At 46.7% G+C, this 143,765-nt stretch overlaps 1 protein-coding gene, 2 long non-coding RNA genes and 1 gene segment (V, D, J or C); 1 reads left to right on the top strand and 3 right to left on the bottom strand.

Moving 5' to 3' along the window:
* Positions 1–8,099: 8,099 nt before the first annotated feature.
* LOC140418671 (uncharacterized) lies at positions 8,100–12,290 on the bottom strand. Its single transcript, XR_011945217.1, has 2 exons — positions 11,457–12,290; positions 8,100–11,129 (listed from the first exon to the last, which is right to left on the bottom strand). It is a non-coding gene; the product is annotated as an uncharacterized lncRNA (long non-coding RNA).
* Positions 12,291–43,487: 31,197 nt separating this feature from the next.
* On the top strand, positions 43,488–72,947 carry LOC140418670 (uncharacterized). 2 transcript variants are annotated; one of them, XR_011945215.1, is made up of 3 exons: positions 43,488–43,878; positions 65,145–65,283; positions 72,507–72,947. It is a non-coding gene; the product is annotated as an uncharacterized lncRNA (long non-coding RNA). The 2 variants fall into 2 exon arrangements; XR_011945216.1 differs by having other exon boundaries at positions 65,145–65,293.
* LOC140418669 (uncharacterized) lies at positions 44,506–54,974 on the bottom strand. Of its 3 annotated transcripts, none has more exons than XM_072502222.1 (3): positions 54,892–54,974; positions 53,517–53,632; positions 44,506–45,969 (listed from the first exon to the last, which is right to left on the bottom strand). In XM_072502222.1, exon 3 carries the CDS (start codon positions 45,852–45,854, stop codon positions 44,649–44,651), a length of 1,206 nt encoding a protein of 401 aa, XP_072358323.1. In that variant the 5' UTR covers positions 45,855–45,969; positions 53,517–53,632; positions 54,892–54,974; the 3' UTR covers positions 44,506–44,648. The 3 variants fall into 3 exon arrangements, with proteins under 3 accessions (XP_072358323.1, XP_072358324.1, XP_072358322.1); XM_072502223.1 differs by having other exon boundaries at positions 53,510–53,632; positions 54,785–54,938; XM_072502221.1 differs by having other exon boundaries at positions 54,785–54,938.
* A 3,658-nt stretch (positions 72,948–76,605) lies between the features above and the next one.
* LOC140418668 (Ig heavy chain C region-like) lies at positions 76,606–98,863 on the bottom strand. The segment is given in 5 exon segments: positions 76,606–77,056; positions 78,764–79,072; positions 79,894–80,199; positions 80,396–80,692; positions 98,795–98,863. Coding segments are annotated over 5 exon segments (1,347 nt in total).
* Positions 98,864–143,765: the final 44,902 nt, after the last annotated feature.

The raw sequence follows: 143,765 nt of genomic DNA, 5'->3' as shown, positions 1-143,765 counted from the left end.
GAGAAAATAGTGGGTCGCGAAGGTCAGCCGGCGTCGGCCGCGAAGGTCGGACTGCGTGGGTCGTGAAATTCGGCCGGGTTGGATCCTGAAGGTTGGCCGGTTGGGTCCCCGGAAAAAAAGTTTGAAAACCATTGCCTTAACAAGTTGACGCATTTAGTTGGCTGACTAAAAGCATGGTGCTTAGCATAGCTGCCTCACGGCGCCAAGGACCCGGGTTTGATCCCGGCCCCGGGTCACTGTCCGTGTGGAGTTTGCACATTCTCCCCATTTCTGCATGGGTCTCAGCTCCACAACCCAAAGATATGCCGGGTAGGTGGATTGGCCACGCTAAACTGCACCTTAATTACTGTAAATTTATTTTTTAAAAGGATGGTCTCTTTCCTAATGTTCACAATTAAAGGGGTGGGTTCCCCAGGAGATGGCTGACATTTAAGGGCAATTAAATTAATAATGGACAGATATATGTCTAGTGTTGTTGCATGGTCCAGATTTGATATTTTATTTACCATTCAGTAATAAAGTAAATGTATTATTATTTCTCGTAATATAAGACTGTAGCTACGTTATAGATTTCCAGTCATCTCTTCCCTCAGAGCATTGTTAGGCTTTGGATTTCTCTTCCACAGGGACCAGTTGTATCTGGGGGTCATTGAATATATTGAAGCACCAGGTTGACAGATATTCTATTGACAAAGGAGTTGAGGGTTATGGGGAACAGGTAGGAAAATAGAGAGAAAGCTGAGATGAGGAGGGATTTCTTCACTCGAGGAGGTGGTGAAGCTTTGGAATTCTCTACCCCAGAGGAATGTGCAGCCTCAGTCATCAGGTATGTTCAAGACAAATGTTGACAGGTTTCTAGATACTGAAGATGTCGAGGGATAGGGGGAACTTGTGGAAAAGTGGTGCAGAGGTAGAACGGCCAAGGATCGCATTGAAATGTTGAGCAGACTTGGTGGGCCGAATGGCCTACTCTTGCTGCTATTATACTCTGCCCCCTGGTCAGGAAGCAGTGAGCTGAGCTTGGATCTGTCAATCAACATGAATCAGTACCTTCAGGAGAATTGGGAGGGTGAATATTAGATACAGCAGAGTGAGAATGGAGGGAGATTGTGTGGGATGGAGATTTACAGCTTTTGGAGAATGAGAGAGGAACTAGAAATGTCTGTTCTGAATTTCTATCCTGTACTAACTGATGACTTTTGTAAATTGTTTTTAAAGGATATTGGAAGAGGAGGAATTATAGACAGAAATCTCAAACATCACGTCTCGATGTGACAAACTCACTCGATTCCTTCTGATCTGAATATCATCAGGCTCTGAATATCATCAGCGAGAAGGATAAATGTTTGTCTGATCTGTTGGCTTCAAAAGGTTTTAAACGTGAGTGTGACTGGAAAAGCACCGAGACCCACACAACAGACACCCGAGTGAGAGTGTTCCAATGAACTGACAGTTGAAAGAGCTTAAACCAGTTACACAGCCTGAAAAAACATCACACTATTCACAGTGAGGAGAGACAGTGCACATGTTCTGTGTGTAGACAAGGCTTCCACTGATTGTCCAACCTGGAGAGACACAAGGAGACCCAAAACATGGAGAAACCGTCGATATGCGGGGACTCTGGGAAGGAATACAGAGTCCCATCAGAGCTGGAGACTCATCGACGCAGTCACACTGGGGAGAGGCCGTTCACCTGCTCTCAGTGTGGGAAGGGATTCATTGATTCATCCACCCTGCGGAAACATCAACGATTTCACACTTTGGAGAGGCCATTCACCTGCTCTCAGTGTTGGCAGAGATTCACTCAGTTATCCAGCCTGCAGAGACATCAGCAAATTCACACTGGGGAGAGGCCATTCAGCTGCTTTCAGTGTGGGAAGGGATTCACTCAGTTATCCAGTCTGCAGACACACCAGCGAGTTCACACTGGGGAGAGGCCATTCACCTGCTCTCAGTGTGGGAAGGGATTCATTGATTCATCCACCCTGCGGAGACATCAGCGAGTTCACACTGGGGAGAGGCCATTCACCTGCTCTCAGTGTGGGAAGGGATTCATTGATTCATTCAACCCCGTATCCTCAGACTGCGACCTTCGGTTCTGTACACTCCCACCCTCGGGAAAATCTTTCCTGCATCTCTCCTGTCAAATCCTGTTAGAATATTCTAGGTTTCTATGAGACCCCCCATTCTTCTGAACTCCAGCGAATACAATCTTAACTGATTCAATCTCTCATACGTCAGTCCCACCATCCCAGGAATCAGTCTGGTAAACCTTCGCTGCTCTCCCTCTGGAGCAAGAACATCCTTCCTCAGATCAGGAGACCAAAACTGCACACAATATTCCAGGTACAGCCTCGCCAAGGCCCTGTTTAATTGCAGCAAGATATTCCTGCTCCTGTACTCTAATCTGCTCGCAATGAAAGCTAGCATAGCATTTACCTTCTTTGCCGCCTGCTGCAGCTGCATGCTTACCTTCAGTGGCTGGTGTACGAGGATACCCAGGTCTCGTTGCACATTTCCCCTCTCCTAATCTCTGGTCGTTCAGATAATAGTCTGCCTTCTCATTTTGTTACCTTATCTAAATAGTTAATATATAGGGTAGTACAGTGGTTAGCACTGCTGCCTCACGGCACTGAGGATCAGTGTTCAATCCTACCCCAGGTCACTGCCTGTGTGGAGACAAGTTCTCCCTGTGTCTCTGTGGGTCTCACCCCCATAACCCAAAGATGTGCAGGGTAGGTGAATTGGCCACACTAAATTGCCCCTTAATTGGTAAAAAAGAATTGGGTACTTTAAATTTTTTTAAAAATCATTAATTTATCTTGTGAATATCTGGGGTCCGAGCACCGATCCCTGAGGTACCCCACTAATCACTGCCTGCCAATTTGAAAAAGATCATTAATTCCTACTCTTTGTTTCCTGCCTGCCAACCAGTTTTCTATCCATCTCAATATACAACCCCAAATCCCACGTGCTTTTATTTTACGCACTAATCTCTTATGCGGGACTTTGGTCAAAAGCCATCTGAAAGTCCAAATATGCCACATGCACTGGCTCTCCCTCGTCAACTCTACCAGTTACACCCTCAAAGAACTCCAGTAGATTTGTCAAGCATGGTTTCCCCTTCAAAGATCAATGCTGAGTCTGTCCAATCCTGCCCACTGTTTTCTAGGGCTGCATGGGAGTACTGTTGCTTTACAACGCCATAGTCCAAGGTTCGATTCCTGGCTTGGGTCACTGTCTGTGCGGAGTCTACATGTTCTCCCCGTGTCTGTGTGGGTTCCTCCGGCCCCTCCGGTTTCCTCCCACAAGTCTCAAAAGACTTGCTGTTAGACGATTTGGACATTCTGAATTCTCCCGCTGTGTACTCGAACAGGCGCCGGAGTGTGACGACTCAGGGCATTTCACAGGAACTTCATTGCAGTGTTAATGTAAGCCTACTTATGGCAGTAAAGATTATTATTATAAGTGCTTTGCTATAAAATCTTTGAGAATGGATTCTAGATTTTTCCTCTTGCCGATATCAGGCTTACTGGTTTATAATTCCCTGTTTTCCCTCTACCCCTTTTTAAATAGTGGAATTACATAAGGCACCTTCCAATCTGCAGGAATTGTTCCAGAGTCTATAGAATCCTGGAAGATGACCACCAATACATCCACTATTTCTAGAGCCATTTCTTTAAGTACTTTGGGATGCAAATAATCAGGCCCTGGGGATTTATCAGCCTTCAATCCCATCAATTTCCCCAACTCCATTTCTCTCCTAATATTGATCTCCTTCAGTTCCTCCCTCTCACTAAATCCTGTGTTCCCCAAATTTCTGGTGCTGATTTGTGCCCTCATTTGTGAAGACAGAACCAAAGTATTATTTATTTGCTCAGCCATTTCTTTGTTCCCTATTATCCATTCCCCTGTTTCTGACTGTAAGGAACCTACATTTGTGTTCACCAATCTTTTTCTCTTCACATTCCTGTAGAAACTTTTACAATCAGCTTAATTTCCTGTTTTATGCCATTCCCAACATCACCACTGCAGTTTGGGGATCTATATACGATGCCCACTAACTATTTGCCCCTTGGTGTTTCTCAGCTCTACCCATACAGATTCCACATTGTCGGAGCTAATATTCTTCCTCACTATTGCATTAATTTCCTCTTTAACCAGCACTGCCACTCCACTGCCTTTTCCTTTTTGTCTGTCCTTCCTAAATACTGAATATATTCAATTCCCATCCCTGGTCATCCTGCAGCCATGGCTCCATAATCCCCATTATCTCACACCCGTTTACGTCTATTTGCACGATTCACTCGGTTATGCCATCTGCAGTCACACCAGGGAGTTCATACTGGGAGGAGGCCATTCACCTGCCCTCAATGTGTGAAGAGATTTAGTAATTCATCGCACTTTCTGAGACACCAACAAGTTCACAACTGATTACAGGGATTGGATTCTGCTGTTATTGTTCCTTTCTCAATTACATCCAGGATTGTTCATTCTGTTGGTCAATGGGGATGGTCAGAGGGTTTCTTTCTGCTGGACTGGCCGGTCTCACAACTTCGTCTCCAGTGGCCTGATTTGCTCTGAGCCTTCTTCCGAATATCTGGTTTCACATTTCGCAAGGATCAAAGAGTGAAAAGTGAGGTTAGAAAACGTTTCATTACCATTTCTGTTTGGAAACCTCAAAATCATGCCACGTTGTCATGAAGATGGGCTATAGTGGTTACATGGTTCTTTTGTTTAATTGACCTTGGTGCTTCTCACAGAAAAAAACTTCTATCAGGGTATGAGGGGCAAGTTGTCTGAGGTGACCTGGGAAACTACATTAAATAGTATGGTGGGAGAAAGGCAATCACCAATATTGAAGGAATTATTACAGATTTACACGGGGATCGGTTAGCACATTTGGCTTGATGGCTGGTTTGTGCTGAGTGACACCAACAGCACAGATTAAATTCCCATACCGGGGGCAGCACAGTGGCGCAGTGGTAGCACGGTAGCCTCATGGTGCTGAGGTCCCAGGTTCGATCCCGGCTCTGGGTCACTGTCTGTGTGGAGTTTGCACATTCTTCCCGTGTTTGCGTGGGTTTCGCCCCCACAACCCAAAGATGTGCAGGGTAGGTAAATTGGCCACACGAAATTGCCCCTAAATTGGAAAAATGAATTGGGTACTCTAAAATTTAAAAAAAATTGCCATATCGGCTGAGGTTAGCTGTGGTCTGTGTCGGTATTTATGCTCCACATGATCCTCCACCCGCCCCTCTACATCTCCCCCATCAGCATCTCCTTCTATTGTTTCCCTCTCATGTATGTATCTAGCTTCCTGTTCAATGGATTCATGCTGTTCACCTCAACCACTCGCTGTGAGAGTGAGTTCCACATTCTCACCACTCGCTGGGTAAAGAGGTTTCTACTGAAATTCTTATTGGATTATTGAATCCCTTCATAATCTTAAAGACTTCCATCAGGTCACCCATCAGTCTTCGCTTTCCCAGAAAAAAGCAGCCCCAGTCTTTCCTGAGTGTTAAATGCTCTCAGTTCTGTATATTATGAATCTTTCTTGCGCCTTCTCCATTTCCTCTATTTCCTTTTTCTAAATGGAGATCACCAATGTTGACAGAGCTCCCAGTGTAGTCGAACCATCGTTTTTGGACATTTCCTCTGTGCTTTTCAATTCTATCCCTCTGGAATGGAACCCTATATATGGGCCTCACACTTTAGGAAAGATGTGAAGTTCTTGGAGCGGGTGTAGAGGACATTAACGAGAATGGCACCAGAGATGAGGGACTCCAGTTAGTTGGAGACTGGAGCAGCTGAATTTCTCTCCTGAGATCACAGCATCTGGAGGGTGGGGAATGGAGCCATTCAGCCCTTTGAGACCGTGTCGGCTCCCTGTGGAGGAAGCCAGTCTGTCCATTGCCCCATTCTTTCCCCGAATCCCTGTGGGTTTATTTCTCTCAGTACCCGTCCAATTTCCGATTGAAATCCTTCCGTTGTCTCTGCATCTCCTACCTCATCGGCAGTAGGTTCCAGGTTGTTACCACTCGCTTTACATGTACACAAGGCTGCTCGAGCACAGAGGCGTCTATTTGGCCCATTTCCCCCGTGCCAGCTCTTTGTACAGCGACCCATTTAATCCCAGATTTCGACTATTTTGTTTTCTTTTTCAGAATGCATCAAATTCCTTTTTGGAAGTTACAGTCCAATGAGATTCCAGCACCATTTATAGACAGTGCATTCCAAATCACAACAACCCGCTGTGTTTTACATCAAATAATTGTGGATATGGAGGTTTACAGAGTGTCAATGACGTGGTTATTACACAAAATTAAGACTCAATCTTTATCAATGATTCTGGTGAGGACAGAGTGTAATATATCCTAGTTTTTGCAGATTATTAGTACAAATGTACATTTCTATAAAACCTCTCACTACCACTGGACCTCCTAAAGTGTTTTAAAGCCAATGGAGTACTTTGAAACATATTCACTGTTGTAATGTAGGAAGCTGTAAGTGCGCATGTGTGATCACATTTAATCTTAAAATTGTCATTTTCATTGTGTATTCACTCATTAATAACAAGGTCAAGGAAGCCCTTTTGTACCTTAAACATGTGGCTTCCTGCAGCCATTTCACCTTCTGTTCCTTTTCTATATTAACTATGTATTGATTTCATAGCAAAAAAGAACAAATAAATGAACGATTATTCAGTAGTGAACATCGATTATCATTAGTGAATTTGTGTGTGTGGTAATTATATTGCAAAGACTAGGGGCGAAATTCTCCCCCAACGGCGCGATGTCTGCCGACTGACGCCAAAAACGGCGCCAATCAGACGGGCATCGCGCCGTCCCAAAGGTGCGGAATGCTCCGCACCTTTGGGGGCTGAGCCCCGCATTGAGGGGCTAGGCCGGCGCCGGAGGGATTTCCGCCCCGCCAGCTGGCGGGAATGGCGTTTGTTGCCCCGCCAGCTGGCGCGGAAATGCGGCGCATGCGCGGGAGCGTCAGCGGCCGCCAACAGTTTCCCGCGCGTGCGCAGTGGGGAGAGTCTCTTCCACCTCCGCCATGGTGGAGGGCGTGGCGGAGGTGGAAGGGAAAGAGTGCCCCCACGGCACAGGCCCGCCCGCGGATCGGTGGGCCCGATCACGGGCCAGGCCACCGTGGGGGCACCCCCCCGGGGTCAGATCGCCCCCCCCCAGGACCCCGGAGCCCGCCCACGCCACCTGGTCCCGCCGGTAAATACCAGCTTTGATTTACGCCGGCGGGACAGGCAATTTCTGGGCGGGACTTCAGCCCATCCGGGCCGGAGAATTGAGCGGGGGGGTCCCGCCAACCGGCGCGGCCCGATTCCCGCCCCCACCCAATCTCCGGTACCGGAGACTTCGGCAGGGGCGGGGGCGGGATTCACGGCGGCCAACGGCCATTCTCCGACCCGGCGGGGGGTCGGAGAATGACGCCCATGATCTTTATTTTAAAAGATAACACCATCAACAAAAATGTTTCCAGAAACTGCAGAGCGATCAGAATTTGTTTGAAAAAATAAATTCTTTGTAATTTTGAGAAGTTACTAGTTCTGCCAAGACTATATGGGCTGAGCAGTGGTGTAATGGTATTGTTACTGGGCTAGTAATTCAGAGACCCAGGTTAATGCTCTCAGGATCTGGGATTGAATCTGGCTACGACAGATATTGAAATTGAATAAAAGTTTCAAAGTAAAAGTCTCATGATGGTTAGAAAAAGCCGTCTGGGTCACAAATGTCCTTTAGGAAATCTGCTCTCCTTCCATGGCCTGGCCTACACGTGACTCCAGATCCACAGCAATGTTGCGCCCTCTGAAATGGCCTCGCAAGACACTTAGTTCAAGGGCAATTGGAATGAGCAGTAAATGCTGGCCCAGCCAGTGACGCCCACCTCTCATGAATGAATAATTTTTAAGGCGGCTCATTGTTCAACCTGAAGATGAGTAAGAAACTGTCTCTTTGATTGGATTTGATTTATTGTCACGTGTACCTCGGTACATAGGTACAGTGAAAAGTATTGTTCTGCGTACAGTCCAGACAAATCATTCCACACATGGAAAAACAAAATGCGGATCTTGGCAGTTTGCTCAGTTCACTAAAGAATTTAATGGCTTTGGAGATGCAGATTAACATTTTAATCACTGTCTGAAACAAACCTAATAGTAATGTATGCTCATATAGACAGACACAAACAATACTGTAACTGAATTCGAGGAAATGGCAGAGATTTAACTAAAACACCTTGAGAAATTCGACCTTAATGACAGAGAAACAGGAAAAGCCACTCGGGGAGATGAGGAAATCCAGGCTCAGTGCGGATTTGCTGTCACCCCTCCTTTCTTATACATGAACGGGATTTAGGCTGCACAATGTTTCACACCAAAACACAGAGGGGTCAAATATAAGCAACACCTAATTCTCAATTCACTTCCATTTAACTATATTTGACTTTGTTTAAAAGCTGACTGTGGTCAAACTGAACAAAGATTCATGGGATTTGTATTACCCAGTGAAAAGCTTTCTTTTCTTGGTCAGTCATGTTTGCAATTCAATGGTGTATTTTTCAGAGTTTATTCAGGGTGAAGATTCGAGATCTATTCAATTCAAAATGAAGTCATATATAACAAATAAATATACTGATGTTCAACATAGAATAATTAAACAAATATTGAGTAAAATTTATGGAAATTTTCTACAGGATGATAAGAATGATGCATTAATGATTGAACAGAGAGCAGTGTCCCATTAGATATTTGCTGAACAAATGCTAAAGTTCAATGTAAGTTCAATATCTTATGGTCTTACAAGTTGAGACCATTGGGTATTGTGCTTCCAGCTGTTTCTGTAGCATGGAGGTTATCACATTCACCTAACGTGCAAAAGGTGCCTGGTCCGAAACTGGCAGAAGCATTTGATGCTTCTCATTTAGGATGTGGAGATGCCGGCGTTGGACTGGGGTGGGCACAGTAAGAAGTCTTACAACACCAAGTTAAAGTCCAACAGGTTTGTTTAGAATCACTAGCTTTCAGAGCGCAGCTCCTTCCTCAGGTGAATGAAGATGTAGGTTCCACAAACACATATGTAGAAAAATTCAATGATGCCAAATGGTACTTTGAATATGAGTCTTTGCAGGTAATTAAGTCTTTACAGGTCCAGGTGGTGCGATAGAGAGGGATAATCACAGGTTAAAGAGGTGTGAATTGTCTATAGCCAGGACAGTTGGTAGGATTTCGCAAGCACATGTAATGTAACATGAATCCAGGGTCCCAGTTGAGGCCGGACTCATGTATGTGGAGCTTGGCTATCAGTTTTTGTTCGGCCACTCTGTGTTGTCGCGCGTCCTGAAGGGCAAACGCTTACCCGAAGATCAGAGGCTGAATGCCCTTGACTGCTGAAGTGTTCCCCGACTGGAAGGGAACATTCCTGCCTGGCGATTGTTGCACAATGTCCATTCATTCGTTGTCGCAGCATCTGCATGGCCTCGACAATGTACCACGCCTCAGGACATCCTTTGCTGCAGCGTATGAAGTACATAATATTGGCCAAGTCGCACCATTACACGTGTTCTAACGTGTAATGGTGATACCCATGTTGATGATCTGGCACGTCTTGCAGAGGTTACCATGGCAGGGTTGTGTGGTGTCATGATAGCTATTCTGAATGCTGGGTAATTTGCTGCAATCAATGGTCTGTTTGAGGTTGCGTGGTTGTTTAGAGGCAAGCAGTGTTGATGACCTTGGCAAGATGTTCGTTTTCATCGATGACGTGTTGAAGGCTGCGAAGAAGATGTCGTAGTTTCTCCGCTCCAGGGAATTCATCAGGTGAATGAGGCACCGGGAGTTTTTCCACAGACCCCAAGAGGCCTACAGCGAACCCAATGAGACAACCAATGAATCGGAACAGCAGACCGAGAGATCTATGGGACTGGAAGATCCAGCCAGCAGGAAGGACTGGAAAACCTCACCCATTAAAACAATCCGATCAGCTGATTCTACAGCTCCTCTTCCACTAAACCACTCAGTAAAACTGCCTCGAAGACCTTTCTTCCAAATTCTGAACTCACATCTTTCTCCTCGTTTCCTGCTGTCTCCCATCATGCTCTCTCAGCGCTCATCGTCTGTGAAACTTACCCTTTGCTCCTTTGACCCAATTCTCACTAAACTGTTTAACATCGAACTTCCACAATCATATAATTTACAGTGCAGAACAGGTCATTCGGCACATCAAGGCTGCACTGGCCCTTGGAAAGAGCACCCTTCTCAAGCTGACACCTCCATAACCCAATAACCCCACTTAACCCTTTTGGACACAAAGAGCAATTTAGCATAGCCACTCCACCAAACCTGCACATCTTTGGACTGAGGGAAAACCGAGCACCCGGAGTAAACCCACGCAGACACGAGGAGAATGTGCAGACTCCGCACAGACAGTGACCCAAGCGGGAATCAAACCTGGGACAGTGGAGCTGTGAAACAACTGTGCTAACCACTGTGCTACTGTGCGGCTCCTGATTTATTGGATTCAAGTTCAAATACAAGCCACGATGAAGCATCTGCCGTGGTGGGGTTTGAACCTGCATTCTCAGAGAATTGTGCTGGGTCTCAGGATTACTCATCCAGTGACAATACCACTACACCATCACCTCCCCAGTCAAGCATTTTGCAGAGCTCGTCCGGGATATGAACCCGGGACCTCTCGCATTTTGGAAACCCCCTCAGCGAAAATCATACCCCACGGTTTTGACGGTATCTCCATGGAGACAGTGTCTTTGTCCGATTCCTCTTCAGACAATCAAGTGAAGCTTGGTCCTCACACAGAACATGTGTCTGGTTTCTCCCCTTAGTGAATGGTGTGGTGTTTTTTTTCAGGCTGTAACTGGTTAAAGCTCTTTCCACAGTCAGTTCACTGGAACACACTCACTCGGGTGCGTGTGTGTCTCGGTGCTTTTCCAGTCACACTGATGTTTTTAATATTTTCCCACAAACAGAACAAACATTTTTCTTTCCACATTTATAGTCAGGATATTCAGGTCCTGATCAATTGAGTGACACTGTCGGATCTTAATGTGATATTTGGTTTGTGTTTCCTGTCTGAAAATCCTCTCCTCATGCCCTGGAAAAGGAGTTTACAAAGGTCACACTATCAGTACAGGATAGAAATTCAGAACAGACAATTCCAGTTTCTGGGGAACATTTTGTTTCTCTCTTCTGTCCCCAAAGTTGTAAATCCCCGTCCCACACACTCTCCCTCCTCCCTGGGGCTGAAATCCAAATAAAGTATGAGATCATTATTTCTGTATCCTTTTACCAAAGTTATATAATTAGAAGTAAGAATATGCTTTATAAGTCACTTCATTCATGACTTGTGACAGACATTAATCTGAATGACCCTGACTGAGCAGACAGAATAACAGATGTGAACCTGGTGTCCAGAACTGACCATGTGGAGATTTGATGAACAATCGCGAAGGTCGTTTCTCCAAATCTTCCAGGGTTTCCTTTGTTCTTCCTCTCCCTCTCAAACTAAGTTATACCGGATATCAGACTCAGGGCCCATTCTGGTTCTCTTCCTGCTGACTAAATAACTTAAATCAAATATGGAGAAGACTGAATCCACTGTTCGGTCACTGCTCCAATCTCCATTCCTGACATACCGACTCTACCCCTCTCCCTGGCAACAGTCTGAGACTTAGCCAGTCTCTTTGTAAACTTAGTTTCATACTTGATCCAATATGAGCTTCTGACCTCATAGAATTTAGTGCAGAAGGTGGCCATTCGGCCCATCGAGTCTTCACCGGCCCTTGGAAAGAGCTCCCTAGCTCAGCCCACACCTCCACCTATCCCCGTAACCCCCGCTAACCTTTTTAGATACTAAGGCAATTTACCATCGTCACCTCCCGATTCGACAATTCCATTACACACCTGGCTGCTCTCCCACATTCTACCTCTGGAAGCTTAAAGCCATCTAAAAGTCTGCTACCCATGTCTTAATTCACAGCAATTTCCTTTCCCCTATGATCCCTGTGCTCCGAGACTTGCATTCTCTCCCAGTCAATTCTCACCCTTGATTTCAAATCCCTCCATGGCCTCGTCTCTCCCTGTGTCTGTCATCTCCTCCAGCCCCACAACCCCCTGAGATATCTGCACAGCTCTGATCCTGGGCTCTTGTACACCCTCATTCTAATTACTCCGCCATGGTTTTAAGTTCCCTCGGCCCCAAGCACTGAATTCCCTCCCTAAACCTCCCTGTCTCCACCTCACTCACCTCCTTTCAGACTCTTTAAAACTCACCTCTTTGACTAAGTTTTTGGTCACCTGTCCTAATATCTCCTTTTGTGTCTGGGTGTCTCACTTTGTTTTATAATGTTCCTGTGAAGTTGACTGGGATGATTTCTGATGTTAAAGGTGTTATATAAATAGAAGTTGTTGTTGTTGACTGTAACCCTGACCTCCTGCCTTACAATATCCCATTGGTTTCACAACAAACTCTATCTCTGATGTTTTGCGGGTTTGCAGCCTCGATAAAGACGGCGGCCGTTAACTCGGGCCTGTCACCGGGAGCAGGCCGCAGCTGTCCCCCCGCTCGATGCAAACACGGGCCCGGAAACATCTCATTGGGGTTTGGAGCCTCCTCCGGGCCGAGTCCAGCATCGGCACTGCGCATGCTCTAGCGCACAATGCCCTGGGAATGATTGACGACAGCTTTCGTCCAATAGAAAAAGAGGGGCGTGCCTGGGTGATCGGGCGGGGCGGCTGGTCCTCCAACCAATCGGAGTGAATGAAGGGCGGGGCGGCTGGTCCTCCAACCAATCGGAGTGAATGAAGGGCGGAGCTGAGCCCGGTCTCCCACGTGACTACGAGCATGCGCAGTGCCGATGATAGCTCAGGATTCAGGTGGTCGGGTGGAAATCTTTCGCCGGTCAGATCCTGCTCGGTGAGTCATGAGGGAGGAATGGGGCCGGCGGATGGGTCCGGAGGCTTCACAAACACTCCGTGTCGTTCCCAAGCCCCGAATACGAAGCTCGGATGCAGCAGTTGAACCGGCGAACGCTACTCGGGTTTTTCCCCGAGACAGACCCGGGTGGACGATGTGTGCGGCTCGGCGCATGCGTAGTGAGTGGGAGCCCCGGGTTTTGCTCGGAGGGAGTGAGCTCAAATTTACCTGAGGGATATCTGTACCCGCCGGGGTTAAATTACAAAACTAGATTATACAAAAGAGTCAGAGACATGATGACACAGAGAATAGCATTCGGCCCATTGAGTCCATGCTAGCTCTCTGGGGCAATCCAGTCAGTGCCATTCTCCTGCTCGATCCCTGTATGCTCACAGATTTATTTCCCTCAAATGTCTATCCAATTTCCTTTTGAAATCAAATGATTTATGTGTCTATTTTCAAACTCCCTCATAGGCAGCAAGTTTCAGCTCATTGCTGCTTGCTGTGTAAAAACATATCTCATATCACCTCATATCTCCTGTACCTTTTACATACAAACTCGGAACAGGCCACTCGGCCCCTCGAGCCTGCTCAGCATTCAATAAGATTGCGGCTGATCTCATTCTAACGTGAACGCCACATTCCTGCCTACCCCCGATAACCTTTCACCCCTTTGCTCATCAAGAATCTATCCAGCTCTGCCTTAAAAATATTCAAGGATTCTGCTTCCGCTGCCTTTTAAGGACGTGATTTCCAAAGTCTTACAACCCTCAAGAGAATAAAAAGTCCTCATCTCCATCTGAAATGGGTGACCCCTTATTTTGAAACAGTGATGCCCTCGTTCTCGATTCCCCCACAAGAGGAAACATCTTCTCCACATCCAACTTGTCAACCCTCGGGATCTGATATAGTTCAATCCAGGTTTTACCCAAAACTTTAAATCTGTGTCCCAAGTGCTTCTACGATCAGTAAATGGAAACAGAGTTTCTTTGTCCACCTGATGGAAATCTGGCATAATCTTGTGTCCCTGAATCAAATCTCCCCTCAACCTCCTTTGCTGGAACCATTCTGGTAAATTTCCTCTGCACCTTCTCCAAGAACCTTCACATCCTTCCTGAAGAGTGGTGACCAGAGCTTTATAAAGATTCATAGAATAGAATTAGTACCATCGAATTCCTTCAGTGCAAAAGTGGGCCATTCGGCCCATCGAGTCTGCTCTCATTCTCTGAAAGGGCACCCTACCTAGGCCCCCCCCCCCACCCTGTCCCTGTAACCCCATAGGTCCACCTAATCTGCACATCCCTGGACACCAACGGGCAATTTATCAAGACCATTCCACCTAACTTGCCCTTCTTTGGACTGTTGGCGGAAACCTGGGCATCGGGTGGAAACCCACACAGACATGGGGAGAAAGTGCAAACTCCACACAGACCGTCACCAAGGCCGGAATTGAACCCGGGTCCCTGGCACTGTGAGGCAGCAGTGCTAGTCACTGTGTCACCAGAAGCATAGTTTCAGGATCAATATTTCTATTTATGAAGCTCAAGGTCGAATATACTTTGCCAACTACTCTCTTAATATGTCTTGTAGATATACAAAATCCCTCTTCACCCCTTTCTCTCGCCTCCCAAAGAGGTCAATTGGGTTTTATGACAATCCTGCCATTTTCATGGTCACTTTTTCCCAGTGCCGGCCCCACAAGTGACCAGATTCATTCAGCTCAATTTCAAATCTGCCTTTGTGTTTTTGTGGGTTCTCTCACACTCCCTATTTACTGTTTTTAAATCAGTTTCACAGGTGTTAGAAGGGGACGCTTCAAAGTCTGGAAACTCAAACCAAACATCACATCAGGATCTGACAGAGTCCTCTATTTATCATATCCTGAATATCAGCGGATTTCGAACCTGGAAGGAAAAAGCATCATTCACAGTGGGGAGAAACCGTTCTTGATTTGTGTGTGTGGACGAGGATTCGCTCTGTCATCAGGCCTCACAAGCCACAAATGCAGTCACACTGAGGAGAAACCGTGGAAATGTCCGGACTGTGGGAAAGGATTCACTGTCCCATCCAAGCTGGAAACATATCAACGCAGTCACACTGGAGAGAGACCATTCACCTGCTCAGAGTATGGGGAGGGATTCACTCAGTCATCCACTTTTTCCACACACCAGCGAGTTCACACTGGGGAGAGGCCATTCACCTGCTCAGTGTGGGAAGAGATTTACTTTTTCAGTCCACCTGCTGAGTCACCAGCGAATTCACACTGATGAGAGACCGTTTCATTGTCCAGACTGCAGGAAGTGCTATAAACGTTCTGGGGAACTGATTCGCCATCAACGTGTTCACACTGACGAGAGACCGTTCAGGTGCTCTCACTGCGGGACTGGGTTCAGGCAATCATCTGACCTCACTGTACATCAGCGAAGTCACACTGGGGAGGCACCATTTGCCTGCTCCCAGTGTGGGAAGCGATTCACGCAATCATCTGACCTGCAGAGGCACCAGCGAATTCACACAGGAGAGAGGCCATTCACCTGTTCCAAGTGTGGGAATGTATTCACCACTTCATCCCATCTCCTGAGACACCAACAAGGCCACAAGTAACTGCAGTGATTGGATTTTGCTGTTCCTCACATTCAGGACTGAACCATGTTCATTTGGGTCTCTGCTCATTTACAGGGGCTAATATTCTGGTAAGAAGTCAAATAAATTAATTTGTGTTAAACGTGCAGTGTTGCAACATTTTAATATCTCTGACACAAGTTAGTTCCTTTTGAAGTACTCTCGCTCTCCCCTGTCTCTTCCATCCTCACCGCTAACAAGAAGTGTGAGGAGCTTTTGGAGCTTCTTTGTGAATGAGATTGAGTAAATCCGATCAGCCGCCTCTGCTGCTTCCCTCCCTTCCACGAGCCCACCGGACCAAACTGTCTCTAAATTTCATCCTTTCCCGAGCCCTGAACCCACATCTTTCTCCAGTTTCTCTCCCATCGCCCCTCATGCCCTCTCAGAGCTCATCTTGTCCATGAGACCAGCTCCTGCTCCATCGACCCTATTCCCACTGAGCTACTGATCAGCCAACTGTCCATGGATATTGTCAACATTTCTCTCTCTTCAGGTACTGAGCCTCTGTCCTTCAAATCTGCCGTCATCACCCCCTCCTCAATAAAACAAATCCTTGACCCTGCCATCCTGACAAATTACTGTCCCATCCCTCTCCTCTCCAAACTATTTGATCATGTTGTCACCTCCCAAATCCTTGCCCATCTTCCCCAGAACTCCCATGTTTGAATCCCTTCAATCAGGTCTCTGCCTGTCACAGTAGTGAAATACAGGAGACAAACCAAATCTTTCTCAGAGAGAAGACAGACAATCCGGGAGCTTGGATGCAAGGGTGGCACGGTAGCACAGTGGGTAGCACTGTTGCTTCACAACGCCAGGGTCCTGGGTTTGATTCCCAGCTTGGGTCACTGTCTGTGCGGAGTCTGCACGTTTTCCCCGTGTCTGCATGGGTTTCTTCCGGGTGCTCCGGTTTCCTCCCACAGTCCAAAGATGTGCAGGTTAGGTGGATTGACTATGCTGTATTGCCCTTCGTGTCCAGAAATGTTCGGTGGGGTTACTGGGTTACGGGGATAAGGTGGAGGTGTGGGCTGAAGTAGGATGCTCTTTCGAAGGGCTGGTGCAGACCTGATGGGCCGAATGGCCTCCTTCTGCACTGTAAATTCTCTGATTCTATGAGGTGAGATTATCCTTTCTGAGCTCCAGCCAGGTGATGTTAAACACTCGGACGGGAAAGGCAAAAATCTACAATGTGTTTAAAGCAGCTGATTTATTTCACCAATATCGAGAATGTTAACTCCAGTCCCTTACAGAGGTTATTATTTCAATCTAAACTCCTTGGTCATTGATCTCTCTAGTCATAGAATTAGAATCATACATTATTGAATTTACAATGCAGAAGGAGGCCATTCGGCCCATCGAGTCTGCACCAGCCCTTAACCCCACTTAAGCCCACACCTCCACCTGTTCCCACAACCCAGTAACCCCACCTAACCTTTTTGGACACAGGGGCAATTTAGCATGGCCAATCCACCTAACCTGCACATCTAATCATCGCCCCTTGACATTCACTGGCATTACAATTGCTGAATACCCCGCAATCAACATCCTGGGGGTGCTATTGATCAGAAACTGAACTGGACAAACCACATTAATACTACCAGGCTACCAGGGCAGGTCAAAGGCTAGGAATCCTAAGGCGAGTAACTCACCTCCTGACCCCCCCCCCACCCAAAGCCTGTCCATCATCTGCAAGGCACAAGTCAGGCGTGGAATGGAATACTCTCCATTTGCCTGGATGAGTGCAGCTCCAACAGCACTCAAGAGGCTCAACATCATCCAGACAAATCGGCTCGCTTGATTGCTCCTCCGTCCACAAACATCAACCATCCATCACCGACAAACAGTGGCAGCCGTGTGTACCATCTACAAGATGCACTGCAGTAACTCAACAATGTTCCTTAGCACCTTCCAAATCCATGACCACTATCATCCAGAAGGCCAAGAACAGCAGATCACTGGGAACCCCACCACCTGGAGGCTCCCTCCAAGTCACCCACCACCCTGACTGGGAAATATATCACCGTTCCTTTGCTGTCTCTGGGACAAAATCCTGGAACTCCCTCCCTAACAGCACAGTGGGTGTACCTACACCTGAAGGACTGCAGCGGTTCAAGAAGTAAACTCCCACCACGTTCTGAAGGGCATCGAGGGATGGGCAATAAATGCTGGCCTAACCAGTGAAACCCACATCCCATAAATAAATTCAAAAAATCTACAGCTTTCTTTCTCACTGCCAAAAGAAGGACCAGAAATGACTTAATGCTGTCCCCATGTTAAAGTCTAAAGCATTGATAGAGAACTCAAGAAGCATGGAATCATGTCCTGGGAAATCTAGAATCCCACTGGAAATACCCCACCAATCACAAAATACCTCTCGACCACTGTCCTTTGCTTCCAGCTGCTCCAGCTGATTCACTTCCTGCACTTGTGATTGTTCTGGACATGAGAAGTATCCTGGTTTTCCCACGTGGAACAGGCAGGAATCCCAGCCAGGTCTTTAGTTATTTGATTTGTTGACTTAAGCAAAATAAACTTAAGATTAAAATAAATAAAGATTCATCAGCTTCTCACCAATCAGCTTCTTCCATTGAGCTGAAGTCACCTTTTATCAGGAATTCACTGAAATGTTTTTGTTCATTGTTTTTTCAAATAAATTTAAAGTACCCAATTCTGTTTTTCCAATTAAGGGGTAATTTAGCGTGGCCAATTCACCTACCAGCACATCTTTGGGTTGTGGGGGTAAAACATACGCAGACACAGGGAGAATGTACAAACTCCACACGGACAGTGACCCAGGGCTGGCATCGAAACCAGGTCCTCAGCACCTTCAGGCAGCAGTGCTAATCAATGTTTTTGTTGACTGTTAATATCTAAACCTCTCAAATGATTAATGACTGAAAAATTCAGACGTCTTCACTCTTACAATGCAAACTTCATCTTTAACCTCTAGATTTGATTAATGGACCACGAACTGTAATTCTATGAACGATGATCAGATTGATTTCAGTTTTGTGATAACCAATGAATCGTCTCACTTTATAATTGATGAATGCAGTGACCAGGATGTGCTCTCCACAGGACTGGGATGCCCTGTCATGCCTTTATTTATTCAGTTATTAACTGACTGAAGCAACAATAAACTTCAGGTTAAAATAAATAAAACTGTTATATTCCAGGTCTCGTCCAAGAAAGGATTCTTGGCTGCCTGATCGATCTATCCAGCTACCTGTGGATAGGCACTCCAATGCCTCCCTGTTGCTCTCCAGTTCTTAGTCTCATCGTATTTATAGTTCATTCCCTTGTCTTGTTTTCACTCTGAAATTCATTATCTCTCACCGTTTGTGGCACAGTGGTTAACACTGATACCTCAAAGCGCCAGGGTCCCAGGATCGATTCCCAGCTTGGATGTAATGCAAAACAAGGCCAGCAGCGCAGGTTCAATTTCCGTACCAGCTTACCCCAACAGGCAACGGAATGTGGCGACTTGGGGCTTTTCACAGTAACTTCATACTTGTGACAATAAAAGATTATTATTATGCCTGTGCGGAGTCTACACGTTCTCTCCGTGTCTGCCTGGATTTCCTCCGGTTTCCTCCCTCAAGACCTGAAAGAAGTGCTTGTTAGGTGAATCGGACATTCTGAATTCTCCCTCTGTGTACCTGAAAAAGCGCTGCAGTTTAAAAAAGATTGAATTCCATTTGCAATTGTTTTGCCCATCTGACCAGTCCACTGATATCTTCCTGCAGTCCATGGCTTTCTCCCGCAATGTCAACCATACGTAGAATTGTTGCCTCATCTGCAAATTTCATAATCATTAATATGTACCAGAGAACTGTGGAACCCCACTGGAAACAGGCGTCCTGACATCATTCAGTCCTGGATGTGATTCACAGCAGCAATAACAGCAGAATCCATCCCCTGCTGTCGCCTGTGAACTTGCTGATGTCTCAGCAGGTTGTTTGACTGAGCGAATCCCCTCCCACACACACAGCAGGTGTACGGCCTCTCCCCACTGTGAACCATGTGTCAGCAGATTCCATTTACTTTTAAATCCCTTCTCGCAATCAGAGCATTTGAAAGGTCTCTGATCAGTGTGAGTAAGTTGGTGTGTAGTCAGGTGGGATGACTGAGTGAATTTCTTGTCTCACACGGGGCAAGTGTATGGTCTCTGTCCAGTGTGAACCCACTGGTGTATCAGAAGGTCGGATAAATCAATTAATTCCTGCCCCCACACACAGCAGGAGAACGGTCTCTCCCCAGTGTGAACTCGATGGTGTCTCAGAAGGTGGGCTAACCGAGTGAATCCCTTCCCACACGGAGCAGTGAACAGCCTCTCCCCAGTGTGAGTGTGTTGGTGTTTCAGAAGATCCCTTTCACATTTAAATGTTTTCTCACATTCAGAACAATTAAAAGGTCTCTTATCAGTGTGAACAAATTACTCTGACTTGAGGTTCGATGCACAAGTGTATCTCTTCCCACACACGGAGCAGGTGAACGGCCTCTCCTCAGTGTGAGTGTGTTGATGTATCAATAAATAATTTTTACTTTTAAAGGTCTTCTCACATTCAGAACAAGGAAACAGTCTCTGATCAGTGTGAACATATTGTGTCCAGAGGCTCGATGACTGAGTGAATCCTTTCCCACACACGGAGCAGGTGAATGGCCTCTCTCCAGTGTGAGTGTTGATGTAACAGTAAATTATTTCTGCTTTTAAAGTTCTTTTCACAGTCAGCACATTTAAATGGTCTCTGGTCAAAGTGGACCTGATGGTGAGTTTGGAGCTTTGATAAAGTATTAAATCCCGTACCAGCCTCCCTGAACAGGCGCCGGAATGTGGCGACCCGGGGCTTTTCACAGTAACTTCATTTGAAGCCTACTTGTGACAAGCGATTTTCATTTTTCAAATCCCTTCCCACATTCCAGACAGGTGAAAGGCATCTCACCACTGTGAACATGCTGGTGTGTGATGAGGTGTGATAACTGAGTGAATCCCTTCCCACACATGGAGCAAGTGAATGGCGTTTCCCCGGTGTGAATGCATTGATGAGTTTCCAATTTAGACGGGTTATTGAATCCCATCCCACAGTCGCCACATTTCCACGGTTTCACCATGGTTATCAGGTGTAGGTGAGATGCAGATTTGAGGTCACTATCAGATCAGCCATGATGTTATCAAATGGTGCAACAGTCTCACAGGGATGAATGTCCAATTGCTGCTTCATGATTTCTATTGTGCAAATGTCCTTTTGTCTCTTCAGCTTGGATTCAGTTTGTTGTGGGCAAATTCTCCACTTCTATCCCCTAGTAAAAGTAGTTTACAAAAGTCCTCAATGTCAATCCAGGATAGAAATTCTGAAAGAGACAATTCTAGTTTCTCTGGAACAATTTTTCCTCACTTGTTCCCCCAAAGCTGTAAATCCCTGTCCCACACACTCTCCCTCCTCCCTGGGCTGAAATCCAAACCCATCTCAGCATCTACACCATTTCTTTCCTGCACGCCCAGTTTTGTCCCACCGTCTCCTGTGCCTGAGTTCAGTTCTCCAGCTCCTGCCTGCAGTCTGACAATAAAATCAATGGGCCTTATTGGGGTTTGGGGCCTCCAAGGGGTGTTTGTGCATCGTCCCCACCCACCTGCCAGGGTTTCCTTCCTTGCCAGAGATCAGAGTCCTCATTGATTTGAGTGCAAAGTGGAAGCTCTTATTTATTATCCCCATCCTCTGATATGAACCATCCTCCAGTGTCTGAAGCAGGATGGTGCCCGTTAACCTGGGCCTGTTCCCGGGAGGGAGAAGCTCCGCAGCTGCAAACCAGGGAGCTGACAATGATTGTGAAGGGTTTGCTCCAGTTCCCAATGCCCGGGGACTGATTGACGGCAGGTTTGGACCAATAGGGAAATGGGGTGGGGCTGAAGGAACGAAGGAGAGCGGCTGGCCCTCCACCGAACCAGAGTGAATGGGAGGTGGGGCTCTCGCTCCGTACGCATGCGCCTGCGTCACGCTTCGTCCACCCGAGCCTGTGGGGAAAAGCCCGAGCAGCTTCCGCCGGTTCAGCTGCTGTATCAGAGCTTCGATTTCAGGGTTTGGGGACCTGCACGGGGTTTTTATGAAGCCGCCCGACACATCTGCCGGCTCTATCCCTCCCTCACGACTTACCCGGCGGTATCAGATCGACTGAGAATTTCCAAACAACCGCCTCAACCGGAGCTACTCCAGGCACTGCGCATGCTCCAGCTCGCCATGCCCGGGGAGTGATTGACGGCAGATCCGGGCCAATTGGAATAAGGGGCAGTACTGGAGGACCGAGCGGGAGCAGCTGGTCCTCCAACTAATCGGAGTGAATGAGGGGCAGGGCTGAGTGCGGATCTCCCTCATTGGCTGAAACTCTGCATCATTTTGAAAGCTGATTTGTCTCAACTCCAGGAGAAAACTGGACCTTTCTGTTTGTGGCTTTAAACAGATTATTCATGTTGTTCCAGGAAAGTGGGCCTGTGGAATATCAGGTTGGACACAGCACACCGTCAGCCTGCGGTTTCACGCTGGGTAAAGAATTTGCAAACAAGGCAAGAGAATAAACAATTAATGGTAGGACCCTAGAGAATCAGAGGGACCTTGGTGGGCATATCCATCGGTCCCTGAAGACAGGAGGCTAGATAGATAGGGTGATTAAAAAGTAATATGGAGGGCAGCACTGCAGTCTCACGGGCATAGATTTCAGGTAATGGCAGGAGGTTTATAAGAGATGCGAAGAAAAACTTTTTCACCCAAAGGGTGGTGGGAATCTGGAACTCACTGCCTGAAAGTGTGGTAGAGACGGGAACCTTCACAACATTTAAGAAGTATTTAGGTGAGCATTTGAAATGCCATTGCATGGAAGGCTACGGACTGAGTGCTGGAAAATGGGATTAGAGTAAATAGGTGCTTGATAGCTGGTGGAGACACGATGGGTTAAAGCGCCTCTTTCACTCTCTGACTCTAATCGTACCATTCAAATCACTCAATAGAATTCTCAGGAACCACATTGGAGAGGAAGGTTGCTTACACCTAATGATAAGCAGCACTCGCACAAGCAGCAAGACATATAACTTTGGTCAGACAAGATTTTCCCATTTGAAATCCATTTGACTATTCATTGTTATGTTTATCTTTTCCAGATTTTAAAAATTCCCTCCTTTACTCAGGATTTGATTATTTACCAATGTGAAGCTAATTGTTTCATAATTTCCTGGGCATGTTCTGTCCACCATTTTAAATATAGGAATTACATTACTGAGCTGCCAGTCTTTTAGAACTGATCCTTTTTAATGAATTATTAAATATGAGCAGTAATGTCTCTCCCTGCAAATCTTTTAAAATGCGTGGATGTAATCCATTTGGATCAGGGGTTTTATCCCCTTTGAGTTTGATTAGTGTAATCAATAATCACCTCATCATTCAATGTCCTGTGGACCTGTTCTATCTTCCTGGGAAACAATGATGCAAAGTAATGATTTAATATTTCTGATATTTCTATATCGTTCCTAGAGGTATTATCCTGTCTGAACCTTAATGCTCCCTAATGCTTAACAGCGGCAGGGTCCCAGGTTCGATTCACGGCTTAGGTCACTGTCTGTGCGGAGTCTGCATGTTCTCCCTGTGTCTCTGTGGGTTTCCTCCGGGTGCTCCGGTTTCCTCCCACAAGTCCCGAAAGACGTGCTGTTAGGCAATTTGGACATTATGAATTCTCCCTCAGTGTACCCGAACAGGCGCCAAAATGTGGTGATGAGGGGCATTTCACAGTAACTTCATTGCAGTGTTAATGTAAGCCTCTATGTGACAATAAAGATTATTATTATTTACTTTCCTCCTAACATTAACTGGCTGGAGTTTAATCTTCAAGATATATGTTGGTTTTTGTGTTGGTAGGGTCCCTTTTTAAAAGCCATCATCTGTGATATTATCCTTCGATTTAAGAACTCCCAAAGAAACTGGTGAACAATAAAATTATGAATTTTACTTCAGTCCTAAATTCTTTTTGTAAAAAAACTCTGCAATTCCTCTGATTAACATCTCCAATTAGAAAATGCTGATCAATCCTTACTAACTGACACATTCTTCACAGTGACACCTCCATTACGAAAGTAAATTATCAAAGAAAATATAACAGGTCAATATTTTACAAGAAAATCAATAAAATAATAATAAGAATCTTTATTGTCATAATTAGGCATACATTAACACTGCAATGAAGTTACTGTGAAAATCCCCTAATCGCCACACTCCGGCGCCTGTTCAGGTGAATGTTCAATTCACCTAACAAGCACGTCTTTCGGGGAGAACGTACAGACTGCACAGGCAGTGACCCAAGCGGGAATCGAACCCGGGACCCTGGTGCTGTGAAGCAACAGTGCTAACCACTGTGCTGCCATTCTGCCCTAATGATGCTGTTTGATGCGCACATTGTCACGATAGTGACCGATTGGCAGCAACCTCTTTCCAGTCATTACAATCAATGCTTATTACATAAGTGGATAATGAACAGGAGTGGAGTAAATTCAGAGACAGGCAAGGCAGCACCCAGTTATTAGCCTTGACCAGAACATCAACTTTTTCAGCATTGTTTCTCCAGAGTTATCGAAGCTCTCGAATGTCTCGCAGGAAGGAATCGCGGGTTTAGGTGCTGATGGATATCCTGGTGCATCCTCAGCCACCAATAGTAATTATATATAAAATCAAGGATTTGAAATACGTGAAGGTAGGAGGTATGATCAATAAGTTTGCAGATGGAAAATTGTTGGTGCAGCAACTAGCGAGGATAAAAGCCTTAAATCACGGGATGATACAGATGGGCTGGTCATATGGGGTCAGAACTGTTGCAAATGGAATTTAACCAGGAAGTGTGGTAGCCCTTGCACAAAGTCAGTACAGATATGATAGAACATAGAAAAATACAGCACAGAACAGGCCCTTCGGCCCACGATGTTGTGCCAAACCTTTGTCCTAGATTAATCATAGATTATCATAGAATTTACAGTGCAGAAGGAGGCCATTCGGCCCATCGAGTCTGCACCGGCTCTTGGAAAGAGCACCCTACCCAAGGACAACACTTACACCCGATCCCCATAACCCAGTAACTCCACCCAACACTAAGGTCAATTTTGGACACTAAGGGCAATTTATCATGGCCAATCCATCCAACATGCACATCTTTGGACTGGGCGGAAACCGGAGCACCCGGAGGAAACCCACGCACACACGGGGAGAATGTGCAGACTCCGCACAGACAGTGACCCAAGCTGGAATCGAACCTGGGATCCTGGAGCTGTGAAGCAATTGTCCTATCCACAATGCTACCGCGCTGCTCTTAAGAATAAATTAATCTACACAATTTCATTCTACCGTAATCCATGTACCTATCCAATAACTGCTTGAAGGTCCCTAATTTTGCCGACTCAACTACTTCCACAGACAGTGCATTCCATGCCCCCACTACTCTCTGGGTAAAGAACCTACCTCTGACATCCCCCCTATATCTTCCACCATTCACCTTAAATTTATGTCCCCTTGTAATGGTTTGTTCCACCCGGGGGAAAATTCTCTGACTGTCTACTCTATCTATTCACCTGATCATCTTATAAACCCTTATCAAGTCACCCCTCATCCTTCTCCGTTCCAATGAGAAAAGACCTAGCACCCTCAACCTTTCCTCGTAAGACCTACTCTCCATTCCAGGCAACATCCTGGTAAGTCTCCTTTGCACCTTTTCCAAAGCTTCCACATCCTTCCTAAAATGAGGCGACCAGAACTGTACACTGCTCCAAATGTTGCTGTACCAAGGTTTTGTGCAGCTGCATCATCACTTCACGGCTCTTAAATTCAATCCCCCTGTTAATGAGCGCTAGCACACTATAGGCCTTCTTCACAGCTATACCACTTGAGTGGCAACTTTCAAAGATGTATGAACATAGACCCCAAGATCTCTCTGCTCCTCCACATTGCCAAGAATCCTACCATCAACCCTGTATTCCGCATTTATATTTGTCCTTCCAAAATGGACAACCTCACACTTTGTTCCGAGTGACTTCCATCTGTGCTGGATCATTCTAGAAAACACTGAACATTCAGTATGACGAGCAAGAGGGAAGAAGATGCAGGAATTACTGATTCTGGAAGTGAACCCAGCAAGAGTTTGCATCTTCTGGGGAGGAGAGAGGAAGGACCCATTGGGGAAAAAACACCTTGAAGTTCTGCATTGTTCCACAGGAGAGCAGCATTTGATCAATTTGAGAAATGGAGAATAGCAGAATACCCATTGACAATAAATTGTTTGATTATTTTCGCAATTGGTGACCAAGTTATTTTGTATTAACTGTTTCAATGGTGCGGCTATTACCCAACATTCCCCGCGTCTGTGAATGTGCCCTATTCATTCCACGGAGCCCAGTGCGCAGATGCAATGTTGGGTTATATCTGGAGCATGCGCAGTGTCACTTTGCTAAGAGGTCTGCGAGTGCGGGAGCGGCTGTTTCGGGCGGTGAGGCATGGAGTCGGGGTGGGGAGGGAGTGAAGGCTTCATAAACACCCTCTGCTTGTCACAAGCCCGGAAAAAGACCCTGCAAATCCCGCGTTTGCAGCTGCAGAGTTTTTATCCGGTATCAGGCCCAGTTCCACGGCCGCCATCTTTGTTTAGCGGCGCGGCTGAGGGGCCACCTTGATGACGTAACAGAGACGGTGCTTCAGGATCCCGGTGACCAGAAGAGAAAATCATTGTCTCGATGATTGTCAGCCCCCCCCCCCCCCCGAGCGCGGGGAGGTGCTACTGGCATGTGTGGCAATCGGAAGAACAGAAGAACATCAGAATTAGCAGCAGGAGTAGGCCATTCGGCCTATTGACACTGCTCTGCCATTCAAAAAACGCTGATCCGAATGTGCCATTAATTACATTTTCCTGTCTGCCCCCAAAACTTGACTCCCCAGTAGATAAAAAAAGACAAACTCAGCGTTGAGTATATTCAGTGACCCAGCGCCACTGCTTTCTGTGAAAGAGAATTCCACAAACTCAGCTTTGACAAAGAGTCATCCAGACTCAAAACGTTAGCTCCCTTTTCTCTCCACGGATACTGTCAGACCTGCTGAGATTGTCCAGTATTTTCTGTTTTTGTTTCAGATTCCAGCATCCGCAGTAATTTGCTTTTATCCACAGACTGATGACCCTCTGAGGGAAGACATTTCTCCTTATCTCAGTGTCAAATTGGAGAATTCTTATCTTTAAACTGTCCCCCTTAGTTCTTGAATCCCCATTTGGGAAAATATTCTTTCATCAAAACCCCTCAGAATCTTAGATCTTTCAATAAGATCACCTCTCGTTCTTCTAAACTCCACCGGGTACAGACCAATCAGGCTCAATCTTGCTCCATAAAACAAACTCTCCCATCCCAGGAATCAGACTAGTGAAACTTCACTGAACTGCCTCCAAATCAAGTAAAACCCTCATTAAATAATCCTGGGACATGAGCACAGCTGTCTCACGGCACCGAGGTCCCAGGTTCGATCCTGGCTCTGAGTCACTGCCCGTGTGGAGTTTGCACATTCTCCCCGTGTTTGCATGGGTTTCACCCCCACAACCCAAAGATGTGCAGGGTAGGTGGATTGGCCATGCTAAACTGTCCTTTAATTGGAAAAAATGAATTGGGTACTCTGAATTTTTAAAAAAAATAATCCTGGGACTGGCAACTAGGGGAGAGAATGTTTGGAACTTCTATCCTGGACTCGAAGAGTGATGGATTTTGGAAAGTCCTTTTACCGGTGGTTAGGAGAGGATTTACACCCAGCAAATTCAAACCAAGATAAATGTTTGTCTGATCTTAATTTCTAACCTCGACTAACATTTCTGACCATTGTAATTTCCTTTTACAGCTGCTTCCAAAGCTTCTGATATCTTTCCAGCCAAAGGTTGCAGCAGGAGATTGTAAACTTGAAAACACCAAAATTGTGACAGAGGTGAGTATTATTATTATTATTTTTTATGATAAATTTAGGGTACCCAATTATTTGTTTCCAATTAAGGGGCAATTTAGCATGGCCAATCTGAAGCTGGCACTCCCAGTGCAGACTTTGGTGTTATGAGGTTGTTGCCGTGGTGGAGAGTGGCTGTTGCTGCTGTCTCCCTCTCCCACTCCCTCTCCCTCTCTCTCTCTCTCTCTCTCTATTGCTGCTGCTGTTGCTCAGTTTTCTGCCTGTGTCCAGTGCTGGTTGCTGCCTGGAGGAAGGAGAGGGGAGAGAAGGACGGAGAGAGGAGAGAAGGACAACAACAAGGAGGTAACTTCAAAAACAAGATGGGAGTAAAGCCCTTTGGACTGCTTGTTTGCTGGGCCTCTCCCGGGTTGAGTGCCCGGCCCAGTCTTCCCAACTGATAACATCTGCCTTCAGCAAGGACAAAATCCTCCTTATTCTAACCAGTGTGCTTGTTCCAGGGCAGAGGGATCGAGTGGGCAGTGTGTTTGCTGAGCCCCCTCCTGGACTGAAGACCCCACACACCAGCAGGGAGGAGGTGGATTCTATTGGGTGGTCGTTCCAGGGTTGCAGCACGGACTGTGTTTTTGCTGAGTCCTACTTGGGCCGAAGACCTCGTGAACCAGCGCCACTTTCCTCCTTGTGAACCTGCTCTGGGCCTGGCGAAGCGCGTCATTTGTAGTTCCAGGCAGCTGGCGACCGAGGGGGTCATCCGGTCAGACTATTTACTCCTTTTCCGCGGCTACATTCGCAGCTGGGTGCCCTAGAAAGGGAGCATGCGGTGTCCATGGGCACCATCAAAGCCTGCCATGCCCGGTGGGCACCGCAGGGTTTGGGGTGCTTTATTGACCCCTTTAAATGCACTCTCATTAGATGTTTTTAAGTTTCTGCTGGTCTTTGTTACGTTCGGGCAGTGCCCCTAACGGGAGCGGCCCTTTTTGCTTTGTCCCTAAGTTTGTTTCCTTTGTTCTATTTTGTTGGTGGATCTCAAAAGAGTGGCCAATCCACCTGGCCTGCACATCTTTGGGTTGTGGGGGTGAGACCCACGGAGACAGGGGGAGAATGTGCAGACTCCACACGGCAGTGACCCAGGGCCAGGATTGAACTTGGGTCCTCAGCACCGTGAGGCAGCAGTGCTAAGCACTGCCACCGTGCCACCCTTTGTCATGATGTTTCCATTCCTATTTTATCACACACCTCCCAGTGACACTCATTGTAACACATAAACTTCAAAATATCATTGCTACCTTGCATCTTGCCCTCCTATTATTGTCTGATGATAACAGTAACAGAGTAACACACACCAAAATTGGAATATCAAAGAACAAAGAACAAAGAAATGTACAGCACAGGAACAGGCCCTTCGGCCCTCCAAGCCCGCGCCGACCATACTGCCCGACTAAACTACAATCTTCTACACTTCCTGGGTCCGTATCCTTCTATTCCCATCCTATTCATATATTTGTCAAGATGCCCCTTAAATGTCCCTATCGTCCCTGCTTCCACTACCTCCTCCGGTAGCGAGTTCCAGGCACCCACTACCCTCTGCGTAAAAACTTGCCTCGTACATCTACTCTAAACCTTGCCCCTCTCACCTTAAACCTATGCCCCCTAGTAATTGACCCCTCTACCCTGGGGAAAAGCCTCTGACTATCCACTCTGTCTATGCCCCTCATAATTTTGTAGACCTCTATCAGGTCGCCCCTCAACCTCCTTCGTTCCAGAGAGAACAAACCGAGTTTATTCAATCGCTCCTCATAGCTTATGCCCTCCATACCAGGCAACATTCTGGTAAATCTCTTCTGCACCCTCTCTAAAGCCTCCACATCCTTCTGGTAGTGTGGCGACCAGAATTGAACACTATACTCCAAGTGTGGCCTAACTAAGGTTCTATACAGCTGCAACATGACTTGCCAATTCTTATACTCAATGCCCCGTCCAATGAAGGCAAGCATGCCGTATGCCTTCTTGACTACCTTCTCCACCTGTGTTGCCCCTTTCAATGACCTGTGGGATATCAGATAGGTTGTTGTCTAATAAATAATAGTAACAGAGTAACACACACCAAAATTGGAATATCAGATAGGTTGTTGTCTAATAATAATAGTAACAGAGTAACACACATCAGATTTGGAATAACAGGCAGGGTATTGTCTAATCATGACAGAGTTACGGGGGTGGCTCAGTAGTTAGCACTGTTGCCTCAAGCACCAGGTACCTGGGTTTGATTCTGACCTTGGGTCACTGTCCGTGTGGAGTTTGCACATTCTTCCTGTGGCTGCGTAGATTTCCTCCCACAGTCCAAAGATGTGCAGGTTAGGTGGATTGGCTGTGCTAAATTGTCACTGGGTGGGGTTACAGGGTTAGGGTGGGGGATTGGTCACGGTAGGATGCTCTTTCAGAGGGTCAGTGCAGACTCGATGGGCCAAATGGCCTCCTTCAGCACTGTAGGGAATCTATGATTCTACACTGGATCCAATGATGTGTTCACTCACACACTGCAGCCTGACTTATTGGAACAGACACTATGTTTGTTCCTCTCAAAGTGAGTGAATCCTTTGCTGTTTATCCTCTGGGCCCCATCTCCACTATTATTGTCTGATTGTCCCACTGAGACTCTCACTGTTATTATTGGCCAATCAGCGAGTCAGCCTGAGCCTGTGGCCGCTTTCATCATTTCACCGCTTTCTGTAACCGTCACAATAGCCCGACATCAGCCGATTCGTAAGTACACTTGCTACTGGTGCCTGATACAGCAACCGTACCCAATCAATGAAGCCCTGACCAAACCCGAGCCTTCCGAACTCCTCCCACAAATAATTCCACTCCACCCGACAAAAGGCCTACTCCCTCTGAGGGCATCATGATAACGTTTAAGAGCCTTCTAACATTAGCCGTGAGTTCCTAGCCCTTTCCAAATCCCGTCTGGTCTTCCCCTACCACCCCCGGGACACAGTCCTCTATCCTTGTGGCCAATATCTTAGCCAGCAGTTTGGCATCCAATTCAATAGGGTGATTGGTCTGTATGACCCGCATTGCTCAGGGTCCTTCTCCCGTTTCAGAATCAATGAGATCGAGGCCTGCGACATTGTTGGAGGAAGGACCCTTGCCTCATTAAATGCCCTCACCAGCAGTGGGCCCAATATCTCCGAGAACTTCTTGTAGAATTCCACCGGGTAGCCGTCCGGCTCCGGTGCCTTGCCCAACTGCATGACCTCCAGCCCCTCCATTATTTCCTCAATTTCAATTGGGGCTCCCAGCCCTTCCACCAGTTCTTCCTCCACCCTCAAGAACCTCAACTGGCCCAAGAACTGCCTCATCCCCTCCACCCCAGCCGGGGGTTCCGAATCGTATAACTTGCTATAAATGTCCTTAAACGCCTCATTCACCCCCACTGGGTCCAGGGCCGCATTCCCACCTCTGTTCTTTACTCTCCCTATCTGCCTCCCTTTTCCTCAGCTGGTGCGCTAACATTCTGTTGGCCTTTTCCCCAAACTCATACACCGCTCCCCTTGCCTTCCTCAGTTGCTCCACTGCTTTCCCTGTAGATAACAGCCCAAACCTCATCTGTAACCTCTGCCGCTCCTTCAATAACCCCCCATCCGGGGCTTCCGCATATCTCCTATCCACCTGGAGTATCTCCCTAACCAACCTATCCCTCCCTGCTCCTTCCACCTTTTCTCTACGGGCCCGTATCAAAATTAATTCCCCTCTAACCGCTGTCTTCAGAGCTTCCCACACCGCTGCTGCCGAGACTTCCCCTGTATCATTTATTTCCAGATTGTTCTGGATGGACTTGCTCACCCGCCCACAGACCTCCTCATCTGCGAATAGTCCCACATCCAACCTCCATAACGGACGCTGCCCTCTCTCCATACTAACCCGTAGATCCACCCAATGTGTGGCTGATCCTACAGAGCAGAAGGAGGCCATTCGGCCCATCGAGTCTGCACTGATTCTCTGAAAGGACACCCTGCCTAGGCCCACACCCCTACCCTGTCCCTGTGACCCCATAGCCCCACCTAACCTACACATCCCTGGACATTAAGGGGCAATTTATCAAGGCCAATCCAAGTAACTTGTTCTTCTTTGGATTGTTGGAGGAAACCGAGCACCGGGTGGAAACCCACGCAGACACGGGGAGACAGTGCATACTCTACACAGACAGTCACCATGGCCGGAATTGAACCCGGGTCCCTGGCGCTGTGAGGCAGCAGTGCTAATCACTGTGCCACCAGAAGCATAGTTTCTTTATCAATATTACTGTTTATGAAGCTCAAGATTGAATTTGTTTTGCCAACTACTCGCTTATTATGTCTTGTCGATATACAAAATCCCTCTTCAGCTCTTTCTCTCTCCTCCCAAAGAGGCCAGTTGGGTTTTGATGACAACCCAGCAGTTTTCCTGGTCATTTGTTTCCAGTGCCGGCCCCACAAATGACCAGATTCATTCAGCTCATTTTCACAACCTGCTTTTGTGTTTTTGTGGGTTCTCTCTCACTCCCTATTTTCTGTTTCCAATCAGTTTCACCGGGTGTTCGAAGGTGAGGCTTCCAAGTCCGGAAACTCAAACCAAGCATCACATCAGGATCTGACCGAGTCCTCTATTTATCATATCCTGAATATAAGCGGATTTTGAACATGGAAGGAAAAAGCATCATTCACAGTGGGGAGAAACCGTACACGTGTTGTGTGTGTGGACGAGGATTCAGTCGATCATCAGGCCTCACAAGCCACAAATGTAGTCACACTGAGGAGAAACCGTGGAAATGTGGGGACTGTGGGAAAGGATTCACTTCCCCATCCAAGCTGGAAACTCATCGGCGCAGTCACACTGGGGATAGACCATTCACCTGCTCCAAGTGTGGGAAGGGATTTGCTCATTCATCGAACCTGCTGAGACACCAGCGACTTCACACTGGGGAGAAACCATTCACCTGCTCCGAGTGTGGGAAGGGATTCACTCAGTCATCTGCTCTGTCCACACATCAACGAGTTCACTCCAGGGAGAGACCATTTACCTGCTCAGTGTGTGGGAAGGGATTTACAGTTTCAGCCAACCTGCTGAGACACCAACAAGTTCACACTGATGAGAGACCATTTCAGTGTCCAGACTGCGAGAAGTGTTATAAAAGTTCTGGGGAACTGATGTGCCATCAACGTGTTCACACTGACGAGAGACCGTTTAGGTGCTCTAACTGTGGGACGGGGTTCAGACACTCATCTCAGCTCACTGTACATCAGCGAATTCACACTGGGGAGAGGCCAATCGCCTGTTTCAAGTGTAGGAAGGGATTCACTCAGTTATCTGCCCTTCAGAACCATCAGCGAATTCACACTGGGGAAAGACCGTTTACCTGCTCTCAGTGTGGAAAGGGATTCACCACTTCATACCACCTGCTGAGACACCAACGAGGTCACAAGTAACCACAGTGATTGGATTTTACTGTTACTCACATTCAGGACTGAACCATGTTCATTTGGGTCTCTTTCTCTTTATGACAAACTCCAGCCCATTTACAGGAGCTAATATTCTGCGTAAAAGTCAAATAAATTAGATTTGTGTTAGATATGCAGTGTGCTGAAACGTTTTAATATCTGACACAAGTTACTTCCTTTTGAAGTACTCTCGCTCTCCCCTGTCTCTTCCTTCCTCACCTCCAACAAGACGTGTGAGGAGCTTGTGGAGCTTCTTTGTGACTGAGATTGAGTAAATCCGATCAGCTGCCTCTGCTGCTTCCCTCCCTTCCATGAGCCCACCGGACCAAACTGTCTCTAAATTTCATCCTTTCCCGAGCACTGAACCCACATCTTTCTCTAGTTTCTCTCCCATCTCCCCTCATGCCTTCTCAGAGCTCATCTTGTCCATGAGACCAGCTCCTGCTCCATCGACTCTATTCCCACTGAGCTACTGATCAGCCAACTACCCTGTGTCCATGGATATTGTCAACATTTCTCTCTCTTCAGGTACTGTCCCTCTGTCCTTCAAATCTGCCATCATCACCCCTTCCTCAATAAAACAAACCCTTGACCCTACCATCCTTACAAATTACTGCCCCATCTTCAGCCTCCCTCGCCTCTCCAAACTCTTTGAACATGTTGTCACCTCCCAAATCCTTGCCCACCTTTCCCAGAACTCCCATGTTTGAATCTTTCAAACAGGTCTCTGCCCTGTCACAGTAATGAAATATGTTCATACGACCAGAAGACAAGGGTGGCAGCACTGTCATTATCGAGAGACAACAATACCTTCTGGAGACAGACAGACAACTAAACAACACAAATCACAACACACAGCTACCTAGACCCATACACCCGAGACAGGAAGAAGAATTGGAGACGGACTGGAAGAACTCAAAGACTCCAGACACATTAACCAAAAACAACAGGTAGAACTAAGGAAGTTCTACCTGCTCCCTAAAATACCCAAACACATGGACAGTATGAGGGAAATAGCACCAGACAAACCCATCAGATCAAACTGAGAGAGAAAATCCGACAGAATTATAGAATTTACAGTGCAGAAGGAGGCCATTTGGGCCATCGAGCCTGCACCGACCCTTGGAAAGAGCACCCTACTTCAGTCTATGCCTCCACCCTGTCCCCGTAACCCAACTAACCTTTTTTTGGATACTGAGGGGCAATTTAGCATAGCCAATCCACTTAACCTGCACATCTTTGGACGGTGGAGAAAACTGGAGCACCCAGAGGGAACACACAGACTGTGGGAACACACAGACTGTGCAAACTCCACACAGTCACCTAAGGCTGGAATTGAACCCAGGTCAGGGGATCAGGGGTTATGGGGAGAAGACAGGAGAATGGGGATGAGAAAATATGAGCCATGATTGAATGGCGGAGCAGATTCGATGGGCCAAGTGGCCTAATTCTCCTCCTATGTCTTATGGTCTTATAGGTCGCTGGCGCTATGATGCAGCAGTGCTAACCACTGTGCCACATCTGTGGCGAGAGAAACAGAGTTAATGTTTGTTGTTGCTTGTTGTAACAGTTCTGTAGAACAGTCAATGGAATCTTAAAAAGTCCATTGAAGTGAAAAGAAGTAGAAAGAAAGTGTTAGAGGTTTGACACAGGAAGAAGGTTTAATCTGTGTGAAGCTCAATCTACATTCGCAAAGTTTGCAGTCTGATTGTCCATCCGGTCCACCAAATCTTCCCATTGGTTAACACCACTCAGACAGGAAATGAGGTTTTGGAACCCGCTCCTACGTGGCCAATGGGAAGAACTCAAAATGATGCAGAGTCTCAGTACGAAGTCTTACAACACCAGGTTAAAGTCCAACAGGTTTGTTTCGATGTCACCAGCTTTCGGAGCGCTGCTCCTTCCTCAGGTGAATGAAGAGGTCTGTTCCAGAAACACATATAGAGACAAATTCAAAGATGCCACACAATGCTTGGAATGCGAGGTGATTAAATCTTTACAGATCCAGAGATGGGGTAACCCCAGGTTAAAGAGGTGTGAATTGTACCAAGCCAGGACGGTTGGTAGGATTTTGCAGGCCAGATGGTGGGGGATGAATGTAATGCGACATGAATCCCAGGTCCCGGTTGAGGCCGCACTCATGTGTGCGGAACTTGGCTATAAGTTTCTGCTCGGCGATTCTGCGTTGTCGAGAGTCTCAGTCAATGAGGTAGATCGGGATCAGCCCCGCCCCTCATTCACTCAAATTGGTTGGAGGATCAGCCACTCCCGCTAGGTCCTCCAACACCGCCCCCTCTTCCTATTGGTCTGCAGCTGCCGTCAATCACACCCAGGGCATTGTGATGCGGAGCATGCGCAGTGTGGCTGCTGGACATGGATTTCGGCGCTTGTTTGTCCTGGAGAAGCGAAGTCGGCGTCAGGCGGTGGGTGGGAGGATTTGGAAACACTTTGTGGATCCGCAAACCCTTCACAATCATTGTCAGCTCCCTGGTTTGCAGCTACGGGGTTTCTCCCTCCCTCCCGGGAACAGGCCCAGGTTAATGGGCACCATCCTGCTTCAGACACTGGAGGATGGTTCACATCACAGGACAGGGGAGGGGGACAAGAAATATGTGCTCACACTTTGCACTCAAATCAATGAGGACTCTGATCTCTGGCAAGGAAGGAAACCCTGTCAGGTGGGCGGGGAGGATTCACGAACACCCGCTGGAGGCCCCAAACCCCCAATAAGACCCATTGATTTTATTATCAGTCTGCAGACAGGACCTGGCGAACTGAACCCAGGCAGAGGAGAGGGAGGGAGAAAACGGAGTGGAGGAAAGAAATGGTGCAGATGGTGAGATGGGTTTGGATTTCAGCCCAGGGAGTGTGTGGGGGACGGGGATTTACAGCTTTGGGGGAACAAGAGAGGAAAAGATGTTCCAGATAAACTAGAATTGTCTGTTCAGAATTTATATCCTGGACTGACAGTGATGACCTTTGTAAACTCTTTTTACAGGATATTGGAAGTGGAGGATTGGCCGACAGAAAACTCAAAACAAACTTCACATCGAGCTCTCACAGAATCACTCAATCCATTACAACCTCAACATCATCAAAATTTGAACGTGGAAGGTGAAATGTTTGTCTGTTCTGTCTCTGGGAAAAGATTTCAAGCATCAGTGACTGGAAAAGCGGCGAGACGCACATAACACCCGGGTGTGAGTGTTCCTGTGAAGTGACTGTGGAAAGAGCTTTAACCAGGTACGCAGTCTGAAAAAACATCACCATTCACAGTGGGGAGAAACTGTACACGTGTCTGTGTGTCTTCGAAGCTTCAACTGATCTCCAACCTGGAGAGACACACGGACACAAGTACCATGGAGAAACCATGGAAATGTGATGATTGTTGTAAAGGATTCAATTATCCATCCTTGCTGGAAAACCACCGACGCAGTCACACTGGAGAGAAACCATTTACTTGCTCTGTGTGTGGAAAGGGATTTACTCAGTTATCCTGCTTCCACTCACACCAACAAACCCACACCGAAGAGAGGCCGTTCAGCTGCACATCCTGTGGAAAGAGGTTCAGGTCTTCATCCAACCTCACTGCACACCAGCGAGTTCACACTGGGGAGAGACCATTCAGCTGCTCTGTATGTGGGAAGGGATTCACTCGGTCCTCCCATCTGCTGGAACACCAGCAAACACACAGCGAGGAGAGGCCGTTCAGCTGCACCACTTGTGGAAAGAGGTTCAGGTCTTCACCCAATCTCATTGCACATCAACGGGTTCACTCTGGGAAGAAACCATTCACCTGCTCTGTGTGTGGTAAGGAATACACTCACCCATCGAACCTGCTGATACACCAGCGAACTCACACAGGGGAGAGGCCATTCACCTGTTCCGACTGTGGGAAGGGATTCACCAAGTCCTTTAACCTAGTGATACACCAGCGAACTCACACAGGGGAGAGGCGTACGGAATTATTTTTTTCCAATTAAGGGGCAATTTACTGTGGCCAATTCACCTACCCTGCACAGATTTTTGGATTGTGGGGGTGAGACCCACGCAGACACGGGGAGAATGTGCCAACTCCAGATGGACAGTGACCCGGGGCCGGGATCGAACCCGGGTCCTCGGCGTCATGAGGCAGCAGTGCTAGCCACTGTGCCATCATGCTGCGCCCAACGTGTTACCTTTTAATGGTTTAAAAATATTTTGAATTTACCATTTAAAGTGATCATTCTGTCAGATAGTTAAATCTTGTATAACCTGATTTAATTGAAAGTTGGGGATTTATTGCAAACAATCTGTACCCATAAGTCAACTTCAAAATGTAAATGTTACCTGGATTTGGTGTCTCGGCGTAAGCCGCACCTGGATTTGGTGTCTCGATGTAAGTGGTCCCTGGATTTGGTGTCTCGGCGTAAGTGGTCCCTGGATTTGGTGTCTCGGCGTACGTGGTCCCTGGATTTGGTGTCTCGGTGTAAGTGGCCCTTGGATTTGGTGTCTCGGTGTAAGTGGCCCTTGGATTTGGTGTCTCAGTGTAAATGGACCCTGGATTTGGTGTCTCAGTGTGAGTGGTCCCTGGATTTGCTGTGTCAGAGTAAGTGATGTCTGGCTTTGGGGTCCCAGTACAAGTGGGCCCAGCTCTGCTTCCAACCCAGTCTCTCATCTTTCATTAATTTCAATTGAATGGAAACTGACTGCAGGAACCTGTCAACATTTGAAAGAAATTTACAAATGATTTGAGAATTTCTGACAGTTGGGATTTTTCTCTGTTCTGTCCATTCGAGGTGTTTGATAACAGACTTTCTCCTGTGAATATCCAGCTGGAGTTTTGGGCCCTGATGTGTTTCCTTGTTCATCTTGTTGACTCTAAACATTGAATCTTGTGGTTCAGAGACCAGAGAATCAAACTCCCAACAACAGATTGTCTATTACTGACTTTATTAACAGTTCTGCAATAATACAGAGAGAGTAGAGTTACTTGTTCTGGGAAACAGAGATAATAGAGATTCAGAGCTCCCATTTCTCAGCTCTGATCTAACAAGCTGCAGCTACACTGGTGATACTTATATTTAACTTTTTCACTACATTTGTGATCTGACCCTTTCAAACCCTCACCATAAGGATATCTTTGTTCTGAGTGTGAGCACAAGGCTGTGTTTCTGTCACACACACACATACCATTTCCTTGGTTCACATTTCCACACAGAGACCAGCTCTTTACACATCCCCTTCCACCCAACTGCAGCAATATGAGCAAGGATGTGAGGCACAAAAATATTCACCCACATTTCAGAACAGCAAAGGTTCCACTGGAACAGAAATTCAGTCATTTTCTATTACAGGCAAAATACAGAGCAGTACAGGAGCACACTGACAGTGGAACACAATCGCATCAGTCTGCAGACTCCTGTTAAATACAGAGCAGTACAGGAGCATACTGACACTGTAACACAGTCTCAATAGTCTGCAGACTCCTGTTAAATACAGAGCAGTACAGGAGCACACTGACAGTGTAACACAGTCTCATCAGTCTGCAGACTCCTGTTAAATACAGAGCAGTACAGGAGCACACTGACAGTGTAACACAGTCTCAACAGTCTGCAGACTCCTGTTAAATACAGAGCAGTACAGGAGCACACTGACAGTGTAACACAGTCTCATCAGTCTGCAGGCTCCTGTTAAATACAGAGCAGTACAGGAGCACACTGACAGTGTAACACAGTCTCATGAGCAGCATGGTAGCACAGTGGTTAGCACTGCTGCTTCACAACGTCAGTGTCCCAGGTTTGATTCCCGGCTTGGGTCACTGTCTGTGCGGAATCTGTACGTTCTCCCCATGTCTGCGTGGGCTTCCTCCGGGTGCACTTGCTTCCTCCCACAAGTCCCGAAAGACATGCTGTTCGGTGAATTGGACATTCTGAATTCTCGCTCAGTGTACCTGAGCAGGTGCCGGAATGTGGCGACTCAGGGCTTTTCACAGTAACTTCATTGCAGTGTTAATGTAAGCCTACTTGTGACAATAATAAAGATTATGATTATCATCAGTCTGCAAGATATGGAGAGCTGGGAATTGTCCACAAGAGTGACTGAAGCTGTGAGATCTGAAATAATGTAGGATTAGAAAAGAGAAAAGTGCCCAAAAATGAAGCAGTCCGCAACAGGACATCAATTAATCTCCTCTTACATTGGAGAAAAATGGAACATAACACTGTGTATTTGCTCAACAGCTGACCAAGCTGACATTCATCTAGAATTAAAAATAAATAGATTTAAAGTACCCAACTCATTTTTTTCCAATTAAGGGTAATTTAGCGTGGCCAGTCCACCTACCCTGCACATCTTTGGTTGTGGGGGTGAGCCCCACGCAGACACAGAGAGAATGTCTTCATCTAAAATTTCAATAACCTCCAAGATGGGGATGGAGTTTACTATCAGCAGAAACAAACAGTGAAAGTGATGAACAGCAGAATCCCACCCCTGCAATCACATGTAAACTCACTGCTCTCACAATAGGTGCTGTGACTGAGTGAACCCTTTTCACACACAGAGGTGACCAGCCTCTCCCCAACGCAAGTGCGTTGGTGTGTCTGCACCTCACTTGTACTTCTCACATTCATAACAAGAGGTCATTTATCAATGTGAACACGTTGATGTGCAGCGAGGGTGCTTAACCGAGTCAATCCCTTCCCACACATAGAGCAGGTGAATGGCCTCTCCCCAGTGTGAACCCGCTGGTGCCTCAGCAGGGTGGATGACTGAATGAATCTCCTCCCACACACAGAGCAGGTGAATGGCCTTTTTCCAGTGTGAGTCTGCTGGTGCCTGATCAGGGTGGATGACTGAGTGAATCCTTTCCCACACATGGGGCAGGTGAACGGCCTCTCTCCAGTGTGAGTGTGTTGGTGTTGCATCAGGTTCTTTCTGCTTTTGAAGCTCTTCCCACAGTCCTCTTATCCACCCGAGTCCAGAGCAAGAGCCCGCACTGCGCGTGTTCCAGCTCACAATGTCCGAGCTGCGATTGACGGCATCTCTAGACCTATAAGAAGGAGCAGTGGGGCTGGAGGACCGAGCAGGAGCAGCTGGTCCTCCAACCAATCAGAGTGAATGAGGGGCGGGGCTGAGCCCGGATCTCCCTCATTGGCTGAAACTGCATCATTTTGAAAACTGATTTGTCTCAAACTCCAGGAGAAAAGTGGACCTTTCTGTCTGTGTTGGGAGACATCACTCACTCCCTCCAGCCTGCTCCACCATCGAATAAGAACCTGGCTGATCTGACTGTAACACCCACTACACATGCAGTGAGCGGGACTGCCCTGGAGCTCAATTATACTCAAATTCTGATCATGTTCAGGTTCTGATGAACAGAGTGATAATGTTAGAACTTGATGTGATCTTTGATTTGAGTTTTCTGTGTAAATCCAGCCATCCCACCCCCTGTAAAAGGAGTTTGCAGAATCCATCCCTGTCAGTCCAGGAGAGAAATTCACAACATTCTCTCCTCCTGCTGACAGGGAGCACCGCGCATGCGCCCTTAACACGGGCCTCTCACTCCAGACGCAGTCCCGCTGCCTCCGCCGCACAGATACAAACCCGGCACCGGCGCTTCTTATTCCGGTGTCAGAGCCGCATCGGGGATCAAGGAGCCTCCCCGTCCACATCTCAGCTCCGTCTCTCCCTCCATTCCGCCATTTCCCTCACCGCCTGTGGATCTGACAAACAAGCATCTGTCCCTGGACACCGCCTGCACTGCGCATGCTCAACGTCACAATGCCCGGGGAGTGATTGACGGCAGGGCCAGGCCAATAGGAAGAAGGGGCAGGGCCGGAGGACCGAGCAGCAGCGGCTGGTCCTCCCACCAATCGGAGTGAAAGGGGGGCTGGGGGCTCAGCACTGACTGAAGCATGCGCCGTACGAGCCCCAGAGCTGGAAAAGGCGGTCCAGTTGAGGTCATGATGTGGAGATGCCGGCGTTGCACTTGGGTGGGCACAGTAAGAAGTCTTACACCAGGTTAAAGTCCAACATGTTTGTATTGAGGTCACAAAGAGTGAGAAGTGAATCCGGGGGGAGGGGGGGGCGGGGATTGTGAACAAAGCAGGAGGTTGGGAGCCAGGGATGAGATGGTGGTGGAGTGGGAATGTCCCTGGGTGGGTATTACTGAGTCCCCTAGGGTAATGGTCTGAGGAGCTAGTGGAATATTTCAGGTTACCAAACAACTACATTTAATTCATAAAACAGTGAAAACTCAAATCAGTAATGGTGACCATGCAGCTATCACTGGTTGTGTTTAAACTGATCTGGTTCACTAATGGCCTTTAAGAAATCTGCCAACCCTACCTGGTCTGGCCTACATGTGACTCCAGAGCCACAGCAGTAAATCTGCCCTCTGAAATAGACCAGTAAGCCATTCAGTTCAAGAGCAATTCGGGATCGGCAACAAATAAGGGGACAGCATAGCAGCATTGTGGATAGCACAATTACTGCACAGCTCCAGGGTCCCAGTTTTGATTCCGGCTTGGGTCACTGTCTGTGTGGAGTCTGCACATCCTCCCGGTGTCTGCGTGGGTTTCCTCCCACAGTCCAAAGATGTGCAGGTTAGATGGATTGGCCATGCTAAAATTGTCCTTAGTGGGTTTACTGGGTTATAGGGATAGGTTGGAGATGTGGACCTTGAGTAGGGTCTCTTTCCAAGAGCTGGTGCAGACTCGATGGGCCGAATGGCCTCCATCTGCACTGTAAATTCTATGAAAGATAGTGGATTCACCAGGGATTGCCACAGGAATTGTCATGTATGGGAGAGAATTCCAAATGTGTCCCAGATTTTGTGTCAACAAGTGTTTCCTCATTTCACACTGAGTTCTGTGACCTGGCTACAATTTTTAGGCAATGTCCCAAGTCCTTACTCCCCAGTCAGCAGAAATCACCCCTCTCTGTCTTTGATTAAATCATGCTGTAATTTACTAAACACCAGGATGTGGAGATACCGGCGTTGCACTGGGGTGGGCACAGTGAGAAGTCTTACAACACCAGGTTAAAGTCCAACAGATTTGTTTCGAATCACGAGCATTCAGAGCATAGTTCCTTACTCAGCTGTGCTCCAAAAGCTAGTCATTCTAAATAAACCTGTTGGACTTTAACCTGGTGTTGTAAGACTGCTTACTGTGCCCACCCCAGTGCAACGCCGGCATCTCCACATTTCATAGAATTTACAGTGCCATTCGGCCCATCGAGTCTGCACCGGCTCTTGGAAAGAGCACCCTACCCAAGGTCCACACCTCCACCCTATCCCCATAATCCAGTAACCCCATCCAACATCATGGCCTCAAGATGAGACAAACAAGCGTCTGTCCCTGGGCATGAGCTGCACTGCACATGCTCCACATCACAATGCCCGGCGAGTGATTGACGGTAGCTTTGCACCAATAGGAAGAGGTGGCGGGACTGCAGGACCGAATGACAGCAGCTGGTCCTCCACCCAATTGGAGTGAATGAGGGGCGTGGCTGCTCTCAGATCTCCCTCATTGGCTGAGACTGCATTATTTTGAGTTGTTCCCATTAGCCACGTGCGCACGGGTTCCACGACCTCATTTCCTGTCTGAGAGGGGATGACCAACGGGAAGATTGGGAGGACGGGATGGATTCTGGTCCTTCAGCCAATCAGACTGCGGGCTTTGTGTGAATGAAACTGGGGCTTCACACAGAGTGAAATTTGTTCCTGTGTCAAACCGCTTCAATGGACAAAAATATCTTATTTCGACTTCAATGGGCTTTTTTTAGAATCCATTGATCCTTCTACAGAACTGTTACAAGGAACAACAAACATTAACTCTGTTTCTCTCATCACAGATGTGGCACAATGGTTAGCACTGCTGCCTCACAGCGCCAGTGACCAGGGTTCAATTCCGGTCTTGGATGACTGTGTGGAGTTTGCACATTCTTCCCGTGTCTGTGTGGTTCCCTCTGGGTGCTCGAGTTTTCTCCCACGAGAATGTGTAGGCTTGGTGGATTGGCTATGCTAAATTGCTCCTTAGTGTCCAAAGGTGAAGTGGGGTTATGGGGAGAGGGTGGGGGAAGTGCATCTGGGTGGGACGCTCTTTTGTAGGGTTGGTGCAAACGCGATGGACCGAATGGCCTCCTGCACTTTCAGGATTCGATGATACTGCCAGACCTGTTGAGTTAATCTCGCATTTTCTGTTTTACTATATATTACACACCTTTTTAATCCACTGATTATATTTATTGAACCACTATACCATCAACCACCAGGAGCAGTGTGTTGATGTTTCAGCAATTTCAGCCTTGAGTGACTGGGTAAAGTTTGCACATTTTCCCTGTGTCTGTGTGCGTTCCCTCCGGGGGCTCCAGTTTTCTCCCACCGTCCAAAGAGTTAAGGTTGATTGGCCCCTTAGTGTCCAAATAAAGGTTAGGTGAGTTACTGGGATGGGCTTAAGTAGGGTATTCTTTCTGAGGGCCGGTGCAGGCTAAATGGGCCAAATGGTCTCTTTCTGCACTGTAAATTCTATGATTCTGTTGGATTTTCTCTCCCACAGTCTTGGCCCGGTGGGTCTGTCTGGTGGTATTTCCCTGGTACTGTCCATGTGTTTGGATGTTTGGGTATTTTAGGGAGTAGGTAGAACTTCCTTGGTTCTACCTGTTTTCTTTGGTTAATATGTCTGGAGTCTGTGTTCTTCCAGTCTGACTCAATTCTCCTTCCTGTCCCGGGTATATGGGTCTAGGTTGTTTGGTGTTGTGATTCGTGTTGTTTGGTTGTCTGTCTGTCTCCAGCAGGTATTGTTGTCTCTCGATAATGACTGTGCTGCTACCCTTGCTTCTGGTCTTATGAACATATCCGTGTTGGATCCAAGCTCCCGGATTGACTGTCTTTCTCTCCGGGTAAGATTCTGTTTGTCTCTTGTGTTTCACTGTGACAGGGCAGAGACCCGATTGAAGGGATTCAAACATGGGAATTCTGGGAAAGATGGGCAAGGATTTGGGAGGGACAACATGTTCAAAGAGTTTGGGAGGAGAGGGAGGTTGAAGATGGGGCAGTAATTTGTAAGGATGGCAGGGTTAAGGGTTTGTTTTATTGAGGGGGTGATGATGGCAGATTTGAAGGACAGAGGGACAGTACCTGAAGAGTGAGAAATGTTGACAATATCCATGGACACAGGGTAGTTCGCTGATCAGTAGCTCAGTGGGAATAGGGTCGATGGAGCAGGAGCTGGGTCTCATGGACAAGATGAGCTCTGAGAGGGCATGAGGGGAGATGGGAGAGAAACTAGAGAAAGATGTGGGTTCAGGGCTCGGGAAAGGATGACATTTAGAGACAGTTTGGTCCGGTGGGCTCGTTGAAGGAAGGGAAGCAGCAGAGGCGGCTGATCGGATTTACTCAATCTCAGTCACAAAGAAGCTCCTCACACTTCTTGTTGGAGGTGAGGATGGAAGAGACGGGAGAGCGAGATTACTTCAAAAGGAACTAATTTGTGTCAGAGTAATTAAAAAGTTTCAGCACACTGCGTATGTCACACAAATCTAATTTATTTGACTTTTAGCCAGAATATTAGCCCCTGTAAATGGGCTGGATTTTGTTATCAGCAGAAAGAGACCCAAATGAACATGGTTCAGTCCTGAATGTGAGGAACAGCAAAATCCAATCACTGTTGTTATTTGTGGCCTCGTTGGTGTTTCAGCAGGAGGGATGAAGTGGCGAATCCCTTCCTACACTTGGAACAGGTGAACGGTCTCTCCCCTGTGTGAACTCGCTGGTGCTTCTGCAAGGCGGATGACTGAGTGAATCCCTTCCCACACCAGGAGCAGGCGAATGGCCTCTCCCCAGTGTGAATTCGCTGATGTGCAGTGAGATGAGACGATTGTCTGAACCCAGTCCCACAGTGAGAGCACCTAAACGGTCTCTTGTCAGTGTGAACACGTTGATGGCGCATCAGTTCCCCAGAACGTTTATAACAATTCCCGCAGTCTGGACAATGAAATGGTCTCTCATCAGTGTGAATTCGCTGGTGATTCAGAAGTTCGGATGACTGAATGAATCCCTTCCCACACTCTGAGCAGATGAATGGCCTCTCCCCAGTGTGAGTTCGCTGATGTACAGTGAGATGAGATGATCGTCTGAACCCAGTCCCGCAGTGAGAGCACCTAAACGGTCTCTCGTCAGTGTGAACACGTTGATGTTGTAACAGTTCCCCAAAACGTTTATAGCACTTCTCGCAGTCTGGACATTGAAACGGTCTCTCCCCAGTGTGAATTCGCTGATGCTTCTGCAGGTCGGATGACTGAGTGAATCTCTTCCCACACTTGGTGCAGACGAATGGCCTCTCCACTGTGTGAGTTCGCTGATGTACAGTGAGGTTAGATGATCGTCTGAACCCAGTCCCACACTGAGAGCACCTGAATGGTCTCTCGTCAGTGTGAACACGTTGATGGCACATCAGATCCCCAGATCTTTTATAGCATTTCCCACAGTCTGGACACTGAAACGGTTTCTCATCAGTGTGAACTAGCTGGTGACTCAGCAAGTGGGCTGAAATAGTAAATCCTTTCCCACATGTGGAGCAGGTGAATGGTCTCTCCCTGGAGTGAAGTCGCTGGTGTGTGGACAGAGCGGATGGCTGAGTGAATCCCTTGCCACACGTGGAGCAGATGAATGGTCTCTCCCCAGTGTGACTGCGTCGATGAGTTTCCAGCTTGGATGGATAAGTGAATCCATTCCCACAGTCCGCACATTTCCACGGTTTCTCCTCAGTGTGACTGCATTTGTGTCTTGTGAGGCCTGATGATCGAGTGAATCCTCGTCCACACACACAACACGAGTACGGTTTCTCCCCACTGTGAACGATGCTTTTTCCTTCCATGTTCAAAATCTCATGATATTCAGAAATGATAAATTGAGGACTCTGTCAGACCCTGATGTGATGCTTGGTTTGTGTTTCCGGATCTTGAAGTCTCACCTTCGAACACCCTGTGAAACTGATTGAAAACAGAAAATAGGGAGTGAGAGAGAACCCACAAAAACACAAAGGCAGGTTGTGAAATTGAGCTGAATGAATCTGGTCATTTCAAGGGACCATAAAAACAGCTGGATTGTTGTAAAAACCCAACTGGCCTCTTTGGGAGGAGAGAGGAAGAGGTGAGGAGGGATTTTGTATATCTACAAGACATATTAAGAGAGTAGTTGGCAAAGCAAATTCGACCTTGAGCTTCATAACTGACACAGAAACTATGCTTCTGGTGGCACAGTGATTAGCACTGCTGCCTCACAGTGCCAAGGACTCGGGTTCAATTCTGGCCTTGATGACCGTCTGTGTGGAGTTTGCACTTTCTCCCCGTGTCTGCGTGGGTTTCCACCCGGTGCTCAGGATTCCTCCAACAGACCAAAAAATAATGATAATAATAATCACTTATTGTCACAAGTAGGCTTCAATGAAGTTACTGTGAAAAGCCCCTAGTCGCCACATTCCGGCGCCTGTTCGGGGAGGCCGGTACAGGACTTGAACCCGCGCTGCTGGTCTTATTCTGCATTACAAGCCAGCTTTCTTAGCCAACTGTGCTATACCAGCCCCAAAGCCCCTAGTCGCCACATTCCGGCGCCTGTTTGGGGAGGCTGATAGGGGAGCAAGTTAGATCGATTGGCCTTGATAAATTGCCCCTTAGTGTCCAGGGATGTGCAGGTTTGGTGGGGCTATGGGGTTACAGGGACAGGGTAGCGGTGTGGGCCTAGGCAGGGTGCCCTTTCAGTGAATCAGTGTACACTTGATGGGCCGAATGGCCTCCTTCTGCACTGTAGGAATTCTATGGTTCTAATTCTATTCTATGAATCTTTATAAAGCTCTGGTCACCACTCTTCAAGAAGGATGTGAAGGTTCTTGGAGAAGGTGTAGAGGAGATTTACCAGAATGGTTCCAGCAAAGGAGGTTGAGGGGAGATTTGATTCAGGGACACAAGATTATGCCAGGTTTCGATCGGGTGGACAAAGACACTCTGTTTCCATTCACTGATCGTACAAGCAGCCGGGACACAGATTCAAAGTTTTGAACGATATAAGATGCTGACGGGTCTTGACAGGGTGGATGTGGAGAGGATGTTTCCTCTTGTGGGAGAATCTGGAACAAGGGGGTCACTGTTGGAAAGTGAGGGGTCACCCATTTCAGATGGGGATGAGGATTTTTTTTTCGCTCGAGGGTTGTAAAAGAGGGGGTGGCACAGTGGTTAGCGCTGCTGCATCACAGCACCAGGGACCCAGGTTCACGCCTGACCCTGGATGACTGTGTGGAGTTTGCACATTCTCCCCTTGTCTGTGTGGGTTTCTTCCGGGTGCTCCGGTTTCCTCACACAGTTCAAAGATTTGCAGGTTAGGTGCTAAATTGCCTCTTCATCTCCAAGGATGTGCACGTTGGGTGGGATGTGAGGATGGGGCAGGGTGGGATGGGGGGGGGGGGGGGCGGTTTCGGAGGGTTGGTGCTGACTTGGGCTCCTTCTGCACTGTGGGGATTCTATGACTTAGATCTTGCGTCCTTAAAACGCAGTGGAAGTCGAGTCCTTGAATATTTTTAAGGCAGAGATGGATAGATTCTCGATAAGCAAGGGGGTGAAAGGTTATCGGGGTCGGCAGGAATATGGAGTTGAGGTTAAAATTATTGTATAATGGAGCAGGCTCGAGGAGCCGACTCCTAGTTTGTGTGTAAGGAGCAGGCTCGAGGGGCTGACTTTAGTTTGTGTGTAAGGAGCAGGCTCGAGGGGCAGACTCCTAGTTTGTGTGTAAGGAGCAGGCTCGAGGGGCCGACTCCTAGTTTGTGTGTAAGGAGCAGGCTCGAGGGGCCGACTCCTAGTTTGTGTGTAAGGAGCAGGCTCGAGGGGCTGACTCCTAGTTTGTGTGTAAGGAGCAGGCTCGAGGGGCTGACTTTAGTTTGTGTGTAAGGAGCAGGCTCGAGAGGCTGGCTCCTAGTTTGTGTGTAAGGAGCAGGCTCGAGGGGCCGAGTGGCCTGCTCCTAGTTTGTATGGAAGCATGCAAATACAGCATGCGGTAAAGAAGGCAAATGGGCTGCACAATGGCGCAGTGGTTAGCACTGTTGCCTCACGTCACCAAGGACCTAGGTTCGATCCCGGTCCTGGGTCACTGTCCATGTAGAGTTTGCGCATTCTCCCTGTGTCTGTGTGGGTCCCACCCTCACAACACAAAGATGTGCAGGGTAGGTAGATTAGCCATGCTAAAATTACCCCTTAATTGGGACAAAAAGAATTGGGCACTCTAAATTTATATTTTTCAAAAACCTATAACATTCTAACAGGGCGAGACAGATTAGATTCGGGAAGGATGTTCCCGATGGTGGGTGTGTCCAGAACCCGGGGTCACAGTCTGAGGATACGGGATAGCACGGGCAGCACAAGTGGCTAGCACTGTGGCTTCACAGCGCCAGGGTCCCAGGTTCGATTCCCTGCTGAGTTACTGTCTGTGCGGAGTCTGCACGTTCTCCCCGTGTCTGCGTGGGTTTCCTCCGGATGCTCCGCCTTCCTCCCACAGTCCAAAGATGTGCAGGTTAGGTGGATTAGCCACGCTAAATTGTCCTTAGTGTCCAAAAAGGTTAGGAGGAAGTGAGGATTTAAGTGGGTCGGTGCAGACTCGATGGGCGAATGGGCTCCTTCTGCACTGTATGTTCTATGTTCTATGACAGACCATTTAGGACAGAGGTGAGGAGAAATGTCTTCACCCAGAGCGTGGTGAGCCTGTGGAATTCATCACCACAGGAAGAATTGAGACCAAAACATTGCATGTTTTCAAGAAGTAGTTAGATACAGCACTGAGGGTGAAGGGGATCAAAGGATCTGGGGGAAAGCGGGATTAGACTATTGAGCCCAATCTGCTCTGATCGTAATGAATGGTGGAGCAGGTTCGAAGGGCCAAATGGTCCCCTCCTGCTCCTATTTTCTACGTTGCTCCGTATCTATGCATGTAAATGGTCCAGGAGGTATGAGGAAGAAGGTTTTTACACAGCCAGTGGCAATTATCTGAACCTTGCTGCCTATGACAGAGCAGAAATAGACACCAATGAATGATTTTTTAAAAAATTGGATAGAAACCTGAGAGAAATAAAGCTGTTAGGATACAGGGATAAAGCAGGAGAATGATACTGACTGGATTGTTCCAGATAATAACAGTAATCTTTATTAGTCTCACAAGTATGAATGTTTGAGGTGAGGGACGCCGTCAGTGTCCCTGCTGATTTCACTGGTGGGAAGCGCACCCATCTTCAGCTCCTCAGAAACCGCGTTAAGGAACTGGAGGTGGAGCTGGATGAACTTCGGATCATTCGGGAGGCAGAGGTGGTCATAGAAAGTAGCTTCAGGGATGTAGTTACTCCGAAGAATCAAGATGGTGACTGTGAGAGGGGCTGGGAGGAAGCAGTCAGTGCAGGATCCCTCTGTGGTCGTTCCCCTCAGTAACAAGTATACCGTTTTGGATACTGTTGAGGGGGACGATCTACCAGGGGTAAGCCACGGTGAACGGATCTCCAGCGCTGAGTCCGTCCCTGTAGCTCAGAAGGGAAAGAGGGAGAGCAGGAGAGCAATAGTTATTGGGGACTCGATAGTTAGAGGGACAGATAGACGGTTCTGTGGCAGCGAAAGAGACTCACGGATGGTATGTTGCCTCCCGGGTGCCAGGGTCCATGACGCCTCGGACCATGTTTTCAGAATCCTTAAAGGGGAGGGGGAGCAGTCACAAGTTGTGGAACACATCAGTACCAACGACATTGGTAAGAGAAGGGACGGGGATTTAAACCAGGAACTAAGGGAGCTAGGGAGGAAGCTGAGAGCCAGGACAAACCATGTTGTCATCTCTGGTTTGTTGCCGGTGCCACGTGCTCGTGAGGTGAGGAACAGGGAGAGAGTGCAGATAAACACGTGGCTGCAGGGATGGTGTAGGAGGGAGGGTTTCAGGTACGTGGATAATTGGAACACATTCTGGGGAAGGTGGAACCTGTACAGACAGGACGGTTTGCACCTGAACCAGAGGGGCACCAATATCCTGGGAGGGAAATTTGCTACGGCTCTTTGGGGGGGTTTAAACTAATTTGTCAGTGGGCTGGGAAAACGAGCTGTAGTCCAGAAGCCAGTGTTGAGAGTAGTGAGGTACTGAGGAGGGTATCAAGGTCGCAGGAGTGTACCGGCAGACAGAAAGATAGGTAGAAGTGTGTCTACTTCAATGCAAGGAGCATCCGGAATAAGGTAGGTGAACTTGGAGCGTAGGTTGGTACTTGGGACTACGATGTTGTGGCCATTTCGGAGACATGGTTAGAACACGGACAGGAATGGTTGTTGGAAGTTCCGGGGTATAGATGTTTCAGTAAGAGTAGGGAAGGTGATAAAAGAGGTGGAGGAGTAGCATTGTTAATCAAGGATAGTTTAACGGCTGCAGAAAGGCAGTTTGAAGGGGATCTGCCTACTGAGGTAATGTGGGTTGAAGTTAGAAATAGGAAAGGAGCGGTCACATTGTTGGGAGTTTTCTATAGGCCCCCAAATAGTAATAGAGATGTGGAGGAAGAAATTGCAAAACAGATTATGGATAGGTGTGGAGGTCTCAGGGTAGTTGTCATGGATGACTTTAACTTTCAAAATATTGATTGGAACCTCGAGAAGTCGAACAGTTCAGATGGGGCAGTTTTTGTACAGTGTGGATAGGCCGACAAGAGGGGGGGCCACATTGGATTTGATACTGGGTAATGAACAGGGCCAAGTGTTAGATTTGTTTGTGGGAGAGCACTTTGGAGATAGTGACCACAATTCGGTGTCTTTCATTATTGCAATGGAGAGGGATAGGGCCAGACGATCGGGCAAGGTTTATAATTGGGGGAGGGGTAATTATGATGCGATTAGGCAAGAATTAGGGAGCATAAGATGGGAACAGAAACTGTCAGGGAAAGGCACAAATGAAAAGTGGAGCTTGTTCAAGGAACAAATACTGCGTGTCCTTGATAGGCATGTCCCTGTCAGGCCGGGTGAAAATGGCCGTGTGAGGGAACCATGGTTCACAAAAGAGGTTGAATGTCTTGTCAAGAGGAAAAAGGAAGAGTATGTAAGGATGAGAAAACAAGGTTTAGTAGGGTCGCTTGAGAGTTATAAGGTAGCAAGGAATGAGCTGAAAAAAGGGCTTGAGAGCTAGGAGGGGGCATGAGAAGTCCTTGGCGGGTTGTATCAAGGAAACCCCAAGGCATTTTACTCTTATGTGAGAAATAAGGGTGACGGTAGGGCCTGTCAAGGACAGTAGTGGGAACTTGTGCATGGAGTCAGAAGAGATAGGAGGGGCGTTGAATGAATACTTTTCTTCAGTGTTCACAAAGGAGAGGGACCATGTTTTTGGGGATGAATGTGTGATACAGGCGGGTAGGCTGGAGGAGGTAGATGAGGAAGAATGTATTTGCAATTTTGAAAAACCTGAGGGTCGACAAGTCCCTTGGTCCAGATGGGATATATCCAAGGATTCTTTGGGAGGCAAGGGATGAGATTGCAGAGCCTTTGGCTTTGATCTTTGGGTCCTCACTGTCCACGGGGATAGTGCCAGAGAGTGTCGAATGTGGTTCCTCTGTTCAAGAAAGGGAACAGGAATGACCCTGGTAATTATAGACCAGTTAGTCTTACTTCGGTGGTCGGTAAGATAATGGAAAAGGTCCTGAAGGATAGGATTTTTAACCATTTGGAAAGATGCAGCTTAATCTGGGATAGTCAACACGGATTCATGAAGGGTAGGTCTTGCCTCACAAATTTGATTGAATTCTTTGAGGAGGTAACAAAGTGTGTAGATGAAGGTAGAGCAGTTGATGTTGTTTCCATGGATTTTAGTAAGGCGTTGATAAGGTTCCCCATGGTCGGCTCATGAAGAAAGTAAGGAGGTGTCGGATGGATGGGAAATTTGGCCAATTGGATAAGTAACTGGCTATCACATAGAAGACAGAGGGTGGTGGTGGATGGAAAATGTTTAGACTGGAGACCAGTTACCAGCGGTGTACCACAGGGATCAGTGCTGGGTCCTCTGCTATTTGTGATTTTTATCAATGACTTGGAGGAGGGGGCTGAAGGGTGGGTCAGTAAATTTGCTGATGACACCAAGATTGGTGGAGTAGTGGATGAGGTGGAGGGCTGTTGTCGGCTGCAAAGAGACATTAATAGGATGCAGAGCTGGGCTGAAAAATGGCAGATGGAGTTTTACCCTGATAAGTGCAAGGTGATCCATTTTGGTAGAAAAAATTTGAATGCGGATTACAGGGTCAATGGCAGGGTTCTGAGGAATGTGGAGGAACAGAGAGATCTTGGGGTTCATGTCCACAGATCTCTGAAGGTTGCCACTCAAATGGATAGAGCAGTGAAGAAGGCTTATAGTGTGTTAACGTTTATTAAAGGGGGCTTGAGTTTAAGAGCCGCGGGGTTATGCTGCAACTATACATGATTGTGTGAGACCACATTTGGAGTATTGTGTGCAGTTCTGGTCACCTCATTATAGGATGTGGAAGCATTGGAAAGGGTGGAAAGGAGATTTTACCAGGATGCTGACTGGTTTGCAGAATAGGTCTTATGAGGAAAGGTTGAGGGAGCTAAGGCTTTTCTCTTTGGAGTGGAGGAGGATGAGAGGTGACTTAATGGAGGTTTATAAGATGATCAGGGGGACAGATAGAGTGGACGTTCAGAGACTATTTCCTCGGGTGGAGGTAGCTGTTACAACGGGTATAACTATAAGATTCAGGGTTGGAGATATAGGAGGGATTTCTGAGGTAGGTTCTTTACTCAGTGGTTCGGGGGTGGAATGGACTGCCTGCTGTGATAGTGGAGTCGGACACTTTAGGAACTTTCAAGCAGTTATTGGATAGGCAGATGGAGCACACCACAATGACAGGGAGTGGGATAGCTTGATCTTGGTTTTGGACAATGCTCGGCACAACATCGAGGGCCGAAGGGCCTGTTCTGTGCTGTACTATTCTATGTTCTAAGTAGGCTTACATTAACACTGTAATGAAGTTCCTGTGAAAAGCCCCTTGTCGCCACATTCCGGCACCTTTTGGGTAGACAGAGGGAGAATTCAGAATGTCCAATTCACCTAGCAAGCACATCTTCCGGGACTTGTGGGAGGAAACCGGAGCACCCGGAGGAAACCCACGCAGACACGGGGAGAACGTGCAGACTCCACCCATTCAGTGACCCAAGCCGGGAAAGAAATCGGGTTCCCTGGCGCTGCGAAGCAATGGTGCTACCATGTCGATTAGAGAGCTGGCATGGACCGAATGCTTTTCTCTGTCCCACAATTACAGATTTTTTTGTGCAATCTAGTTTTGTAATTTAACCCTGGGGGGTTCAGATAAATCTGTGCTGCACTCCCTCCAAGGCCATTCTATCCTTCCTCAGGTTTGTTGTCCAGAACTGAACACAGTTCTCCAGGTTTGGTCGAACCAGGGTTTGTGAATCTCGGGGCTTTTCTAATCACACGGAGACCTGAAATCTTCCCTCACAGACAGAACAGACAAACCTTTTACCTTCCACACCCAGATGCTGCTGATATTCAGGTTCTGATGAACCGAGTGACTCTGTCAGATTGCAATGTGACGTTTGGTTTGCGTTTCCCGTCTGTTAAACCTCCAATTCCAGTATCCTGTAAATTTACAGAAACCTCACTGTCAGTTTAAGATAGAAATTCACAACATTCTCTCCTCGCCAACTTTGATTAAATGTATTCCTGGAGGTTTGATCACATGACCTGCCCCCATCCTCCAGCCATTAATCGGTCAACACATCCATCCTTGTGACACACTGCCTTCCTCGGCCAATTGGGAAGCAAAAGGACTAATTACCTCACAGGACAGTGTTTGACTGTCAGCCAATCAACCTTTATCCCATTTTCAATAATTTATATCCGCTGAAGAGAAATGTTCAAAAAAATATTTTTTACTATCCTAATCATTTTCCAAAGATCCAAAAATATTTTCCACTGTCCTAATGATTTCCTAAGTATGAATCTCACCGAGACTGAAGGTAAAATTTGAATTCATTGCAAGTCTACTGATGACCATGAAACCATTGTCAATTGTTGTAAAGACACATCCGTCCACTCATGTCCTTCAGTGAAGGAAATAATCTATCCTTACCTCGTCTGGCTGACACGATTCCAAACCACAGCAATGTGGTTGATTCTTTAAATGCCCTCCGAGATGGCCGAGCAAGCCACTCAGTTCAAGGGAAATTAGGGATGGGCAATAAATGTTGACCCAGCCAGTGACTTCCACAAATGATCAAAATAAAATTCGGGGGCAGCACAGTGGGCTATCCCTGATGGCTCACGGCGCTGAGGACCCTCGGTTCGATCCCTGCTCTGGGTCACTGTCCGTGTGGAGTTTGCACATTCTCCCCATGTTTATGTGGGTTTTGCCCCCACAACCCAAAGATGTGCAGGGTCGGTGGATTGGCCAGACAAAATTGCCCCTTAATTGGATAAAATTAATTGGATATACTAAATTTATGAGAAAAAAAAAATCCTGAAAAAAGTCAGTGAATCCGGGAGAGTTGGCATCCGGTCCAGGCTCGCAGCGCATGCGCCCTGCGGCACATGGTCCACTGTAAAGATGGCGGCCGGTAACCCGGGCCTGTCACCGCTCAGCCCTCAGTCTATAGAGAAACTACCAAAGACACTACATTCACCAGCTCTGAGGACACACCTTAGCTCCCTTTCCAATCTGAAAGCAGCCTGAGCTGGATTTACATTCCCCTGAATTCATCATTGCTGGGTGATAATCCTGTACTTCCTCACCTCACACCACTGTGACAGCACCTTCACTACACAGACTGCAGCAACTGACCAAACATCACCTTCCCCGTTATTCCTGAAGGCACCGCCTTCCCAACCTGGCCCCTTGCCTGAGGTGTGGTGATCCTCAGGTCACATCACCGCCGGTCAGCTCTCTCTCCCGGGACCAGGCCCTGGTTCACAGCCGCCATCTTGGGGAAACAGAGCGCATGCGCTGGCGTCTTGTTGACGCAACAGCTAGTGGGCGGGGCCTGAAGGTTTCTGTTCCCAGCCGGGTCCTAGTGCCGGTGAGAAAAAGGCAGCGAAACAGGTTTTTACTAAGTTTCACCCACTCCCAGGCTCCAGCTGATCTTTGTAGCCTGAATCACGGATACATTCAGTGTGAGAGGCTGCAGCATCTATATAGCTACCTGAAGGGGGTTATACAGCGTTTGATTACATTTCGTGGTCCTTTCCAGTTCATTATCAGGATGTTTGTGTGATATTTTCGTCCCCTCAGAGTGATATTTCTTTATTTAAAATACATTTCAGCAGCAAGCTTACTGGTGATTTTTTAAAGGAAAGGAGGTTATTTATTATCACACAATTTCCTGGATGTTTGAACATCTCAGTTTCTCGTCTATTTCACACTCACTGACACATACACAGAAATTAGGTACAGATCAAGTTGAAGCTGTAATGATCAAAATGGAATGTAGACTGCAATCTTTATATCGCTGCAGGTCTGTTGTCTTCTTGTTGAGCTGGTCCTTTAGTTGGAGCCAAGGTTTTTTAGAAACAAATAATTCTCATGAGGCTCTGAAGCTTCTTGTTGATGAATCGCCAGGAGGTTGGTTCTCAGGTGGACTTGGAAGCTGAAATAAGTTCAGTACTGTGGCTGCACTGGGAGACATTCAGCTCTGCTGGTTCAGCTGGTTCCTGGTGCTTCAGATGCTTCTCACACACACATTTGCTTTGTTCAGGGTTTATTATACTGCATCCCTGACAATTAACTGCAGAGTTCTGGGAACAATATTCTGGTTCAGTTAGGAAAGTTCCCTACACTTTTGTTGGGATTTCTAGCTGATTTTGGTCTTTTTATTTGACTGGACCACATGCTTGGGGAAAGCAAGAGAGGAAAGAAGGTTCTATAGAAACTAGAATGATCTGTTGTGAATTTCTATCCTATTCGTACAGTGATCATTTTTGGAAACCTCTTTTTCAGAGCATTAAAATGGGAGGTTTGGCAGCTGGGCAACTCGAACCAAACATCATATTGAGATCTGACAGTGTCATTCAATTCATTACGACCTAAAAAGCACAAACTTTCAATGTGTTGTCTGTTCTGTCTGTGGGCAAAGATTTCAAATATCAGTGCGATACCCGAGTGAGAAAGTTCCAGTGAACTGACTGTGGAAAGAGATTTAACCAGTTTCACAGCCTGAAAGAACATCACACCATTCACAGCAAGAAAAGATGTACACGTGTTCTGTGTGTGGACGAGGATTCAACTGATCATTGGGTTGGATTGGATTGGATTTGTTTATTGTCACGTGTACCGAGATACAATGAAAAGTATTTTTCTGCGAGCAGCTCAACAGATCATTGAGTACTTGAAAAGAAAAGGGAATAAAAGAAAATACATAATAGGGCAACACAAGGCACACAATTTAACTGTGTAAGCACCGGCATCGGATGAAGCATACAGAGGTGTAGTGTCAATGAGGTCAGTCCATAAGAGGGTTGTTTAGGAGTCTGGTAACAGCGGGAAGAAGAGGACTTCTGGGGGCGGCTATGAAGAAGTAAGTCACACATTTGCTGGCTCCCACTCGAGTCAGCATTTTGGGCCTTTTCCCCCAATTTTCTACCGGACTTGAATTGTAAAACTGATGACAGAGGCAATTGTGTACTGAATTCCCACATTGGTGCATGGAGAGAAGGACTAGACGTGCTCATCAAGGCAGAAACAGAAAGACAGAGAAGGCTTGGGCTGAAGCTGCAGCAGGAGACAGCATGGTGGAGGACCGGACCTCTGGTTTGTCGACCCAGCAGCCTCTGGAGCAGCTGATGCAAGTTATTCAGGAAGGCTTTGCTAAGCAGAAACTGGACACCTTGGACCCAATAAAAGAGTCAATTGAGCGGCTGGAGCTTAGATTGGACGCCCAAGATTGGGCGATCCAGAAGGCAGAGAAGGCACTGGCTGAGCAGGAGGAACATCAAACTGCGGTGGAGTTGGAGGTGGGGATGCTGAGAGACCAGCAGAAGAAGCCCCTGGAGAAGGTGGAGGACCAAGAGAACAGGTCTCGCCGGCAGAAATTGAGAATTGTTGGGCTCCCGGAGGGGTCTGAAGGAGCGGACGCTGGGGCATACATCACGGACATGTTTGAGAAGCTGCTGGGGGATGGGGCATTCCCCCGACCCTTGGAGGTGGACAGGGCTCACAGAGCGCTCGCGAGGAAGCCATGAATGGGAGACCCCCTGAGGGCAATGGTCGTGAGATTCCACAGGTACTTGGATAAGGAGCGCATTCTACAGTGGGCCAAGCAGACACGGAGCTGTAAGTGGGATAACAGTATCCTGCGGATCTATCAGGACCTGAGTGTGGAGGTGGCCAGGAGAAGAGCAGGCTTCAACCAGATCAGGTTTAAGAAAAAGGTGAAGTTCAAACTGTTGTCTCCAGCCCATCTTTGGGTCATGCATGAGGAGCAGCACTTTTATTTTGAGTCACCTGAGGACGTGCTGGACTTCGCGAAAAGGAAAGGACTGGTGGTGGACCGAAAACTTTTGAACTTTGCTGCAATGTTCATGTTTTTTTTTGGTTTTTCTGTTCTTTTTTTAAAAAAAGTTTCTTATTTCTGGAAGCTGTTTGTAATGCATTTTGCATTGATTTGGGACCAGCGGTAGAGCTGAGTGAGTTAAGGTTTTCATTTGCACTGTTGGGGGATGGAGGTCTGCTTGTTTAGATTTTGGTGTTTTCTGTCGGGCAATTGTGTGGGGATTGTATGATGTTGGAGTTAGTTTGTATGAGTGAGGGGAGGGTGGTGAGGGAACAATAGGTCGGAGACTATCCAGCGCCAGGGATGGGGGCCACCAAGCGAGCTGGGTGGGCTTGCTCATGGAAGCGCAGTGGGGGGGGGGGGGGTTGCATATGTTCGGTTTATTAAAGGGTTTGGGTTACAGAGTGTTGTTACTAGGGGGAGGGAGGGGGTGAATGTTCTGCTGACGAAGGAGGGATTTGGGCTAAGGGACAGAGAGGAGGTTGGGGGTGGAGGCTGTCTGGGGGCGGGCTGGTGGAGGTGCGGAGCATGGGCTGCAGGTGGGCCCAAAAACGGGGATGGCTGATCGGTGAAAGGGGGGGCAATGAGCCCCCCAACTAGGTTGATCACCTGGAATGTTCGAGGGTTATATGGGCCGGTCAAGAGGGCATGTGTGTTCGCGCATCTTAGGGGACTGAAGGTGGATGTGGTAATGTTGCGGGAGATGCACCTTAGAGTAACTGATCAGATTAGATTGAGGAAAGGCTGGGTCAGTCAGGTCTTTCACTCGGGACTAGACTCAGAGACTGGAGGGGTCGCGATCCTGATCAATAAGCGGTTGGTGTTTGAGGCGGGTAGAATAGTCTCAGATGTGGGAGGTCGGTACATTATGGTCCGTGGGAAACTAGAGGGGGTGCAGGTGGTATTAGTAAATATGTACGTGCCAAATTGGGATGATGTGAAGTTTATAAAGAGGCCGCTGAGGAAGATACCGGACCTGGACTCGCAAAGTTGGTCATGGGAGGGCATTTCAACATAGTTATTGACCCTGGCTTGGACCGGTCAAACTTGAAAACGGGCAGGGTGCCAGCAATGGCAAAGGAACTAAAAGGGTGCATGGAGCAGATTTGGGGGGGGGGGGGGAGGGTGGGTGGATACATGGAGATTTGGGCAGCCGAGGGTGAAGGAGTTCTCCTTCTACTCACACGTGCACAGAGTGTACTCCCGGATTGACTTCTTTGTTTTTGAGTAGGTGAGTAGGGCCTTATTGACAGGGGTGGTGGACACGGGGTACTCGGTGATCACAATCGCAGACCAGAGGGAGAAGGTGGACAGGGCAGAGACGGGCCGACTGGTAAAGGAGATACTACAGATCAATAGGAGGTAGGCGGAGACCCCAGAGGCAGGGCTTTTAAAGGAATTGCGGAGGCTACATCGGAGTTTGGCTTGTTAACCACAGGGAGGGCGGTGGAGCAGCTGAGAAAGGCGAGGGGGGCGATCTCTGGGTATGGAGAGAAGGCCAGTAGAATGCGTGCACAGCAGCTTAGAAAGGGGGAGGCAGCCAGGGAGATAGGGAAAGTAAATGACGGAGATGGGAACCTGGTTGGAGATTCAGCAGGGGTGAATAAGGCATTTAGGGATTTCTACAGTAGGCTGTATAGGTCAGAACCCCCTACGGGGCCGGAGGGGATGAGGCACTTCTCAGAGGGGCTGAATTTCCCAAAGGTGGACGGGGAGGTGGTAGAAGGGCTGGGGGCCCCGATCGGGCTGGAAGAGATAGTGGAGGGCTTGAAGGCCATGCAGTCGGGTAAAGCCCTGGGGCCGGACGGGTACCCAGTGGAGGTTTATAAAAGATTCACTGGGATATTGGGGCCGGTGTTGTTGAGGATGTTCAATGAGACAAAGGAAAGAGGGGTGCTGCCCCCGACGTTGTCACAGGCCACGATTTCGCTGATCCTTAAGCGGGACAAGAGCCCGGAGCTGTGTGGATCCTATAGGCCGATCTCCCTGTTGAATGTAGATGCCAGATTACTGGCCAAAATTTTGTCCTCCGGGATTGAGGATTGAGTTCCTGACGTCATTGGGGAGGACCAGACGAGGTTTGTTAACGGTAGGCAGTTGGTGGCCAATGTAAGAAGGTTGTTAAACGTGATCATGATTCCCCCGGAAGGTAGGGAGTTGGAGGTAGTGATCGCAATGGATGTAGAAAAGGTCTTTGATCGGGTAATCTTTGATGGGATTATCTGTGGGAGGTACTGGGACGGTTCGGATTTGGGCGGTGTTTTATTGACTGGGTCAGGTTGCTGTATAAGGCTCCTGTGACAAATGTATGGATGAATAGGACAACATCGGACTATTTTAGTCTGCACAGAGGGGCGAGACAGAGATGCCCCCTTTCCCCACTGTTGTTTGCGCTGGCAAAAGAGCCACTGGCGATTGCTTTGAAAGCCTCTAGGGGCTGGAAGGGGCTGGTCCGGGAGGGGGGGTGGGGTGGGGGTGGAGCACAGAGTCTTGCTCTATGCAGACGACCTGCTTCTGTATGTATCGGACCCAATAGAGGGGATGGAAGAAATTATGAGGATTCTCGGGGAATTTAGCTGGTTTTCGGGGTACAAGTTAAATATGGGGAAAAGTGAGATGTTTGTGGTCCAGACAAGGGGACAGGAGAGGCGATTGGGGGAGCTGCCGTTTAGATTAGTAGGGGGAAGCTTTAGGTACTTAACCATCAAAGTGGCGCGGGAATGAGACCGGCTGCATAAATTAAATTTGGCCCGGCGAGTAGACCAAATGAAGGATGATTTCTGAAGGTGGGACGCGCTTCCGTCGTCACTGGCTGGGAGGGTGCAGACGGTGAAGATGACAGTCCTCCCAAGATTCCTGTTCGCGTTTCAATGTCTCCCAATTTTTATTCCGCGGTCCTTTTTTAAACGGGTCAACAAAGTGATCACTGGCAAGACCCCACGAGTAAGGAAGGTAATGCTTGAGTGGAGTCGGGGAGAGGGCGGGCTGGCGCTGCCAAATTTTAGTAACTATTACTGGGCGGCGAATATAGCCATGATCAGGAAGTGGGTGGTGGGGGAGGGGTGGGCATGGGAGCGTATGGAGGTGGCTTCATGCAAGGGCACCAGTCTGGGGGCATTGGTAACTGTGCCTCTGTCATTCCCATCGGCACGATACTCCACCAGCCCCGTGGTGGTGGTGGCCCTGAGAGTCCGGGGGCAATGGAGGAGACATGTGGGAGCAGAGGGAGCATCGGTCTGGTCCCCAATCTGTAATAATCACCGGTTTGCCCCGGGATGTATGGATTGGTGGTTCCGGATATGGCGGAGAGCAGGGATTGAGAGGATGGGGGATTTGTTTATAGAGGGGAGCTTTCCGAGTATGAGGGCACTGGAGGAGAAGTTTGGGTTGGTGAGGGGATACGAATTCAGGTATCTGCAGGTGGGGGACTTACTACGTAAAGAGGTGTCAACCTTCCTGCTCCTACCGCTAAGGGGAATTCAGGACAGGGTAGTTTCCAGAGGATGGGTAGGTGAAGGGAGCGTCTCTGACATTTACAAGGAACTTATGGGGTCAGAGGAGATGCAGACCGAGGAGCTGAGGCGCAAGTGGGAGGAGAAGCTGGGAGGTGAGATAAAGGATGGTCTATGGGTGGATGCGTTGAGTAGAGTCAACGCGTCCACAACATGCGCCAGGCTCAGCCTGATACAATTCAAGTTCGTTCAGTCGGGCCTGGATGAGCATATTTTTGGGGGTGGGAGACAGGTGTACAAAATGTGCGGGAGGACCAGCGAACCATGTCCACATGTTCTGGACATGTCTGAAGCTGAGGGTATTTTGGCAGGGGTTTGCAGATGTCATGATCAGGGTGTTAAAAACAAGAGTGGCATTGAGTCCAGAGGTGGCGATTTTCGGAATGTCAGAAGACCCAGGAATCCAGGAGGAGAAAGAGGCAGACGTTCTGGCCTTTGCTACCCTGGTTGCCCGGAGACGGATATTATTAGCTTGGAGGGACTCAAAGGCCCCGAAGTCAGAGACCTGGCTATCGGACATGGCTAGCTTTCTCTGTTTGGAGAAAATCAAGTTCGCCTTGAGAGGGTCAATGTTAGGGTTCACCCGGAGGTGGCAACCGTTCGTCGACTTCTTCGTGGAAAATTGATCATCAGCAGAAGGTGGGGGGGGGGGGGGGGGCGGGGGGGGGGGGTTAGTTTAGCTTAAAGTAGGGGGTTATTAAAGGTGGGACCTGGAAGGGAGGGTAACAGCTTTTGCACTATGTATATAGTTTCATGTACATTGTTTATTTTGTTGTTACAATACCAAAAAATACTTCAATAAAATGTTATTTAAAAAAAACAGCGGGAAGGGGCTGTTTTTGAGTCTCTCCGTGCGTGTTCTCAGCCTACTGTATCTCCTGCCCGATGGAAGTAGTTGGAAGAGTGAGTAAGCCGGGTGGGAGGGGTCTTTGATTATGCTGCCCACTTTCCCCAGGCCATGAGAGGTGTAGATGGAGTCAATGGATGGGAGGCAGGTTTGTGTGATGGACTGAGCTATGTTCACGACTCTCTGAAGTTTCTTGCGATCTTGGGCCGAGCTGTTGCCATACCAGGCTGTGATGCAGCCCGATAGGATGCTTTCTATGGTGCATCTGCAAAGGTTGTCAAGAGTTAATGTGGACATGCTGAATTTCCTTAGTTTCCTGAGGAAGTTTAGGCGCTGTTGTGCTTTCTTGGTGGTAGCGTCAACATGGGTGGACCAGGACAGATTTTTTGAGATGTGCACCCATAGGAATTTGAAACTGCTAACCATCTTAACCTCGGCCCCGTTGATGCTGACAGGGGTGTGTGTACAGTACTTTGCTTCCTGCAGCCAATGACCAGCTCTTTAGTTTTGCTGGCATTGAGGGATAGACTGTCGGTTTTGGAGCTTTGATATGAGCTTAGCTGGGATTATGGTGTTGAAGGCGGATATGTAGTCAATAAATAGGAGTCTGATGTCGGAGTCCTTGCTGTCGAGATGCTCTAGGGATGAGTGTAGGGCCAGAGAAATGGCATCTGCTGTGGACCGGTTGTGGCGGTATGCGAATTGCAGTGGATCAAGGCGTTCTGGGAGTATGGAGGTGATGCGCTTCATGACCAACCTGTCGAAATACTTCATTATCACTGAAGTCAGGGCCACAGGACGGTAGTCATTGAGGCACGCTGCCTGGTTCTTCTTTGGCACCGGTATGATGGTGGTCTTCTTGAAGCCAATCTGGACAGACACAAGGACACTGGCACCATGGAGAAACCATGGAAACGCAGGGATTGTGGGAAGAGATTCAGATCCCTGTCTGTGCTGGAAATTCATCAATGGAGTCACACCGGGGGAGGCCATTCATCTGCTCAGAATGTGGTCAAGGATTCACTCAGCTATCCAACTTACATAAACACCAGAGAACTCACACCGGCGAGAAACTGTTCATCTGCTCTATTTGTGGGAAGGGATTGTCAACTAACTGACCTCACTTCAAACCGACTTCTTCACTCTGACTTGAGGCCGTTTAAATGCTCCAGCTGGGAAAAGAGCTTTAAAAGTAACAAGCTTTTGCTGACTCACCAGCGAATTCACAGTGGGGAGAGGCCATTCACCTGCTCCGTGTGCGGGAAGTGATTCACTCATTCAGCCTACTGAAACACCACCAAATTCACACCGGGGAGAGACCATTCACCTGCTCCGTGTCTGGGAAGGGATTCACTCAATCATTCAGCCTGCTGAAACACCAGATTACACCGGGAAGAGACCATTCACTGCTCTGTGTGTGGGGAGAGATTCACTCAGTCATCCACCCTGCTGAATCACCAGTGGGTTCACACTGGGGAGAGACCATTCATTTGCTTCATGTGTGAGAAGCGATTCACTCAGTTATCCCAGTTTCAGAGGCAGTGTATAGGGGAGATGGTGGCGTAGTTGGCTTGTCGCTGGACTAATGATCCAGATACCCAGGATAATGACCTGTGGACCTGGGTTTGAAGATGATTGGGCCTAGGACACTACCCTGAGGAACTCCTGCAGTGATGTCCTGGAGCTGAGATGATTGACCTCCAAACACCACGACCATTTTCCCCTGATTCCCATTGACTCCAGTTTACCTCGGGCTCCTTGATGCCATACTCTATCAAATGCTGCTTTGATGTCAAGGGCAGTCATTCTCACCTCTCACATTCAGCTCTTGTGCCCATGTTTGAACCAAGGTTGTAATGAGGTTAGGAACAGATTGACCCTGGCGGAACCCAAACCGAGCATCCAAGAGAAGGGTATTGCTGAGTAAGTGCCACTTGATCGCACTACTGATGACTCCTTCCATCACTTTGCTGATCATGGAGAGTAGATTGCCAGTGTGATAATTGGCTGGATTGTATTTGTCATGTTGTGTACAGGACACGCCTGGGCAATTTGCGACAGTGTAGATGCCAGTGTTCTAGCTGTGCTGGGACAGCTTGGCTAGGGGTGCGGCAAGTTCAGGAGCACAAGTTATCAGTACTATTGTCCCTACATTGTCAGAACCCAAAGCCTTTGAAGTATCCAGTGCCTTCAGCCGTTTCTTCATATCACGTGGAGTGAATTTCTCGACTGACATCTGTAATGCTGGGGACCTCCGAAAGAGACTGAGATGGATCATCCACTCGATACTTCTGGCTGATGATTGTTGCAAATACCTCAGCCTTGCCTTTTGCACATATGTGCTTCACTCCTCCATCATTGAGGATGGGGATATTTGTGGAGCCTCCTCCTCCAGTGAATTGTTTAATTGTCCACAACCATACGTGACTGGATGTGGCAGAACTGCAGAGCTTGGATCTGATGTGTTCGATATGGAACCGTTTAGCTCTGTCTATTGCTTGCTGCTTATGCTGTTTGGCACACAAGAAGTCCTGTGTTGTAGCTTCACCAGATTGACACCTCATTTTTTGGTATGTCTAATGTTCCTGGCGTGCTCTCCTGCACTCTTCATAGAACCAGTGTTGATCCCCTGGCTTGGTGGTAATGGTAGAGTGGTGGCCATGAGGGTGGCAGGTTGTGGTTGAATATAATTCTGCTGCTGCTGATGGCCCACATAGCCTCATAGATGCCCAGTTTTGAGTTTCAAGATCTGTTTGAAGTCTATACCATTTAGCACAGTGGCAATGCCACACAACACGATGGAGATAATATCCTCAATGTGAAGACGGGACTTTGTCACCACAAGGACTGTGCGGTGGTCACTTCTACTGATACTGTCATGGACAGATGCATCTTCAGCAGGCGGATTGGTGAGGATGAGGTCAAGTATGCTCTTCCCTCTTGTTGGTCCCCTCACCACCTGCTGCAGTCCCAGTCTAGCGGCTATGTCCTTTAGGGCCCGGCCAGCTCGGTCTGTGGTGGTACTACCAAGACACTCTTAGTGATGGACATTGAAGTACCCCTCCCAGAGCATAATCTGCTCCCTTGCCACCCTCAGTGCTTCCTCAAAGTGGTGTTCAACATGGAGGCGTACATCATTCATCAGCGGATGGTGGCCGGTACATTGTAATCAGCGGATGGTGGCCGGTACATTGCCCATATTTATCCTGAAGCTGTGGGACCTCATGTTGTCTTCATGTTCTCAACAGAGTCCATGTTGAGGACCCCCAGGGCATCTCCTTCCTGAATGTATACCACTGTGCCGCTGCCTCTGCTGGATCTGTCCTACCGGTGAGACAGGACATACCCAGGAATGGTAACAGTGCTGTCTGGGACATTGTCTGTAAGGTATGATTCTGTGAGTATGACTATGTCAGGTTGTTGCTTAACTAGTCTGTGAGGCAGCTCTGCCAAGTTAAATATAGTCTTAAACTCAAAGTCAAAACGTATCTTGGCAAATATATTCCCAGAGGTGTGGGAACGTTTTCAGAAAAAAAACAGGAGATGAGCAAAAACAGGGAGGACATATACCATGAGGATAAACTAGGAAGTAATATAGAAATGGACAGCAAGAGTTTCCTTCAATTCTTAAAAATGAAGAGAGGCACTGAAGTGGACGTCGGTTCCTGAGAGAATGAGACTGCGGAAATAATGATGGGGAGTCAGGAAATGGCTGAGGAGTTAAATAAATACTGCGAGTCAGTCTTCATGGTAGGAGACAGTAATAGCATTCCACAAATACCAAATAATCAAAGGCAAAAGGGGAAGAGAATAATCACAATAACTACACCAGAGAAAAAGTATTCGGAAACGAATGGAGCAAAAGTCTGCTATGTTCCTGGCCTGATGGGTTGCATCCCAGGATAGTAAAGGAAGTAGCTGCAGAGATAGTGGATGCCCTGGTCAAATTCTTGAACAGTCCCGAAGGATTGGAAAACTGCTCATGCAACATCTTTATTTAATAAAGGAGGGAGAAAAGAAACCAGTAACGATAGGCCAATAAACGTAACATCTGTCATTGGGAAAATGTTAAGAGTCCATTTTAAAGGAGGTAATAGCAGAACATTTTGAAAAGCATCATATAATCAAACAGAGTCAGCATCGCTTCATGAAGGGAAAATCATGTTTGAAACATTTGGTAGAGATTTTTGAGGTGGTAACAAGCAGGATAGATGATGGGGAGCCAGTAGATCTAATATACTTGGATTTCCAAAAAGTGTTTGATAAGGTACCACACAACCGGCTACATAATAAGATAAGAGCTCATGGTGTTGGGGAACTGACCATGATAATGCACGTTCTCTCCGTGTCTCCGTGGGTTTCCTCCAGGTGCTCCAGTTTCCTCCCACAAGTCCCGAAGACATGGTTGTTAGGTGAATTGGACATTCTGAATTCTCCCTCAGTGTACCCGAACACGCGTTGGTGTGTGGCGACTAGGGGTTTTCACAGTAACTTCATTGTAATGTTAATGGAAGCCTACTTGTGACAATAATTATTACTATTATAAAAGACAGAAAATTGGGATAAGGGGGCATTTTCAGAATGGCAACATAACTAGCGGAGTGCCGCTGGGATCCATACTGGGGCCACAGTTATTTACCATATATATTAATGACTTGGACAAGGGAAGCGAATGCACTTTTGCAAACTTTGTGGATGACACAAAAATAGGTGGGAAGTCTACACACGGCTATAAACAGGTTAGTTGAGTGGGCAAAAAACTTGAGAAATGGAATATAATGTAGGAAAACGAAAATGTATGCACTTTGATGGGAAGAATAAAGGAGCTGAATATTATTCAAAGTGAGAAAGACTACAGAAAACTGCAGCACAGAGGGACCTGGGGGTCCTCGGGCATTAATCACAAAAGCTAGCGTGCAGGTTCAGCAGGTCATTGGGAAGGTAAATGGAAGGTTGGCCTTTATTTCAAAGGGAATGCAGCATAAAAATAGAGAAGTCCAGCTGAAATTATACAAGGCAATAGTTAGACCACACTTGGAATACTGTGAACAACATTGGTCCCCTTTCCTGAGGAAAGATATGCGGGCATTGGAGACAGTCCAGAGAAGGTTCACTAGGTTAGAACATAGAACATAGAAAAATACAGCACAGAACAGGCCCTTCGGCCCACGATATTGTGCCGAACCTTTGTCGTAGATTAATCATAGATTATCATAGAATTTACAGTGCAGATGGAGGCCATTCGGGCCATCGAGTCTGCACCGGCTCTTGGAAAGAGCACCCTACCCAAGGTCAACACCTCCACCCTATCGCCATAGCCCAGTAACCCCACCCAACACTAAGGGCAATTTTGGTCACTAAGGGCAATTTATCATGGCCAATCCACCTAACCTGCACATCTTTGGACTGTAGGAGGAAACCGGAGCACCCGGAGGAAACCCACACACACACGGGGAGGATGTGCAGACTCCGCACAGACAGTGACCCAAGCCGTAATCGAACCTGGGACCCTGGAGCTGTGAAGCAATTGTGCTATCCACAATGCTACCGTGCTGCCCTTAAGAACAAATTAATCTACACTATATCATTCTACCGTGATCCATGTACCTATCCAGTAGCCGCTTGAAGGTTCCTAATGTTTCTGACTCAACTATTTCCACAGGCAGTGCATTCCATGCCCCCACTACTCTCTGGGTAAAGAATCTACCTCTGACATCCCCCCTATTTTTCCACCATTCACCTTAAATTTATGTCCCCTTGTAATGGTTTGTTCCACCCGGGGAAAAAGTCTCTGACTAACTACTCTATCTATTCCCCTGATCATCTTATAAACCTCTATCAAGTTGCCCCTCATCCTTCTCCATTCTAATGAGAAAAGGCCTAGCACCCTCAACCTTTCCTCATAAGACATACTTTCCATTCCAGGCAACATCCTGGTAAATCTCCTTTGCACCTTATCCAAAGCTTCCACATCCTTCCTAAAATGAGGTGACCAGAACTGTACTCTGTACTCCAAATGTGGCCTTACCAAGTTTTTGTCCAGCTGCATCATTACCTCACGGCTCTTAAATTCAATCCCTCTGTTAATGAATGCTAGCACACCATAGGCCTTCTTCACAGCTCTATCCACTTGAGTGGCAACTTTCAAAGATGTATGAACATAGACCCCAAGATCTCTCTGCTCCTCCACATTGCCAAGAACTCTACCGTTAACCCTGGATTCCGCATTCATATTTGTCCTTCCAAAATGGACAACCTCACACTTTTCAGGGTTAAACTACATCTGCCATTTCTCAGCCCAGCTCTGCACCCTATCTATGTCTCTTTGCAGCCGACAACAACCCTCCTCACTATCCACAACTCCACCAATCTTCGTATCGTCTGCAAATTTACTGACCCACCCTTCAACTCCCTCATCCAAGTCATTAATGAAAATCATAAACAGCAGAGGACCCGGAACTGATCCCTGCGGTACGCCACAGGTAACTGGGATCCAGGCTGAATATTTGCCATCCACCACCACTCTCAGACTTCTATCGGTTAGCCAGTTCGTTATCCAACTGGCCAAATTTCCCGCTATCCCATGCCTCCTTACTTTCTGCATAAGCCTACCATGGGGAACCTTATCAAATGCCTTACTAAAATCCATGTCCACTACATCCACTGCTTTACCTTCATCCACATGCTTGGTCACCTCCTCAAAGAATTCAATAAAACTTGTAAGGCAAGACCTACCCCTCACAAATCCGTGCTGACTATCCCTAATCAAGCAGTGTCTTTCCAGATGCTCAGAAATCCTATCCCTCAGTACCCTTTCCATTACTTTTCCTACCACCGAAGTAAGAATAACTGGCCTGTAATTCCCAGGGTTATCCCTATTCCCTTTTTTGAACAGGGGCACGACATTCGCCACTCTCCAATCCCCTGGTACCACCCCTGTTGACAGTGAGGACGAAAAGATCATTGCCAACAGCTATGCAATCCTTGGATATATCCCGTCAGGCCCGGGGGACTTGTCTATCCTCAAGTTTTTCAAAATGCCCAACACATCTTCCTTCCTAACAAGTATTTCCTCGAGCTTACCAGTCTGTTTCATACTGTCCTCTCCAACAATATAGCCCCTCTCATTTGTAAATACTGAAGAAAAGTACTCGTTCAAGACCTCTCCTATCTCTTCAGACTCAATACACAATCTCCCGCTACTATCCTTGATCGGACCTACCCTCACTCTAGTCATTCTCATATTTCTCACATATGTGTAAAAGGCCTTGGGGTTTTCCTTGATCCTACCCGCCAAAGATTGTTCATGCCCTCTCTTAGCTCTCCTAATCCCTTTCTTCAGTTCCCTCCTGGCTATCTTGTATCCCTCCAGCGCCCTGTCTGGACCTTGTTTCCACAGCCTTACATAAGTCTCATTCTTCCTCTTAACAAGACATTCAACCTCTCATCAACCATGGTTCCCTCACTCGACCATCTCTTCCCTGCCTGACAGGCACATACATATCAAGGACGCGTAGTACTTGTTCCTTGAACAAGTTCCACATTTCACTTGTGTCCTTCCCTGACAGCCTATGTTCCAAACTTATGCACTTCAATTCTTGTCTGACAACATCGTATTTACCCTTCCCCCAATTGTAAACCTTGCCCTGTTGCACGCACCTATCCCTCTCCATTACTACAGTGAAAGTCGCAGAATTGTGGTCACTATCTCCAAAATGCTCTCCCACTGACAAATCTATCACTTGCCCTGGTTCATTACCAAGTACCAAATCCAATATGCCCTCCCCTCTGGTCGGACAATCTACATACTGAGTTAGAAAAGCTTCCTGGACACACTGCACAAACACCACCCCATCCAAACTATTTGATCTAAAGAGTTTCCACTCAATGTTTGGGAAGTTGAAAGCCTACCCTGTGACTTCTGCACCTTTCCAAAATCTATTTCCCAATCTGTTCCTCCACATCTCTGCTACTATTGGGGGGCCTATAGAAAACTCCCAACAAGGTGACTGCTCCTTTCCTATTTCTGACTTCAACCCATACTGCCTCAGTAGGTAGATACTCCTCGAACTGCCTTTCTGCAGCTGTTATACTATCTCTAATTAACAATGCCACCCCCCCCCCCCCTCACCTCTTTTACCACCCTCCCGAATCTTATTGAAACATCTATAACCAGGGACCTCCAACAACCATTTCTGCCCCTCTTCTATCCAAGTTTCCGTGATGGCCACCACATTGTAGTCTCAAGTACCGATCCATGCCTGAAGTTCACCCACCTTATTCCTGATGCTTCTTGCGTTGAAGTATACACACTTCAATCCATCTCCATGCCTGCAAGTACCCTCCTTTGTCAGTGTTCCCTTCCCCACTGCCTCACTACATGCTTTGGCATCCTGAATATCGGCTAATTTAGTTGCTGGACTACAAATCCGGTTCCCACTCCCCTGCCAAATTAGTTTAAACCCTCCCGAAGAGTACTAGAAAACCTCCCTCCCAGGATATTGGTGCCCCTCTGGTTCAGATGCAACCAGTCCTGCTTGTACAGGTCCCACCTTCCCCAGAATGTGCTCCAATTATCCAAATACCCGAAGCCCTCCCTCTTACACCATTCCTGCAGCCACGTGTTCAACTGCACTCTCTCCCTATTCCGAGCCTTGCTTTCACGTGGCACCGGCAACAAACCAGAGATGACAACTCTGTCTGTCCTGGCTTTTAACTTCCAGCCTCACTCCCTAAACTTGTTTATTACCTCCACATCCCTTTTCCTACCTACGTTGTTGGTACCAATGTGCACCATGACTTCTGGCTGCTCCCCCTCCCCCTTAAGGATCCTGAAGACACGATCCGAGACATCCCTGGCCCTGGCACCCGGGAGGCAACATACCTTCCGGGAGTCTCGTTCGCGACCACAGAATCTCCTATCTATTGAATCTCCTGTTACTATTGCTTTTCCATTCTCCCCCCTTCCCTTCTGAGCCCCAGAGTCAGACTCAGTGCCAGAGACCTGGCCGCTAGGGCCTTCCCCCGGTAGGTCATCCCCCCCAACAGCATCCAAAACGGTATACTTGTTTTGAAGGGGAACGGCCACGAGGGATCCCTGCACTGTCTGCCTGTTTGTTTTCTTACCCCTGACTGTAACCCAGCTACTCTTGTCCTATACCTTGGGCGTGGTTACCTCTCTGTAACTCTTCTCTATAACCCCCACTGCCTCCCGGATGATCCGAAGTTCATCCAGCTCTAGTTCCCTTACACGGTCTTTGAGGAGCTGGAGTTGGGTGCACTTCCCGCAGGTATAGTCAGCGGGGACACTGATGGTATCCCTCACCACCCACATCCTACAGGAGGAGCATGCAACTGGCCTAGCCTCCATCCCCTCTTACCTTACAGAATATAGCTGCCCTGTGGACCAACTGGACCTACGCCCTCCGACTCTGCTCCCAGTCAGTTGCACTCTCTGTAAACGCCTGGCTCTTTTCTCGCTCTTTGCGGAAATGTAGGAAACAAAATGAAAGGAGCACCTTACTCCCTCCTCACCCAACTCCCTCAGTCACCAAACTCTCACTATGGCACTCAAATGCACCAAATTCAGCACTCAGTGAAAACAAAGTCTGCACTGTCGGTGGATCACTTTTATACTGTGAATCTAGCCTCTGAAAACTGGCCTAATCCAATTAACTAAAGGTTAGTCCCGGATATGGAGAGAGTTTCTTATTAGAAGAGGTTGAGTTGTTTGGGCCTGTACTCATTGGAGTTGAGACGAATGAGAGGTGACCTTTTTGAGACATAAGCATTCTCAGGGGGGTTGACAGGGTAGATGCTGAGAGGGAGTTTCCTCTTGTGGGAGAGTCCAGGACCAGAGGGCATAATCTCAAAGTAAGGGGTCTCAAATTTAAGACAGACATGAGGCGACATTTCTTCTCTCAGAGCGCAGTGAATCTGTGGAATTCTTTAGCTGTGCAATCATTCTGTCTCTGGAGTTTAACCATAAAAAGGCAAAGGTGAAGGTGTGTTTACCCGGATGGGCCGCTTGGTGGCGCAGTGGCTCTTTCACTGAGGGGCCTTGAGTTCAGACACGTCCCAGACAGGACTGGTGAGAAATATCTGTCTGGGAAAGGGAGACAACTATAATCGGGGAAATGGAGCGGTGCCGATGGGCCTGAGAGAAAGGAGTTCAGACAAGTCTTATTTTCTTCATTTTTCATTCAATATTTATTAAAATTTAAGAGAAAATATTCCTCAAAAGTTTATTTTGAAGTTGACGAAAGGAAACATAACGATTGAGGGTCACAGTGAGAACAGAACACATGCCCTCTGAGCTGCCAAATGTATGTACAACTGTAACAGACACCAGAAAGAGAGAACAGGAGCTCAATGTAAAGGGAAGGCCAAAGATATGAGTAAGGAACGAGATAAATTACTTTACTTAGACATGATATTGAGGGAAATTATTAGCTACAATTACATTACAGCCAAAATTATCTCGTACATTTCAAACTGGGAAACAGAAATACTGTCCAAGATTGTCTCAGTTACAGATGCAGAATAATAAACTGAGAAGATTTTACTGTTAGAGTCACCAAGAGGAGATATTGTATTTGCGTCACACAGAGATCATAATAAACAGCTGAGGAAAATCTACAGCGTCCGAACGTCAACCGATCACTTGATCTGTAAAAGAGAGAGAAAATGATGAAGCAGATGTTTATGATCGGGGACATTGATGTTAGAGTTTTCAATCAATCAAACATTTAGAGATTTTTGAAACGGCTTCTGTCAGTCTGAAGTGTGAGTGGATTGAATCTTCTCACCTTCACCAGAGTGACTGCAGCGCTGTAGGAAATGCTCAGGAAGAACAGGGTGATGAATGTGGAAGCGGTTGTCCAGATGTTCCCGTTATCATCCTCATCGTCTTCAGTCCAGGTGTGGTCTGTGGTATCTATGAGGATAGAGCCAAATAAATATAATTAGATTGTTTATTAATCCACGATTTATTTTTAATATTCTCGTTTCATTTTCTCCCGCTGCTAATTCATTCTTTAATATATTTCCATTGCATATCTACTGTTGCGTTCATGACTCTCAGAAATTGATGTCTTTAACTTTCTTTTTCTAATTAAGGGGCAATTTAGCATGGCCAATCCACCTACCCTGCACATCTTTGGGTTGTCGGGGTGAGACCCACGGGTCATGGGGAGAATGTGAAATCTCCACCGGGACAGAGACCCAGGATCGGGATGAACCCCAGGTCCATGGTGGCGTGAGGCAGCAGTGCTAACCACTATGCCACCGTGCCGCCATTGCCTGACGTTTGTGTTTGTTCCTTAGCTTTTGTGTCTGTGTCGATGCGAAGTTCCGTGTTTTGATTTACTCCTCTGTTGTGTGTCCAGATGTCTGTGTAGGTTCACTGTGTGTTCATCGTGTCAATGAGTATTGGTCTGTGTATTTGTGTGTCAGCGCTTGTGTGTGATTTTTTTTCCCATAGAATTTACAGTGCATAAGGAGGCCATTCGGCCCATCGAGTCTGCACTGGCTCATGGAAAGAGCACCCTACCCAAGGTCAACACCTCCACCCTATCCCCATAACCCAGTAACCCCACCCAACACTAAGGGCAATTTTGGACACTAAAGGCAATTTATCATGGCCAATCCACCTAACCTGCACATCTTTGGACTGTGGGAGGAAACCAGAGCACCCGGAGGAAACCCACGCACACACGGAGAGGATGTGCAGACTCCGCACAGACAGTGGCCCAAACCGGAACTTTGTTTGTCTTCTTTCAATGTGTATATATGAGTGATATATTGTATGTATATGTGTTGAAATCTATGTTTATATATTATTGCCTGTGTTAATATGTGTTTATACTTTCCTGTCTAGTAATATATGTGTTAATGTGTCTTTTTGCGTTCAACATGCATGCCAGTGTCTTAATGTCTGTGCCTGGATAAATGCGTGTGTGTGTGTGTGTGTGTGTGTCAATGCGTGTATTTCATCACAGAATCATCATCATATAATCCCTACAGTGGAGAACGAGGCCATTCGGCCTATTGAATCTGCACCGACCCTTCGAAAGAACACCCTACCGAGGTGCACGGTGCACGCCCTGCCCTATCCCCAGAACCTCGTAACACCACCTAACGTTTTGGGCGTGAAGGGGTGATAGAGCATTGCTAATCACCCTAACCTGCACACCTTTGGACTGTGGGAGGAAACTGGAGCACGCGGAGGAAACACGGACACGGGAGAGTGTGGAAACTCAACACGGACAATCACCCGAGGCTGGAATTGAACCCGGGTTTGTGGCGCTGTGAGGCAGCAGTGCTATTTGTGCGTTGATGTTTGTTTATAACTATCTATTGCTGTGTATTGACGCCTCCATGTGTATTCATGTGTGTTTGTATGAGCGTGTGTACGAATCTATTAATATGTGACTACGTGTGCCCATTAGTGTATTAATGTGGATTATTGTCTCTGTTTTAATGGAAATATTTCTGTCATTGTGAAATTGTGCGATTGTGGGCGGCACGGTAGCACAGTGGTTAGCACTGTTGCTTCACAGCGCCAGAGTCCCAGGTTCGATTCCTGGCTTGGGTTACTGTCTGTGCGGAGTCTGCATGTTCTCCCTGTGTCCGTGTGGGTTTTGTCCGGGTGCTCCGGTTTCTTCCCACAGGTCCCGAAAGATGTGCTTGTGAGGTGATTTGGACATTCTGAATTCTCCCTCTGTGTACCCGAACAGGCGCCAAGAGTGTGGCGACTAGGGTTTTTCACAGTAACTTCTTGCAGTGTTAATATAAGCCTACTTGTGACAATAAACATTATTTTTACTATTATGTATATGTAATTGCTTACAGTTGTGTTTCATATTCTTGTGTCAGTCTGCTTGTCTGGTTTTATATGTTTGTGTTTGCATATTTGTGTATCTGTGTGGACATGTGGATGTATGTGCATGTTTGTGCATGCCGGCTTGTGTGTGTGAATTTGTGTGTGTGTGTACACGAGTGTCTCTGTGTACATAAACGTGTACTTTTTTGTGTTTATGTGCATGTTTGTAAATTTTTGTTTGTTTATGTGTATATGTATGCATGTGTTTCTATGTGTACATCTATGTGTGTGTTTGTGTCTATATGTGCTCATGTATATGGTTGTGGGTGTGTGTACGTGTGCCTGTATGTTTAGTGTTTGTGTCTTTATCTGTCTGTGTATTTGTATCAGCTGCCTGTAGCTTTGCCAGTTGTGGGTATTATTGGTACCGATGTAGAATATGTTGAACTTTCTGCTTATAAATGTGTTTTGTGTGAGTTGCAAGCTGACATCATTGACTGAATGCAAAAATACAAGGAGGTGCCTCAGGAGAGAACACTGAAAACCCAGGGAGAATTCAATCACCATCTGGATTTGGATTTTGGGAAATCAGTTGTTGCATATGGATAAGAGGAACAAGGGTGCTAAAAAAAATATGTTGCGTGAATAGATAGTTTAAGAACATCTTTAGCATGATGGGCTTTTAAAATCTTCAACCAGTAAGCTACAAGCCGTCTTGTAATGTCAGTAACTGAGTCCTTAGTGTAGAGACACATCCACTCCCAAATTCCCTGCTTGGGGAGTAGGTGGATAGTGATTTAATAGTCTCTCCCTCTCTGGCCAGCTGAATAAATTCTCTTTGGGTTCCCCCTGCTGAGGAGGTGGAGATACAGTGAGTTCACTCATCACCTTCCTCCTCTTTTGGTCGGGAAAGTGGAGGTAAAATGGGTTTACATTGCCCATCCCTCTCTGTTGGGGAAGTGGGCGGACAGTGCATTTATTTAGGCCCTCCCCCTTTCTTTGTTGGAAGCGGCTGTACAGTGAATCGACTAATGCCCCAGCTCCTTGGTGGGAAAGTGGGGGTACAGGGTTAATTAATGCTCCTCCCCCACTATTTGTTGGGGCGTGGTGATACACTGGATTAACTACTGCCCCCCATGCTTTGGTGTGGAAGTGAGGGGTATAGTGGGTTCACTAAGTCCCTTCCTCTTTGTTAGGGAGTTGGGGTGCAGGGCATTAGCTAACGTCCATTCCCCACTCTCTGTTGGAGAACTGGGGATGCAGTGGATTAACTATAACCCCTCCCCCTCTTTGTTTTGGGAAGTGTGATTGCAGTGGATTAATTTATGCCCCTTCCTCTCACTTTTGAGGAAGTGGCAGTAGAGTGCATTAACTAATGCCCCTCCTCCTGTCTCTGTGGGGGAGGTGGGGGGACAGTGGATTACCTAGGGGCTCCTACTGATTTTGTAGGAGAGGTGGAGATATAATGGATTCAACATTTCCCTTTCCCCTCTCCGTGATGGGTGATTGTTGGTCCTTGTTTCTGTTTGATTCTCCATTCAGTTCCCAGTGGGTGTGATGCAGCAATTTTAAGCTGACATCAATTTTAAAGGGATGGGCAATGGGAGAAGCAGGAACACCGAGATCTAAATGTGATGTGTTTGTCTGTCTGAAATGGGAATGTGTCCGATTTCTCCTCAGCGAGAAGAAAGTCAATGAATATATTTTGTGAATCCTGCAATTAATGAATTTTACTCTGTCTCTGACCCAGGGTGTTTATGAGCTGGGAGCACTGGTTGTATCAGACTTGGGGCCGGGACCTGTAGAAATCCGGGTCTCATTGAACAGATCTAACATCAGCAAAGTGGAAGCTCCATTAATTAAGCGGCTGTGCATTTAAATCACAATTGGAGGAAAAAAACCTTTTTAATATTTTTATTTAGTTCGAAATGCAATTGATAGATTCTCATTGACATGAATTAACGGTGTCCATCAGAGCGAGGGAAATGTTCACAAAACTGGGTTTACCGCTGGATTTATCAACCGTTCTGTTGATGATCTTCAAGGGGATGGCTTCATGTCCCACCACACAGGAGTAAGAAGCGCCGCTGGCCCACTCCTCCGCTGCAATGGATAACAGGCTGTACATGAAGAAGGAGCTATTGCCGTTCTCCGCCATCACCTCGGTGTTCTTGTAGTTCCCGGGATTCACCGGCTTGTCATTGACGGTCCACTTGACGAAGATCTCTCGGGGGGAGAAACCTCTCACTAAGCAGCTGAGGGAGACGAATCTCTGAGCGGAGACGTCTTCAGCCGAGGGCAGGAGGACAGAGACGGACGGTTCCCGCGGGTTGGGATCTGCAGAAAATGTACAATAAATGTCAGTAAAATGGGGAATTCCGGAGACAATCGAACCGCGGGTTGGATGTGAGAGAAATGTGTTTTGTGTTGGATTTTAAAGGTTTCCATTCTCCTCTTTGGGATCTGTCCGGTTTCCCAGCTCGGAGCTGAGGTGAACACAATCCTTTTCCCTGATAATTTATGGATGTTGGATTCGAAAGTTTCAGAAAGTGTACAGCAGGGAAACAGGCCATTCGGCCCGCCTGTTCTGTGCTGGTGTATAAACTCCACACCAGGCTCCTCCCACCTTACCCCAAGAGGATTGGGAAACTGCCAATGTAACACCGTAATTCAAAAGGGGAGGGTGTCAAAAACAGGTAACGATAGGCCAGTGACCTTAACATCTGTCAGTGGGAAACGGTTCGAGTCCATTATAACGGATCCAATCGCTCAGCATTTAGAAATACTCAATATAATCAACAGAGTCAGCGCGGCTTCTTGAAGGGTAAATCATGCCTGACAAATTTATTGCCCTTATTTGAGGTGATAACGAGAAGGCGAGAGAGAGGGGAGCCAGTAGGAGTAATATACATGGATTTCAAAACTGTGTTTAATAAATGAATGTTCTATTCCCACGTTTGCAGATGACAAAAAATAGGTAGAAAGGCAAGTGGTGAGGATCACAGAAAATACACAGAGGGACAGAGAATGTGAGGTTAGACACTTTGGTAGGAGGAAGTACATAACTGAATATTATTCAGATGGAGAAAGACTGGAGAAAGCTGAAGTAACGGGGGAATTGGGGGTCCTCGTGCAAAAACCACACAAAGCAAGTTCTGCAGGTAATATGGAGACAAATTGAATGTTGACATTCATTTCAAAGGGAATAGAATATAAACATGGGGAAGTCTGGCTAAAACTATACAAGGCATTAGTTAGACTGCACCTGGTATACTTTGAACAGTCTTGGCGCCCTTATCTAAGGAAGACAGATTGGTTTTGAAGGCAGTCCAGAGAAGGTTCACGAGGTTGATCCCGAGTATGGAGGGATTTTCTTATGAGCTGAGGTTACGTAGGCTGGGCTGTACTTATTGGAGTTTAGAGGAATGAAGGCCACCTAATTGAGACATGAAAGATTCTCAGGGAGCTCCTTAGGATAGATGCTGAGGGGTTGTTTTCCCGTGTGGGAGCGTCTAGGACCAGCGTGCATGATCACAAAGTGAGGGTTCGCCCATTTCAGACAGAGATGAGGTGGAATTTCCTCTCTCAGAGAGTAGGGAAGCTGTGGAATTATTTAACCCGGGGGGCTGTAGATTCTGGGTTGTTCAGTATGTTCAAGGTTGAGGGAGACATACTTTAAATCTGTGAATGCGTCAAGAGATATGGGGATAAGTCGGGAAAGAGGAGTTTAAGATTATCACATCAGATCAGTCATGACCTCACTGCAGGCTGGACCGGTGTTGATGGGCCCAATGGCCAACGTCTGCTCCTAAGTCTTGTGGTCTATGGTTTCGCTCCATCTAAACCCAATATCACTGTTGGGTTTCATTGTTCATTCATCTGCATATCAATTTCCCCCTTAAACTCTAAACGCCCAGAGTATTTAGTTAGTGGAATTACCAATCAGAACGGACCATAAATACACTGAATGCTAAATACTGACCGCTGCACTGACACTAGAAATAGACACAATGACTCACTTATTGCTTCAGTCTCACCGCTCACCAATTTTTTTGTTGATTGAAATCCTTAAAGGAGTTGGCAGGTCCTGATGGCTCGCCACACAGTCAAACACAGCCCCACTCAGCCAGGCTTGTGTCGAGATGTTTAATTTGCTGACCACGCTCTCAGTATCTGCTCCAGGCTGCTCGGCAATCTCTGATTTCAGCGGCTTCTTCGCTTCACTCCAGGACACGTTGACTCCATAAGGAGCATTCGAAATGACGCAGGTTAAGGTTATTGTCGCCTCCAGTAAGACCTGTTCTATTTGTGGTGGCAGTATTGTTACTGAGGCATCAGTGCAAAGGGAAGGATCTGCGAATGAAAAAAGTGGAAATCAACCCAAGTTTGATCTTCAGAATCAGGGCAGCAGCATTCAGCCTGAACTCTAAATGGGAATGAATCAACTTCGAAACATCAACCTCTAAAGACCGCCTTTAATCTTCTATACGCAATGGAAAATCAGTTTGGTTTGTGAAAACTATTCTCATTGTGAAATACAGTCAGCCCCGATATCGTTCTAACGAATCAGTATTTCAGCATTCCCAATATAAGTATTCCATTCCTGATCTCAGGAACGAAGCACTGGAGGCTGATCCATAAATAGATTGGATGAACTTTCCAACGCTTTCCCCCGGAGCTGTTATCAGTTAAGTGTTTGAGACACCCACTGACTCTCAAATATAATCAGCCGTCTCAGGATAAAGCTGGTATCAAGTCCACCAGGGCTGGTTTAGCACGGGGCTAAATCGCTGGCTTTTAAAGCAGACCAAGGCAGGCCACCAGCGCGGGTCCAATTCCCATACCAGCCTCCCCGAACAGGCGCCGGCATGTGGCGACCAACGGCTTTTCACAGTAACTTCATTTGAAGCCTCCTTGTGACAATAAGCGATTTTCAATTCATTCATCCACCTCACTCACTAAATTACTTCAAATTATAGGGATACATTTATTTCTATATTCATAAAATCGTGAATGATAAGCAACCCTCATGCAGCTCTTACATCAGAATGAAACACAAACTACATGGCAGTAAATTAGAAGTTGTTCTGTGCTTTGTACTAACTTCAATAAATTCCTGATTTGGATTAACTTCAGAGTGCAGATTTATTGTTTCCTCTGTTTGTGTCTCTTACCAGAAGCAGTGATATTTTGACTTTGTGTGACCTCTTGATGAGTGACCTGGCAGGTATAGACCGCTTTGCTGAACCATTCCCCAGCGGAGACTGTCAGCCGACTGCTCGCCGAGAAGTTCCCGTTCACTTCACAGGGGGGCGAGGTGACAAATCCTGAACCTATGGCTTGTCCATTCTTCAGCCACTTCACCGTCATTGACTTTGGATGGAAATCGTTGATTGAACAGACCATGGTTGCAAATTTCTGTCTTGAGATTTCTTCATTGGAACTCACGGTGAGGAGAACATTTGGAGTGTTGACTCCACCTTCAAGAAACACAAGTTAGACATTTCTTGAAGAAGATGTAATCAATAAAATTACTAATTGTATTTTAACAGTTTCTCTGTGGTCACTATTTCTCGCAGGAATCAGAACTATGCAGAGAACCATAAATGTGTTATGACCAAAGATGTAAATAAAGTAATCAAAGCGTCTGTTTCTCACAGATTCCACAACACTTACATTCCATTCCAATGCTCTTGTCTGAGCCGCTGTGTCGAACCTCACAGCTGATTTCGCTGCATCCCCCCTCTGACTCGGTGATGGTTAACTGACTGCTCAGGGTGTAGGTTCCCTTCTTGTTTCTCACTGACGGGTATTTCTTAACTCCAGTGGTGATCAGCTGCCCATCTTTCTTCCAGGTAAGGCTGGTGATTTCTGGGGAGTAGTCCATCGCCAAACAGCCGAAGGTCACGGAGCCGTCGCTGTTGTGTTGCTGACAGGAGACCAGGCTGTAGAGAATGGGCGGAGACGGTGTCGCTGGGGGAGAATGGTCCATTCAACAAGTTAGACTCTGTTATTTGTGATTTATAAGTTAACAAGCACTTCAAAATGTGACCATGCATTTATCCGAATATTTTCTCATTAAACGTTACATCCACATTTCAGCGTCTATCATTTGGGGATCACCATCTCTATGGCCCCTCATTAGAAACTCACATCTCTCTCTCCATCTCTATCACATGACAAAAAATAGCATTTTGATGCCACCTGAATGATGTAACTTTCATTGAATTGAATGAGAGGAGCAGAGGGTTTTCCCCATTATTTCAGCCATCATGTAAAATAAAATGTAAATGTCGCCATAATCACAGAGACTGCTCTCCTTTTCAGAGCTGACTTGTGGTGATTTGACCTGAGGGTCAGCACATCTCAGATGAGGGGCAAGTTTGAGAATGGTGGTCTTCATGAGAACCTCAGCCGATACAGCAATTGAACCCGCGCTGTTGGGGTCGCTTTCCATCACGAACCAGCCGCCCAGTTAACTGAGCCGTGTACGTCACAATCCAGCTAACTGAGCTGTGTACGTCACAATCCAGCTAACTGAGCTGTGTATGTCACAATCCAGCTAACTGAGCTGTGTACCTCACAATTCAGCGAACTGAGCTGTGTACGTCACAATCCAGCTAACTGAGCTGTGTACGTCACAATCCAGCTAACTGAGCTGTGTACCTCACAATTCAGCGAACTGAGCTGTGTACGTCACAATCCAGCTAACTGATCTGTGTACCTCACAATTCAGCGAACTGAGCTGTGTACGTCACAATCCAGCTAACTGGGCTGTGGACATCACAATCCAGCTAACTGAGCTGTGTACGTCACAATGCAGCTAACTGAGCTGTGGACATCACAATCCAGCTAGCTGAGCTGTGTACGTCACACACCAGCTAACTGAGCTGTGTACGTCACAATGCAGCTCACTGAGCTGTGGACATCACAATCCAGCTAGCTGAGCTGTGTACGTCACACTCCAGCTAACTGAGCTGTGTACGCCACAATCCAGCTAACTGAGCTGTGGACATCACAATCCAGCTAACTGAGCTGTGTACGTCACAATCCAGCTAACTGAGCTGTGTACGTCACAATCCAGCTAACTGAGCTGTGTATGTCACAATCCAGCTAACTGAGCTGTGTACCTCACAATTCAGCGAACTGAGCTGTGTACGTCACAATCCAGCTAACTGAGCTGTGAACGTCACAATTCAGCTAACTGAGCTGTGTACGTCACAATCCAGTTAACTGAGCTGTGTATGTCACAATCCAGCTATCTGAGCTGTGTACGTCTCAATCCAGCGAACTGAGCTGTGTACGTCACAATCCAGTGAGAGGGTGTGTGAGTGAGGGTCAGTGAATGAGCTGTGTGAGTGAGGGTGTGTGAGTGAGCTGTGTGAGTGAGGGTGTGTGAGTGAGGGTGTGTTTGTGAGGGTGTGTGAGTGAGGGTGTGTGAGTGAGCTGTGTGAGTGAGGGTGTGTCAGTGAGGGTGTGTGAGTGAGGGTATGTGAGTGAGGGTGTGTGAGTGAGCTGTGTGAGTGAGGGAGTGTGAGTGAGGGTGTATGAGTGACTGTGTGTGAGTGACTGTGTGTGAGTGAGGCTGTGTGAGTGAGGGTGTGTGAGTGAGGGTGTGTGAGTGAGGGTGTGTGAGTGAGCTGTGTGAGTGAGGGTGTGTGAGTGAGTGTGTGTGAGTGAGGGTGTGTGAGTGAGGGTGTGTGAGTGAGGGTGTGTGAGTGAGGGTATGTGTGAGAGGGTGTGTGAGTGAGTGTGTGTGTGAGAGGGTGTGTGAGTGAGGGTATGTGTGAGAGGGTGTGTGAGTGAGGGTGTGTGAGTGAGGGTATGTGTGAGAGGGTGTGTGAGTGATGGTGTGTGAGTGAGAGTGTGTGAGTGAGGCAGTGTGAGTGAGGCAGTGTGAGTGAGGGTGTGTGAGTGAGGGTGTGTGAGTGAGGGTGTGTGAGTGAGGGTATGTGAGTGAGGGTTGTGAGTGAGGGTGTGTGAGTGAGGGTGTGTGAGTGAAGGTGTGTGAGTGAGGGTGTGTGAGAGGGTGTGTGAGTGATGGCGTGTGAGTGAGGGTGTGTGAGTGAGGGTGTGTGAGTGAGGGTGTGTGAGTGAGGGTGTGTGAGTGAGGGTGTGTGAGTGAGGGTGTGTGAGTGAGGGTGTGTGATTGAGGGTGTGTGAGTGAGGGTGTGTGAGTGAGGGAGTGTGAGTGATGGTGTGTGAGTGAGGGTGTGTGAGTGAGGGTGTGTGAGTGAGGGTGTGAGTGAGGGTGTGTGAGTGAGGGTGTGTGAGTGAGGGTGTGTGAGTGAGGGTGTGTGAGTGAGGGTGTGTGAGTGAGGGTGTGTGAGTGAGGGTGTGTGAGTGAGGGTGTGTGAGTGAGGGTGTGTGAGTGAGGGTGTGTGAGTGAGGGTGTGTGAGTGAGGGTATGTGTGAGAGGGTGTGTGAGTGGGGGGGTGTGAGTGAGGGTGTGTGAGTGAGGGTGTGTGAGTGAGGGTGTGTGAGTGAGGGTATGTGTGAGAGGGTGTGTGAGTGGGGGGGTGTGAGTGAGGGTGTGTGAGTGAGGGTGTGTGAGTGAGGGTGTGTGAGTGAGGGTGTGTGAGTGAGGGCGTGTGAGTAAGGGTGTGTGAGTGAGGGTATGTGTGAGAGGGTGTGTGAGTGATGGTGTGTGAGTGAGGGTGTGTGAGTGTGGGTGTGTGAGTGAGGGTGTGTGAGTGAGGGTGTGTGAGTGATGGTGTGTGAGTGAGGGTGTGTGAGTGTGTGTGAGTGAGGGTGTGTGAGTGTGTGTGAGTGAGGGTGTGTGAGTGAGAGTGTGTGAGTGAGAGTGTGTGAATGAGGGTGTGTGAGTGAGGGTGTGTGAGTGAGGGTGTGTTTGTGAGGGTGTGTGAGTGAGGGTGTGTGAGTGAGGGTGTGTGAGTGAGGGTGTGTGAGTGAGGGTGTGTGTGTGAGGGTGTGTGAGTGAGGGTGTGTGAGTGAGGGTGTGTGAGTGTGGGTGTGTGTGAGTGAGGGTGTGTGAGTGAGGGTGTGTGAGTGAGGGTGTGTGAGTGAGGGTGTGTGTGTGAGTGAGGGTGTGTGAGTCAGGGTGTGTGAGTGAAGGTGTGTGAGTGAGGGTGTGTGAGTGAGGGTGTGTGTGTGTGAGGGTGTGTGAGTGAGGGTGTGTGAGTGAGGGTGTGTGAGTGAGGGTGTGTGAGTGAGGGTGTGTGTGTGAGGGTGTGTGAGTGAGGGTGTGTGAGTGACGGTGTGTGAGTGAGGGTGTGTGAGTGAGGGTGTGTGAGTGAGGGTGTGTGAGTCAGGGTGTGTGAGTGAAGGTGTGTGAGTGAGGGTGTGTGTGTGAGTGAGGGTGTGTGTGAGGGTGTGTGAGTGAGTGAGGGTGTGTGAGTAAGGGTGTGAGTGAGGGTGTGTGAGTGAGGGTGTGAGTGAGGGTGTGCGAGTGAGGGTGTGTGAGGGTGTGTGTGTGAGTGAGGGTGTGTGAGTGAGTGTGTGTGAGTGAGTGTGTGTGAGTGAGTGTGTGTGAGTGAGGGTATGTGTGAGAGGGTGTGTGAGTGAGGGTGTTTGTGAGAGTGAGGGTGTGTGAGTGAGGGTGTGTGAGTGAGTGTGAGTGAGGGTGGGTGAGTGAGGGTGTGTGAGTGAGTGTGTGTGAGTGAGGGTATGTGTGAGAGGGTGTGTGATTGAGGGTGTGTGTGAGAGTGAGAGTGTGTGAGTGAGGGTGTGTGAGTGAGTGTGAGTGAGGGTGTGTGAGTGAGGGTATGTGAGTGAGGGTGTGTGAGTGAGGGTGTGTGAGTGAGGGTGTGAGTGAGGGTGTGTGAGTGAGTGTGTGTGAGTGTGGCTGTGTGAGTGAGGGTGTGTGAGTGAGGGTGTGTGAGTGAGGGTGTGTGAGTGAGCGTGTGTGAGTGAGGGTGTGTGTGAGAGGGTGTGTGAGTGAGTGTGTGTGAGTGTGGCTGTGTGAGTGAGTGAGGGTGTGTGAGTGAGGGTGTGTGATTGAGAGTGTGTGAGTGAGGGTGTGTGAGTGAGGGTGGTGAGTGAGGGTGTGTGATTGAGAGTGTGTGAGTGAGGGTGTGTGAGTGAGGCTGTGTGAGTGAGGGTGTGTGAGTGAGGGTGTGTGAGTGACGGTGTGTGAGTGAGGGTGTGTGAGTGTGGGTGTATGAGGGTGTGTGAGTGAGGGTGTGTGAGTGAGGGTGTGTGAGTGAGTGTGTGTGAGTGAGGCTGTGTGAGTAAGTGAGGGTGTGTGAGTGACAGTGTGTGAGTGAGTGAGGGTGTGTGAGTGAGGGTGTGTGAGTGAGGGTGCGTGAGTGACGGTGTGTGAGTGAGGGTGTGTGAGTGAGGGTGTGTGAGTGAGGGTGTGTGAGTGAGGGTGTGTGGAAGTGAGGGTGTGTGAGTGAGTGTGTGAGTGAGGTGTGAGTGAGGGTGTGTGAGTGAGTGTGTGTGAGTGAGGGTGTGTGTGAGGGTGTGTGAGTGAGGGTGTATGAGGGTGTGTGTGTGAGGGTGTGTGAGTGAGGGTGTGTGAGTGAGGGTGTGTGAGTGAGGGTGTGTGAGTGAGGGTGTGTGTGAGGGTGTGTGAGTGAGGGTGTATGAGGGTGTGTGTGTGAGGGTGTGTGAGTGAGGGTGTGGGTGTGTGAGTGAGGGTGTATGAGGATGTGTGTGTGAGGGTGTGTGAGTGGGGGTGTGAGTGATGGTGTGAGTGAGTGTGTATGAGAGTCTGTGTGTGAGAATGCGTGAGTGAGTGTGTGTGAGTGAAGGTGTCTGATTGAGGGTTGAAGAGTTAGAGTGAGTGAGTGCGGGTTGCGGAAAGAGGCTGAGTGCGTGTGAGCGAGGGTGGGTGGGTGAGAGAGATTCAGGGAGGGCGAGTAAGTGAGGGTAGGTGAGTGAGTAAGAGTGAGTGAGTGAGTGTGAGTGAGTGTGGGTGAGTGATCATTCCCAGCTGCTCCCAGCCCATTAGGACGACATTTCTCTGGCTGATTTTCCGCTCAGGCTCAGCTTCCTGTTGCCAGTTGTCCACAGCCGAGCTGGGGGATCCTTCATTCGGCTCCACCAGCCCCACCTCCTCCTCTTCCTCTCCATCGATCCTGTCCTGATTCTCCACATTGATCAGCTTTCAGTAACACCGGCTGTGTACAGTCAGACAGCAGTGTAGATCACTGGGCAGCTGCTTTAATACTTTCAGTAACACCGGCTGTGTACAGTCAGACAGCAGTGTAGATCACTGGGCAGCTGCTTTAATACGTTCAGTAACACCGGCTGTGTACAGTCAGACAGCAGTGTAGATCACTGGGCAGCTGCTTTAATACTTTCAGTAACACTGGCTGTGTAAAGTCAGACAGCAGTGTAGATCACTGGACAGCTGCTTTAATACTTTCAGTGACATGGGCTGTGTAAAGTCAGACAGCAGTGTAGATCACTGGGCAGCTGCTTTAATACTTTCAGTAACACCGGCTGTGTACAGTCAGACAGCAGTGTAGATCACTGGGCAGCTGCTTTAATACTTTCAGTAACACCGGCTGTGTACAGTCAGACAGCAGTGTAGATCACTGGGCAGCTGCTTTAATACTTTCAGTAACACCGGCTGTGTACAGTCAGACAGCAGTGTAGATCACTGGGCAGCTGCTTTAATACTTTCAGTAACACCGGCTGTGTACAGTCAGACAGCAGTGTAGATCACTGGGCAGCTGCTTTAATACTTTCAGTAACACCGGCTGTGTAAAGTCAGACAGCAGTGTAGGTCACTGTGCAGCTGCTTTAATACTTTCAGTAACACCGGCTGTGTACAGTCAGACAGCAGTGTAGATCACTGGGCAGCTGCTTTAATACTTTCAGTAACACCGGCTGTGTACAGTCAGACAGCAGTGTAGATCACTGGACAGCTGCTTTAATACTTTCAGTAACACGGGCTGTGCACAGTCAGACAGCAGTGTAGATCACTGGGCAGCTGCTTTAATACTTTCAGTAACACCGGTGTGTACAGTCAAACAGCAGTGTAGATCACTGGGCAGCTGCTTTAATACTTTCAGTAACACAGGCTGTGTACAGTCAGACAGCAGTGTAGCTCACTGGGCAGCTGCTTTAATACTTTCAGTAACACTGGCTGTGTACAGTCAGACAGCAGTGTAGATCACTGGACAGCTGCTTTAATACTTTCAGTAACACGGGCTGTGTACAGTCAGACAGCAGTGTAGATCACTGGGCAGCTGCTTTAATACTTTCAGTAACACCGGTGTGTACAGTCAAACAGCAGTGTAGATCACTGGGCAGCTGCTTTAATACTTTCAGTAACACCGGCTGTGTACAGTCAGACAGCAGTGTAGATCACTGGGCAGCTGCTTTAATACTTTCAGTAACACCGGCTGTGTACAGTCAGACAGCAGTGTAGATCACTGGGCAGCTGCTTTAATACTTTCAGTAACACCGGCTGTGTACAGTCCGACGGCAGTGTAGATCACTGGGCAGCAGCTTTAATACTTTCAGTAATACCGGCTGTGTACAGTCAGACAGCAGTGTAGATCACTGGGCAGCTGCTTTAATACTTTCATGATCTGGAGATGCCGGCGTTGGACTGGGGTGACAGTCACCTGAGGAAGGAGAAGCGCTCCGAAAGCTAGTGACATCGAAACAAACCTTTTGGACTTGAACCTGGTGTTGTAAAACTTCTTACTTTAATACTTTTAGTAACACCGGCTGTGCACAAACAGCAGTGTAGATCACTGGGCAGCTGCTTTAATACTTTCAGTAACACCGGCTGTGTACAGTCAGACAGCAGTGTAGATCACCGGACAGCTGCTTTAATACTTTGAGTAACACTGGCTGTGTACAGTCAGACAGCAGTGTAGATCACTGGACAGCTGCTTTAATACTTTCAGTAACACCGGCTGTGTACAGTCAGACAGCAGTGTAGATCACTGGGCAGCTGCTTTAATACTTTCAGTAACACAGGCTGTGTACAGTCAGACAGCAGTGTAGATCACTGGACAGCTGCTTTAATACTTTCAGTAACACCGGCTGTGTAAAGTCAGACAGCAGTGTAGATCACGAGACAGCTGCTTTAATACTTTCAGTAACACCGGCTGTGTACAGTCAGACAGCAGTGTAGATCACTGGGCAGCTGCTGTAATACTTTCAGTAACACCGGCTGTGTACAGTCAGACAGCAGTGTAGCTCACTGGGCAGCTGCTTTAATACTTTCAGTAACACAGGCTGTGTGCAGTCAGACAGCAGTGTAGATCACTGGACAGCTGCTTTAATACTTTCAGTAACACCGGCTGGAGACAGTCAGACAGCAGTGTAGATCACTGGACAGCTGCTTTAATACTTTCAGTAACACTGGCTGTGTACAGTCAGACAGCAGTGTAGATCACTGGGCAGCTGCTTTAATACTTTCAGTAACACCGGCTGTGTACAGTCAGAAAGCAGTGTAGATCACTGGGCAGCTGCTTTAATACTTTCAGTAACACGGGCTGTGTACAGTCAGACAGCAGTGTAGATCACTGAGCAGCTGCTTTAATACTTTCAGTAACACCGGCTGTGTACAGTCAGACAGCAGTGTAGATCACTGGGCAGCTGCTTTAATACTTTCAGTAACACGGGCTGTGTACAGTCAGACAGCAGTGTAGATCACTGGGCAGCTGCTTTAATACTTTCAGTAACACCGGCTGTGTACAGTCAGACAGCATTGTAGATCACTGAGCAGCTGCTTTAATACTTTCAGTAACACCGGCTGTGTACAGTCAGCCAGCAGTGTAGATCACTGGGCAGCTGCTTTAATACTTTCAGTAACACCGGCTGTGTACAGTCAGACAGCAGTGTAGATCACTGGGCAGCTGCTTTAATATTTTCAGTAACACCGGCTGTGTAAAGTCAGACAGCAGTGTAGATCACTGGGCAGCTGCTTTAATACTTTCAGTAACACCGGCTGTGTACAGTCAGACAGCAGTGTAGATCACTGGGCAGCTGCTTTAATACTTTCAGTAACACCGGCTGTGTACAGTCAGACAGCAGTGTAGATCACTGAGCAGCTGCTTTAATACTTTCAGTAACACGGGCTGTGTACAGTCAGACAGCAGTGTAGAGCCTGGGCAGCTGCTTTAATACTTTCAGTAACACGGGCTGTGTACAGTCAGACAGCAGTGTAGAGCACTGGGCAGCTGCTTTAATACTTTCAGTAACACCGGCTGTGTACAGTCAGACAGCAGTGTAGAGCACTGGGCAGCTGCTTTAATACTTTCAGTAACACGGGCTGTGTACAGTCAGACAGCAGTGTAGAGCACTGGGCAGCTGCTTTAATACTTTCAGTAACATCGGCTGTGTACAGTCAGACAGCAGTGTAGATCACTGAGCAGCTGCTTTAATACTTTCAGTAACACGGGCTGTGTACAGTCAGACAGCAGTGTAGATCACTGGACAGCTGCTTTAATACTTTCAGTAACACCGGCTGTGTACAGTCAGACAGCAGTGTAGATCACTGAGCAGCTGCTTTAATACTTTCAGTAACACCGGCGGTGTACAGTCAGACAGCAGTGTAGATCACTGAGCAGCTGCTTTAATACTTTCAGTAACACCGGCTGTGTACAGTCAGACAGCAGTGTAGATCACTGGACAGCTGCTTTAATACTTTCAGTAACACCGGCACTGTACAGTCAGACAGCAGTGTGGATCACTGGACAGCTGCTTTAATACTTTCAGTAACACTGGCTGTGTACAGTCAGACAGCAGTGTAGATCACTGGACAGCTGCTTTAATACTTTCAGTAACACCGGATGTGTACAGTCAGACAGCAGTGTAGATCACTGGGCAGCTGCTTTAATACTTTCAGTAACACCGGCTGTGTAAAGTCAGACAGCAGTGTGGATCACTGGACAGCTGCTTTAATACTTTCAGTAACACCGGCTGTGTACAGTCAGACAGCAGTGTAGGTCACTGGACAGCTGCTTTAATACTTTCAGTAACACCGGCTGTGTACAGTCAGACAGCAGTGTAGAGCACTGGGCAGCTGCTTTAATACTTTCAGTAACACCGGCTGTGTACAGTCAGACAGCAGTGTAGAGCACTGGGCAGCTGCTTTAATACTTTCAGTAACACGGGCTGTGTACAGTCAGACAGCAGTGTAGAGCACTGGGCAGCTGCTTTAATACTTTCAGTAACACCGGCTGTGTACAGTCAGACAGCAGTGTAGAGCACTGGGCAGCTGCTTTAATACTTTCAGTAACACGGGCTGTGTACAGTCAGACAGCAGTGTAGGGCACTGGGCAGCTGCTTTAATACTTTCAGTAACATCGGCTGTGTACAGTCAGACAGCAGTGTAGATCACTGAGCAGCTGCTTTAATACTTTCAGAAACACGGGCTGTGTACAGTCAGACAGCAGTGTAGAGCACTGGGCAGCTGCTTTAATACTTTCAGTAACACCGGCACTGTACAGTCAGACAGCAGTGTGGATCACTGGACAGCTGCTTTAATACTTTCAGTAACACTGGCTGTGTACAGTCAGACAGCAGTGTAGATCACTGGACAGCTGCTTTAATACTTTCAGTAACACCGGATGTGTACAGTCAGACAGCAGTGTAGATCACTGGGCAGCTGCTTTAATACTTTCAGTAACACCGGCTGTGTAAAGTCAGACAGCAGTGTGGATCACTGGACAGCTGCTTTAATACTTTCAGTAACACCGGCTGTGTACAGTCAGACAGCAGTGTAGATCACTGGACAGCTGCTTTAATACTTTCAGTAACACCGGCTGTGTACAGTCAGACAGCAGTGTAGAGCACTGGGCAGCTGCTTTAATACTTTCAGTAACACCGGCTGTGTACAGTCAGACAGCAGTGTAGAGCACTGGGCAGCTGCTTTAATACTTTCAGTAACACCGGCTGTGTACAGTCAGACAGCAGTGTAGATCACTGGACAGCTGCTTTAATACTTTCAGTAACACCGGATGTGTACAGTCAGACAGCAGTGTAGATCACTGGGCAGCTGCTTTAATACTTTCAGTAACACCGGCTGTGTAAAGTCAGACAGCAGTGTGGATCACTGGACAGCTGCTTTAATACTTTCAGTAACACCGGCTGTGTACAGTCAGACAGCAGTGTAGGTCACTGGACAGCTGCTTTAATACTTTCAGTAACACCGGCTGTGTACAGTCAGACAGCAGTGTAGAGCACTGGGCAGCTGCTTTAATACTTTCAGTAACACCGGCTGTGTACAGTCAGACAGCAGTGTAGAGCACTGGGCAGCTGCTTTAATACTTTCAGTAACACGGGCTGTGTACAGTCAGACAGCAGTGTAGAGCACTGGGCAGCTGCTTTAATACTTTCAGTAACACCGGCTGTGTACAGTCAGACAGCAGTGTAGAGCACTGGGCAGCTGCTTTAATACTTTCAGTAACACGGGCTGTGTACAGTCAGACAGCAGTGTAGGGCACTGGGCAGCTGCTTTAATACTTTCAGTAACATCGGCTGTGTACAGTCAGACAGCAGTGTAGATCACTGAGCAGCTGCTTTAATACTTTCAGAAACACGGGCTGTGTACAGTCAGACAGCAGTGTAGAGCACTGGGCAGCTGCTTTAATACTTTCAGTAACACCGGCACTGTACAGTCAGACAGCAGTGTGGATCACTGGACAGCTGCTTTAATACTTTCAGTAACACTGGCTGTGTACAGTCAGACAGCAGTGTAGATCACTGGACAGCTGCTTTAATACTTTCAGTAACACCGGATGTGTACAGTCAGACAGCAGTGTAGATCACTGGGCAGCTGCTTTAATACTTTCAGTAACACCGGCTGTGTAAAGTCAGACAGCAGTGTGGATCACTGGACAGCTGCTTTAATACTTTCAGTAACACCGGCTGTGTACAGTCAGACAGCAGTGTAGATCACTGGACAGCTGCTTTAATACTTTCAGTAACACCGGCTGTGTACAGTCAGACAGCAGTGTAGAGCACTGGGCAGCTGCTTTAATACTTTCAGTAACACCGGCTGTGTACAGTCAGACAGCAGTGTAGAGCACTGGGCAGCTGCTTTAATACTTTCAGTAACACCGGCTGTGTACAGTCAGACAGCAGTGTAGAGCACTGGGCAGCTGCTTTAATACTTTCAGTAACACCGGCTGTGTACAGTCAGACAGCAGTGTAGAGCACTGGGCAGCCGCTTTAATACTTTCAGTAACACGGGCTTTGTACAGTCAGACAGCAGTGTAGAGCACTGGGCAGCTGCTTTAATACTTTCAGTAACATCGGCTGTGTACAGTCAGACAGCAGTGTAGATCACTGAGCAGCTGCTTTAATACTTTCAGAAACACGGGCTGTGTACAGTCAGACAGCAGTGTAGATCACTGAGCAGCTGCTTTAATACTTTCAGTAACACGGGCTGTGTACAGTCAGACAGCAGTGTAGATCACTGGACAGCTGCTTTAATACTTTCAGTAACACCGGCTGTGTACAGTCAGACAGCAGTGTTGATCACTGGGCAGCTGCTTTAATACTTTCAGTAACACCGGCTGTGTGTAGTCAGACAGCAGTGTAGAGCACTGGGCAGCTGCTTTAATACAGGTGTTATTTCATTTTCCACAAAACAATTTAGAACTGGGCCAATGAACATTCCTGCGACTTAACGGATTTTCATTTTGCAATTGGGATTTTTGTGCCGTAAACGTCTTGTCATATTGTGTCAGAGAGAGTGTGTTGTGTTTATTCATTCTTGTGATGGAGGCGTCTCTGGCTCGGCCAGCATTTATTTTCCATCCCTCATTGACTTTGAGAAGGTGCTGAGCTTCCTTCTTTAACCATTGCAGTCCATGTGGTGTTTCCCCGAGTCGGATACATGATTTTGAACCAGCGGCAGTGCAGGAACGGAGATATATTTTATAGTCATGATGGCGAATGGTGAGGAGGGGAACTTCCAGTTGGTGATGTTCCCATGTGTCTATTGTTCTTGTCCAAATGGCCGCTGTCATCGGTTTGGAAAATGCTGCCCACGGAGACACGATGAGCTTCTGCTGCGGATCTTTAGATAGTGGACAGGCTTTGGGGAGTCAGAAGATGGGGTTTTCACCTTTGATCTGTTCTTCAGGCCTCAAAATTTCTATGACTCGCCCAGACCACTTTCTGGTCCATGTTAATCCCCAGGAGGTTGTTCGTGGGGATTCACTGATGGTAATGCCAGTGAATGTCAAGGGGCGGTGGTTAGATCAGTTCTTACTGGAGGTGGACATTGCCTTCAATTGGGTGACTAGACTGTTACTTACCACTTGTCAGCCAGAACCGGATAGAGCCTCCATGTTGCTTTATTTACAGGTTTATTTAGTGACTGCACAGTTGCAAATTGTGCTGAGCATGGTGCAATCATCTGCCAACAACCCCAGTTCAGAGCTTATAATGGAAAGAAGGTCATTGATGAATAAGCTGGAGATGGTTGGACCTGGGACACTGCCCTGAAGAAGTCTCGCAGTGATGTCCTGGAACTGAGCTGATTGGCCTCCAGCAATGGAATCCATCCACCTTGGTGCTGGTTGTGACTCCAACCAGCGGAGATTCTTCCCCTGATTCCCATCCATTCATTCTTTGGTTGGGCTGCTTGAGGTCACACGTTTCAATGCTGCCTTGATTTGGCGGCACGGCAGCACAGTGGTTAACCCTGTTGCTTCACAGTACCAGGGATCCGGGTTCGCTTCCCACTTGGGTCATTGCCTGTGCGGAGTCTGCACGTTCTCCCCGGAGTCTGGGTGGGTTTTATCCATGTGATCCGGTTTCCTCCCACAAGTCCCGAAAATCCGTGTTAGGTGGTTTGGATATTCCGAATTCTCCCTCTGTGTACCCGAACAGGCGCCAGAGTGTGGTGACTGGGGGCTTTTCACAGTCACTTCATTGCAGTTAATGTAAGCCTACTTGTGACAATAATAATGATTATTATTATTGATGTTAGTTCAGTCGCTCTCACCTGTGTATCTGAAAGTGTGTGCGTGTCTGAGTGTGTGTGTGAGGGAGAATGTGGGAATCTGTCTGAGAGCCTGCAACTGTGTCTATGTATGTGTCTGCATGCATGCGTGTGAATGCGTGTGTGTGTTTCTGGAGAGATGGATCAAGAGAGTGGGAGAGAGAGAGTACACGTGTGAGTGTGTGTGCGAGAGAGTATCTGTGTGTGAGAGAATATCTGTGTGTGAGAGTGCGATTGTGTGTATTTGTGCGAGCGACAGGATGTGTGTGTGTGTGAGGAGCAAAATAGTGTGCACAGAAGAGAGACTGCATGCGCAAAATTATGTGTGTGAGAGGGCATGCGTGTGAAAGAGTTCTTTCACAAGAGAGCATGTGTGTGAGAGAGCATGTATGCACCAAAGCATGTGAATGAGACAGCAGTTAGAGAGCGCGCGTGTGAGTGTGTAACAGACCATATGTGTGAGGGAGCATGAGTGCAAGAGAGCATATGTGTGAGAAAGCATGTGTGTGAGAGAATGTGTGCATGAGACAGCATGTGTGCAAAAGTACATGTGTGTGAGAGAGCATGACTATGAGAGAGCATGTGTGAGAGAGCATGTGTGCGAGAAATCATGAGTACGAGAGAGACCATGAGGTGTGCGAGAGAGTGTGTGTGCAAGAGAGAATGAGAGAGTGTGTGTGGGTGAGAGTGTGTGTGTGAGAGAGAGTGTGTGTGAGAGCATGAGTGTGAGAGAGTGAGTGTTTGAGAGAGTGTGTATGTGAGAGAGCAAGTGTATGAGAGAGCATGTGAGTGAGAGGGCATGTGTGTCAGGGAGCGTGTGTGCAAGAGAGCGTGAGTGTGAGAGATATGTGATTGAGAGCGTGTGTGTGAGAAAGCATGTGTCGGAGAGTACATGGGTGTGAGAGCATGTGTGCAACAGAGCAAGTGTGTGAGAAAGCATATGCGTGAGAGAGCATGTGTGTAAACGAGCATGAGTGTGAGTGAGCAACTGAGTGAGAGAGTGTGTGCGAGAGTGTATCAGAGCGCATGTGTAAGAGAGAGCATGTATGCAAGAGAGGATATATGTGTGAGAGAGCAGGAGTACAAGAGAGCATGTGTGTGCGAGAGGCCGTGTGTGTGCGAGAGGCCGTGTGTGTGAGAGAGCGTGTGTGTGAGAGAATGTGTGTGAGAGAGCGTGCCTGCGAGAGACAATGCATGTCAGAGAGAGTGTATGTGTGAGAGAGTGTATGTGTGAGAGAACGTTTTTGTGTTGGAGAGATGTGTGTGACAGGGCATGTGTGTGAACGAGCGTGTGTGCAAGAGATAATGTGTGCGAGATTGCATGGGTGTGAGAGTGTGTGTCTGTGAATGATTGTGTATGTGAGTGAGATTGGTAAAGCGTGTAAGAGAGAGTGTGTGTGAGAGAGTGTGAGAGAGGGTGATTGTCTGTGAAGAGAGAGTGGGATAATGTGCCTATGTATGTGAGAGAGCGAGTGACAGTCTGTTGGTGTGAGAGGGAGAGTTGGAGAGAGAGAAAGTTGGAGATAGAGAGTATGTAAGAGAATGTGTGTGTGAGGCAGTGCGTGTGTGACCGAGTGAGTGTGTGAGAGAGACTGTGTGTTTTTGAAGAGCTATTGTGTATGTGAGAGTCTCTGTGAGAGAGAGTGCCTGTGTGTTTGAGGAATAGTCTGGGTTTCTGGGAGAGAGGGAGTGTGTGAGGGAGAAAGAGTGTGCGGATGAGAGCGTACCTAGTGTGTCAAATTTCACTCTGAAACACAGGGGAACGAATCATTCAAACCGATTGATTCTAATTGATAAATGGTCAACTTACGACAAATGAAATTTAATAACCTCTTTGAAATTAAACTGATATTAATTTCAAACTCCCTTCGCCTTTCAGCTATTTCTCCTGTCTGTCTGAACTGGGCAGAATGTATTTTCACTGAGAATGAACACATTAAATATAACAGATTGAGGGGAGTTTCATGCCTGTGACAGAGATCCAGTGTTTGATAAGAAATAAACAAACCAGGAAACATTCACATTGGAAACTGATTACCTGATTTGATCCAATGTCTTTATTAAATACAGTAAGAAGTCTTACAACACCAGGTTAAAGTCCAACAGATTCACCTGAGGAAGGAGCAGTGCTCCGAAAGCTAGTGACATCGAAACAAACCTGTTGGACTTTAACCTGGTGTTGTAAGACTTCTTACTGTGCTCACCCCAGTCCAACGCCGGCATCTCCACATCTTAATTAAATACAATCAACAAAACAATGGAGGCGGGCCACCTCATCAACCGGAGCAAATAAATGTATTGTTTTCTAAATTATTTTCAGTACAATTAAACATTCTCCAATAGCTTTGATATCACACGCCAGTATGCTACTCAATTGTAGCAGTTAATTTATGTTGAATTAGTTAGTACTAATGTCGCATTGCAAGTTATTGCCAATTGTCAATTAGTTGACCTGTCAGCTGATTTGTACTCTATAATATAAATAATAAAACATGGTTCTCTGTAATTCAAAACCTGCTCCTGCCTGAAATTTGATAAATAATTTGGATTTAATTAAATATTAATCTTCAAATTATCGGATGGAATAATTCAGACATGTGTAATATCTCATCTGTTTGTTAAAGCGGTATTCCCGAATTGATAAACTGTTGTAACTCGAAACAATATATATAACAATAAAGTCCTTGGTAGTTTGTGATCAATAAAAATGTTTCCGAGATTTAATAATTCAGGCAATTCGATTACCTTTATTATTGAAAATATTGCTTAAGAAAAGGAGATCCAAATTAATCAGTGCAAAAAGTAATGAAAATAATTCATTCAAACCCCCCACAGCCCTGAAACATTGTGAGAAAATGTAGAAATGTTCTTGTTCGATTTACGATTTAATAAGAAATAAGCTTGAGGCTCAGATATAATCTGTTATTCTATTGTATAATTTGTTTTATTTCTATAATGTTACATTGTGTACAGCACAGCTCTGCGAGACAGGATGTTATTATTATTGCAAAGCTAATATTCTCCTTTTGTAATTAAATTAATCTCTTTGAATTTCAAGCTTTTACTTATCAATCTCCAGCCCTGTGCAGTCTGAACATTCCTACAATTTAGATAAAATCAGAAGAACAATTCCTGCACTGTCAGCGACTTCCACCTCGGAGAAAACTCTTTATGATTAGATGAGAGACACGTATCTGACTATCAAACTGCAAATGACGTTAAAGAAATAATATTGTTGCTGCTGCACAGAAAGAATCTAATAACCGGATGCATAAATTGCCAAACTGCAATATTAAACTCCGAATTAAGTAACTGCAAACGTAATCAGAGAAATAAAACATAATTTAAAAATCCCTTGTGCAACTGAGCACTGCTGTACAATCGGTATGTTATTATTAAAACAGTTTCAGGCATAATCACAAACTATTTCCAGCCTGGAAACTTTTCCGGTGATGCTAATGGTGTGCAGAGCACAGCAGAATTGTGAAAGGCGATTAATGATACTAATATAAAAACATCTTTGATTAATATGGAGTTGTATTTCAATTGGTTAAATTATATTAATTTACTCACCAATTTGAAAACGTTTTAATTAAATAGTTTCAGACTGCAGTAACGAATTGAGTTCTGAGTGAAACCATGGTTTATTTTAATCAGTAATTATCAGGTAAAATTTTAAAATGTCTATTACATCATTAATTCCTTTCTTTATTTTCGAAGACTGCCTCTTTTCCCCTAACAGTTGTGTTTTAAGCAGTTTCAAACACGTAAACTTTTTGCATTTCACCAGAAAACGTGTAACCGCTCAACGTCACCGAGTTTAAACAATGCAGAAACAGTGCAGAAACAATGCTGAAACAATGCAGGAACAATTCAGAAACAATGCAGGAACAATGCAGAAACAATGCAGGAACAATGCAGAAACAATGCAGAAACAATGCAGAAACGATGCAGGAACAATGCAGAAACAACAAACCACTTCACAAATTGTACATATTCAAAGTCACCCAGGCACACAATCCCCTCAGCAGGAACCTAACATTTCTAAAACATCTGAATATAGAATCCAGCAAACCAGTTCGCCACCAAATATATGAATGATCAAACTAAATAGAAGTATGGAAGAACAGCAAGGATAGTGTGGAGGTGGGGTCTGTCCAGAATAATATTACAATTTTACCCCATTTTATTCATATTTGACCACGTTTCAAACTTGTTTCAAACATATTTAAACACTTAATGTTTGCAGTAGATGGTAAAAGCTGCAACCATGAGATGTCGCCGAGATGAAACATTGCAGAAAAGCCAAGCTGTGATTGTAGTCACAAGTTATGTTCGGAAAGAACGTTTTAAACCGTGGTTTAGTTAAAATGTAATTATCACGTTTTAAGAACCATTCTAAAATCCTGACTGTTTTCTACCTACACTCGTGCGTCAAACGTCTTGCTTTCATTCAATCACAAAACATGGAACCGTTCAGTATCACCGAGTATAAAGAATATAGAAACGCCAGCACAGTTTCACAAATGTTACTCATTCAGTCACCCAGACACCATCTACTCAGCAGAAAAACACGAAATCACATCATCGAGGGGCTGAACTCATTTTATGGAGAAGTAGCTCCATTAAGAAACACTTCCAACAAAAACAAACAACATTTCAAGAAAATCTCAATTTAGAATTCACCAAGTCGGCTTTTCATCAAGTGAATGAAAAATTAAACCAAACAGAAATATGGAAGAATATCATCAGCATTGTGGATAAGCAGAAAGTGTTCAATAAATTAACACAGAAACTATAGCATATTTTGTGAATGTTGGGTTCGATTTCTAACACGTGTGCAGGTAAAACGCACAGCCACCAGATGTCACCGAGATTAAACATTTCAGAAGCGCCGAACTTTTTAACAGACACCAGATATTTAAAGTAACCCGGCCACACAGTATCATCAGCAAATAAACATCAAATCACAACAACCAGGGACTGAATCCCTCAGCAGAACCTTTTGTCAAGAGACAGAGTAATTCTATAACCCTTTTCAGCAGAATCACATGAAACATTGCAACAAAATCACAATACAGAATCCACCAAACTCAGATTTCACTGAACAACTGAATTGTTAAAATAGAAAACAATAAAACAAAGTCTGAAATAAAACAGTTCATAAATAATGGAATGGTTCTTACCTGCAGTCACCGTCACCATGGTGCCTTGTCCCCAGTAGCCCATGATGTCACAGTGTCACATTCCCTGGGCAGCTCCGTACAATAACCGGACCTGCACAAAATAGACAGAAATCCACCATTATTTTAAATATTCACAAACCAGAGACAAGGTAAAGTCACGGTAAATTTTCATTAAAATAGAATTGTATTTATGGATATCGCTTGCTGTTCAAAAATGACCTTAATGTTTTATATTTCACAGATCAACACAAGAACATGTTTTTGAACATACCAACGGTTGAGTGAATAATTGTCACAGATTTTCCATATTAAATCTTATTATTTGGGCAGTGCTGGACATAAATAATTCTTTACTGTAAATAAAGTTGGATTGTAAAAGCGAGCACTGACCCAGCCTCAGTTAATTAGTGCTGAGGGGCTTTTTGTATTGACAGTAACTGCTGTGCCAGGTATCACAGTGAGACACAGCGTGTCAAATACTGCGGCAGACTGTTAACTGTAAAATACAGAGAATTAATTTCACTGTTCACTCAAAAAGCTAACTCTGTCTCTTCCAAGTGCGAATCTGTGAGTTATTTCAGCTTGTCATGGTCATTACATTTATAAAGTGGATCGGAACACTTTTAAACCCTCTGGGCACATTTAGCGTGTCGGTCAACAATGATAAAGTGGAAGATTTTTATACCTTTTTACAAACTAATATTGTGTTTTATTTAAGCCTCATTTACGTTGACAATCCTGCTGTGGCCCTGATCACCAATTTGGACAAACTCTTTCACTGAGGTTTTTGTATGAGGATGTCGCTGTGCACAGCACTGTGACCCACTGCTGTAGTCACAGTGACAGACACCCGCACAAAAACTGCACTCACTCTCTGTTCAGTCCTGCCGCTCAATATTCACTTCAAATAGACGATTACTTCTGATCGAATTTACAATTTAGGCAGCAGTTCATAAAACGCAATGTGCATAGACTTTCTCCAAGTATCAGAAATAATACAACGATGAGTATATCCAGGCCTGTAATTACTGAAACTGTTAACAGTAAACATCAACAGACAAAAGCTAATACTTTCAGATCGATTAGTTTGTTCGGTTTTACTGTTTAATTTTCCCTGTGTCAGTTATGTAAGAAGCAGCTTGTGTTTTGACTCTGATCACTGCCATAAATAATTACATTTGAATCAAGTACTGACCTTCAGGTTAAGGTGTAAGTTGCTGAATTCGCTCTCGAGCTGTTCTTGTGCGGGTCCAGCCCTGGTTCCTCTCGCTGTGTCTGTCTTGCACAGTAATAGATGGCGGTGTCTTCGGTCTTCAGGCTCCTCATGTCCAAAGAGAAGATGTTGTTTGAAGTGTCTTTGGACGCAGTGAATCGATCTTTAATAGCTGGGGCGTAGTAGTTGCTGGATGAACTAGAGTACCAAACCAGCAACTCCAGCCCCTGTCCGGGAACCTGCCGGATCCAACCCATCCAGTAGCTGCCAAGATCGAAGCCGCTGGTTTTACAGGTCAGTCTCAGGGAGCCTCCGGGACGCCCGCTCTCTGCCTCTGGCTGAGTCAACACAACCTCCGACTGGACACCTGTAAAAATATATCAAAAAGCCCGAGGATTAATGCTGGTGAAATGATTGGTGACTCTGGAACATTCCAGAGAGAGACTAACACTGAGACAGTAACAGTGAGAGACTTGGACAATAAAAACTACTCACGGGATAAGAAAGTCAGCAACAAACTGAGAGAAATGGCCCACCTCATCCTTCTGGTCATTTGGGGGAAATGGTTGTGTCAGGAACTCAGTGAACAAACCAGCTCCCGGACTGTTGGATTCGGGTCCCAGTGAGCGGCATTTAAATACCCGGCAGAAGGGGGCGGGTTTCCAGGCGCCGCCTGTTGATTCCCTGGTGGAGGCGGCGACTGGATCCACGTCCCACCTCCCCACCCCCCCCCCCGGACCCCCCCCCCCCCCCTACAGAATGGACCCAGAGATTTACTATGGGTTATTATTAAATAGACATTTATCTGTAGCGGGATATTTGTTTCTCTGAATCGATTCTTTATAATGTCCCCATTGCGAAATTACGTTTGCTCATCTGTTAAGAAAAGAACTATTCCATTGCAAATTCAGTCCCTTTATTTCTACTCCAATATATTGAGATGATCTTAAAAAGACTAATTATTTTGTCAGGGAATAGGTTGTATGTCAGTCTGATTTGCAACACTCCGGGTCCCTATTCCATTTGTAAACATGTATCATTTATCAGAGGAATTGTTGACGATTTATGTCGGAATGCGGGAATGAACAAGGTGATTCCATTTGCAGTGCGGATGGCTATCACTGAGCATTGCGGGTCTGCAGACAAGGCTCCTAACATTACACAATGACTCTCCTTACATTTCTGGAACTGCCCCTGAGCCTCAGACAGTCCTGTGAACATTAGCGGTAAAAGAAACCCGCTTGCAAACATAAAATTGACATTAACATTTGACAGAATGAATCAGAACGGACAGGGCGATCAGCAAAGTCATCCTTCAGCATCCAAAGCAATGCCGCTAATTTCACTGACCACCGGCTGTCTAACATTCGCTATGTTGGGAACACAGGATATCAGGATTTTGCGGAATATTACACAATATCACAAGAATAAATGTTTTATCTTCCACTGAAGCCGGTCATGAACTGGTCATTTCTCCACTCATTGGCAGCAATGAGAGGGACTGTTAAATAATAATGGAAATCAGCACAAATTAAACTGTACCGAACACGGTGCTAATCAGGTATAAGAGACGCCTCCGTTTAAATGGGGTCAACAACTCGGAGAATATTCCAAGAATTCAGGCGGGTTCAAGGCAGTTTTATGATTTTATTTAAGTACCTCGTCTTATTGGGCTTGTGGATTGGGTCCATCAACACCACTCACTCTCACTTCATTAGGTTCTTAACAAACGGACTTCAATGACTACAGTGACCTTTACTCGGAACTAATATAAATTAAATAGCATCTGGTCAGTTTACAATGTTCCGATCGCGTCTAACCTCAGCGTGATCACAGCATTCACTGAATATATTTATTTAGATGGAACACCATTTAAAACGTTTACTTCATGTGCGACTGAAACATTTATTGTTTGAATGGATAAATCCCATTTTGTCCATTCATATTCAGGCGAATCTGCCCCACACAGTATTTGGCAGCAATCCAACTGCCTGCAGCAGGCAGGCTCGAATGTTCAAAGTTGTTTACAGGAAACATCTGGATTTTTTTTTCAAAGATCTGTTTCCTCAGTACTGACCGTTTGGCTGCAAGCCAACTTCAAACTCTTAACATTGTCAATTAGGACTATTTATAAACAAATCTACCCAGCAACAGTACTGGAGATCATTTTACGTTTTAAATTGCGAACCTATCTGAACTGTTCCCATCTCAGGAAAGGAGAGTTATCCAGCTTTTCTTGACCCTCTTAGCAACAACAGCCGGCTGGAGATCTCTCCCACATCTCATAACATTGTGATGATGGATAGAAATACAATTAGACTATCAGACATTTGTAACAGATCAACATGGATATTCTGTCTTTTTTCCTACATGCTTCCATGGAATGTGGGACTCACTGGCAAGACCACCATGTGTTCCCTGTCCCTAATTGCTGTTGAATTGAGCGGTTTGCTGGGGCAGCTCAGAAGGAATTGAAGAGTCAGACATGTTGCTGTCTGACTGGAGCCACATGTAGGTGAGACCAGGGAGGGATGTCACATTTCCTTCATTGGTGAAGCGGAGGGGATTCCATGGACACAGTTAGTCTATATTCCAGATTTATTAATTGAACTCAAGTTCCCCCACCGGCCATGGTAGGATTTGTTCGCGAGTTCCCACAGAATTAGCCTGAGCCTTTGCATTATTGGTTCAATGGCATTAATACTCCCCCACCACCCAACCAAAAGATAAAAGGATTACTGCTTTGATGTAGGGATGGATGTTGGTTGGATGCCTAAATATGTTGATTGAGGAATCCGTGAATGGGGTTGATGGATGGATGGATAGATGGTCCTGAAAGATGCTGTTCTACATTCTCAATTTTGCGCTTGATGACTTCACAAATTAAAGCTGGTCCTTTATAATTTGCGTCAGAATGATACAATCGGTGGCTGAAGATTTTCTGTGTGAATTCCATCCCCAGACTATTGGGAACAGACCAGCTGGGCGTTACTAGGAGGAAACTGGAGATACTCCTGTGGTGCTGGTGTTCTTCTCTGCTGATGGTGAATCTTCATCTCAATGACAGAAAGCGGGAAAATGATTAGGTTGAGGAGGGACGGTAATATTTGGAACATGTCGTCATTTCATGTACAATAAGTCACTCAAGATGTCCTCACCCAAATTAATGAAGACACCAGACTAAAAACGTATTAATGTTAAAACAGAAATACCGCGAAACTCAGTGGACAGCTGCAGACTTTGAATTACTTTCCAAAACAGTGTAATAACAAATCGGGATTGAAAGGTGCAATAACGTCACATTAGGTACAGACATTTTCATTTCTACCATCACCACCTGGAAATTCCGCTCCAAATCACTGACTATCCGGACTTGGAAATATATCGCCGAATCTTCGCTGTCGCTGGTTCAAATGACTAGAACTCCCTCCCTAACAGCATCGTCGGTGTGCCTGCACTGGAGTGGCGGCAGAGGTTCAAACACGCAGTTCACCGCCCTTTGTGAAGGACAATAAATCATGGCGAGCCTGCGACGGCCACACCGTATAACTTAATTTAAAACTGTTGTAATCTTTGTGAAACGATGGTAGTTGGTGAATCTAATTATTTATGTTCATAAATAAATGAAAAACTGTGAATATAATTACTATGTTTCTGAACATTTATGGCCTGCTCCTTCTCTGCTGGAAGATATAAACCATCCCACAGGAGATCCATGATGCAAAATCATAACCAATATGTGAAAGCAAAGTGGACAGAGGAGACTGCAGCAACTATTGACATATCTCACTCATAGCAGCACTGGGAAGGCCTTTGCTAGTTTCACACTTTAAACACTTCATCTGCTTGCAGGCCGAATGTAGCTGGAAGCAAGGTGCGGTATTCATGTCGCAAGATTTACTCTGGACATGATCTGCTCCCTCTGCCACACCCCTTCATCTTACTTTCATCAATCTCAATAAACGTTCGGCACCGTCAGCGGAGCAGGGACTATACGATTTGGAGACATTTGGCTGTCTGCTAAAGCTCCACTGTTTCATTCACTCTTTCCCTGGCAAAACACTGTACAGATTGATGATTCCACTTCCGACAGATTCTAAGTGAATAATTGAATGAAAGAGGACCGTGTCCCACACCCAACTTTATTGGACAGCATCCTGCTGATCTTCGCCTTCCCTGAAGATATGGATGACGTCCACTTGCACACTAGGCCAGGCTGCAACCTCTACAACCTTCCAGTCATCAAAACGGAGACATAATCACAATACATCCTCCACAGAGAATTCCTCTACGCGGAATCATCCAAACAAAACATCATCTACAGAAACTATGTCTCCGGTGCCTGTAACTTGTTCTTCCTTACTAATGAGTAGTATGAGGAAAACCGTGGTCGTGGGACACGGTGTTGCACTTTCGCCAATGGTCACACAAAATAAGAGCAGGCGATAATTTCTGCTGCCGAGTTTCCGCGCTGAGAGGCTGCCTTGAAGTAGAATGTGATGCTGACATGGAGAAAGCAGATCCGACCTTTGTTTTACTCATTGAATGTCCATGGAATAATATCAAGCTGACACTTTGGAACAAGCTGATGGTTTATAAGGCCCGAGCTCTCAGAACCTTGTTGTATGGATGTGAAACAACGACTTACAGCTGTCAAGAAAAATAGCTCAGCCAATTTCATCTTTGTTGTCCGCAATGCATTATGGATATTTACTGGCGGGACAAAATCAGAAATGCGGCAGTTCTCTCAAAGACAGAGTTTGCAAGTCTCTTTGAGACAGCTAAAAATAGATGGTTTGCACATTTCCAGTATGGTCCCTAAATGTGACATGGTCACACGGCCAAGGAATTTCCACTTTGCGAAGTAGCCGGAGCCACGCACCCAGTGGGAAGCCCGATATTCCGCTTCAATGATTCTTCCAAGTGTGACATAATGTCCCTGAACCTAAACATTGATCATCACACTTGGGTGTCACCAGCTGCAAACTGAAAATAATGGCGACACCTCCGGCGGGCTGGTGCGAACCACCAGGACCAGTGGATTTAGCAGCTTTGAAATAGACACAAACCGAGAAAATGACAACCCAGAAGACAATTGGTAGCTTCAGGTGCAACATTTGTGGAACTATTTGCTGTGTATCTATTGGAAATAGAAGGATGCCGTGGCCTTTGTGAAATTTAGTTGTACGCAACATGTGTTTCACACAAACACACACACACACAGTCTCTCACACACGCATTCTCTCTGTCTTACACGCACACCCACATTTCACCTTTAAAATTAAAATCCCATGTTAACTTCCTGGGAACCTTCGGAGACAATGGCCCCAACCATTTTCCAGGTGGTATAATGAATCAATAAACTCTCCCCAACACTATGTTTGTTAGATGAATGTTACATTTCCCATAGACTCCAGACAACGCCCAGGTAAACATTTCTCTATTTAACCAAGATGAACAAAAATGCATGACCAGGAATTGAGCCGCTTTGCTCTGGTGCTGATCTCAATGTGGGAGAATCAGTCAGCGACACCTGCAATTAGTTACACTTTAAATGTTGGCACCTCCCGCAGAAGGCGATGTGATATTACATTTGTGGAAATGGATTATGGATACATCAACATCATAGATTATACCTGACAGCGACATTTTCACAGTAACTGCAATTGCAAATTTTGGCCAGCAGATAGAATTTAAATCGAGATGCCTTGCATTCCCATTGCCTCAATAATTACTGCTGTCTCTGCTAATTTTAAATTGGACTTCATCTGCATTTTTGTCAGACTAGACTCTGTCTTTGTTTATAATACACAACAGTCTGTTTAAATTAATACTGCACCGGTACTTGTCAATGTTTATATCACACAATCAATGTGATCCTATTTTCAATATACAGGATCTATCTCTGCAGTTTTGCCACATCCAGTCCTGAATATTAATGAATAAATAAACAAAAAGCCGGCATAGGAGCCTCAATAAAATCCCCCTCTTCAATGATGGGGGACTCCAGCACGTCAGAGCAAAAAACAAGACTGAAAGTTTCTGCCAGAGGTGCCGAGAGGATGATCCATCTCGGCCTCCTCCGGTGGTCTGCATCATCATGGGTGTCAGTCTTCAGGAAATTTGATTCACTCCACACGATATCAAGAAATGGCAGACGGTGCTGCAAATGCATTAGCCCTGGCAACATTCAACAATGTTGAAGGTTTGTGCTCCAGAACTGGCAGCACCCCAGACAAGTTCCTCCAGTACAGGTACAGCACTGGCATGTACCCAACAATGTGTAACATTGCCAAACATGACCCGTCCACAAAAGGCATGAAAAATCCAACCTGGCTAATTATTTCCCTGTCAGTCCGCACTCGATCATCAGCAACTTCATGAGAAGTGTCAAGGATCACCCTGTCACATATAGTCTCCATAGCATAATGTCCCCGGCCCTAGCTTCTCAATTCATCATAAGGTCAGAAGTGGGATGTTCGCTGATGATTACTAAATGTTCTGCACCATATTCGACTCCTCTAATACTGAAGCAGTCTGTCTTCATATACAGCAAGACTTGGACAACATTCAGGCTTGGGCTGACAAGTGTCAGGCAATGGCCATCCCAAAAAGGGAGATTCTAACCATCTCCCCTGGATTTTAAATGACACTACCGTGATTGAATCCCCCACTATCAGCATCCTCTGGATTATCATTGATTAATAACTGAATTGGAAGACTCTTTTAAATAATATGGCTACAAGAGCAGCTCAGTGGCTGGAAATTCTGCGGTGAGTTTTAACCTCCTGACTTCCTAAACCAGATCCATCATCGTAAGGCAGAAGTCGGGAGTTTAACTGAATGTTCTCCATTTGTCTCACATGTTTAACTGAATGTTCTCCATTTGTGCCCCTCAAGCAAAACGAGAGAATCGCGACGCCATCCAGGACAAAGCAGCCGTCTCGACAACTCCCCATCGACCAGCTTAAACATTCAATCCCTGAATCACGGGTGTACAATTCTAGCAGCGTGAACGATATTCAAGAATCTATTGCAGCAACTGCCTCCTTCTATAGCACCTTCCAAACCCACAAACTCAGCCATCTAAAAGGACCAGGCCCCGAGCGGTGCATTGCAACAGCAGGCCTTGCAGGTTCCCCGCCAAGCCACACACCATCTTGATGGGAACTATGTTTCTGTTCCTTCACTGTCACTGGTCAAAATCCTGGAATCCCTTCCTATCAGCACTGTGGGTGCACTTGCTCAGGGTGGGATGCAATGGTTCAATAAGAGGGCTCAACACCACATTCTCAAGGGCAATTAGGAATTGGCATCAAATGTTGACGCTACTGGTGACGCCAAGATCCTATTAAATCATTTTAAACATATCTCTCAGCTTACATTCACCTAGCCCCCGCCTTGGTTTAAAGTACATTCGACCGTGTCTCTATCACATTGCAACAGGCTCTCTCTCTGTTTTCCTGCACTCGGCTGAATATCAGTTGTTAATATACCAGCCCACACCCTGTTTATATTACAAATCATTAATTATGACGCACTGACCCATGTCTAGGTTAATCTCGCAAGAAATGCGTCACAATCGTTATTGCATCAGAACGTTTATCTGTGCATCGTAAACTGGAACAACATTCTGTTTGCATCACATGTGGTTCTGTCTCAATTATTACTCTCCTCGATAGTTAGATTCTAATAAAGTAAATCCTGCTTTAGTTAATGCTACACCTGCCCATGTCCCTGTTTATATAACACTAGGCCCTGCCTGTTATTCTTGTATTGTACAATATCCTTCTTATTGCTGCATTGTTTGTGTCTCAATTTGTATCAGTCGACACTCCGCTCGAGCAGAACTCAGTTTAGATTGCACTAGACCCAGTCTCTGCTTATGGTGCCGGTGGCACGGTGGCACAGAGGTTAGCACTGCTGCCTCATAGCTCCAGGGTTCAATTCTTGACTATCGTGCCAAGTTTGCACTTTCTCCCTGTGTCTGAGTGGCTTTCCTCCGGGTGCTCTGGTTTCCTTCCATAGTCCAAAGATGCGTCGGTTAAGTTTATTGGCCATTCTAAATTGCGCAGGTCATGGTGCAAGGGCGGGGGATGGGGGAGGGTGATCTTTCATAGGTAGGTGTAGATGCTATGGGCCGAGTGACCTTCTGCCCTATAGGGATTCTATATTTGATCCTAAATCTGCCTATTTTTTCGAGACCTGCTCACTTTTATTAATGCACCAGATGATATCTCTGTTTTTAACTGTGGGCGCATTATTCCACATGTCTTTGAGATGGAAATATAATATATTAAATACATATTTTGGACAAGAAATCAGTATATGGCAACAGCCTGAAACGGGATGTATAGTGTCTCCAGTGTGTGCGATGCAACATTTGATATTAATTTTCAGTGCAGTTAGCGGAATTAGATTTCAGTTGGCATTTCTTCTTTGCCAATGCCCAAGACCAATTTCTGCCCCAGAGAGCTGTATGTGTAGGAGGATGCAGAGTATTGTGTTCCCATGTGCTTGCTGCCCTTGTGATTCTCGGAGGTCTCGGGTATGGAAGGTGCTGTTGAAGAATTCTTGGCGAGTTGTTGCAGTGCATCCCGTCGATGTTACACACTGCAGCTACTGTGTGGCCGTTGTGAAGAGAATGAATGTTGCTGTAACATTAAGTACTCAGTTATTTATCTAATGGTCCTTTGCTTATGTTGCACAATTACAACTGGTCCATTCCCTTAGTTTATTGCACTAGGCCCAGGCAATAGAAGTTAAGTTGCACAATTTGAAATGGCTACAAGAAGATCAGGGAGATCTGTGGTTGTATGTCCACAAAGCTAGGGTGCTGACAAGACAGATGGCGACGTTTATCTGGGCATAGATCAGCATTGCTCGCTGAAGAATTTTACATTATTACTGTTACCTCAGTTTTTCTTTATCTTCACAATTTCCACCCCAGCCACTTTCGACATTATTGTGCATGGTTTACCGCAGCAAATACTGAGGCCGGGTCCAATGTAATATGAACAGAGATATGGCCCAATGCAGAACTGAGGCTGTGACTAATTTAATACAGAGACAGGTTTAAATTAATAGAAACAGAGTCAGGTTCTAGGTTAATGTAAACAGAGACAAACAGGTTCCATGTGTCCATAAGATATAGGAGCAGAATTAGGCCATTCGACCCATCGAGACTGCTCCGCCATTAAATCCTGGCCGATATGTTCCGAATCCCCATTCTCCTGCCTTCTTCCAAAAACCCCTGAACTCCTTATTGATCAAGGCATGTCCTCTAATTGGTGGCCTAGTTTAATATGAACAATCAGAAACAGATCCTTATTGAATATAAACTGACACGGGTACGAGGTAGTATAACATAAACAGAGGTGGGTTCACGGCCTGGTACAATACAAAGGCAGGGCCTACTGTCCCTTCAAACACTCGCAGGACAGTTGCATCATTGCTTGGAGGCAAGATGTCGCCAGGACTTCTTCAATCATACTGTCCCCATCAAACATTCCCAGAGCAGCTGCAGATTGCATGAGGGGCTGGTTTAGCACAGCGGGCTAAATAGCTGGGTTGCAATGCAGACCAAAGCCAGCAGCGCGGGTTCGATTACCCTACCGGCCTCTCTGAACAGGCGGTGGAATGTGGCGACTTGAGGCTTTTCACAGTAACTTAATTGAAGCCTACTTGTGACAATAAGCGATTATTATTATATGGAATTAAATTATTATATGGAATAACTCGCTTAGACACATTAAAGGCCTGGAAATCAAGGGTTCTATACCAGGTAAAAGCTCTTCTGCACTCTTCCTTCCGAGATCCCGAAGCCAGGTTGACAGTGAGGTTAGTTACTGCGTAAAGAAACCTCTGCATCTTTTCATCAAACTCACCCAGGTCAGGTCCAGCAGAGTTCAGATACGGAGTAGATCTCCCTGTGCACATTCATAACAAACACTCACAGGGCAGGTTTAGTGCAGGTTACATGCAAGTAAAGCTTGCTCCACCCTGGGCAAACAAATGCTCCAAGGTCACGGCAGCTTGGTGAAGTACAAGGAAAGATTCTCCGGCCCTGCCACATCAAATCCTCGCCACCAGGTGCAGCCCAGATCAGACATAGAGTAAAATTGTCCTACAGTTCTCATTAAACACTCCAAGATCATTGAATGCTCCAACCACATTTTAGAGTTAAACTCCCTCTACGTATTCCAATTCATTGGATTCAATCCATTTAGTTGGAAACCAATGGGGTGCGATTGGGCTGAGAGAATGTATTGGCCACATGTTGACTTCATGTTGTCGATTAAGCGCAATGACCCATCGTGGAGAGTTATGAGAAAGGCAGAGAAAGAGATAGGATGCAGAAAAACTCTACGAACACATTTTGCAGGTCCTTATATTTAGAGATTAGAGGGAATCTTTCCTAATTCTGAACATGGATATCATCATGAAATTTTTCTCATGTAACTGATGAATAAAAAATGTCGAAAAACAAGCATTACTGGAATCCGTTGATCTATTTGCATCCTTGCCTCTATTTCAGTGTTGTGTTGGTGGGGAAATATTTGTTTTGTTTTTCTCAGTCCACAATCTAAACTGGGACTTCTATTTCTGTGTACATAAACACCTCACGTATTGATTAGTTTCAACTCCAAATCGTGGTTTATTTTAAGAATATTGACAGTTGGTTAAAATGAATAGAAACTTCCATTGGAACAGATGTTACTTAATTGAAAGAAAAATAGATTTAAATTAAGTATTCATTCTGAAAGTTATGAAGCCTCAATTAATGAAGCATCTTTAACCAGCTACTTTTCCACTGAATGTTACTTTGATTGAAATATTAACCAGTTTAAAGTATTTAAATTAAAACGTAAGGCAGTGGAGTGATCTATTGTCACATTAATCTCAGATCATTCGACATGTTACAACTTGCATTTTAAAATGTAAACATTTGGAAAGAGCTTGCTTTTGTAAAACGCTTTACTCGACCTCAGGTCATCCCAACGCCCTTAAAACTCACTGATATATTTTTGCTGAATTTAGTCACTGCTGTAATGTTGGAAACAGAGCAGGGAATTTGTGCACAGCAAGCTCCCACATACTGAGATGTGATAAGTGACCAGCTAATCTGTGATTTTAGTTGAAGAACGGACATTGGTCTAGCATACTGGGAAAAGCAGCTCTGCTCTTTAGAATTATATCAATGAGGTAGTCCACCTGAAATGTGAATCTGTTCCTCTCTCTGCTGATGCCCACTGACCTGCTGAGCAGCCTTTTTTGTTGTTTTAGTTTTAGATTTCCAGAATCTGCAGCACTTTGAACAGTTTTGGATTCATTTTCACCATAAGGCCATCAATGGCAAAGTCAGCATTAACTGTCCATCCCGAGGAGCCGGATGTGAACCACCTTTATGATAAGGTGCACTTCGGGCGGTTTAATTCACATTTGACTTTCTGTAGCATCTTCCCATCAACTGACTTGCTTGCTCGGCAATATCGGAGATAGTTAATAGCCAACCCATCATTGTTGAACTAGAGTTACATACAGGGCAGACAGATTAAGGAGGGAAGCTTTCTTCTCCTGAGGACATTGGTGAATCTGCTGGACTTGGCGAAATTTCGATAGCTTCATGAGTATTATGAACGACACGATGATTTTTATTTCTGATTTATTAATTCATTCAATTGCTATTTCCCCCAGCTACCATAAAACTATAAGAGGGAGGAGCAGATATTGGCCATTCAGCTGATGGAATATGATCTGCCATTCAATGAGATCGTGGCTGATCTGATAAAATACACAACTGCTTCCGGTTGCGGCTATGCGGAGCTAAGCCGCACGATTCGGCAGCTCCCGCTACCACGGACATTCGGGCTCGCTAGAGGAGCCCCAACGGAACTTTTTTTGACGTCAACCCGTGGGGAAGGGAAGAGCGAGGTCCCCCTCCAACTTCTATGAAAGGGACCAGAAGTGTAACGGCCAAAAAAATCGGCACTGGAGCAGCGGGAGAAGCGAGGGAAAGAAAACAAAATGGCGGCGGCCAGAGACAAAGGGGAGCTGCAGGAGTTCATCAAGCGCTGCTTCAAGGAGCAGCGCGAGGAGATGCGCAAGGAGATGCTGGCACCTATGCTTTTGGCAATTGAAGGACTCGGGATCAGCCAGAAGGCCCACGAGGTTAAGATCCAGGAGTTAGAGAAAAGAGTCAGTCAGAACGAGGACGAACTCTTGGGCCTGGCGGTGAGAGTGGAGCAGCATGAGGCGTGACACAAGAGGTGGGCGGGAAGACTCGAAGACCTGGAGAACAGGTCGAGGAGAAATAATCTTCGGATCCTCCGTCTCCCTGAAGGATTGGAGGGAGCCGATCCCGGGGCATACGCGAGCACGATGCTCGGGGCGATGATGGGCAAGGAGGCCCCTTCGAGGCTGCTGGAGTTGGATGGGGCACACCGGGTGCTGGCGAGGAAGCCCCAGGCAAATGAGCCGCCAGGGCGATGGTGGTGAGGTTTCACCTGTTCACGGACAGAGAGTGGGTCCTGAAATGGGCCAAGAAGGAGCGAAGCAGTAAGTGGGACAATGCACAGATCCGAATATACCCGGACTGGAGCACGGAGGTTGCAAAGCGGAGAGCGGGTTTCAACTGGGCCAAAGCGGTGCTGCACCAAAAAGGAGTGAAGTTCGGAATGCTGCAGCCGGCGCGACTGTGGGTCAAATACAAGGGCCAACACTATTACTTCGAAACGCCTGAAGAGGCATGGACCTTTATTCAAACCGAAAAGTTGGACTCTAACTGAGGGTTTGTGATGGTGGGGGGGATGTTTGAGGCTTGATGTGTGATGGTTGGTGTATATAGGGGGTCAACCACGTGCAGGAATGTTACATGGTCTGGGGGAGAGAGACAAGGCCGCGACAGGAGCTGCGCCAGAGGGGGCGGAGTGGGCTGTGGAAAGCGCGAGGTTTTTCCCGCGCGCGGGAAGAAAGGCGGGAAGGGGAACGAAGGAACGCAGATAGATTGGGGGACTCCAACACGGGGAGGTCAATGGGACAGCGGGGAAAGCCGGGGTCAGCAGGTGTCAGCTGACTTACGGGAGTGACATGGGGGAGCAAAAAAGCTAGACAGGGGTCTAACGGGGGGGAGGGGAGGGGGGAAGGGGGGGAAGGGTTGCTGCTGCACTGACCGAAAGGGAATGGGACACAGAAGAGGTGGTCGGGGCGGGGGTCCTCCGTCTGGGGGACTGGAAGGTGAGGGAGGCGTGGACACGGGACTGGCCCGGAAAAGGAGATGGCTAGTCGGCGGGGTGGGGGGGGGGGGGGTGCTGTGAGCCCCTCCAATCCGGCTGATAACGTGGAATGTGAGGGGCCTGAATGGGCCGGTGAAGAGGGCTCGAGTGTTCGTGCACTTAAAGGGACTGAAGGCGGACGTGGTCATGCTCCAAGAGACACACCTGAAGGTGGCGTACCAGTTCAGGCTAAGAAAGGGATGGGTAGGACAGGTATTCCACTCGGGACTGGACGCGAAGAATAGAGGGGTGGCAATATTGGTGGGAAAGCGGGTGTCATTTGAGGCCAAGGCTATTGTAGTGGACAATGGAGGGCGATATGTAATGGTGAGCAGTAGGCTGCAAGGGACGTGGGTGGTGTTGGTCAGCGTATACGCCCCGAACTGGGATGATGCAGGATTCATGAAGCGCATGTTGGGGCGCATTCCAGACCTGGAGATAGGAGGCCTGATAATGGGAGGGGACTTCAATACAGTGTTGGATCCAGCACTGGACCGCTCCAAATCAAGGACTGGAAAGAGGCCGGTGGTGCCAAGGTACTTAACGGGTTTATGGATCAGATGGGGGGAGTGGACCCATGGTGGTTTGCAAGGCCGCAGGCCAGGGAATTTTCTTTCTTCTCCCATGTACACAAAGCCTACTCCTGGATAGATTTTTTTGTTCTGGGCAGGGTGCTCATCCCGAGGGTGGAGGGGACGGAGTATTCGGCCATAGCCGTTTCGGACCATGCCCCTCACTGGGTGGAACTGGAGCTGGGAGAGGAGAGGGACCAACGCCCGCTGTGGCGGCTGGATGTGGGACTGCTGGCGGACGAGGTGGTGTGTGGGAAGGTGAGGGGGTGTATCGAAAGGTACTTGGAGGCCAACGACAACGGGGAGGTGCGGGTGGGGGTGGTATGGGAGGCGTTGAAGGCTGTGATCAGGGGAGAGCTCATTTCCATTAGGGCCCATAGGGAGAAGACAGAGGGCATGGAAAGGGAGAGGTTAGTGGGGGAGATTTTGAGAGTGGACAGGAGATACGCAGAGGCCCCAGAGGAAAGATTACTTGGGGAAAGACGACGGCTCCAGACGGAGTTTGACCTGTTGACCACAGGGAAGGCGGAGGCACAGTGGAGGAAAGCGCAGGGGGCGACCTACGAGTATGGGGAAAAGGCTAGTCAGATGCTGGCACACCAGCTCCGTAAGAGGATGGCAGCGAGGGAAATAGGGGGAGTCAGAGATGGAAGGGGAGCCACGGTTCGGAGTGCAATGAAAATAAACGAGGTATTTAAGGCCTTCTATGAAGAGCTGTACAGATCCCATCCCCCAGCGGGGGAAGAGGGGACGAGACGATTCCTAGACTGGCTGAGATTCCCGAGTGTGGAGGAGCAAGAGGTGGCTGGTTTGCGGGCACCTATTGGGTTGGAGGAGCTGATCAAGGGTTTGGGGAGGCCGATCTGGGTTGGAGGAGCTGAGCAGGCGGGGAAGGCCCCGGGACCGGACGGGTTCCCGGTGGAGTTCTACAGGAAGTACGTAGACCTGTTGGCCCCGCTATTAGTGAGGACCTTTAATGAGGCAAGAGAGGAGGGGACACTGCCTCCGACAATGTCGGAAGCGACAATTTCTTTGATCCTAAAGCGGGACAAGGACCCACAGCAATGTGGGTCATACAAACCTTATTGAGTTCTTTGAGAAGGTGACTGAACAGGTAGACGAGGGTAGAGCAGTTGATGTGGTGTATATGGATTTCAGCAAAGCGTTTGATAAGGTTCCCCACGGTAGGCTATTGCAAAAAATACGGAGGCTGGGGATTGAGGGTGATTTAGAGATGGGGATCAGAAATTGGCTAGCTGAAAGAAGACAGAGGGTGGTGGTTGATGGGAAATGTTCAGAATGGAGTACAGTCACAAGTGGAGTACCACAAGGATCTGTTCTGGGGCCGTTGCTGTTTGTCATTTTTATCAATGACCTAGAGGAAGGCGCAGAAGGGTGGGTGAGTAAATTTGCAGACGATACTAAAGTCGGTGGTGTTGTCGATAGTGTGGAAGGATGTAGCAGGTTACAGAGGGATATAGATAAGCTGCAGAGCTGGGCTGAGAGGTGGCAAATGGAGTTTAATGTAGAGAAGTGTGAGGTGATTCACTTTGGAAGGAATAACAGGAATGCGGAATATTTGGCTAATGATAAAGTTCTTGAAAGTGTGGATGAGCAGAGGGATCTAGGTGTCCATGTACATAGATCCCTGAAAGTTGCCACCCAGGTTGATAGGGTTGTGAGGAAGGCCTATGTAGTGTTGGCCTTTATTGGTAGAGGGATTGAGTTCCGGAGTCGGGAGGTCATGTTGCAGCTGTACAGAACTCTGGTACGGCCGCATTTGGAGTATTGCGTACAGTTCTGGTCACCGCATTATAGGAAGGACATGGAGGCTTTGGAGCGGGTGCAGAGGAGATTTACCAGGATGTTGCCTGGTATGGAGGGAAAATCTTATGAGGAAAGGCTGATGGACTTGAGGTTGTTTTCGTTGGAGAGAAGAAGGTTAAGAGGAGACATAATAGAGGCATACAAAATGATCAGGGGGTTGGATAGGGTGGACAGTGAGAGCCTTCTCCCGCGGATGGATATGGCTGGCACGAGGGGACATAACTTTAAACTGAGGGGTAATAGATATAGGACAGAGGTCAGAGGTAGGTTCTTTATGCAAAGAGTAGTGAGGCCGTGGAATGCCCTACCTGCTACAGTAGTGAACTCGCCAACATTGAGGGCATTTAAAAGTTTATTGGATAAACATATGGATGATAATGGCATAGTGTAGGTTAGATGGCTTTTGTTTCGGTGCAACGTCGTGGGCCGAAGGGCCTGTACTGCGCTGTATTGTTCTATGTTCTATGTTCTATGTTCTATACAGGCCGATCTCGCTCCTTAATGTGGAGGCAAAGTTGCTGGCAAAAGTGCTGGCCACGAGGGTCGAAGACTGTGTCCCGGGTGTGATCCATGAAGACCAGGAGGGATTCGTAAAGGGCAGGCAATTAAACAGTAACGTGCGGCGGCTCTTAAACGTGATGATGATGCCATCGGTGGAGGGAGAGGCGGAGATAGTGGTAGTTATGGACGCAGAGAAGGCCTTTGACCAAGTAGAGTGGGAGTACCTCTGGGAGGTGCTGCGTAGGTTTGGGTTTGGGGGAGGGTTTATCAGTTGGGTTAAGCTCCTTTACAGAGCTCCGGTGGCGAGTGTAGTGACGAACCGGCGGAGGTCGGAGTACTTTCGACTGTACGAGGGACGAGGCAGGGGTGCCCCCTGCCCCCCCTGTTGTTCGCATTGGCGATCAAACCATTGGCCATGTTATTGAGGGAGTCTAATAAATGGAGTGGTGTGGTCCGAGGAGGAGAAGAGCATCGGGTGTCGCTATATGCGGATGACCTGTTGCTGGAGGTGGCGGATCCAATGGAGGGGATGGTGGCGGTCATGCAGACTCTAAGGGAGTTTGAGGACTTTTTGGGCTGTAAGCTCAATGTAGGGAAGAGTGAGCTCTTTGTATTACAGGCGGGGGACCAAGAAAGAGGGATAGGGCACCTACCGCTGAGGAGAGCGGAGGGGAGTTTTCGGTATCTGGGGATCCAGATAGCCAGGAGTTGGGGGGCCCTACCTAAACTGAATCTGACGAGGCTGGTGGAGCAAATGGAGGAAGATTTCAAAAGATGGGACATTTTACCGCTTTCGCTGGTGGGTAGGGTGCAGTCGGTCAAAATGGTGGTCCTTCCGAAGTTTCTGTTTGTGTTTCAGTTCCTTCCCATCGTGATCACTGAGGCCTTTTTAAAGAGAGTAGGTAGGAGTATTATGGGGTTTGTGTGGGCGAACAAGACCCCAAGGGTAAGGAGAGGGTTCCTGGAATGCAGTAGGGACCGAGGAGGGTTGGCGCTGCCAAACCTGGGTAGCAACTACTGGGCAGCAAATGTGGCGATGATCCGCAAGTGGGTTATGGACGGAGAGGGGGCGGCATGGAAGAGGTGGAGATGGCGTCCTGTAAAGGAACGAGCCTGGGGGCGTTGGTGACGGCACCGCTGCTGCTCTCGCCGTCAAAGTATACCACGAGCCCGGTGGTGTTGGCAACACTAAGGATCTGGGGCCAGTGGAGACGGCTCAGGGGTGCAATGGGAGCATCGATGTGGTCCCCGATCAGGTGTAACCACCGGTTTGTCCTGGGGAAGATGGATGAGGGGGGGGGGGGGTGTTCCAGAGCTGGCATCAGGTGGCGATTAGAAGAATGGGGGACCTGTTCATTGATGGGACGTTTGCGAGTCTAGGGGCACTGGAGGAGAAGTTCGAGTTACCCCCGGGAAACGCCTTTAGATATATGCAGGTGAGGGCTTTTGTGAGGCGACAGTTGAGGGAGTTCCCGTTGCTCCCGGCACAAGAAATTCAAGACAGCGTGATCTCGGGTGTATGGGTTGGGGAGGGCAAGGTGTCGGCAATACACCAGGAGATGAAAGAAAAGGGGGAAGCGCTGGTAGAAGAGTTGAAGGGTAAATGGGAGGAGGAGTTGGGGGAAGAGATCTCGGAAGGTTTGTGGGCTGATGCCCTAGGTAGGGTTAATTCCTCCTCCTTGTGTGCCAGGCTCAGCCTGATACAATTTAAGGTGGTTCACAGAGCTCACATGACGGGGGCGAGGTTGAGCAGGTTCTTTGGGGTAGAGGACAGATGTGGAAGGTGCTCGGGGAGCCTGGCGAACCATGTCCATATGTTTTGGTCATATCCGGCACTAGATTGGTTCTGGAGAGGAGTGGTGGGAGCAATATCTCAGGTGGCGAAAGTCCGGGTCAAGCCAAGCTGGGGGCTAGCACTATTTGGAGTAGTGGATGAGACGGGAGTGCAGGAGGCACAAGAGGCCGGCATTCTGGCCTTTGCATCCCTAGTAGCCCGGTGAAGGACCTTGCTAATGTGAAGGAGGCGAAGCCCCCCCAGCGTAGGGGCCTGGATAAATGATATGGCTGGGTTCATAAAGTTGGATAGAATTAAGTTCGCCTTGAGAGGGTCGGCGCAGGGGTTCTACAGGCGGTGGCAACCGTTCCTAGACTATCTCGCGGAGCGTTAGAGGAAGGTCGGTCAGCAGCAGCAACCTGGGGGGGGGATGCCCTGGGAGGGGGGGGGGGGAGGGGGGGAGGGGGGACTGCCTGGGAGGGTGGATGAGCAAGAGTTTACATGAAGGGTTGGGGAAACTGGCACATACGGGAGAGAGCCAGTGTACAAAGCTATGTAAATATATCATCTTGTCATGTATATCTTGCTCCGCACGATTTCTTGCTCTTTTGTTACCCGGGTAAGGTGCCGGTCATTTCAGATGAGTATGAGGAGGAATTTCTTCTCTCAGAGGGTAGTGATTCTATGGAATGTTTATTGTTATTGTTTGTAAGGGAGAAAAAGTGTGTTAAAAAACTTTAATAAATATATATATTTTTTTAAATCCACAACTCCACTTTGCCGCCTTATCCCCATAACCCTTGATTGCCTTACTGATGAAAAATCTGCCAGTCTCAGCCTCGAACATATTTATTGATCAGGCCAACTCTCTACGGCAAAGCATTCCATAGAATCGCTACCCTCTGAGAGAAGAAATTCCTCCTCATCCTCGTCTGAAATGAGCGACACCTTACTCTGAGATTGTGGCCTATGGCCCTAGACTCTCCCACAAGCCGAAACAACCCCGAGCATCTCCACTGTCAAACCCCTTAAGAACACTATATATCTCAGAAAGTTCACCACTCATTCTTCTAAACTCCAATGCGTGTCGGCCTAACCGGCTTAAACTCTCCCCATGTCAGTCTCTGAAGTGCAATTGGTCAGCGTGTTTGGCTGTTTACCGAAAGGCCTGTGATTGAAGGCCAGATTCTTCTTTTTCTGCTGACAGGTAGAGTAACGATGGGCCGAAAGGCCTCTTTCTGTGCTGTGAAATGCTACCTAGCTTTGAAAATCCCTCCATACTCGGGATTAACCGAAAGAACCTTCTCTGGATTGCCTCCAAAATATCTATCCTTATATAAGGAGACCAAAACTGTTCACAACATTACAATATGCCCTGGTGGAATTTGTACTCCTGTGTCTGGAGTATGAGTTCAGACCTCCAGGTTACCAGTTTTGTAATAATATTGCGAGACTATCCCAAAGACTGTAATATCATCACATCTAAAAGGTGGAACAATTGAACATTAAACACTCCTGCATTGGATCACAGGTCTGGATCATGTACTCAGGTAGCTGTTGTGGGAGGTGATATTGATTCGACTGAGACAAGACTGTTAACCTATCATGGTTTGCTTTTTGACATTCTGAAATATTGCTCGGGGAATCTGAAGTTCAAACTCAGGGTCCAGTCTCACATGGGTCAATTTAATTTTCAGAGGCTGGTCTTTTATTAGTCTTGGGTCTTATGCTGACACGATGCGAATGGTGAATCGGATTCCATTGGCTCCATACAAAATATCAGTTATTCCAAAAATAGAGCAAGACAGAAACATAAGTACAATTTGATCTTCCCACTGCATGAGCTGCACGATCAGAGCGGTTGGAAGCTGGGATTGTTTTCCTTTAACCGAGCAGGTTATGGCAAGGCCTGGTAAAAATGTTCAAAATTAAGAATTGTTTTGTTTGATTAATTAGGAAGAAACTTGATTCACTGGCAGGAGGGTCAGAAAAAGAGGACACTGATTAATTAGATATTAATTAATTCCCCCCCCCTCTCTAATTCTAAACCGATCAAATTGCAACAGGACCAGACAGGGCGGATACAGAAAGGATGGTCCCGATGGTTAGGGAAGCTAGAACGAGGGGTCACCATCTAATAATACGAGGTAAACCATTTAGGATTGTGATGAGGAACAGTATCTTCACCCTGGGAGCCGTGAATCTGTGGAATTCTCTACCACAGAACGAAGTTGAGTCGAAAGTATTGCATGTTTTAAAGAAACAGTTAGACATAGCTCTTGGGGATCAAAGCTCTAAAGGGACCAAATGAAACGGGGAAAAGCGGAGCAGGCTCGAAGGGCAGAATGGTTTACTCCTGCTCTATTTTTTATGTCACTGTATTACATCAAATCCGTTCTCAAGCCGAATGAGACCCTGTCTTTATTTAAATTAAAGTAAACCCTGTCCCTGTCTATACTACACTGTTCTGTTTCTGTTACACGCATTTAATACTACATTAGACCATGCATAGGATTATATTACATTAAGTTCCGCCTCTTTTATGTTCCACAGGAATTTGTCTCTTTACATCACACTAGGGCCTAACTCTATTGATATTTTACCGGACCATGTCCTGTTGCCTGTTTCGATATAACAAATGATTGTATATATTTGCTTGTTTGTACGAGTACAATCATTGTTGATTTGGAGATTATATTCATTTTTGTTAATACCTATAAGTAGTTCTATGAAATTTGTATTTGCTCTGCTATCATGTGGGTAATATTGAGTTCAATATTTTACCAACGTCCCAGTAATGAACTGGGCTTGAGGGACAGGTCTACATATGAACACCGGTGCACAGCACTTTCCAAAAGTTAATGGAAATCTCTGTTTTGTTCAAAATGATGAATTTACTCTTGTGCTACACTCTATCCATTGGAAAGTTGTTTTATGGCGTGGATTATTTTCCTGCCTCATTTTATATTCACCAATCATCTGATACACTGGCAATGTTAGACAGATCAGTGCTTTCACAGAATCCCCAGATTGGCACCCACAGGAAAAATGTCCACCCAATCATAGAACTCTCATTTGGCTAAGAAGAGCAAGTGAATTCTCTGCAAAAAGGTATTGACCGTTCGTGTAGGTGTTTATATAAAATATTGTTCTTAAGTTTTGCACCTGTAATCGATCACGGCGTAATGTTATCTTCAGAATTAATTGTTTCACTTTGCGATGTCTTCATGCATCTCGGCCCTAATCTCTGGTATGAATTCCGTACTCATCCTTACCTCAATTCCCTTAATAAATATAACCTGCCTCGTCGACCAAGTTTTTAATCACCTGACCTAATAAGTCTTTCCACATATATTAATCCAGACCCTACAGCAGCAATGACTGCAATAGACCCTACCTCAGTTTATAATATTCCAGACACTGAATCAATAATCACTGCTCTGTATCCTATATCATTTAAGGGTAATCAACCTTTGTATCAGTGATTTCTGCACCAGAACCTGTCTCGGTTTATGCTAGTCTAGACCTTGCATCAGTAATCACTGCAATAGATCCAATCGCAGTCGCACTGTTGCTTCACAGCGCCAGAGTCCCAACTGTGCACGTTCTCCCCGTGTCTGCGTGGGATTCCATCGGGTGCCCCGGTTTCCCCCCACAAGTCCCGAAAGATGTGCTGTTCGGTAATTTGGACATTCTGAATTCTCCGTCTGCGAACCCAAACAGGTGGCGGAATGTGGCGACTAGAATTTCTTCACAGTAACTTCATTGCAGTGCTAATGTCACCTTACTTGTGACAAAAATATTATTGGATTAGTTTAGGTTAATCTCCACCCTATATGAGTGATAATCGTTTTAGACCTTGTCACAGAGTCATGGAGAATTAGAGGTTTACAATACAGAAGGGTGCCCTTCACCCACCATATCTGCGATGGCAATCAAGCACCTTTCTATTCTAAGATCATCCATAGATGGTCTTCCTACCATAAAACCATAAGACACAGGAGCAGAATTCGACGATTAGACCACTCGAGTGTGCTCCGCATTTAATCACGACTGTTATGTTTCTCATAGCCTATCTACTGCCTTCTCGCCATAACCCCTGATCCCCTTATTAATCAAAAAACTATCTATCTCTGTCAGACTGGTTAGATAAAGGAAAAGATCCCTCGTCACTGCCACATCAAATGCTCACCACTCTGTGCAGCTCAGGTTAGATACAGGGTAACTTTTTCTCTACAGTTCTCATTAAACCCTACAAAGTAATTGAATACTCCAACCACATTTTAGAGTAAAACTCCCTCTATATATTCCAATTAATTGGATTCGATCCATTTAGTTGGAAGCCAATGGGGTGAGATTGGGCTGAGAGAATATATTGGGCACATGTTGACTTCAAGTTGTCGATTAAAGGCAATGGCCCATCGTGGAGAGACATGAGACAGAACCAGTTAGGAGAAAGACACAGATATCAGAGACAGGAAAACTCTACGAACACATTTCGCATGTCATTATATTTCGAGATTAGAGGGACACTTTCCTAATTCTGAACATGGATATCATCATGAATTTTTTCTCATATAACTGATAAAGAAACAAATGTCCAAAAACAATCACTACTGGAATCCGTTGATCTATTTACATCTTTATCTCTATTTCTGTGCTGTGTCGGTGGGGAAATAGTTGTTATGTTTTTGTCAGTCTATAATCTAATCTGAGACTTCTATTTCTGTGTTTATTTACATAAACACCTCACTAGTCACAATTAAATGTTCATGTCAGCAAAACGAGATAAACACAGTCACATTGATTAGTTTCAACTCAAAATAGCGGGTTATTTTAAGAATATTGACAGTTGGTTAAAATGTATAGAAACTTCCATTAGAACAGATGTTACTTAATTGAAATAAAAAATACATTTAAATTAAGTATTCATTCTGAAAGTTCTGATGCCTCAATTAATGAAGCATCTTTAACCAGGCTGTTATTCCACTGAATATTAATTTGATTGAAATAGTAACCGATTTAAACTAGATAAATTAAAACATCAGGCAGAGGAAAGTCACAGTAATCTCAGATCTTTCAACATATTACAACTTGCATTTTAAAATGTTAACATTTGGGAAGAGCTTGCTTTTGTAAAACCCTTTACCCGACCTCAGGACATCCCAACGCCCTTAAAACTCACTGATATATTTTGCTGAATTTAGTCACTGCTGTAATGTTGTAAACGGAGCAGGGAATGTGTGCACAGCAAGCTCCCACATACTGAGATGTGATAAGTGACCAGCTAATCTGTGATTTATGGTCAAGGACGGACATTGGTCGAGGATACTGGGAAAATCAGCTCTACTCTTTAGAATTATGTCAATGAGGTGGCCCACCTGAAATGTGAATCTGTTCCCCTCTCTGCTGATGCTCACTGACCTGCTGAGCAGCCTTTTTTGTTGTTTTTGTTTTAGATTTCCGGAATCTGCAGCACTTTGCACAGTTTTTAAAATTAATTCTCGGCCTATGGCCCTCACTGGCAAAGTCAGCATTAACTGTCCATCCTGAGAAGCCGGATGTGAACCACCTTTTAGATAAGGGGCACATTGGACAGTTGAATTCACATTTGAGTTTATGTAGCAGCTTCTCTTCGGCTGACTTGTTTGTTCGGCAATACCAGAGGTAGATAAGCGTCAACCACATCACTGCTGAACTAGTCACATATAGGCCAGACAGGGTAAGGAGGGAAGATTTCTTCTCCTGAAGGATGTTGGTGAACCTGCTGAGCTTTGGGAAATTTCGATAACTTCATGAGCATTATGAATGACACGACGATTTTTATTTCTGATTTATTAATTCATTTAATTGAAAGTTCCCCCAGGTGCCATAAAACCATAAGAGGGAGGAGCAGCAGTTGGGACATCACGGTAGCACACGTGGATAGCATTGTGGCTTGACAGCACCAGGGTCCCAGGTCTGATTCCCCTCTGGGTCACTGTCTGTGCGGAGTTTGCACGTTCTCCCCGTGTCTGCGTGGATTTACTCCGGGTGCTCCGGTTTCCTCCTACAGTCCAAAGACGTGCAGGTTAGGTGGATTGGCCATGCTAAATTGTCCATAGTGTCCAAAAAAGGTTAGGAGGGGTTATTGGGTTCCGGGGATAGGGTGGAAGTGAGGGCTTAATATGGGTCGGTGCAGACTCGATGGGCCGAATGGTCTCCTTCTGCACTGGATGTTATATGTTCAGTTGGCCTTTCGGCCCATGGAATCTGATCTAGCATTCAATGAGATCGTGGCTGATCTGATAAAATCCTCAACTCCACTTTTCCGCCTTATCCGCATAACCCTTGATTACCTTACTGATGAAAATCTGACTGTCTCAGCCTTGAACATATTTATTGACCCGGCCTCTCCAATTCTCTGTGGAAAATTGCCATAGAATCACTCCCCTCTGAGAGAATAAATTCCTCTTCATCCTCTTCTGAAATGAGTGACACCTTACTCTGAGATTGTGCCCTATGGCCCTAGACTCTCCCACAAGCAGAAACAGCCTCTAGCATCCACACTGTCAAGTGCCCTGAGAATACCAAATATCTCAGTAAGTTCGCCTCTCCTTCTTCTAAACTCCAATGCGTGTAGGCCTTACTACTTAACCTCTCCTCCTGTCAGTCACTTTGGTGCAATTGGTCAACGTGTTTGGCTGTAAACCGAAAGGTCTGTGCTTCAAACCATCTAGGGCCGGATTCTTCTCCGTTTGATGACAGGCGCAGTAATGATGGGCCGAAGGACCCCTTTCTGTGCTGTGAAATTCCAGCTGCATATGAAAATCCATCCGTATTCGAGATTAACCTAAAGAACCTTCCCTGGACTGCCTCCAAAATATCTATCCTTAGGTAAGGAGTCCAAAACTGCTCAAATCATTGCAGTATACCCTGGTGAAATTTGTACTCCTGCCTGTGGAGTAATAGCTCAGGTCTCCAGATTACCAGTCTAGTAATAATATTGCGAAGCATCTCTAAGATTGTAATATCATCACATCCAAAAGATGGAGCAACTGAACATAAAACGCTCCTTCTGCTTTGGACCACAGGTCTGGATCATGGTCTCAAGTACCTGTTGTGAGAGGTGTGAAAGTGTACAAACTCAGCAATAGCATGATGGGAAAAATAGCCAACTTATGTAACCAAGTGTAAGACAGTTGTGTCAGCTAAGTGCTAAGAATCCACATAATCGTATCATACAAGGCCAGAAGAGGGAAAATAGTGCCTGACCTTAGTAAAACCTGATAACAAAGCCACGATCTAGGAATGTCCTAATAACACAACCTCCTCATGACCTAGGTCCATCTGCGTCAAGGCATCATGAGGGAAGAGGTGAAAAACAAAATAGGACCACGTCTTAAATCCTCTAAAGACAAAATACTGCAAATAAGCCGAGTCAGGGTCTTTCCATGACAACATGTTTGATCAGAAGTTATGACTGTATTGACATTTTTGAACAAGGTCTGTTTTTGTAAAATGATACAGCTTTTGTATAAATATTGAACGTTTTCTCCATGTCTTTGCGAGCTTGAGAAAGAATGAGTAGGTTTACCTTAACAGCTCTCTCTCTCTAACCTGTAGCCATCTGCATGCAGACTTTGGTCAATAAAGACGAAGTTAGTTTTATCGAAACCAAGGTGTAAAGTTGTTTTTTTCACAGTCTTGAATTAGGAAAGATTTTAAAAGACGACAGTGGCGCTGCGAGCCCTCACCAATACCCTGAGTGGCTTCCATGGGGGACCGAACAAGTGATCGAGCACGAACCCGGAGAGCGGAGACGGACGGCGCAACAAGGTAAGCTTTAACCTTGGTCTCTCTCTCTCTCTCGGATCGGTGCTGTGACCCCTCATCCCTGACAGATAACGCTGACAGGTGACGGTGTTCGAATCTAAATTTGACTGTGAGTAATGTTCTTAGGGTCTGGGACTCGGTTGTCGTTCAAAGCCTAAGGTCAGGGACCCCCTGCTCTTGTTTTTTTCCCCCCAGGACAGGGATACACAGGCTTGGCTAGGTCAGGGACCAGATTTGGATTTTTGACTTTTAAATTTACAAGGTAGTTTTTCCCCATTTTTTTTCTCTTCTCTCTCTCTTTTAATTTTTTTTCCACTCCTTAAAAGTCATGGGCCAGAGCCTGGACAAAACGGAGGACAATTCTCCCTTGCTTTTTATGTGCACCATGTTCCCTGATAAGGAACGCAATTTACGCCTCTTGTCTTCAGCTTTAAATAAGAAATTCGGATCTGAAATTTGGCCACTAGGTGGTACCTGGAATTGAGAAAACTGCACCGCGGCAGAGACAGCCATTTGGTCTCGGAATGCCGGAGCCAAATGGAAGAAATTAATTACCAAATGGCAAAAAGAATCAGACAGACGACACAAACTGTCCTTGTTAATGAGTTGGAGGGACAATGCCCGTAGGAGAGGGATTGCTGATTATATAGACGGAGAAACCAAAGACTGGGAAACGTTGAAATTCGAATGTGAACTATGGGACAGGAAAGATCCTAAGAATCAAGGGGGTGGGGGGGGGGGATAATACTGCATCGGGTGGTAAGCAGGTCGGAATAGCCAATCAGATTAAAAATCAGGAGGATCCTCCCACTACCTCTGGCATGCCGTTGTTTCCCTATTTGATTGATACAGAGGAGGAGGAGGAGGAATTAAATCCCACGATGCCCCCATGGCCACATCTTCCCAGTTACACGGTGCGGCAGCCCCGTTCTCCCCCTCCCCCTTGTAACAACCTTGCTGCCGATAATCTCCCTGCTCCTATTACTCCCATTGCAACATGCACTCGCTCAAAAGCACCAACCCCCTTCCTCGATCAGCCCGTTACCTCTGTTAGTCAGGCTTTCCAAGAATTAACTATCCGCACAGCACCGGTAGAGGAGCCTTTTCCACCACCGCCTCCCCCTGCAAATTTTCCAATCCGACGTCTCGTTAACCCTCGAGCGACTGATGACGACGACCAATTTATTGAGACATGGCAGGCTTTTAAACCTCAGGAGCTCTGTTTGATCATGGCTCACTGTCCGTCACATAAAACGGACCCAGACGGCTTTACTGAATACCTGAGGAGAACTGCGACTGTGTATGATGCTACCCCTAGGGATCAGTATTCCCTTATTTTTTCATCCCTTCCCCCAGATTTAGGTGAGAAATGGAAACGAGAATTAGGGGATCATGGAACCACATGGGATGCATTTAAAACCAACAATCCATCAGATGAGGCTCAACTCACTTTAATGTTCCCAGCACTTAAGCGTGCTCTCCGTAAACCTGTAGATATCTCCAAAATTCTTGATTGTACACCCACTCCTAAGGAGGAGGGTCCTGAATTTTTTGACCGCTTTTGTGGAATTTACACTCTTTATTCCGGTGATGAGACTTTTAATGCGGGCTTGAAATCTCCCCAGTTCAATGCGCTGCTTATGCAGGTCGTGCCTGACCGCATAGCAACCAGTATTAAAACTAATAATATGGATTGGTCTGATAGCTCCAAATCCCACATGCGACGTGCTATCTATTATTACTGGAGCAATGGCCGTGACCGCGAAGCTTTCGGAAGGGACCCTACTACACCCAAAATAAAGTCGGAGTTTGTCCAGCGACCCCCTCGCAGGAACCCCCCACCTTATGAACGTCACCAAGGCCCTCCCCGGCCTTGTCCTCCAACCCGAGACAGTGTCACTTGCTTTAGTTGCAGACGGACGGGTCACTACTCTAGGGATTGCCTTGCATCACGCAGAGACAGGGCACCCCCTCCACGGTGGTATGCTCCCTTCACTGACTCCCACCCCTATTGACTGGCCCGCTCCAATTTCCCGGTTCTCTCTGGCGACCACTCTGAGGAACCCACAGCTACAATTCACATTGAGGGTATTCCCGTCCCCTGCCTCATTGATACAGGGGCAACTGCTTCTACGTTGAATTTGACGTTAGTTAAACAGTATTGTTTTCCTCTCTCAGACGAATATGTGGAACGTTCTGGTTTTATGGGTGAGGGGGCTACATACCAACTCACGAAACCCCTTCTGGTTCAATTTAATGACCGTCAATGTTGTATTCCCTTCACTGTCACGCGTACCCTCGGTGTTAATCTTGCTGGCCGTGATCTGTTATGTCCCTTACAAGTTGAGATTGTTTGCCTTGACGACGGCGTCACGATCTCCACGGCTCCACAAGTACAGCCTCGAAATTTACCCCTTTTTTTCACTCCCCAATGGTGGTCCGTTGATTTTGATCCCTCCAATTTTTCACCTCCCTTGCATGTTCCTCATCCGCACGTGACCCTTTGCTATGACCACACGGGGTGCTCGCCCGATTTGGAGACCATCTACCAGGACTCCCTCGGGTCCACGGTGGCAGTTACTTTCATCGCTCATGCTGAGGGGAAAGAGGGCTCTGCATTTCTTGTTGAAGTGCCCCTCGTATTCTGGAAACAGTCTGGACTAGTGGCACCTCACGTAACCCTCACTGTCAATGCAGGCTACAGTGCCAGGTCACTGGACTTTCTGGTTGCTACCCTCCAAGGAAAATGTGATCCTTTTTATACTGGACGACAGAGCTTCCCTGAAGGCACGTTACAGTATTTTTCACAGCCCTTTTGTGTTGATGGTACATTGAACCACCATCGGTCCAACCATTCCCCATCCCCAGAGATTCCTGCAGACTTATGGGCTGCGCCCAAACACGAAGTTGGTCTTACTAATGTGCCTCCAGTTCTCATTAAGGTTAAGGCCGGTGTGCCCCTGCCCTCCATTTCTCAGTACCCTATTCGCCCTGACGCTGAGGAAGGAATCTCCAGCATGATACAATCCTTCCTTCAACAGGGAATTTTGGTTCTGTGCCAATCGCCCTGTAACACTCCTATTCTTCCCGTTCCTAAGGTTGGGCGGCCGTCTGAATGGCGTTTGGTCCAGGACCTCCACCGTATCAATCAGATCGTTGAACCCTTGCATCCCCTGGTCCCTAACCCGGCTACAATCCTCAGTAATATCCCGCCTGAAGCAGCTGTCTTTACCCTTGTGGACTTACAACACGCCTTTTTTGCGATACCCCTTGCCGCTGAATCCCAGTATTTGTTTGCCTTCACATTCAAAGGGCACCAGTACACTTGGACTAGGCTACCGCAAGGTTTCATTCATTCACCGACACTCTTCTCACAGGCACTGCACTCCCAATTAGCTACTTTGACACCCCCGGGGGGATCTACTATTATACAGTATGTCGATGACTTACTCCTTGCTAGCCCTGACTTTGCTTCTAATGAACGCGACTCCATTTATCTGCTCACCCGTCTCCATTCCTGGGGATATGTAATACCACCTAATAAAGTACACAAAGGACAGAGGCAGGTTAAATTTCTGGGCGTTCTGATAAGCGCTACTGAACGTTCCCTTACGCAGGATCGTATTACTCCCATTTTGCAAACTGCACTTCCTACCTCGCCAAAGCTGATGAGAGCCTTTTTAGGTTTAGTGAACTTTTGCAGACAATGGATTCCGAATGTTACTGCTCATACCAAGGAGCTTACTCCTTATTCCTCCCAGAATTCACCCCTTAAGTTTGAACTACCTGATTTAGCACAGCAATCTTTTGTTACTCTTAAGAACGCGCTGGCTTCCGCCCCGGCTCTAGGACGACCTCTTTACGACAGGCCCTTCCAGTTGTATGTTAATGTCCTTGACCTATGTGCCACGGGTGTCTTGACACAGGAACATGGTGACCAACGCCATCCGGTTGCCTATTATTCTACTAAATTGGATCCAGTAGCTTGTGGTTTGCCCCCCTGCACTCAAATTCTCACTGCTGTACATGTGTTAGCTCAGGCAGCCTCTAATCTAACCCTTCATCAGCCCGTGCATGTGTATACCTCACACTCTGTTGTGGCTCTCCTTACATCTCAGCAGACCCAGCATCTGACACAGGCCCGCTTGAGCCGATATGAGGTCTCACTATTACAGAACCCATATCTGTCTTTCCATTACTGTTCCATTTTAAATCCCGCAGCATTCCTCGAACATCCCCCTGATGTACTTGCTGATCCACCATATGATTGTTTGCTTAGGAATCACTTCCTTACCGCACCTCGTCCCGATTTAACTGACCACACTCTTGATAATCCTGATCTCACTTTTTATGTTGATGGCAGTTCTTCTATTTCCCAAATGGGTGTCCCGCAATCGGGATATGCCATTGTTACAGACACTGACATTCTGGAAGCAGCTGCTTTCCAGATTCCAGTCTCGGCGCAGAAAGCCGAGCTATTCGCCCTTACTAGAGCTTGTGTTCTGGCCAAAGACCAAAGTGCGAATGTGTACACAGACTCTAGGTACGCTTTTGGTGTCACCCACGATTTTGGCCGCCTCTGGCAGCAACGTGGATTCCTTACCTCTGCAGGCTCTCCCATTCTAAATGCTCTTTGGGTTAAAAATCTTCTCGTTGCTATTCAACTTCCTCGTCAATTGGCTATCATTAAATGTGCTGCGCACACTTCCGAGGACACTCCTGTGCAATTAGGAAACGCCCGTGCGGATTCAGCCGCGAAGGCAGCGTCTGCATCAGCCCCTATGATTGTTCCCGCAGGGGGTACACAGGCTTTAAATCAGCTACCTATTCTAGCAAAAAAGGGCATGCCAGAGTTAGCTGAAATTCAAAGGTTACAGAGGGACGCCTCTGATTCTGAGCGCACACTATGTAAGTCAATGGGGTGTTCGCACTCGTTGACACGAAACCTCTGGCTTACCCCAGTAGGTCAAGTTTGTGTTCCAGATTCGTTATTGCCGATACTTATTGATTATTTGCATTCTTGTACACATCTTGGCAAGGAGGGAATGGTACAGCTACTTTTGAAAACTTGGTGGCACCCAGATCTGAATACAGCAGCACAAATGCGGCTGGATCGATGTCTTATTTGCATGAAAAATAATAAGGGTAAAGACATTAAATGCCCTCCTGGAGCAACCCCCTTGCCAGATGGTCCTTTTGCCTGCATACAGCTTGATTTTATTGAATTAGCTAAAGTACAATGCTATAAATATTGTTTAGTGATCATTGATGTATTTAGTAAATGGATTGAAGCCTTCCCCGCCACCAACTGTACTGCACATATTGTGGTAAAATTACTATTGACAGAAATTATTCCCCGATTTGGGATTCCCAGAATGATGAGCTCAGACAAGGGAACACATTTTGTGGCTCGAATCAATTCTGAATTATGCGAAGCACTCAAAATTAAACAACAACTGCACTGCGTGTATCATCCACAGGCAGCAGGAATTGTAGAGAGAGCAAATGGGACCTTAAAAGAAAAATTATCTAAATTGACCGAAGAAACTGGATTAAATTGGCTAAAGGTATTGCCTTTGGCACTGTTTCACATGAGGGTTACTCCACATTCGCGGTCCGGACTGTCAGCTGCAGAGATAGTCTACGGTCGGCCAATGAGGACTCCCTGGGATGCCCATGAAGAACCCCTAGAGGGAGTAGACCTCCACGTTATGGGAGATAAAATGCTGAGTTATTTGAAGCAATTAACATTTTCTTTGAAGTTTCTCCACTCGCAGGCAAAACAGGCCCATCTCCCAGCAGCAGCCGGAACAAAGATCCCTCGATATCCAGTAGTCAAACCAGGAGACTACGTGCTGATAAAGAATTGGGACAGAGAGAAGTTAGGGCAACGCTGGAGCGGCCCTTTTCAAGTATTGCTGACTACACCGACTGCCGTTAAACGCGAAGGACGTTCGAGTTGGGTACACCTATCGGATTGTAAGAAGATTGGTTCCAGCCCCAACGAGGACGCAGAATGAGGATTTTCATTATCACATTTGGACTATTTGGACTAATTGGTCTTAATGGCCATTCGACAGTAGGCGAACAAACTGACAAAGAGCTGCGTGCTAATAGCTTTCTATATATGTCATATATTTATGCTGACAGATTGAATGTAAGTAACTGTTGGGTTTGTACCCGTATCCCCATCCATTCCAAGGAGGGGCTACCTCTCCAATCACTCCCATTCCACTTAGCAGAAACAGTTGAGTGGATACTGCGTCAAAACCGAACACACGGGTTCGGTGGAGATATGAAAATTTGGAGATCGGCTGGCTATGGGATGACTAGATTTTCAGCCTGGTATCAACCTGGATATCCCCATGTCTCGAATCCCCCTGCCCTTACCATCCCATCGAGCACTGCGCAAGGATCGCTATGTTTTAGTAAATCAGGAGAAGGACCATCAATGGGGCAGAGTAGGTGTAATCTTACAACCGAATGACAGGGACCGATACCAAACCTCTCCAACAAGGGTATGTTTGTTCTTGATTGGTCCAGGGTGTGGAATAAAACATCAAATAGCTCATGGACGCATAATTCCCAGGTACCCTGGATGACAATGGCTGAGAATTTTACGGCCTATAACGGGACCTATTTCATATGTGGCACTAAAGCATACTCCTGGCTTCCCAGAAATTGGACAGGGTCCTGTTATCTAGGATATGTCGTACCCTGCATGCACCACCTACTCTCCCTTAAACAACACTCCTCACGAATCAGGAGGACCATTAGTAAAACCGAGGAGTTCTTTATGATCGCCTTTCCACAATACGGAACAGGCAAGTCAGCAAACGAATTGATCCTTATGGCCTCGGCATTGGAACAACTGTCGAACATAACAGCAGCAGAATCCAGGGCAACCAGACGGGCACTAGCCGAGGTCTCGGCTGAGCTGGTGGCTGTCCGGACTGTGGCATTACAAAATCGAATGGCTCTGGATTATCTGTTAGCCTCGCAGGGAGGAACGTGTGCCATTATAGGTCAGGAATGCTGTACCTATATCCCAGATGCCTCTGAAAATATTACCAACCTAGCTGACCATATAAGAAGACAGGCGGATCAACTTCAAGAAATTGGCCAAGAATTTCACGATTATAACCCACCAGGTTGGTTAGGTTGGCTGGGACACGGATTGTTCGATTGGATCTTTAAGGCCTTCATATTATTACTATTATTACTATTAGCAATAGGATTGCTTGGATGCTTGTGTCAATGTATTTACACCCGTCTCCTGAATATCCCTATTTGAACAAATTGAGTGGTTGTCCTGATGGGACAACAGGAGGGAATGTGAAAGTGTACAAACTCAGCAATAGCATGATGGGAAAAATAGCCAACTTATGTAACCAGGTGTAAGACAGCTGTGTCAGCTAAGTGCCAAGATCAGACCCTGACAATCTAGACAAAGCTAAGAATCCACATAATCGTATCATACAAGGCCAGAAGAGGGAAAATAGTGCCTGACCTTATTAAAACCTGATAACAAAGCCACGATCTAGGAATGTCCTAATAACACAACCTCCTCATGACCTAGGTCCACCTGCGTCAAGGCATCATGAGGGCAGAGGTGAAAAACAAAATAGGACCACGTCTTAAATCCTCTAAAGACAAAATACTGCAAATAAGCCGAGTCAGGGTCTTTCCATGACAACATGTTTGATCAGAAGTTATGACTGTATTAACATTTTTGAACAAGGTCTGTTTTTGTAAAATGATACAGCTTTTGTATAAATATTGAACGTTTTCTCCATGTCTTTGCGAGCTTGAGAAAGAATGAGTAGGTTTACCTTAACAGCTCTCTCTCTCTCTAACCTGTAGCCATCTGCATGCAGACTTTGGTCAATAAAGACGAAGTTAGTTTTATCGAAACCAAGGTGTAAAGTTGTTTTTTTCACAGCCTTGAAGTCGGAAAGATTTTAAAAGACGACAGAGGTGATATTGATTCTACTAAAAGAACACTGTTAACCAATCATGGTTTGCATTTTGACATTACATTCTGAAATATTGCTTAGTGTATCTAAAGTTCAAACTCTTTAATTTAATTTTCAGAGGCTGGTCTTTAATTAGTCTTGTGTATTATTCTGACACGATGGTAATGGTGAATGGGAATTCCACTGGCTCCATATAAAATGTCAATAATTCCAAAAATAGCATCTAAAAACAAGCAAGGCAGAAAAATATATACAACTTGATCTTCCCACTGCATGAGCTGCACGGTCAGAGCGGTTGGAAGCTGGGATTGTTTTCTTAAGAACCTAGCAGTTTATGGGCAGGCGTGGTACATAGAACATAGAAAATACAGCACAGAACAGGCCCTTCGGCCCACGATGTTGTGCCGAACCTTTGTCCTAGATTAATCATAGATTAAAGACGTACAAAATTCTGACGGATTTTGTTTGATTAATTAGGAAGAAACGTCATTCACTGGCAGGAGGGTCAGAAATCAGCAGATACTATTTTCTGAAATATTAATTTCCCCCTCTGATTATAAAGCTATCAAATTGTAACAGGGTTAGACAGGGCGGATGCAGAAAGGATCTTCCCGATTGGGGGGGGGGGGGGAGCTAGAACCAGGGGTCATAGTCTCAGGATACGGGGTAAACCATTTAGGACTGAGATGAGGAGCAATATCTTCACCCTGGGAGTCGTGAATCTATGGTATCCTCTACCAGAGAACGAAATTATGTTCAAAGTATCGTATGTTTTCAAGAGAAAGTTCGATAAAGCTCTTGGGGATCAAAATTCAGAAGGGTCCAAATGATATGAGGGAAAGTGGGAACAGGTTACTGAGATGGATGATCAGCCCTGATCAGAATGAATAGCGGAGCAGGTTCGAAGGGCCGAATGGTCCACTCCTGCTCTATTTTCTATGCACTGTATTACATCAAATCTGTTTATTCTCACGTTGAATGAGACCCTGTCCTTATTTATATTTAAGTAAACCCTGTCCTTGTCTATGCTACACTGTTCTGTTTGTGCTACACTCAATTAATACAACGCTAAAACCATACATTGGATTATATTACATTAAGGTCGGCCTCTTTTATATTCCACAGGAATTTGTCTCTTTCCATCACACCAGGACATGTGTCTGTTCATATTACACCAGACCATGTTCCTGTTGTCTGTCTCGATATTAAAATTATTGTATATATTTGCTTGTTTGTACAATACAATCATTGTTGATTTGGAGATTATGTTAATTCTTGTTAATTAGTTGTATGACATTTGTATTTGCTCTGCTATCATGTGGGCAATATTGAGTTGAATATTTTACCAACGTCCCAGTAATGAACTGGGCTTGAGGGACATGTCTACATGGGAACACTGGTGCACTGCAATTTCCAAACGTTAACCGTGGGCAGCACGGTAGCATTGTGGATAGTACAATTACTTCACAGCTCCAGGGTCCCAGGTTCGATTTCGGCCTGGGTCACTGTCTGCGCGGAGTCTGCACATCCTCCCCGTGTCTGCGTGGGTTTCCTCCGGGTGCTCCGGTTTCCTCCCACAGTCCAAAGATGTGCAGGTTAGGTGGATTTGCCATGATAAATTGCCCTTAGTGTCCAAAATTGCGCTTAGTGTTGGGTGGGGTTACTGGGTTATGGGGATAGGGTGGAGGTGTTGACCTTGGGTCGGGTGCTCTTTCCAAGAGCCGGTGCAGACTCGATGGGCCGGATGGCCTACTTCTGCTCTGTAAATTCTATGATATTAATGGAAATCTCTGTTTTGGTCAGAATTACGAATTTACTCTTTTGTTCAGGTGAGGAAGGAGCAGCGCTCCGAAAGCTAGTGACATCGAAACAAACCTGTAGGACTGTAACCTGGTGTTGTAAAACTTCTTAATATCCTTCCTTAGATACGGGGACCAAAACTGCTCACAATATTCCAAATGGGATGTGTCCCGAGCCTTACACTTCAGAAGTGCATCCCTGCCCTTGTTTTCAAGCCCACTCAACATGAATGCTAACATGCATTTTCCTTTAAAACTGCCAATTGAACCTCCATATTAACCGTAAGAATTTAAAAGTAAATTACTGCGGAGACTGGAATCTGAAACGAAAGAGAAAATGCTGGAAAATCTCAGCAGGTCTGGCAGCATCTGTGGGGAGAGAAAAGAGCTAACGTTTCGCCAGTGACTCTTTGGCAAACCATAGAGAATCTTGACCTAGAACTCCTAAGTCCCTTTGTGCTTCTGATTTGCTGAGCCTTTTCCCAATTGAAAAATAGTCTGTGTTCCTATTTTTCCAACCAAAGTGCACAACCTCAATCCCACACTTTTCTACGTTGCATTCTATCTGCCAGTTCTGTGCCCACTTTCTTCGCGCGTCCAGGTCCTACTGCAGCCTCCCTGCTTCCTCAACACGACCTGTCCCTCTACATACCTTTGTATCATCTGAAAACGTAGCAACAGTGCCCTCAGTTCAATAATAATAAAAATCTTTATTAATGTCACGAGTAGGCTCACATTAACACATGAAGTTATGGTGAAAATCTTCTAGTCGCCATAGTACGGCGAGGGATAATTCAGAATGTCCAATTCACCTAACAGGACATCTTTCGGAACTTGCGGGAGGAAACTGGAGCACCCGGAGGAAACCCACGCAGACATGCGGGGAACGTGTAGACTCCGCACAGACAGTGACCCACGCCGGGAATTGAAACCGGTTCCCTGGCGCTGTGAAGCAACAGTGCTAACCACTGTGCTACCATGTCACCCTGTTCATTTATCCAGATCATTAATGCATACTATGAATAGCTGTGGTTCTAACACTGACCCTCCTTGAAAAAGACCCCTGTATCCACACTCTCTACCTTCTGTCATCATCCAACCCTCTCTCCATGCCAGTATCTTTCCCATAACACTATGGGCTCTTATCTTATTTAACAGCCTCCTGTATCATATTGTCAAAGGCCCTTTGGAAATCCCAATTGATCACGTCCACTGGTTCTCCTTTGTGGAACTTCCTTGTTACCTATCAAAGAATTCTAATTGATTTGTGAGGCATGATCTCCCATTGAAGAATCCATGCTGACTCAATCCTATTTTATCATGCATTTCTCAATGCTCCGAAATCTCATCCCTAATTTTTAAAAATAATAAATTTAGAGTATCAATTCTTTCTTTCCAATTGAGCGGCAATTTAGCTTGGCCAATTCACCTACCCTGCACATCTCTTTGGTTTATAGGGGAGAAACCCATACAGAAATGGGGAGAATGTGCAAACTCCACACACGGACTGTAACCCGGGGCCAGGATCGAACACGGGTCCTTGGTGCCGTGATACAGCAGTGCTAACCACTGCGCCATAGTGGTTCCCTCACTCTCATCCTTAATAATAGACTCTAAAATCTTACCAACAACCGAACTCAAGCTAACCAGCCTATAATATCCTGTCTCCTGCCTCCCTCCCTTCTTAAACAGGGGTGTTACATTAACCATTTTCCAATCCTCTGGGACCGTCCCTACCGCCAGTTAATCCTGAAAGTTTACCACCAATGCCTCCACAATGTCCTCAGCGATCTATTTTAGAACCCTGGGCAGTAGTCCATACGGTGGGTGTGAATTATCCACTTTCAGACCTTTCAGTTTCCCCAGCACCTTTTCTTTAGTGATGGCCCCTTCATTCACCCCTGTCCCCTGACTGCTGAAGATCTGGTATCCCACTGGTGTCTTCTACTGCAAAGAAAAATGCAAAGTACCTATTCAGTTCCCCTGACATTTCTTTGTTCCCTATTACTACATATGCAGCCTCAGTCGTCCATTCTTGCCTCGCTTCTACCTTTTATGTATCGGAAAAAATCTCTCAGCAATATTATTAGCCATCTTACACTCATATTTAATCTCCGCACCCCCCTTATTGATTTTTAGTTGTCCTCTGCTTGCTTTGAAAAGCTTCCCAATCCTCTGGCTTCCCAATAATCTTCGCCACATTGCATGCTTTTTCGTTTGCTTTCATGCTGTCATTGACTTCCCTCGTCAGCCATGTTTCCTCCGCTTTAGGATTAATTTATGTTGTCCTTGCTAATAATCCCCCCAAACTCCTCTCATTGCTGTTCAACTGTCTTCCCTGCTTGGCTCATTTTCCAATCAACTCTGGTCAGCTCCTCCCTCATAACTTCGTAGTTACCTTTAATCATCTGATTCCAACTTCTCCCTCTCAAACCGGAGGGTAGATTCTATCATATTCTGGGCACTGTCCCGAAAGGTTCCTTCACCTTAAGTTCCCTAATAAAATCCGCCTCATTACATAATGCCAAATCCAGAATTCCTTGTTCCCTAGTAGGCTCTGTCTCAAGCTACTCCAAAAAACCATCTATTTCGCATTCCAAAAATTCCTTTCCTTGGGATCCGCTACCAACCTGATTTTCCCCAATCCAACTGCATATTGAAGTCCCCCATGATTATTGTAATATTGCCTTTCTTACATGCATTTTCTGTCTCCTGATTTATTTTCTGCCCCACATTCTGATTACTGCTCGGGGACCTGTACATAACACCCAACAGTGTATTTTTTCCTTTGCGATTCCTCAACTCCACCCACAGAGATTCTATACTTTCTGACCCTATATTGCTTCTTGCTATTGAGTTAATTTCATTCCATACTAACAATGCAACCTGCTCCTTCTGCCCGTCTCCCTATCCTTTCGTTTGGACACCTATCCTTGTATATTTAGATCCCAGCCCTGATCCCCTTGCAGCCACGTCTCTGTGATGTCCACAACACCGTACCAGCTAATTTCAATGTGCGCAATGAGTTCATTTACCTTGTTCCATTTGATGCACACATTTAGGTACAACACCCTCTGTCCTGCGTTGACCACCCCCTTCTCACCTTGTCCTCTTTTCTGCTGTGCCCGAAGTTGGATACCTGCCACTTTTGTACATATTCTTCCACTGCCCATTTAATCGCATGAACATCAATTTTGCTCACTTTTCAAATATGACACGGACATTAAGACAATGGTCCCAGACTTCTCCATTTCCTGCGCCCATCAAAATTCCAAGGGCAGATTTACTAACGCTCTGCTTGTCTAAAATATCGTGTCAAATTCTCGCACGTCAGGTACAGCACGCGGTTGTATACAGAGCAAAGCTTCCTGCACACTGAACCAGCAAACACTCTCAGGCCAGATACATCACAGGATTCGATCAAAAATAACGCTTCCTGAAACTTGTCCCATTATACACTCCCAGGGCACCAACAGTAAAGATTTAGTTACCGAGCAAACTGCCCTTGACAACCTCCCCTCAAACACGCGGACAGGTACAGTACAGAGGAAAGCACTCTTCGCAACATCCGCTATCTAACATGTGAAGGACAGGTAAAGCACATGTAAGGAACGTAGTAAAGCTTCGTCTTTGCCGCACCATCAGATACGTGCAGGGCAGGAAAAACACGGGGTTATGTAGAGAGTTAAGTTCCCCATACTCCGTCCCTTTAATTGTTGTATAAAACACAGGAATTATTTGTGTGTTTGTACAGGTGTTTGGTGTGAAAATGTCCACACACACACAAACACACAGAAAAAGACAACATATGTCTTCATATATATAATCTCAACCCTGTAAGGCTGAGCATAACACTCAGCCCTATATTGATTAACATTAATCTTGGGCCGACCCTTCAATCGACCGTCTCGTATTGTGCGAATCTATACCGGGAATCAGTAATCACTGCATTAGACCTTATCTCGGGTTTCGGTAATCTAGACCCTGTAGCATTAATTACCACATAGAATATGACTCACTTTGTATCAATCTCGACCCTGCATTAGCAATTAGTGCATTAGACCCCTGTCTAAATTTACATTAATCTAGAACCCCGCGCCCCCCCCCTCCCCCCACCATCAGTAATCACTGAACCCGGTTCTGACTCAGTTTACATTCATCTAGACCCTGTATCAGCAATTAGTGCATTACACACCTGTCTAAATCTACCTTAATGTAGACCCCCTTCCCCCATCAGTAATCACTGACCTTGGCCCTGTCTCAGTTCAAATTAATGTCAACTCTGTATGAGGAATTACTGCACTAGTCCCTGTTTCAGTTTAGATATATTTTAGGATTTGTGGCATTACATCGAAACATAGAAGCATAATCAATGGGTGCGAGAGTAGGCCATTCGGCCTCCTCTTCTATTCATTATGATCACATGGCTGATCATCCAACTCAACATACTGTTCTCGCTTTCCCTCCATATCCTATGATCCATATAGCTACAAGAGCTATATATAATTCCTTCTTGTAACCATACACTGTTTTGGCCTCAACTGCTTCCTGTGATCGAGAATTTCTCCCCATCTCAGTCCTAAATGGTATGCCCGATATCCTTAGACTGTGCCCCTTATTCTGGACTTCCCTCCATTAATCATTGCTGCACACCCTGTCTCAGTTTTTATGAATATACACCCTGCAATCGTAACCATGCATTAGAACACTTTCCCAGTTGTAATGAATCCCGGTTTGTCGGCATACACTGCACTACACTGTCTCCACTTGTATGAATCAACCCCCAGTTTTAGTAATTCCTGTACACCTCCGGCTCTGTTTATTTAATTCCAGTTCTGTGCCTGTAAATGTTGCGCTACAGATTGTTTTCGTTATTACTGTGCGAGACAATGCCATTATTAAGAGTGCAATGGGTTGCATTTCATTTATTACCGCGCTCCCCATATCTCGGTTTGAAATAAAATAGGTCCCTTCTCACTTCTCTCTAAATTATACCCTCTCAGAGTTTATATCTTTTGATATTATAACAGTTATTAAGACACTAGAACATGTGCCCCCTGTAATTTACTCCACTTGAGTTTTTACTGTAGTTAAACTACGTCTTTAGTTATATTTAATGACACATTGTGTTCCACAGTATTACACTGAGCCCTGCTTCAATTATCATTGTACTTAACCGTGTAACATCATTTGTTACCCTAGGTCTTGTCTTTGTAATGATTGTACTGGCCATGTTTCGTTTTACCTTTGCATCTGTGTATGTAATGCTATCTGCAGTTAAACCTTTGAATAAGAAGGACCATGTTTCTATACAAACTACAATTCATCCTGTCTCAGTTATGACTGCAAGATATTGTGTTTACTACTTTTTAAAATAAATTTAGAGTATCCAATTATTATTATTTTTTCAATTAAGGAGCAAGTTAGTGTGGCCAATCCACATACCCTGCACATCTTTGGATTGTGGGGATGAAACCCACTCAGACATGGAGAGAATGTGCAAATTCCACATGGACAGTGACCCAGGGCCAGGATTCGAACCCGAGTCCTCAGTACCGTAGGCAGCAGTGCTAACCACTGTGCCACATGCCGCCTGTGTTTTCTACTTTAACCAATAGGTGCAGTCACGTTCAGAAATGCACTGAGCGACTTCCTATTGCGGCTATGCCGAGGTAGGTCGCACGTTTGGCAGCTCCCGCCAGGAACGGACTTTTGGGCTCTTTAGAGGGGCCCCAACGACAATTGTTCGACGGCTCCCAGTGTGGGACGGTGACAATAAGGTTCCCCAGCACTGTATGGATTGGACCAGGAGTGGAGCGGTTAAGAAAGTGATTTTGGTGCAGCAGAAAGTGCGAGGGAGGTGAAGCAAAATGGCGGCGGGTGGAGACCAAGCAGCGTGGGCGCAGTGGTCGCAGGAGCAGCAGGAGTTCCTCAAATGCTGCTTTGTGGAGCTGAAGGCAGAAATGCTGGCGCCAATGAAGGCGTCGATTGAGAAGCTGGTGGAGACCCAGAAGGCCCAAGGGGCGGCGATACGGGAGGTGCGGCATAAAGCCTCGGAGAATGAGGACGAGACCTTGGACCTGGCGGTGAAGGTGGAGGTGCACGAGGCGCTGCACAAGAGGTGGCAGGAAAAATTCGAGAACTGGAGAATAGGTCAAGGAGGAAGAATCTTCGGATTCTGGGTCTCCCTGAAGGAGTGGAGGGGTCGGATGCCGGGGCATATGTGGTCATGATGCTCAATTTGCTTATGGGCGTGAGAGCTTTGCCGAGGCCCCTAGAGCTGGGTGGGGCTCATCGGGTCCTGGCAAGGAGACCCAAAGCCAACGAGCTATCAAGGGCTGTAGTAGTGAGTTTCCACCGCTTTATGGACAGAGAGTGCATCCTGAGATGGGCCAAAAAATAACGGAGCAGCAGGTGGGAGAACACGGAGATCCGAATCTACCAGGACTGGAGTGCGGAGATGGCTAAGAAGAGCCATTTCAACCGCGCTAAGGCAGTTCTCCACTGGAAGGATGTGAAGTTCGGGATGCTGCAGCCAGTGCGATTGTGGGTCAAGTTCCAAGATCGGCACCACTATTTTGAGACGCCTGATGAGGCGTGGAATTTTATCCAGTCTGAAAAGGTGGACTCGAACTGAGGGTTTGACACGGGGATGCGGGGGGGGGGGGGGGTGTTTATGGTGTTTACTGCGTTTTGGGAATTTTCCTTTTGTTTTGGTGCTGGATGGCGATGGGTGAATGGATTTTATGTGGGGGCGGTGTGAGAGTGTGGGCGTCCGTGTTGGAGGGGCAGGGGCCCGCAGAGAAAGAGAGGGGGGGTGGAGGCCCGGGGATGGGGAGTTAGGGTAAGGCTGCAAAAAGGAGCTGCGCCAGAGGGGGCTGGACCGGCTCAGATGGAAAGCACGGGCTTTTTCCGTGCTAGGGAAGGAAGGGGGCGGGGCCGGGGGGGGGGTAGGGCGATGCTGGAGAGGAGCACACACTGATTGCCAAGGGGAGGTGGGGGGATTCTCACACTGCAGGGTCGATGGATTGGCGGGAGAGGCCGGGGTCAGCAGGAGTCAGCTGACTTACGGGAGAGTCATGGGGGGAGCAAAATGGCTTTCTGAGGATCTAGCGGAGGGGGGGGGGGGGGGAGTTGGGGGGGGGGGGGGGGGGAAACTGGGTTGCTGCTACATTGGCCAAAGGGGAGCTGGAGGGAGGAGAGCTAGTCGGGGCGGTGGTCTGCCGACTGGGGGACTGGAGGGTGCGGGAGGTGCGGGCACCTGGCTGGCCTAAAAAAGGAGATGACTAGTCTGCAGGGGGGTGGGGGGCGAGAAGCCCCCTGATCCGGCTGATAACTTGGAATGCGAGGGGCCTCAATGGGCCGGTCAAGAGGGCTTGGGTGTTCACGCACTTAAACGGACTGAAGGCAGACGTGGTTATGGTCCAGGAGACACATCTGAAGTTGGCAGATCAGGTTAGGCTGAGAAAGAACATAACATAAGAACATAAGAACTAGGGGCAGGAGTAAGCCACCTGGCCCCTCGAGCCTGCTCCACCATTCAATGAGATCATGGCTGATCTTTTGTGGACTCAGCTCCACTTTCCAGCCCGAACACCATAACCCTTAATCCCTTTATTCTTCAAAAAACTATCTATCTTTATCTTAAAAACATTGACTGAAGGAGCCTCTACTGCTTCACTGGGCAAGGAATTCCATAGATTCACAACCCTTTGGGTGAAGAAGTTCCTCCTAAACTCAGTCCTAAATCTACTTCCCCTTATTTTGAGGCTATGCCCCCTAGTTCTGCTTTCGACCGCCAGTGGAAACAACCTGCCCGCATCTATCCTATCTATTACCTTCATAATCTTATATGTTTCTATAAGATCCCCCCTCATCCTTCTAAATTCCAAAGAGTACAGTCCCAGTCTACTCAACCTCTTCTCGTAATCCAACCCCTTCAGCTCTGGGATTAACCTAGTGAATCTCCTCTGCACACCCTCCAGTGCCAGTACGTCCTTTCTCAAGTAAGGAGACCAAAACTGAACACAATACTCCAGGTGTGGCCTCACTAACACCTTATACAATTGCAGCAGAACCTCCCTAGTCTTAAACTCCATCCCTCTAGCAATGAAGGGATGGGTACGGCAGCTCTTTCATTTAGGGCTGGATGCAAAGATAGATTTCTTCATCTTGAGTAGGGCACTAATCCCGAAAGTGGAGGGAATGGAATATTCGGCC

The sequence above is a fragment of the Scyliorhinus torazame genome, chromosome 5 (genome assembly GCF_047496885.1).
Source record: "Scyliorhinus torazame isolate Kashiwa2021f chromosome 5, sScyTor2.1, whole genome shotgun sequence".
NCBI lineage: Eukaryota > Metazoa > Chordata > Chondrichthyes > Carcharhiniformes > Scyliorhinidae > Scyliorhinus > Scyliorhinus torazame.
Note: the sequence above shows the minus strand (reverse complement) of the source record. Positions and strands in the feature narration are given on the sequence as shown.

Coding starts and splice junctions, on each gene's coding strand:
- LOC140418669 (XM_072502222.1), bottom strand. CDS start 45,854: ATGGAAGGAAAAAGCATCGTTCACAGTGGGGAGAAACCGTACTCGTGT.